Here is a 144,179-nt window from a genome sequence, read left to right as displayed (position 1 = left end):
GATTCTTTGAGGTGACATTAAATCATTTAGTAGAAAGCCAAATAGACTTGTTTTGGACTAACCCACACATGTGCCCATGGTGTTAGAGCACCATGTTCAAATAAAGGGACATAGAAAACACCTTACAGACAGAGAAACTGAAAGGCTTGAGATAGTTCACACCATTAAGGCATCAAATAAATTAAAGAATGAATAATAAAATTGCATGAAAGTGAAAGTAAGCATTACAAAAAGCTTTATTAGTGTTTTGGATTCCCTTTTTTCCCCAGAGAGTAGTTGCTTCTGTTTTGTTCGTTCAGAGCAGACTCTGTCCCAGTCTTCTCATTCCCCTACCCCCTTGCTGTCTTTCTTGACCTCGTCATACATCGAGACCCTTCACATCCTTTTGGATGTAGCTGCAAGACAGAATCACAGTAGCTGATGATCTGTAGTTCATCTTTGAGTTTCATCTGAAAGGACTCTATTGAGTGTGTTCCAGGACCTCTCTGCTGTGTGATCCACAACAAGGTAGTGGGGACCATCAGGAGATTTCTTTTGAAAGCACACACCTGATTCAATGCTAAACTGCCTTCCAGTACTAAAGTCCAATGCTGGTCCAATACTGAAATACTTAGATGCACCCTTTTCTTCCCACACTGACCTTCAACCTGAGTCCTCTTCTTTAGCCATTAGCAGAGTCCGCCAACACAGTCCTTGTTCCAAGTCCTGCCTTGCTACATCTACCTCTTGCTGTCATAGCAGCAGTCCTGGCTCCTCATCTAATTTGCTTCCCTCTTCCGTCAACCACTGACATCCAGTCATCTTCTTCGATGCCCATGGTCTTCCTTTATATTGAATTCACCTCCCTCCTTTCAGTTTTTGTCCAGCATGCCACCGTGACACCCTGGAGTCATGCTAGTGCTCACCTCTGGCTCAGCTCAGACAGCCCTTTCTCCAAAGTGCAGGATTATGAGCTTTGCAGAGGAAAGTCTGCTAGAATTTTGAATGAGGTCAAAATTTTCCTGGTTATAGTTTGGGCCATGTTAGGTGAAATTTTCCAGAAAGAAAAGAGTGCTTGTATAAAGAGATCTAATATAAAATATTTCATACCAAGTGAAGTTTGATCAAGCGACAAAGCAACAGAGGGTTGTCTAAAAGGCAATGTCAGGCAACTTTATCAATTAGGGATGTCTCTGAAGTCCTGCCGTACAGGATGGTTTAAGATTTAAGGAAGACTGAGAGATGCTGCTCTCATTAATAACAAACAGAAACAAGAACGCATTTCATGAAATTAGACATAACAAATTCAAATCAACAATAGGAATTATTTTCAGAAATACTACTCAGGTCTAGTATAGATTGAGATGTAGAAAAACAAGACTAATGCAGTTTTATGAAGGTTAATACTATTACATACTTCGGCAGCTATATTAAGCTTCATGCTTCAGGATTTAAGAGAATCTTTCTGAAAACGGATTAGAAGACCCAGGATGGGAAACACACTGGTCCACATCTTGCTTTCTAAAGTTCCTTGGTACTGATTGCTGATAGAACCAAGAAACTACTGTGGATGGACAATCTATTTTGTACAATGTGGTATTTTGTATGACCTTAGAAAATGGACTAAGACCAGATATGCAACTTCCATAAACTTCCAGAAAGTCAATCACCATCAGATGCTCTCAAAAGAGTCGGAAAATTTTAAAACCATTTTTCTATTTTCACAGCAAGGTTGTTACTTTCTAAATTTCCAATTATACATGAAAAAAAGCAAAAGCTAAAAAGGAATAATTTTCAAAAACTTTATTCAGCTGAAAAATACATTAAATAAAAATTAGAATGTTTTTCTTTTTTCCCATAGTTTATGTGAAAAAATGTTTTTGTATTTTCTGATAGTTCTTGATTCTAGTCATACCTGAAAAAAAATCTTTTTGTGAAAACTTTCCAAAATATTTTTTTGATTTTTTTTAACAAAGTTTTCAAATTACTTCCAAAAATGAAGACCTCTTTTTCATATAAAATACCTCAGGTCCTGGGATGGTTGTCCTTTGGGAGTTTTGTATTCTATCTGGCTAGAGACACCATTCTAAACCTCAGGAATGTCATCCCTAAAAATATATAAGACCTGAACAATCTCAAAGGATTTCAGTTTTATGAAATGTTTCACTCACAGTATTTTTCATTACTGAACCAGATCATGCTCTAAAAAGGAGGAAAATGTTAATTGCTCCTCTTTTTAGTGGAAAAACTGAGGTTAAAAAAAAGTGCAATGCCAGATGCAAAGTCATTCTCATGTTAGTGGGAATTAGAACATTGCATATTGGAACATGAGAAAACTAATTGCAATTCAGTAGGCCTCACAATTTACATATTAAACTTTATCTTTCTAGCTAATACTTCATGGAAGAAAGATGAGCCATCCTTGCCTTAAAATACAATTTTAATGATAATTAAGTTTTAAGTTTAAAAACAGAATCACAGAATCACAGAATGGTTGAGGTTGGAAGGGACCTCTGGAGACCATCTAGTCCATCCTCCCTGCTCAAGCAGGGTCACCTAGAGCACCTTGCCCAGTTCTGTGTCCAGACTGCTTTTGAATATCTCCAAAGATGGAGACTCCACAACCATTTCATAAATTGTTCCTAGTATATTTTAAAAATAATATTTTTAATGAAGTTCTCACATAAATCAACTAGACTATAAATCAACTTTGGGGATTCTTTCTACAAAGCAAATACTTTTATTCTTGGTTTTTAAGAGTGATATCCAGTTAATTGAAACTAGAAGTCAGTTTAAGATTATTTATTTTCCCATCAAATATATAGATTCTTCAGTCTTCCATATACTTTTCGATTATGTTTAAATTTCTGTTTTGGTTTTCCATTATGTCTTGATTATAGACTTTTAGTTAATTTCCCTTTTACTTAGTAAAAATAACCAAATTTTTAACGATCTCTCATTTCTGTCTATTTTTTCTGGTTCAGATTGTTCCAATACCTTACAATGTTACAATACATGCAAAATAACCATATATCAGCATTGAGTGATTGTGAAGACTCCAACTTAAGCTGCTGTTGTAAAAATACCTCATTTGAAGAAACACTCAATTTTTAAAACATTCCAGTAACAAAAAATCACCAGATAAATCTACATGTAAATGAAGTTTTCTTCAAATGACTGATTGGTCTTACCAGATCTAGAACCTAACTTTAATAAACAAATGATGTATATGGAAATAGCCTTTTCAAATAATCTGTTATGAAAATTTTTCTTTAAAACACCTTACAAGAATTCTGACAATGGGGAAAAGGATAGACCCTCACTGCATAAAAATATTTGTTGTTGTGTTCATAGTAGTGACTGATAATTAAACTGTGTTTGTAACAGATGGGAGGAATGTAAGTCAGTTTGTGGCAGAAGGCAGACATGCTAGCTAATGAGAAATCACAAAAGCATGCTGCAAACAGTTAACTGAGGTGGGTAAGTGAGCTGCATCTGTTATACAAACTGTATTTCAGTTAATTCCATGAATATTTTAACAGGAGAATTAGTACCATTCAGTTATTCAGGCATAATGATATATATAACAATTGTGCACATTTCTAACACTCTCCAATATATCTCAAAGGGAGCAGAGGGACCTGCTAATAAAAAAAGATTTTAAAAATATATAATTATACGCTGGCCAGCTGGTAGCTAACAAAGCAACATGATACCTTGTCTGCAAGAACTGATTAAAAAATAAGTATATATAAATATTACCATATATTTGTCGAAATCTGAATTGATGATGGCATTAGTCATTGATATTTGCACAATTTCCATCAGTACTATATTTGTAAAAATAGGGCATGTTCTATGAAAATTAAAAAAAAACAAACACAATGTGCCTACTTCTTGAACAATGATATCAGTTCTACAGTTCACAAATAACTGGTGAATGTAAATATTAAAGAAGTGAGGAGCTTATGTATCTACACAGAAATAAAACTGGAGGAATTTAACAAGATGGTATCAAAAACACTCCTTGACAATGAGATGTATTTGATGAATTCTTTCATCATTATTTGGTAACTGTCCTACTTTGGTAGCAAGTCTTTGTGGAATGGTACATGGAAGAAGTCTGAAAATGAAAGTCAAAATACTTTAAAGTCAGTGCCATCTCCAGCTCAAGACTGGGATGCATCAGTATGACAGCCTGATTTACTATGGACTAAGGGTATGTCAGACCCTCAATAGTCCTGCTAGATGAAATACATTTGTCCAGGATGTTTGGATACTCAGTGCACCATCCTGGATAAGGGCTCTTATTAGACTGTTTGACACTCAGAAATCCCACAGAGGCAGTCATTGCAGATGTTCTGGTGGTCCAATGTGCCCAAGGATTGCCAAACTTACAGAAAACACACAGCACAGTCATTCTGTCCATTTGTCACATTTTGTGCAAGCCAAGCTTGCTCGGTATAAACCACTCAACTAGACAGTAGGAGCTGCAATTACCCAACGAGCTGAGCTCATCACGTCATGACAGACATCCTGCATACAGTTTGTCTGAGATTGTCTCCAGATGTGTTCCCACATCATGTTATGAGTCTGCAATTGTTCAGCTCCCATTTTGAATCAGGTCTGCCTCCATTCTACACTTAGGCTGTAAATAAACATTCTGAAGGCTAGAAATTCAGAAGGTGTAGCAGATCCCCATCTTCCTTACGATCTCTGAAGTGCTGCAAGGCTATGGAAGCCCTATGGGCAAGTCTGGTATAAATGATGCTTCAATTTTACCATAAGATTTGAATCAAAAGAAATCTCCATGTAGTGAAAGGTGGTATGATATTTTAGCTGGAGCCTGGTGCAAATTTAATTGATAGCCCTTCATTTTTGCTATGTTCTCTGTGTGTGTTGGGGTGGGGGGGAGAATCATTGAATTCTCTCATCTGTATTGTTTTGAATTTCTACAATGTATTCTTTATAATGCCAACAAAATACAAAAAGGGATGGACTCAGGTTCCCCAAATGGAAAGCATAGTGATTGTGATAAGTGTGATATATTTTAAGTTGAAAAATTTAAGAGAACAAAGACCAAGATGACTGCCTCTTGGTAGCTCTGTTGTTTTATTCAAGGAGATTATAAAACAAATGACAGAAGAAAACATTTTGATTCTGCATCTCCAGTTTCCCAAGGGGCTTGCTGAAAAAGCTACCTAAACTTCACCACCACTCACAGAGTAATAACATATATATTTTAAAGATAACATATTATTCAATCCCTTTATCAGACATATTTATCAGCTATATGGATGTGAAACGTCTTTTTCCATATGAGTTTTCTCTTGGCAAAGAGCAATCTATGAACTTGCCAATGTAAATTTAACTGCAGGGTTCTAAGAAAATTAGTTATAACTAGCAGAATTGTAAACTATTTAGGTTAACAAAGGTCTCCTATACCTAGATCTAATACAACTTGAAATAACAGTTGACTTATATTTATAAGACAGACTGTAGGCAAAGGAACCATTGCTTACCAATACCATAAAGAAAAAATATATAAGCATTTGATTATAAACTTCAATGAGATGTTGTTTAAAATAGGAGCTGAGTGGAGGCAGAAGCATACATTAATCATCTGGTGTGGCTGATTTCCCCCATTCTGTTTTATTTAAGCAGCTTTACTGTGCTAGCAGGATGGGAAAATACTAGGAACGTGTATAAATTCCAGACCTGGACTCATGTCTATCAAAATCTCTGGAGCTATTGACCCACTATCCAAGCCATTATCTTCCAGGCTTGTCTTCACAGATCTTTTTTTAATACTCAGCTGGTTGAACAATACTGATTTTAAAGCCAGCATTGTTAAACCAGCTGATCAAAGTTCTATTGATCAGCTATGCTGCTTTCAAAGTTACCGCGGGGATGCCATTTGATTAGTGTGGGGAAGGTGGCCAGTAGAGGTTGTCTACAGCATGGAGATGGTGGGCCACACCACACGAGCCCAGCCCTGGGAACTTCTGTGTCCCCATAAGGTGCCATAAATTTCATAAATGGCAATTGAAGGGTATGAAGGAGACAGTCACCATTTGAAAGTCTTCACAACCTCCTTTGCTAAAGTCTTATGAATAAGTATGCAAAATATAACTCTCAGTTTTCCTTCAAATCAGCTAAAAACATTTTTTCAGACACGCATTTTTCCAATTAGTCTTTTTGAATGTTTTTAATGTACATATTTAAATAAGATAAGAAACAGGAGAAGATGTTGCATGTACTGTAAAAACAGACTCAGAACAGAACAGCAGACTTTGCATAGGAGACTTTTTTGATGCTTCACCCAAAGAATATTAAAACATACACATTTTGGATGTTTTATAAAGACCAAATGTTTAGTATTAAGGATCTGAAAAAAACAGCTAAGGAATCCGTCTAGACTTTGTCTGATCCCCATCGCAAGTGTATGCCTTGGCCTTGCTGAGATGTGATTGCTCTTCCTTCCCATCCTTGTTTTCCATGCAAAGAAAATGCAGGTATGCAGTCTCAGACAGTTTTGGATGATGTGAGCATCACATCATATGGATGAACAGAGGACCAGGATAGGGGTGAAGGTGCAGCATAAATTCTGGCAAGAGGCTGCCAAAAAATGTGAGCTGCTGTAAGGAGGATTTTCACTGGTTGGTATTTTATTGGACTTTTTTTTTTTCTTACTATAAACATTTTTAGTAGTTACATTCCCTCAAAAATGCCTATATGTTGCTCATGTGTTGAGTACCACTTTCTGCGGGCCGGTTGAAAGAGTCCGTTCCAGGAAACTGTTTTTTCTGTGCTTCATCCAGCAAAAAGAATGCACTAAAGCAGACCAGAGCGAGCCTGCTATGGCACAGAGTCTCTTCGGAACTCCGGGCTAGGAGGTGAAAAAGGGGCTATGCCACGGTCTCTTTCCTTCTGGGAGCACTGTGGGGAATCAGTTCGTAGCACACTTGTTTTGACCCTACAAGCAGGATGGATACTTGGAGAGTGTGAAACCGTGGGCAGTATTGCAAGGTAACATAGGAGTTGGGATGTTTTGGATGTAGCAGGTAAGCAGCTGGATCCTGGTAGGATGCTAGTCCTGAAGGCCCTTATGTCACAGCTGGATATGTTCAATGAACAGTCAGTGGGTCTCTGTATCGGGTAAGAATTCCCCCTTGAAGATCACAGTGTGTGAGATAAGGCTATAGGTCTAAATATAATTATCTTCTTTTGCATCTTAGTCCACAGTTTTCCAAGAGATACAGACAAAATATATGCCTTTATGCTCTCAGGTAGCATTACCAGGACAAGAGCTCTCAGATTTACTCAGGCAGGATAATTTTGATTACTCTGTCAAGAAAAGTGTATCATATCAGGTCAATTCTGTATTTCTTTGTGAAGAATAAAAGGTATGAGAAAAGACATTTAAGAAAGAAATGGGAACATGTCTCTTTTGTACTTCAAAAGCAGTGTGTTTTGAAAGTTATGTTTGAGGCTGTTATTACAGGTGCTTGTGAACTTCCACAAATGAACCCAGAATGCAGAGGAGTCAGCACCAAAAATTGTTTTCAGAGCCTGTTGTACTGAGGTGTTTTATTATAGAAGAAAATGAAAGCATTCTGCTGTATATAACAAAGTATATATATTTTATTTAATTGTGGAATCACATCACAAGTTTTTGAGGTAAAACATTACAATAATTAATCCAGTTTGAAGTCAGTGTGTTGCTATAAAAATTAAACATGTTCACTGCTATGCAAGAGCTCTTTTTAAAATCAGACCCTGGACCCAATCTGCTGGAAAGTAATGTTCTGCTGCGTTGCAGGTTTTGTTCTAACAGTTTGTAATCTTCTGCCTCGACTATATTGCAGCACCGCTCAGTGCCACTTTGAAATAACAGCAGTGAGTAATGCCAGCAGGTTAACTATTCAAACATCTCTCTCTCTTTTTTTTTTTTAATTCTGTACCTTCTAATTATATTTTATTTTTTATGAACTTTTATCACAATTGCTGTATTTTTCACATGTGGAAAGTTTTCTGTTTTTAAGTACCATTTTTTCAAAGTGTTTCTTCCATTGTATTGAATTTTCCTTATATATTTAGGTTTTCTTGCATTGTTTGCTTTCCTTTTCCAGTTTTCCTGATGTGAAATATTTTCACATTCCTCAGCATTTAATGCCTTTGGGTGGTTAGTATACAACACCTGTAAAACTCCGAGTGGTGCCTTCTGAGAACATCATCTCTATTCATGAGCTAGAAAACAGCAGTAATTCAGAGGAGCTGCTTTCAGTACAGTACAATATTAAAGTCAGACATTTTCACTGATACAATATGAAGGATTTAAGTTCACTTTGAAAGTGGGAAGTGCAAAATTAAGCAAGGTCTCGTTTAGTTTGAAGGAGGAAAAAGCAACGGCAAGCCCACTGTTAGTGTCTGGAGGGGAAACACATAAATGCGGGACATAAAAAATTCTCCGGGCCAGAGCAGCTGCTTTGGTACAATGTATATAAGTGCGTCAGGCAGGAGACAGCATTCCCTCAGAGCTGACCCAAAGTGGAAAATAAATTCCCATGGGAACAAAGAGTTACAGCAAAGCTCACCACCTCTTGTTGCAAATGCAGTCTGTACATCTTTGACCTTACCTTGACTAGCGTAAGTATATAGGGTGTATTCTAAATAGTCCGCTGGACACTGCACATGATTATACCCTGGGAAGGAGAGGAATAAGTGAATACATAATAGATGTTATTCATGTCCAAGTGCACCCTGGCAGGGATCTAGATGCAGCAGTGGTGAGTCTGATTTCAGAATGCACAGTAGAAAAGGGGCTGTGACTCCTTCTTTTTTACACACTTAATCACAAATAATATGTTTCCCATATGCTATAAAATGGTCTGGCCAAAATCTTTATTAGCTTACAGCAGTTTGACATGAAGGTAGTTCTTTTGATGTCAGTAGAATTGTTATGATTTTACACAGGCTTGAACAAAAGAAGAGCTAGTGCCTATTTTTTTACAAATACAGAAACAGGATAATGATGTTATTTATTCATTTATTTTTAGTAAATGTTTCCTTTAATGTCATTATCCTGAGTGTGGCATGAAACAGTCCAGAAAGAGCTGCCAAAAGGAGTCATGAAATGCCTTCGTGAAACAGGTAGCTGAAAAGCAGATTTGCATGTGAGACTTTGGGTGTGAATTAAGAGGTACAGGTTGGAGTTTAACAAAGATTTGAATGTAAATACTCCGTGTTGTTTGATATAGTTTTCTGAATGTGTGTGTGTGTGTGTGTGTGTATTTGCCCTTATACAGTGGAAGAGAGGAAGAAATCCAAGCAGCAAAACAACATAGAAGCACACTGAGAAAATAAGATGGAAGTCAAAATTTCAGCCTTGCAGCATGATTGTAAAGAAAAAATAAGAGAGTGCTTTGGGGAAGAGAGCTGGCTGAAAGCAGAACTGGAAATGTGAACAAAAACTCCTACTCCACCCATTCCTACTTCAAGTCTGCCCTGTAAGAACCCAAATATTAGCTAACTGCCTTAGAAAAAAATCAAGTGCAATGCCATAAATGTGGTATTTATGGTGACTACTGTATTTACCTTATCAAAAATCAGAAGAATAAATATCTGTTCAAAAGTCATTGCTGAACACTAGTTTATTCACATTCTTATCCTGCCTGGAAACATTTGCAAAAGAATATTTAAGACAGGAACAACCTATTCCATTAATAAAAATGCTGGAAAGATATGAAAAGGCCTAAAGATTACATGACTGCTCTGGTTAGGTGAGCTGAACAAGCACTGGTTTAAGTAATTGCTTTGAATATAGAGAAAGTTTTCCTGAAAGAACAAGCATTAGCCCATTAAAAAAATTAAATATGCTGCACCTAAGCGAATGCTTATAAGGTCTATAAAGCTGCAAATAAAAACAAGCTATATGGGTCCAATAATTCCTATAGAGATGGCACGCTAAATATGCATTATACCTAAAATTCACTGATCATACCTAAACAGATGAAATAGGGGCTGTAGATTTTGAAGCTAGATTTTTGGTGAGCGAGTCCAGTAGGTGCAGAGTTCCTCCTCCGACTGATTACGAGCCCCCTCGGCAGAGCACTTGCTCACTGGCATTGGTGGTTGTGTTGAAGTTCCAGCATGGTTTCCATTATAGACTCCTTTTTATCCCAGTAGTATTTTCAACTCGACCATCAAAATTCACTGCAGAGCTGCAATCAGCCAAAAGTAAGTTATTCATTCAGTATGTCAGTGTTTTTTAAGCAGTCTTTTATTTTTAGAATGGAATAAAATAGTTTTCTGAAGCAGGGTGTTTTCCCTCAGCTCTAAGAGTGAAGCCTACCCCCCAGCTGAGGGTGTGTCACCGAGTCTCACGTCAGCCCCACTTGGAGTCAGATTCTGCAAACTCTTATTCAGGACAGAGATTTTCCAAATGTACGTAGTGTCAGTGAAATTTGTGTTTTCAGGATCAGTCCTTCGGCCTGAGTCATTTGTACTGCATTGCTTTTTAAAACAAAAGTAAAACTAGATACTTATTTACTTGCGCAAAATAGACTGCCGTCTAGGGATGAATAAAATATTTTGGATAGACCTTTTTTTTCAAAAAAAAGTGAATTTTCATGATTACCAGATTTTTAAATTCATGCTGAATTTATCTCATCTCTAACCAAAAAAGTTGGGGGGGTTTTGTTGTTGTTGTTACTGGAACTGTTTCCTCTCAATATTTGAAGAACAGAGCATTTTGACTTTCACATTTTGAAATAACACATCATTTTGAAATTTAGCCAAAGATAGAATTCTTGAAAATGAAACAACATGAAATTTTCATTTTGATGTAGTGAAATTTTCCATTGCCATCTAAATAACATGTTAGGTTTTTGGGGGGGTTGTTAATTTTTCAACTTGAGAGAAAATTCTTCTCAGATCCTCTGTCATTTGAAGAGAGGAGGATGAAATGATCTGAAGTTGATCTGAAACAATTTGTTTTATTTTTTCTGTTTTATTAAGAAAACGGAACAAAACAAAACGATTGTTTGCTTAGGGTCTGCTTCTCACAGCAGAGTACATGCAATCAATGAATAATCACGTGTTTTCATCCACTGCACTCACACAGTGTTTAGACCACTGAATAGCACTACTATTAGCAAGACACAGTGAATGTACATTCAGTTCTCCTGCCTTTCTTCACTGCAGTGCTCATGCTTCTTTTCCCTCCTGTCCCATCTAGGAAATCACAGCTGAATCCTACAAAGAAAATGCTCTTTACGTAAGTGAAAATATTTCAATGGCTTAGATGCAGTCAAAGATTTGATCAGATCATTTTTCTTCTGAGTTCATTCTTTCATCTCTCAGCACGATAACCAATGTTTTTGACCTCAGTTAGTTGGCTGCTTTGTTTGTCAGTCTGGAAAGGGTATGCTGGCAGGGAGAAGCGGGAATGTTTGGGTGCCTCTCGTCAGGATGCTTGTCTCCATATGCTTCCTCTGCAGTCATAGGAGAGCAATAAACACGTCAAGAAGGTGACTCAAAGCATCAAAGTTAAAGTAGACTCTTAAGTCAGGAGAATTGCCCTCAAGACTCGTAGACTTTATGGACCATATCTTCACTGACTGTAGAGGAGTTTAGACACTTAGCTCATATGTAGTCACACATATGTGTACCTGTAAGCATAAGTGTCTCCATGAACCCCCTGCTGAATGACTGAGATTGAGGTGCATACTCCTCTCAGATACCCTGAAACTTTTAGTGTATTGACATTAGGGAGGATTTGCTCAGTCTGAGAAAAAAGATCTACATTCTGCCAGTTCTGTAATCTACTAAATTTATCTTAATTCTGCATTGAATACAGAGTGAGTATTTAAGGCTCAAAGAAATCTTTTCAACCGAAAAAAGGGGGCAGAGGGATACAGCAATATATGAGCTCATTTTCCCTCAGCTACAAACCTGATTGAGGGGTGAAGAGGCCCTGGTTCATTAATCTGCAGTGTAAATTGAGTGAAAAGTTTTATACGACATATGCAGGAAAAGCATTTATCAGGGGAGATTAACCTTTCTTCTCCCTTCTTTCTCATCACCTGATACATCACAAGGCACTTTCTTTGGAAAGTAAATTTTCTTGTTATTGCTCAAAATCTGCTTGTCAATATTTCTTAGGTATAATCCCTTTGGCTTCTCTGTGGAAGATAGCGATGCAACTCTTCATTGTGTACTTGGTGCTTATATGATACGGCTGTGAACTGACTAAAAATCCCTGAGGCTTGTCTACATACATGCATAGTGAAGCCCTTCTGACATGTATTTAAAAGTGGATAACCTCCAGCCCAGATGCCATACAGTCAATGTTAATGCAAACTGGTGCTTGAAATATTAAGTCTTGCTGAGAGCTATGGTATGTTAGCATGAGCACAGCATGGCGCTAACATGGCTATACGGTTTCTGTAGAGGATATTAGCTCAAATACGGCATTTCACTAATGCAGTTACATGGCTTCCCAACAGGAGCTTGCCCTCAGATTAATAACTAGATAGGATCAGTACGTGTCATTGGCTTCAGTGGGCAGTCTGCCTGTGTATGGACTACAAGATAAACTCCAGCATGGAAGAATAATCTTTCTCAAGTGCTGAATTCACTCAAAATATGTATTTTTTTTTACCTTGACAATTTCTTTGAAATATAAAATTACATTACTGCAGCTTGATGTACAAAGAACATTAAAGAGAATTTTTAATAATCTTCAGAAGCTTTCCAAAGTTGTCCAGAATCCTTCAGAGCTGAGATAAAAGCCCATCTGTACCTGCTCACTCCACTAATAGATGATCTTCCGTGTTGCAAATTCAGATTATTTTGAGTCATTCCATCTTTACACAGAAAATACGAAATCTTGTAGTTAGTGAAACAGGCCTCATTTCCAGAGTCCAATTTTTAGCAAGTATCATTTGATGCTGTATTCATTAGCTTCTTTGAATGGCTTATATTTACACCACCTGAGGATCTGGCTCCTATTCTTGAAAATCGACACAAAAGGACTTTCCTCTCTGCTTCTTGTAGGTCTTTCCAGTATTACAGCTACTAATCCCAGATGTAGCTTGTGCTGCTGACAGATGTCCTCAATAATTATATTGTTGGGTCTTCTGCTTACTATGTTTAGCATGATACTGACATATGGCAATGCTGCGACGATAGTGGGGCACTGAGCCAATGTTGTCATTTCCTATTTACAAAGTAATATGTTTGGGAACCAACATGAATTCAAATTGGAAGGAGCTTTCTGATGAGGGCTCTGCAGTCAGCGCTGGTTAGTAGGAGGCATAATATGTAAATGCAGAGATTAAGTGCTTTATTTTAATTAATCAATTACTTAATTAAAGGGGCAGGGCTGACAGCTGCATAATCAGGGTTTGGAACTTGGGAGATTGAAGCATTTTCTTTTTCTTTGCAGGCTCGCCAACCTTCATGTCACCTTTGATTTCTCTCACCCGTTTTCCCATCCTAATGTCCTGCTGCTTCTTTCTCTATAGTACTTACAAAATGAGTCTCTTCCCCATCATCCCTGCTGCCCAGATATACTGTCTCACTGTCTCATTTCCTTTCTCAGTGACTACAGCCTCCCGTCCTTGGTGTCCCTTCTTCGCTGTTCTCCCACTGAGCTTGAGATACAGGTGCAGATATTTTCTGCCTGTCCTCCCACCTCCTCAGTGGCTTGCCTGCTCTTTGTTCATTGCTCTGCTCCTCAGTGCCAACATTTTCCATGGTGCTAATTCAGATATATCCCTTTCTGTGTGATGCCCATGGTCTGCTCAAGGCTTTTGTGCCTCTTCTGCATTCACTTCCATACCGGACTTTCCACTGTGCCTTCTCTGACCTTCCTGGTTAGCAAAACAAATGAGTCTTGAAGATTGTTTCGATCTGGAGGAGACATGAGCGCTAAGATCAGGTGTTTCATCAATCTTTGTTATTTACAAAGATTGTACAAAGCGCAGTTTAACTGAACTTAGGAAGAAGCAAACAAGAGGAGACTGCTTCCTGTTGTAACAGTTTCATGCCTCTTTCAGCCAGCGCTTTACCCAAAAAGCATTCTTGACAAGCTTTGCTTGTTTGTTTTTTGAGGGTCAGCACTTGTTTGGAGAGTGACTAGTGTTTCTTTCCTCAGTGTTGTTTTTCCCACCTCAGTCTCCTGCACACATGCATTTCTCCTAAAGCAGCATTCCCTGAAATCCTTTGTCAACATGAACATCTCACGGGTATTGGTTTTGATGCATGTGTTTTGCAGGAGGTTTTCTACAGATTTGGCTATCTGGTTCTGACATATAAAATTAGATCTTACAGGCTGCTGATTTTAAGTGAGGGCTAACTCAGACTGTAATTCTGAATCAAAATGGTCAAAGGCAAAGACTCAAGAAAGATAAGTCTTAAGAAAAGGACCCCTTATAATCAGTTAGAGTTATCCATTAAAATGAATTGGTCATTCACAACTTCTCCGAGCATGAACATTTTTATGGAATTGAATATCCTTGCCTAGTATCGCTTATGCTGTTTTGTCCCCAACTCAGGTTTAAAGATTTATGACAGAGACAATACAGAAGGTTATAGGCCTTCTGGACATCAAGTCTGATAATACCTTGAGAAAACAACATACAACTTCATAAAGGTTGTTTATAACCTTTCAGCCGGTTCAGATTGAGATAGATATGTGTGATAGACATGATTCAGATGTTCTGCAGCAGGCACTTCCAGAATGCAGCCCACAAGCCACTTGCAACCTGTGTTTTGTTTGCAGAGACGGATTAATTCAACCACTTTTGACAGAATAAACCAACTGTGAAGGCTGTAGTAGACACAGATCTTTTCCAGTTGTGCTGGTCCCAGTATATTCATATATAGTGGGCACTTAGGGCCTGAAGTTGTCAGCCAATTAGAAGATGGAGTGATCTGTCATGCTAAGTTATTAACTAAGCTCCCTGGCTTTAGTCCAGAAAGTCTTACACACCAGACTCCAGCTGCTTCTCTTGAATCTTGTCTCATTCCAGCAGTAGGTCTGCTGCACATCTAGATTAAATAGGCTGTGTTTCATCAGTTTGTTTTTCAGATCAAGCTACCATACTGGTGCAAACTGGACCATTACAAGTCTGATGGCCTATCCTGGAGAGCACAGGTGAAATTGTTCCTTCTGTGACAACCACAGAGTAGGAGAGGTTAGCCCTTGTGATATCCAGACTTGGGTCCAGACAGATCTGACAAGCCTAGCCATGTCACTGGGACTAGGCTGAGTCATTGGTTTTGTGGCTGGCAAGAGAGAGACCACCTAAATCAAGAGACAGACTTAGAGATCTGAGGATCTGAAAAAAGATGCTGATGTGCCAGTCCTTCTGCTACATCCCCAGAGTCAAAGAAACCAGTAACCAAAGGCGTAAGAAGAGCTGGAGGGGCCATGGGAAACACTGCATGAGCTGGGCTGCAACAGGCAGCTGCGTCAAACTGAACTAAAGCAAATTTGAGAATCAAGTGTTGCTCACAGAATGGGAAGGATGTAGAGAGCAAACCAACACATGTGAGTGAAAGCTGGCTGATTTCTGCAAAATCTTACCATTGCCTGTTACTGACTCATCAGTGCTCCCAAAGATTAACACTTCTCTTCAGAAGTTCATACACTTGTGAGGAAACCTAGTCTAGCTTTCCTTTGTGTGTGCCCAGGCTGAGAACACAACTCAAAATGATCCTTTTCACTCTGTTGGGCAAAATGAAACAAGTTTTGAATCAAGTGTCTCAAAACATTGGCAGTGACAGTCAGCTCTTCCTTTCCCACTCAAACATGAATTCAGCAGTGATGTTGAACTTTTCCTTATTTGCAATTTTGCATTATGGCAGATATTTCCAGCTGCATTTGCTGTAGACATGATACTGTTTTCAACACACAGCATCTATATTGCCATAAAGATCACTTTTATTACCCCAGGGTCCTACCTTTACAATCCTACCTACAATCCATTATCCATGGATTAAAGGTTGGGCATTTAAGTGAATCAAAAACTTTAATTGAATGAGACACTGAGGTAAAAGCCCCAGCTTGAGGTGTAGTCAATGTGAGGCTGAAAACCAAGAACATAGTACATGCTCTGACACCAGCTGAGCAAATTGCTTTTGCTTAATTCCACAATTGTGGAAAAAACACAAGAAGAATAAACTTTATTAGCTTGCTCTTCACCAAAGCGTATCATAAAATGAACTGTGAGGAGGAAATCTATGTTCTGAGACCTTTTCTCCATGATCAAGAGAGCACTGAAGATCTTTCTGATAGTACAGCTCATTACTCAGACACTAGAGTATATTGTGATCCTGAGCCAGGCATTTACACTAGTTTTGAGACTTCTTCCAGATTTCCAGATTCTTGTAATTTATCTCCAGTGGATCCAAAATGTGAGGGATGCCAAAGCAACTACAACGTTTGAAGCTAACAGGTTAATATGATATGATAGCCCAGAGGAAAATCACACACCTATCTGTCTTTTTTCTTCTGTAACATAAGAAGAATGGCAAATTCAGAGGGGGCCTCCCTTCCCTTCCTTACAGAAAGAGCTTGTTGCCCAGACAAAATTCCCTCCTCTGGTGGAGGCAAACTCCCCTCTGCAGGCAGCACCAGGACAAACTGCTTGGGAAGAACTACACTCCTATTCACTGATGCAGCTCCATTGACTTCAATGATAGCAAGGAATTTGGCTACAGGATCATTTCGTGTAGTGGTTAAAACCCCTATTGCAGTTATTATCATATGAAGAAATCAGTTAGAAGCACTTTGATTGCTTGGCAAAGTCCTGAGTCCTCTGGATCTGATATTTCTAGGGCTTAGAATGTGGGCTGGTTACCATGCAACTGGAATTTTTGTTTGTTTTGGAAACACAAGACTTCTTTTTTCAGTGCATGGATTGGGTGAAACTGCCAAGTGCAATAAAGGAAAACTGAAACAACAAACAAAAAATTATCCCCGCACATAATTTCCTTTTATGTGCTTGAAATTACTGATCTGTTTCTCTGTGTCTGTCACTGTTAAAGGATGTGCATGTTTTAAAAAAGGAAGCCATGTAAAGAAAAAAAAAAAAAAAAAAGGAAACAGGAAAATCATCATATAAAATAGAAAAAGTCAAGAAAGGTGAAATAAAGGTATAAAACATAAAATATCTGTGGACAGTGCTGTCCTTGAAGAATCTTCCCACTTTCACCTCCTCTCCAGAAAGCTTGAATTAAGAGAATGTTTCCTATTATTCTGACATCTTTAGTATCTTTGCTTTCAGAAGCCAAGATATTCAGAAAAGGTTTCATGTTATTGTTTAACAACACATTGACTGGTGAGCTGTTACATCCTCAACTAGAATATTTTATTAAGGCAGTCACTGAAATGTTAACACCCTATATGCATGAAGTAAGTATGGTAAATAATACATCTTGATCAGCTCTGTGTAGGACCTGATTCAAAAAGAGACCGACGTGACAGTCAGTGATGTGGCATCTAAAATCCAGGCTCTTTGGAGAAGGAGTGAAAAGTATATCAACCACTGGCACATGGAAGAGCAAGGTGCTAAGCGCAACTAGCATCTTCATGCAGCCAGGAGAACAGAAATGACTGAGATGGGAATGTGTATGAAACTGTGCCTGTTTCTGTCTTGAGCTTTGCCATCCAGTGTATGAGTACAGTTATGCTGGCTCCTCAATTAAACTAGAATGCAGACCCTTAGTATCACTGCTGATCTGTGAACGTGTACAAAATCAGGTGTTTCGCTGCAGGTAACTCAAACAGACAAAAGCTCTTCTTAGCTTAAGGGAATTCAACTCAGATCTCCTCTACTCTAGGAGGATAACCATCAGCCTGTAGGTACGCTAGATTGAGTCATTTGCCAATCCTCAAGCAGTTCACATTGCAATCACAGTCCAGCTAAGAAGTATAGGACCAAAAATAAAGCAAGTCAAACAAGGTTTAATAGCACTTGTTGTTCTGCTGCTGGGGGCTGCTTCTGCATTTCGATTTAGACAGACAAACACACACAAAAAGAAATGATGTAGTGAGCAGAACCACTTCTGCCCTCTCCCACAAGCACTTACTTCCATCACTAGACTACAAAATGATGCTTCCTTTTACCTGCTCTTCCTGTGTGCCATAGCTATTACATCCTTTGCTGCAAAGTCGTCCATTTTCAAAGGTGAGAGGAAAAAATGGGAGGTGCAGTTTTTAGCATGAAATTCTACATTTTACATATCCTATTTCCTGAGCAAAATCTTTAATGAGTAAGCTGTTCTGCAATCTCCTATTGCCATGTTTTACAGTGAAAGTCATTGTGTCTTTTATATTTTATGCTGAACTCAATGGTCTCAGTGTGTTAAGTTTGATATAAGAGCTAAAACATACTTAGGGTACTTCCAATGTCTAAACAGATTCAGAGTTTAAAATTAGACTGATGTCCTGAATTTAGGGGCCTATATTTTATTTTTGAAATGCAAGTGCTATTTTGGAGCTTTCCCTAGAAACTCATTTTCTATCCATGACTTATAGTTATGAAACGACATGTTTCTACTATGGCTTTAAATATACTATCCTGCTTTTGGAAGCACTGAGAACCTTCTCTTCTCCAGGGTGTCATCAGAATTTTCTGTCACATTGCACCTCAGAAAAATCAAATATCTTTCCATTTAGTTCTTACTTGAAAATTTAGTATTTTTAACTACCAGAAATCTGATTTGAACATGTTGGCCTCAAAGCCCCTAGTGCCTGGATTCTTAGCTGGTGTCAACGAGCTCTGATTTACAACAGCTGACATTCCGGCTCCAAATAGCCACCCCATCACTTCGGGTACTTAAAGTGCCCATTTAGGCATTTAACCTTAGACATAGAAGTTTGCAATTCAGTTCTTAACTGCTTTGTACACACCTCCATAAGAGAAACACCTCCCTTAGGAAGATTTCACATGTTATCAGGTCTGTTTTTCATTTAATCAACAAGTAGCATACCAACTGCCTTGTCTCATATTAGCTGTGAGAGCCTAAGTAGATACTTCAAAGCACCTCTTGAAATTATAATGAAAAACAATTTCTAGCTGAGAACAGTAGAATCATTTGCTTTATGTTCCCACGGCACCAGAGAAGAGTGAAGAGCACAATGAAGCTGAAGAGTTATGTGTTGACAGAGAGAGAGGCTGAAGGCTATAAAGACATGTAAAACAATAAACATTGCATGTCATGCCATCAAAATATTTCAGAGGGCAAAGCAGTTCAGGAAAGCAGCCTGCTTCTGCAGCCTTACAGTTTGCTTGTTTGTTTTTTGATTCTATTTCTTACAGTAAAATTGTACTGGACATCCTTTAACTTTTCACTGCAGGGAACAGCCAGCAATCAAGCTGTATCGTTATACCAAAGGCTACCAGAAAAGGTCATTTAAATATTGAAATGTATCTTTGTATAAGGGCCTTTGTCATTGCAGGTGTTTGAGTTCTTTTGCTTTGCTTCATTCGTATATTCATATTATATGCATTCTGTAAGAATCATTCTGTTTCTGGATGTGCTCAAAATTTTTGTATTTCCTTCTCCTTATTCCCATCTACCTCTGTTGTGGTATTGCAGAGACCTGGTGGGAAAGGTGTGCCTAAAGCCAAGCTAGCGAGCCCTGTTTTCTCAAGCTGAGTCTCCACTCTGAATGCAGGGAGGAGAGGGGATGAAGGCCCAGCTTCTCCTTGTCCTGCTGCCCTGGATGTATAGATTGGCCTGCTGCATCATTACGCACAGGTAAAGCAGATTTATGCTCAGCCCTCTAACTAGGACTCACTATGTACCAGACAGTGGCATGACATAGATGGTTGTCAAAGTCTCTGTAGCACTAATGTCATGACTTCAGGAGAAATTGAGGTGACACAAGTAAAGACTTGAAGTCACTAATGCAGCCCTCAAAAGACAGAGGAAAGTATCATCCAAGATCCATTTACTGAGCACATCAGTGCTGCAGATTACTACTGACTGGAAGTTAAAGATGAAGCCCTGAAGATGGAGCAGTGCCCAGCCTACATTCATGAGAAATCTACTGCAACACCCACTACTAATCAAGGGAACTGATGTTTAGTCTTTCCTGTGCCAGCAGAACTGGCTTATTCTGCCTTTCAGTGTTATTCATTCATGAGTCTACACTCTACTTTTCTCCTGGGTTCTTCGCTTCTCCAAATAGTCGGGAAATTTTCTGTATTACTGTACCTCTCAAAATTTTATTTTTCAGTGATTCAGCCAATGAAGGAAAAAGAGCTTCTATACGTTTTTATATAACTTGCAAAGATTTACATACTGTGTGTAGAAATAAGCAAGACTGTACACCTTTTCCCTCGATCTTTGAGCAAACATTGTGTGGGCTGATGCTCTGCCTCTGTTTGCTGGCTAATTACTGCTTCCCTGAAGACGAACTAATCTGCTCAGCCACATCACGGACTGATGCAATTATCCTGCTACAAGCTGAGGCAACCCCTCTGCTGGGCTGCATGGTCCCCATGTGGCTATACCAGCATATCCATATTTAGCAGGAGACTCTCTGCATTTCAAAATATAGACAGAACCAAACAGGCCACCAAGTAATCAGCAAGTATATCTAATAATTATTAACACTTATTTTAGTATCCTAGATGATTTGAGACTTATTTAAGATTCATCTCTTGGACCCCCCAATGTTAGTCTCATTATTTACTTGTTTAATAAATAATATTTTCTAAATTCATAACTATAGCTTTGTCCAAATCTGGCCAAAAATTTCCTTTCTTTCCCTACCACTTCAGATGAGTTACTTCCTTATTTCTATATTTCACTCACAAAATTCTAAATAAAACCTCATTAGCACATTTCTTTCTTTCCTCTCTTTTTCACATGCTCAGTTGCTGAGGCATTCATTTCTGGGCTGATAACTGGGCAAGCTGTTCCCAGGTCTGGAGCCAATCTGTAGGTCAGCCAGTTGGAGCAGTGACAAAAATCCTGCACTGTGTATCATCCCCCAGAGGCCTGCAGCGCTGCTCTCAAAATGTGTCAATTCTTTTCTCATGTTCCGCTGTCCGATGGCCTTTTACTTGATGTCCACTGCTTCCTCTTTTAAACTGGCAGTTATATGTTGCTTTTGCAGTCATTACTTCTGAGTACAAAAGTCCTAAGCCTACACAGAAAATATAAATGTTATATGACAAGACCTTACTACAATGCTTACATTTATGCTTAATAAATGTTAAGTGAATCAACAACATATTTTTTAGTAAAGTTTATTCAGGAATGTTGAAGTCCATAGATGTAAGAAAATTCATAGCTGAAAATCCTTTTTTTTTTTTTTTACTCAAGCATTACATCAAAGAAAACTCATAAGTTCAAAGACTTCTATAAAGCTAAGTGCGATACAGATAGTTGGAGGAACAGAGGAAAAAACATCATTCTGCAAATCCGACACCTCTGGATTTTTAATGTTTCACATTAAATATTCAGGGTTAATTCTTGCTTTGGGCAGGTCATGCAGTGTTTTTTTCAGCACAGGTGTATAAATATAGAAATGTTTAGATGAGTATGGTTAGAGTAGACACAAAAACATGCTGATACTGTGAGCTTTTGCCTGAATAACTCCTCAGAAAGTTATAGGAATATAAACCTGTTTTATAGCAAATCTCAAGTAGTGTTTTGACAGTATTATTAAAGGGTACATTCTAGGTAACGTCTGTAAAGGGGAGCAGAGTGGTAAACTGAATCCACACTGCAAAGGACTGAGAAATGTATTTGCTGAACACATCCTGAGCCAGCTTAAAGACCTCCCTTCAGAGCCTGTCATCAATCAACACAGTTTTCTTAAAGCAAAGATTTATTTGATCATCATATAGGTGACATAGTATAACAAGGGAAAGGGTTAATACAATGCAAGTCTACAAGAATACTTCTGTCTTCCATGAGACTTCTATTGCATATTCTTCTACAGAATTTACTTTACCTGAGCAAAATCAGTCTCCCTCTCTTCAGAGAGAGACTCTTTTTAAAAACTCCTATCCTCCATCAGTTTGATCTCCCCCACTTGTATTTATTATCCTGGGGAAGGTAACCTAGTGAGCCTTCAAAAGAGTAGAGGTAATATACCACAGTTGGTGAGGAGCAGCTCTTTGGGTTGTTGCTATTTTAGGTTGTTGTCCATCTTCCTGATCATCCAGCTATGGAATTTGCATAGTAAATAAGTAACCTTCTTAACATCTCTTATCAAACAGGACCCACAGATTACCAGAAGCTGCTTCCACTCTGCCGCCCTAGAGTTGTTTATTGAGTGCCACTAGGGCAGTCGGCACTGCATAGCAAACAATAGGAGATGTGGATATTATCCCAATAGGAGAATGCTTGGAAAGTTCATTAGAGAAAACACTACACAGACAGAAGCTGTTGCTGTATTGCCTTTGGTCTCAGTAAAAAATGGCAGTGCTATCTGTGTGAGCTGCGTCTGAAAAGTGATTTGCATGCTGCCAATTATCTTTTAAACCTAGAGTCTCACCTTGCGTATAGCTATTAATGGAAGGATGGGTTATCTGGTGTCCCCATGGCTATTCCCACTAATTTCACTGTTTATTCTGCATCTGTTTGTTTTAGTCACCTCCTGTCTTTCACTTTATACTTGCCTTTTAAGATCCTTAAAACTGGGTCAGGCACAATCTTTTCATTGTGTGTTTGCATCACTTGCAGCTCAAGGAGAGTGTCCTTGAAGCCCTGTTATGTCTGTACTGCTGGCTGGAGCTTCTCAAGATCAAGTCTGGGCCTGAGCCAACTGTATCTATACCAGAAGTATTGCCAGAGCTCGTAGGGAAACTGGGGCCAGCTCGTGTGTAAACCGGGGCCTCCTGACTGGAGATCTGCTCCGCTGGCTCTGGACGAGATGACTTGGATGTATGGGCAGTCAGGGAGTTTGGGCTCCAGTGCAGGCTGACCTGACAACAGAGACTTCAGGTGAGGTTTCATAGCTGACTTAAACTAATCTACATTTGTGCCAAAGGGGTAATCCTGCTTTCTCCCTACCCTGACTTCTGGTTCTCACCTAATCCCTTGTGCTAGTCAAGAGCCTTTATGAAATGACCCCCATTCCTTCTCTCAAAATTTGTTCTCATTTAGAAGAAAAAAAAATGTAAATAAGTCCTTTGAATTTTTAGTCTTTGCAAATTCAAACCTAGGGAGCCAAATACATTATTCTGGACTAACACCAGTACAGTTGACATTGAGTGGCAGCAGAATGGGTCTGTGGTATTACCATTTTAAGGTCAAATCTTGCTTATTTAAATTGATCTACTGTATGTACCCTTGACCAATTTCTACATTTCTTTAGCCTGTGCAATTTCAGGGACTTCAGTTGGGGTTTGCAAATATAATTTGGATAGATTCTGAAAGTCATTATCATATGCAGGTAACTGTTCAAATATTTTCCAAGGTAACTATATCAGCAGGCTTGTAATTCTTACACCACCTTATCTAGAAAGATAGAGGATACCTCTTCCAGTAATTTCTTGTGTTCAAATTTGAAAATTATCAATGGGAAAGTATAAGGCCACATCCCCAGATAATTCATAACAGAAAATGAACATTGTCTGGCAGACTTCCCTAGCTAGTCCAATTTACAACAATATACCATGAATGAAATTGTACTAAAGAGGTATATGATGCATACATAGAGCAGCTAATAAGCTGCTGAAAATAGTGGGATTTTTAAGGTCTCTTCACAAAGAAAATATTTCAATATCACTCTTTAATTGCAAACTGCTGTGATTTTTCCAATCCATAATCTTTAACTTAAAGACCCTAAAGCATACATATATATTGGACTCCTGAAGGTTTATTGTTTCCGCAACAGACAGAAGGAGGGTTATAGATAGATTGGGTCCTGATTAGGAATCCTCATACAAATCTGAATTTCAAAGAGCATATCCCTGAATAAGGAGCTTTGTCTAAGCTGAGAAGTGCAGTCACTTGTAATTGATCTCATTGTTTTGCTGCTCTTGAAATACAACCTGTTTAGCACATCCATGCTAGCCAGGCTGAATAAGGGTCAGGACACTCTTTAATCCTTGATCCAAACTAGTTTACCAGCACACAGAATCAGCTGCAGTGCTGTCTGCTTTTGTAGCCTGCAGTTTCTGAGAAGCAGCACATTTGGGGAATTTTAAGGGTACTTCTGGAAGGGGTCATACATGCACAAGTTGTGTTAGGATCTCCTACTATTTCTCTGAAATGGCTGAGTGGGGGGGGGGGGGGAGAAGCTCAGCTGGATTAGAAGCCGTTTACATTGTTGGAGCATGACATTTTAGATACCTGTGAGCTTAACATCATTGGCATTTCATTTTTCTCTTAATTAGCTTTCAGTATAGTTGATCTTGACTTGAGATAGGGATGACCTCTCAAGGTCATACCCTCTCCGTCATCTGAAAACTATTAACCTTGGGCTATTCTAGGACTTTTTTCAACCAGCAAGCTTGTTGTCTGAAAGTACAGTTTTAGATTTGACTTTCTATTATGAACTTTCCTTTGCTTTACAACTTATTCTGTACTTAATACATTCTTCTGCCTCTGTGTATAAGATTTCAACTTCTTCCAGTTTAAAATCAGTGTAACAAAGCCGATCATTCTGAGCAGTTAACACAAATTGCTACCATCTCAGCATCCGTAAAAGTAATAGAGAGAGTTACATGGTGCTTTTCATCTAAGTTTCATGGAAAGTCAACCCCTTTCATAAAACGATACACTTCCAAAGGCACAAAGGTGACTAAAGCTGGAAGTTCCCTGAGTAATTTCATCCAGTGCTTTGCATATAGTAATTATTATAATACATTTTAACTCAAGTGTGCCTGTCTTTAACTTCCAGCCATTGGTTTTTGTTATTTCCTTCTTCCTAGATTGAAAAGTTATTTAATAATAAGTTATGTTCTCCCTGTGATTGTGATCAAGGGCAAAACTACATCATGCTGGCAGAGGCATCCAAGGCATCTGAGCTGTCCCGCTTTATACTAACCAGCAGAAGAGGAAGTGTAGAGAAGTGGAGTATAGAGATACCAAAGCTGATTGCATGTCAAAGAGCCTGAATCCAAAGAACAGCACATTGCATTTGCAGGCAGGCTACAATTAGGGCTAATTATCAGCACTTTTACCATGCTGAGATCTCACATTAGGTTGCTCATTCACTTTGATCCCTAAGTCTTTTTCAGAGTCCTGTTTATGAAAAAAATCAGAACATGCTGCCTCTTTGGCTCGTTCTTATTTACTACTTTGCTAAGTTTTTATGTATTTATTTATTCCAAATGTTATGATAAGAGATTTATTATTTACTTTCAAAAATAACTGATTAAGATGTTGATCTTTATCAGGCCTGCTACTGATCCCCATGAAACTCTATTATAAGTCTGTTCAGCCATCAATAATTTCCTGGAGACAGTCACTTTCTAAGATCTATCACTTAACCAGTTCTTAATTCATAAAACATTTCCTTTATTAATAGTATATGATGCTAGTGTTTAAATCAGAACATCCTGTGTTCCTAAATTAAAATATTTTACAAAAATCATAGATTACTCAAACAAGCTTGCAATTTCATTAAAGAATAAAGTGAGATTTCTTTGACATGATCTGCTTTTCATAAAACCCTGTTGTCTGGCATTAATTTTATTTCTATCCCTTAATTATTTCTCAGATGATTGTCTTCCCAGCTTTTTTGTTATATTTTCTGGAACAGATGTCAGACTAATTGACCTACACTTACTCCAATCATCTTGTTAGACTTTTTTGAATATTGACACACTGTAGGTTCACTTTCTGTCTTCTAGAATTTCTCCAGCATTCCAGGACTTGTTAAAAATGAGCATTAAAGATTTCCTTGAGCAATTCGTGTACATGTAATGCCCATTGAATTAAAAGTGTTTATTCCTGCTGAAAGCTGCTTTATATCCCCTTCAGTCAATGACAGTCCAGAACGAAGTTTGCTGTTCTTATATGATCAAGGTACATCATCTGTATTTGTTTCTATGCTTCCAGCTATTTTATAAATTTTAACTATTCCATGTCTTCTAATAAGAATTTGACCACTTACATCCAATATCTGGACAATATCATGTTAAGACATATTTTTGTTCCATTATACACAAAACCTTCTTTTGTCACGCCAACGTTTTTCCTCAATATTTTTAGCTTCTCATCTCCTCTTTTTTTTGTATTTTTTACCTCTAAGTTATATGCATAGGTATTTCTACATTTTATATATCATTATGTTTTTCTTTTTTCCTGTATTGTGCCTTACTTCTTGATTGAACCAGGATTTTTTTTTATAAACAATGTAGAGACTTGATTGTGAAATATCGAAAGATTTGGCCATATAATAAATTTATGTTAAAGTGATAACAATTTTCAGTCTAAATTTCCTTTCCAATTCCTCTCTGCTATCAGATTCTCCCAATTGTTTTTGCTTTAGTAAATTTAGTCCTTTTGAAGATATTTTGAAGTAATTGATAAATACAAAACAATTAATATTTGGGATATGCCTTCTGCTTGCTCATGTTAAACACAGACAAACTGTGAACAGTGGTATTTAAGCAACCTCAAGCTGCCAGCCCAGAACCACTTGTATCTTTATCCGTCATTTAGCCCATCCTGTTACGCTACTGCAGAAGCTTGAAAATATGAAAGGAAACTCCATTTGCCCCTAAAGAAAGTTATCAGCAAAGCTGACTGTTATGATCATAACTGCTCTAAAATGGGAATCTCTTTGCAAAGGTGTTTGTCATGTCTGACTACAGTCCAAAAACATAAGGGAGGAGTTTGAAAAAGGTATAGGAACTTCACGTGTGAAAAAAACATTCAACATGTGTGTGAGAAAGAAGAACATGGTGCCTCACCAGAAAGACCAGTTTGCATGCAAAGGCAGGTTTTCCACTGAGCATCCCTCAGGTTTCAGCTGAAGCCAATTAGTAGGGTAATTTGGGAAATATTACAATGTTTCATAAGACATTTAGATGAAGTCATTACCTGAGCGTGTCTTAAACTTTGCAGCATTCCTGCAAGAAAGAAAGTCCTCTACCTTTTAGTGATGTTTTTAGAGCAGGGAATTGAACACTGTTCTCCACAAGCCTGGAGACATTAAGCAGTGGATGGAGCTCCCCTTCTGTGAGCAGTACAGCTGTTCTTAGACCAAAGCATTTACTTCCCCTGCAGTCAAATCACCCCTCAGCAGCTCGCCGATTTACTGTCTTCCAGTTCTAATACATAGCTTATCTGTTTCTAAGTCTGAACAGCAGATAGAGAAATGGACAGCTCTGGAATGAAGCTTGTGATGAAATAAACTATAATAATGCCGGAGAGCCCACCAAACCGTTATCAGTCTATAAAAACAATAAGCTTAGAATTATCTATGTTCCCATCTTCATCTTTCATTGTTCTAGTTAGGTTATTTGTTTAAACTTCTTAACCTAATTACCAAAAGTCATTGTTCTCATTAGTGCCATTTGTTACCAAAAAAAAAAAAAAAAAAAAAATCCTGACAGAGTTGGAAAGCTCCCAAACTATGTGGCTGGCTCCAGCACTTTTCTCATTCTCACAAGCTTAGGCCAGCACAAAGCATCTTTGTTTTGCAGTTGTCAAGGCTCAAGCAGTTGTTGGGATCTCTACACATTGCACATTTGCCATAGCTTGTGGACAGTATGAAAGATATTGACACTGACATGGGCAAAATTCACAATGAGATTATTAAAGGTAATTTTTCAGGAAATGGAAGGGCTGCAAATTGATGCTAGCATAAGAGTTGTCAGGAAGAGCACACAAAAACAGACTTCGCTGTGGCAAACATCATTCTTGTCTTGTGATAAACTTATAACTAGATGCTGCCAAAGTAGTTTGCAGGAATTATAATTTGCATTCCTTGTCATCTCATTCCAGTTCATTGGCCAAACTATTTTTTCCACAGTGCCTCCATTTTCATGACTGCCTTTCTGTACAGAATTAAGTTTATCTGGAAGCTCATCCTCTACTTAATTGAAAATGTGAGAAGACTGAGGATCTGCATTAGCATTTCTTCAGTACAGTCCTCAAACTTTCCAATAACAAGCCAATTTTTACTATAGAATGTGGACATGGTCAGATAAAATTTCAGTGGAAAGTGTAATTTTTATTCGTAAAGCATATACACTGAAATTATATGGGTAAACCCTCAGGAATGAGACAGGAGTGCATGTATTTCTTATGTATTACATAACTGAAGAAATGTCTACTTGTTCTCGTAGACACGTCACTAACTTACAAAAGAATCAGATTTTCAGGATGACATCAAAGTTTTCTGAATTTGCTGACATTCAAGAGCTTTAAGACACCTGCATTTAGGTATCCAAACCATATGTGAAAAAGTGGTTGTAAAACACAGAATTGCTATGTTTCCAGTGTTTCTGTCTGCAAATGACCTGGTATCTCTATTTAACAAGCCTGTATTTGTTAAGCTATTTTTCCTGAACCATTTTGTCCTCTTTCTTTTGTCCATGTATCAGTGAATATATGCTGCATCTCATAAACAAGTAAAAATAACTAGTCAAAAAAATTATCTGACCATCTCATGCTTGATTCAAAATGTATTTTAATTAGCTTTAAAGAAATCAATTTGGACAGGAAATGAATTTTTAAGTATAAAAATCTTCACCTTAAGCCAATTTGGCAGCAAGGAAAGGGAAAGGGGAGGGAAGAGAGAGATTTTAAAGTTATTTGTGATTTCTTTTCCATTTTACATTTCTGCCCATTATCAGTGAAAAAACAGGGCACAGGATGAAGAGTCAGAGAGACAGGTTTTATTCCCACTTCTGCCAATTTGCTGTTGTCTGACTATGGGCAAGTTACTTCAGCTTCAGCATTCCTTTCTCCATGGTTTGTCCATTCGAGCTATGGACACTGTATTCTCTTTGGCTGTGTTTGACACTGAGCCAATGTTGAGTCTGGCTCAACAGGATGATGACATCAAATGCGACATGTATGTGCTATCTAAAGTTTATTATGTGAAATTATGCAGTGATCCTGCCTGAATAGAGAAGGTCCTTGTGCCAGCTGCTCCACACTGATACACTGTAGAGTCATGAGATGTCCAGCTTCAAAGGATCTAGCAATGTAATTTAGCTCTCAAAATATGCAACAAATTACTCTTTTTACCTCTCATCCTCTTCTTCCCTTCCCTCCACGTCCATCTTCAGTGTACTAATGGATATAGTCCCTTACTTCCCACTCATCAAACCTCTCTTCTCTTCTTCAGATCACAGGTCATAAACACCCATTTCTTTCCTGCCTGCTTTTTTTTTTCTTCTGCTATAGTGAATAACCTGATTAGTTCTTGCAGAGACATTCCTTCCTGACACTATAACTCACAAACTGCTTAGATACAAATCAGACTGAATCAAGTCAGAATAGAAAATCCAGAGAATTTCATAGCTTATTTTATTTCATAAATAATTTCAGCTCCTTTAGCATTTAAACAAAATGAATAAAAAAGTCAATTGGTAAACAAGTTTTGGTTATGGGTACCTGTAGAATGTGTTTATATTCCTCTTCTGGGGAAAAAAAAAGAAAGAAAAATTGGGTACCTTACCACTAAAGTATGTTGCTGAACTATTGTCATTTCAAAGAGGTAAAGCTGAGAGATAACAAAGTATATATCTTAAATATTCTGGAGTGAAATCTTGACTTCAGTGGGCAAAGGGGGCTGGGGAAGTGGTTTCAATGGCACTGGAATTTCACTCACTCTAGCAAACTCAGAGATTCTCTTTGATTGCCAAGTGCCTGGATCAGGCCCCTAGGACAGTCCAAAGACTAAAGCATTTTCCTCTTCAGAAGCTTTTCAGAAAGCCCTAGAAATAAAAGCCATCTTTTGGTTTGGAAGTGCCTATAGGGGTGGACTCCATCAAGGCAGGAAGGTAACCCCTTCCTTCCTGGAGATTAGGGGGGAATGCTAAAAAGAGGCTTTTTAGCTACAAAGAGGCTAAGGAGCACATACAAGCCTCCTTCAGTAATGAACCACCTTCTTGTTGCTAAGTAAAGATAATAATTATATTATGCCCTTGTGCCTTTTATATCTAGATTAACTGAGCAGGATTAACATATGATTTGATTAATTTTGTATTGTGTGTATATATATATATACACGTATATGTAATTCAATTCCTAGAGTTCCTGGGTTCCTGTATTATCTGTTGAACAGTTATTTTTTGCAATACAGAAGCAACATTTACACCAGTAAATTAAATGTGGCCAATATTGTTCTCCAGCGCAGAGGTCAAGTGGCATAAAAATGCGCCGTCAGACTCTTGGCTTCCCAAATGGAAGGTGTCACCCAAAGTGCGCACTTGGAAATGGCATTTGCCCTGTGCTAGCTTCTGAACCACCCCTGAGTCTTGTTTGGGATGGTGATGTTGGCCCCAGCTAAAGAGATGCCAAGGACTTTTCTAACAATTCAGCAATGTAACATCTGTAGATGATCAAGTTCCAGTCCCTGGGGCCGTTCACCGAAGCTATTCAGTTTACAGTGACGTACAGCACAGCTGAACAGCCGCAGGAGAAGGACTCAGAGTGCGTCTCCAGGCGAGTTTCTGCTCACAACGCTACCAGCCTTTCGCTTGCCTAAATTCCCTGCCATCGATCACAAGATTTTAAGGTGCTAAGATACCCAGATGAGGGTCATATGGTAGGTGTGCCACTAAAGCCCATCGAACAACTAATGTAAGTGCTTCTCAGACTAAGGACTTGACACCTGATCTTTGATGGCAGGATGGGACCCAGCGTATTTAGCGTTTTGAGCCAGTTTCATGGTTGAACTAAGCAGGTACAAATCCTCTGCAGCTCTGCCCTGAGCTAATTCCCTGGCATTCTTTTCATGTGAGTTGGAGAAAATTAGACAAGCTCTGACCATCACCACAAAATGGTAACGAGTTCTAGTCTCAAATCATGTGAATCAGCAACTTACGTACAACATTTCCTGGCTTTTATGAGTGTTACTATTTAGCTTCACCAGAGCAACTTCACAGTGTCTGGATATTTCACAGTTCAATTAGTCATTCCCAAGTGAAGTATTGTAATTGATTCTTTTTTGGTGCCCATTGGTGATAAAGGTAATGGATGTTTTTGTCAAGCAAATGGATTTCCTCTAAATATCTGCTTCTCCATGTCACTTCCTTTTAAGTAAATGGTGAGGTGTATTTCTATAAATAGATAAGTAGCTGGCAAAACAAAAACAAAAACAAAAACAAAAACAAAGAGAGAGAAGGGGAAAAAAGAGAGGAGAACCATTAATTTCCTGACATTGCAACTTTCAGGATGGTTTAATTACCACAAACGTACACTCTTATCTTAGGGAGCATTGCAGGAAGCAGAGAATAATTTGGATGTTAACAGATACTGCTTAAAATACAAAACACAAATGAATCAAATGCCCCAGTTCTGTGTCAGTGGTTTCAACTTGGGGGAACTGACGTTCTCAGAAACGGCTGAAGTAGCACCTCATCCTAAGTGCTGTGCCTTGCAGCAAGAATTGCTATACCATTTTTTAGCTTTCCAGCTGGTCTGCACTTGAAAAACAGGAAACAAAGCCTGAAAAAAGCAATCAGCTGCATTTGTCACAACTCCATGAAGTCCTCAGTTATGGATATAGTTACCAGAATGCAGTTACACTCTGTACAGTGAAGGGCAACACACCAAGAGAAGCGATAGAATTACCTTAAAAAACACCCTGAATGCCCGGCTTTAAGGCATTCACCACACTGAGAAGTGTGTTCCTCTTTGTAATGCTTCGTTTCACCACCTAGAAAAGATTCCCTGACCATGTGCACCTAAGAAATATACTGGATCACATTAAAACCCAATCAAAAGCCTAACTCTCTGGGAAACATTTTTTTCTTCTATAAATCAAAACCACTGATTTCTTGGCTTTTTGCCAGTGCTGCAATGTAACAGACCAAAAACATCTGGCATTTTGTCAAGATCATCGACATGATTTGGGGAGATACAGAAGTAGCCACTGGAGCTAGAAAAATATGATTATTTACCTGCCAGTAGTGGTCCTTTCCTTCTTAATAGTACCACAGACACTAAAGAGAGAAATTCTGGTATTCAGAGGTTCTGAGATAACTCAAAGATAATAGATATAGTCATGGATAAGTCCTGATGCATTGCTGGTGGGCTAGTGTGATTTCTGCTGTGCCATTTAGTTGGCTTCACGTAAGAAGAACTTGTAGCATCAATGATGGACTTTGTTCCACTATACTCAGCAATCCTGTCAGAGCTGTACACTAAATCAAAGAGTTCTAGACCGGGATCTGGAGAAGAAATCTTTCAGAAAAGGCTAACAATGTTTTTTCCCATATTGTGTTAAGTCTTCCATCCTGTTGTCCTCAGGTGGAATATAAAAACATGACTGAGGCCTTGAATATCCAAGGGCATATTCTGAAAAGGAAAAGGATATTAATTCACAGCCAAACTTGTTTGGGGATAGGTAGTCTTCTGAAATTTCTCTGCAATTTCAGTAGGTTAGAGTTTTCCTCCTACAGCCTGCTGCCTAATCTAATGTGGTACTGTTACGCATTCATAAAATGCTGAAGAATTTTATACTAAAGATCGATAAAGAGATCCTTAAATATAATTTCTATAATGACTAGGAAAGTAATCTGGAGCAAAAAGCCATTTTATATGTTAATATAAATCAGATTTATTATAATTAGAGATGTAAAGGGTTGATTAGATTAAATTGCCCCATGCTTCCATAAGGAAAAGATATAGTCTTATAAAAAAATGAACTGCTTTGTTTCCAAATCCCTTGTAACTTAGTCAAGTGACTCGGCATTTGGAGGCTTTTTAGAATCTTCTAGTTGAGCTAGCATAGCACCTCAGGGTGACAATACTCTGAAAGGGTGACAGTTTAAAGGTATCAGTTCTTCCACAGGTAGATAAAGTTGTAAATGAAATGTGAGGGATCAGCTGACATATATGTGAGCCCACGCTCATCGAATGTGACTGTATTGCATTGCCCACTTTTGACAGAGGGCATGTGGAGTTCCCTACCGCCTCCGTGCCAGCATGGGTGCAGAAAAAGAGCTGTGCTGACTTCACTGGAAACACACAATTTGGTGTTAGAGGAGCCCTTAACTGACATAATAGAGTTTTTTGTTTAGATTTGTTTTTCTCTCTAGCATGCTAAGCTTTACGAAAGTTTTGTATCCTAACATTTCTTCCTCCGCCAGGAGAGGATATGGGCATGGAGAAAGCACTGCAACTTGCTTGGCTCTTCTCAAGAGCAACTCTGCCTCCCTAGCATTTTCTATTTAATGAAAATAAAATGTTATTTCAACCCCACATCCTTAGCTGGTGTTTCATAACACGATCTTATTGATTTTGATGACTGCCGAAGCCAGTTTATTCCAGATGAGGATTGGCTGTCATCAACAAATCACTTACCTTCCAAATCCCCTTTCTCAATTGGATATTATATTCTGCTTTATGCTATTTACATAATAGGTTATGGTCTATATATTTTGAATAAGGTTTATCTCTCACATTTTCAATCATGCTCACATTTAGACACCTCATCTAATCTACTTATCTAGACCTCTTCTATATCAATAAAACATATATGCACTCTCAAAGAGTCATTCATTCTGTCCTAAAAAATAGCTGGCATGAATCCCTCTCTTCAGAGTTGCCTACCTTCCTCTGTGGAGCTGATTCTCTAGAAAATTCACAGAGGCAGGAAAAGGTAGGGGAAATGAATCGTAGCCTGGGTTTTAATCATACAGACAGGGAGAAAATTTTTAATGATAAAAGCAGATTGTACCAAACTCATCCAGAGGAGTGGAGTTAGTTTAATGAAGAAGTGAGTTGGTTCCTCTCAGGACACAGCTACAACTCCAGGGAAACTAATTCATTGGCCCAGTTAGCCAATGCTGGAAAACTGGAGGTGATCTTTTTGGAAAAAGATGACAAAGAAAGGAATAGAAAACATTTTTTTCCCTCATATATCTGAGGCCTCTCTGTGAAACCTTTGCTGATCCACAGCTGCGTTATGATAGCTCAAAGTATGCAGAGATTGCAGAAAAGGAGTGGATGTGGCGGAATCACTCAGCATAGCGCTAGCATTTAAATGGCACAAGATTAGTTCACCACACACTAGTCAGGGCTCTTACACATCTGTTTCTCAGAGCTCAGCAAGCCAGCTGCGATGGAAGGAGATTAGCTCAGAAGAAACGGAAGATGAAAACAATCTGGTGGAATCTCCACAAATAAGGTAAAGAAGAGTGGTTCCTGTAGAGAGAAGCAGCTCCATCTGCACCAAACCTAACGAAGCTTGGGTTTTCTTATGGATTTGCATCCTGTGGTTGGATTCTCTAATGTGAGTACCAACTAAAACTTTTCCTGCGGTTGGGGCAGGCATAATGGCTGTCTCCTGTGTGAATTCTCCAGTGGGTGGAGGGCATGCTGTAACCCTGTGATCAGAGAAGGTCTGACTTGATTAGACCACTAATGAGATCTCTCTTTACTGCTCAGTCACCTATTCTTATGAAATTGGATATTTAATTCCTGCTAACTTCTATCCTTTTGGGTTGAAATTCCTGAAGTGATTCAGAAATTATTGGGATGTAGATGGAGCTGATGGACAGACCCATGTGCACAGATTCCTGCATACGCACAAACGCAGTGAAATCTCATAAACCTCACTCGTAATGTAGTATGCTGTGAACATATGCATACAGACTTACAATACTATCTCTTGGGTAATATTGACTTGTAAATTAAATAATAAAATTTGAAACTTGCCTTCGACGAAGGTGTTTACTGAGATGACAGTGAGTACAACAGTATTTTTGAAAAAGCATGCTGTTTGACTCAACAAGAATCAATATAAGTTAGTGGGTAGATCACTGCGTGGAACGAAGGAAGCATGGATTCTGATTTGATGGAGTAACTTTGGGAAAGCAACTTCAGCTATTTGCCTGTTTGTAGGAGGAAAATAATGATCCTGTTCATCTAACAGAGATCTACATTATCAACCTCTTTATTAATTTCATATCACATTTTCATGGATTGATACTCCTTAAGCTGGAAAATGCTCACTTTCTATGATGATAACGCAGCAACTATTTATTGTTTGGTATCCTATCTGCGTGACTGCGAGCAGGGCTGGCACTGTTTCAGGTGACAGCACCTTCGTTTTCTGGAAGCAGAAGTCACCTTCAAGAAAAAGTCCAACACTCTGATGTAAAGGTCTGCAAAATTTTACCAAATTTGACTGAGTTTTCTTGACACTTCAGTTCTTATTGTCACTGAAACAAATGGACCAATTTGCTGAGCTACTTTAACTCCTATTTTTAGTAAATTTAAAGAGCAGCAATAAAATAGGAAAGATGGTCTTGTATTTGCCACTACACTGTCTCAATTTCCTGGCTGGGCCACAGCCTTTCTGTGTGACTTGAATTCTTGTACCATCTTTCACCCTGTAAAATTCTTCACTGTCTAACAGGGTCAATGTAAACTACTATTCGTTTCTATTTTTAGGTATAAAGGTACTAAAGTATAAAAGCCTATATCCATCCAAATAGATATTAAGTTAACATTAATATAGCTCCAGAGCTACTTAGTAACTCACAGAGACAGGGTCAACAACTGAATTCAGCAAAAAGGATGTTTTTTTTACAGATAGACTACAGAAAACTATTTGTGAAATTCTTATTTTGTTGCATAATTTTAACTAAAACAAAAATAAAAGTTTTTTTTTTAACCCAAAATCTTCCCCCACCTAGAGACTTAAACACTAAACAGAACACTTTTGTTAAGGGAATTATTCCATATTGTGTCTAACGATTATATTAATCATAATGCCATTAAACTGCCATACTCCAGAACTGTTGGCCCAGACTCATTGTTGAGGATTTTGGTGTAACAGGACTCTCAGAATAAGACCATTTCTATGATCCAGTCAAAATGGTGATTCCATCTGCTTGCTGTCAGTGCTGGAACACAGAGTAAAACCAACTCTTCCCAGATGTCAGCAGAGAATTGCCATGTATCTGTGGATTTTATTTTTGAGGAATGTTATGCCAAGAACACCCCCACCTGGTCAAGGAATGGAATAGAGTCAGAGTAAGATGATTACACATGATGTACATTGCACAAAAACTACCATTGTATGCTTATTGTTGGCCACGACTATCAAAGCATAAATCAATTCTAGAGGTCTTTGGGGGAGGTGTGAACCTTTATAAATTATTATTTTTAGATTTGTGGTTTTGTCCATTGCAAATTTGTCAAAGAATCCTTGAGGGGATTACTGAATTTCAGACTGTACTGTGAATGCCCAAGCTACCTTGCCTGGATAGCATCAGGAATCTCTACAACAGCAGCCTCAGCACAGACTAATTGACATTTTTGGTACTGAAAGACCCCAGTCTTCTTGAATAACAATCCCATGGAATTCCTGAATTTACAGGAATTATACCATACTGTGCACATTTAAGACTGACTCAGTCCCTTCCATACAGCTGTTTATGTTGTGATCTGTGAACTCATCATAAAATCTTGTTTTCTGGAGTCTAACAAAAAGTACAATATCCATATACTATTGCAGTCCTCACTGATATTGCCTATGAGGCTTTTTCAGTGTTACTTCAATGATACTTGGACTCTGACTTGGTCAGATTCCATTGGGAATTTAAGCCAACAGCCTATTATATAATGCAAAGAATTAAAAAAATGGAAACGAAACAGGAGAAAAGACTTACAATCTCATGCAGGACAGCATTAGGTAACAATTTTTCTATCATTCTTTTCAAAAGACTGGATAAAGTGATGGTGTTTCTGCCACATCTCTTAAGAAATTAGTCCAGACACATTCATGGAAAGAATTTTGTGAATTTTAGTATATGGTTTTCTCTGTGTTTGTTTCTTTTTTCAGCAAGAATATTTGTGCAGTGCTGAGCATTCACAACATGCTGCCACCTTCATTTAGCAGTGCACAATGCAAAAACGTCAACATTAATATCTTTTCTACAGTCACTCTCAACTTTCCAGGAACAGCAGAAATCAAGAAGGCCTATTTTATTTGCTGTAAACAATCAACTTATAATCATCCCTAATTAGGCTTCCAACAAGTTGCTTGGCCCAGTCCAGAAGTTCATAATTAGTCTGTACAGTCATTGATTTCCAGGGGAGTTTTGTCTGAGTAAGGATTTTTAACAAGGCCATCAGTGAGCCTTGTGGAAGCAACCTGAGCCTCATCCTTACACAGGTGTGTGGGTGAAGTTGCGAGGAGTTTCTCCAATTTCTGTAATTTTTGTGGTCTCCTGTAGGGAAAAGGCTATTTTTTTTTTTAGTGTGGTGCTACAGGTACTTCAGAAGCATCCCGATAGTGTTAAACGTGCCTCAGAAAAGGAAATGCTTCCAATGGAAACCAGGAAAAAGGATATGCACAATGTAGGTCAGGAATGGCAAAACTTTAAAAATATGAAATGAGGGGTTGAATTTGACATTGGACTTCTTTTTTTTTTTTTTTTTGGAAAAAAAAAGCATTTGGCAGGAGACTGGGAGGAAAATGTGAGCAGGCTATGAGAAGCAGTGCCTAGGTATCTATCACGGGTAAAATCACTTAGGTTGGAAGGGGCTTTGTGAGGTTTCTGGGCAAACCTCCTGCTTGGATGAGAAAAAGAAGCTGGGACTGCAGACTGGTGAGTCTGTAAAAGTGCAGAGAATGAAATGGGAAAAAGGGAATGAATTCACACAGATACTGTGCCCCCATGGGAAGACGGGAGCCTGAGATTCTACAAAAGGCATGAGCTCCTGCCACATCTCAAGCCTCTGCCTCACGGCATGCGGGTGATTGGATTACTTGGAGTAAACCACATCTGTAACATCCACAAAACAATACACTTTCTCTTGAAAATGTTGTATTAATTCTTTGAAACAGTTGAAGAATTTTGGACAAAATGTCCTGTGCACATACACAAAATTCCACATGAAGCAGATGCCTCCTATAAAATAATAGCCCAGAAAATAAGGGAAATTATAACCAACTGAAAATAGATTCCTATATACAGTAATGCCTTTAACCTTAATAAACTACACATTTATCCTCCAAGATTTCAAAATATGAATTAAAATATTTAGCAGACTGTGTACATATTACAGTTGGTAGATGATGAAGCCCAGTAAATGTAATTGTAATGATCGATAGGTATTTATTGCCTTGCAATTACTTTCCTATTAAAGCTAAATTAGCTAGGGTATATCTCAGGCATTTGTTAGAATTTAAAGGATTGGCAATAATTCTTCTCTCATTGAAAAAAGATTACTCCTTATTGAAAAGGCCATAAAGCAAATCTGAAAATCTTTACCCATGGAGTTTGTCTTTCTCTCATAGCCCATGGTGTCATCAATAAAACATCTCGCGGACAGCTCTCCGCTGTTACGCAGCACTGTGGACTACTGAAAGCAGTAGGTATTGATCACTTTCTGTCCTGGCACACCCTAACAGATGTTTTACTGTTCGCGTTGCTCTTGGATCATGTCTCGCTCCTCTAGGACATGTCAGTTCGGTCTCCAGCTGACCCATCCGGCATTCCTAGCATACCTTCAGTCAAGCCGCATGAGCTGATAGCCATAAAAAGCCACTTTAGCCGACAGAAAAAGAGTACAACGTGATACCCTGGTTTTCAGTGCCTGCTTTTTAAATCTGTTTCATAAAACTTACTCTTGCCTGGGTTGCCTAGCTCTGTTTTCTCTTATACTGCAAGGAACAGCTTATATCTTTCCCCCCAGATGTTACCAGTCGGAGGGGGAAGAAGGCAGCAGTTAAATCTCTCACAAACCAAACATTAATTCTTACAAATCACCTACCAGGGAGGCAGTCTGCCTTTGCACGTGTCCTGCTTATGCATTCTGTGCATGCCACAGTTCCTCTCCTTTGCAACTCAGGCAGTTTTCTCAGGATTATGTGATTTACATTCTGCATAGGTCTATGTGGATCCATACTTTTCAGCAGCAGTGGTTTTAACAGATTTACTATACCAGTCAGAGACCAGAGCAGGATTCTAATTTTTTTCGTACTCAGACAGGAGCCACAAGAGTCTCAAGGACAGAGCATACGCCTGCTGCTGAAGGAGAAAGATGCTTAAACTCCTGAGAAAACTGCAGTTATAACCATCTGAGGGGGACGTTCCTTCCCAAGGCACGACTCCTGAGGAAGACTTGTAAAGGAGCTTAAGAAAGCAGAGAGCTCTGACACATGATCAAGGTATTGAATATTAATGAATTACCATGCCTCAGCTGAACCACAGCACCTCACTGCATACTTAATCTCAGCCCGTTGCTATTGCCAAGGATAACATAAAAGTATTACCTTTTTCACTGAAGTCTAGTGTGACTCGTTTCATCTAGCATTTGCTAGGAACTACAAGCGCACACACAGTCAGCTACTGCCAGTCAGCTGACCTGTGGTAACTCCTGAAACTATGGTACAAGAGATACAGGGGAATCAGTAGTTAAGTTCAGCTAAGTTGTTCATGCACTTCTGAAACGCCATGTCAATATTATAGAAAAAACACTACTAAATAGTTCATGACTTAAATAAAACCATCCCTTCAACTGTCAGCCAAACAACGGAAGTGATATGCTGAGCACCACTTTGGCTTCGCCGACACAGTGACTCTGTTCCTAAACTCATCATCATAAGAGTTTGTACAGCTCTCTCAATTTGTATAGAGGTTTTTGTTTTGTTTTGTTTGTTTTTTAAGCTGCAAAAAATGGCACATGGGATCTGCCCACAAGAGGTGGGTATGTAGGAATGGAAGTTTTTTGCTTTTAGATAGTACCAGCCAGTTAGAGGGAAAGAAAAAAAAAAATACTATTGGGCAACTGGTATATTGGCTGATCTCGCAAGGCAGAAGTGACTGTATGCTCTTAAAAATGGTATTGTTAAGGTAATCAGGTAAACACACCAAGCTACAGTGTTCACAGAAAGAATAAGAAGACAAAAGCCAGGACATGAGAAGTTTCTATGGGCCACCAGGCATTTCACTGTAACACACGCTACGTCACTGTTTTCAAAATTCTTTCTCTGGACTGTTTGCTCTGAGTGTCATATTTTAACATGATTTAGAGTTGTTTATATTTTTTCCTATTTTGATATTGTGCAGCTTATTTAAAGCAATTCAGCCTCTGTGGTCTGCACCACACAAACGAGTGCCGTGAGGAAGACCCCAAGGAATCACACACCCGCAGTGGTGGGTCCAGATGATCGGCCTCAGACCACAGGGACTTGTCAGCTGCTGTAGTTTTATGGGCCTGCATCCGAGGGAGATTAAATCTCTCTCTTAGGTTTAATTCAAACTAATATTATGCAAATATGACAGTACTGTGTATGTGTATGTGTATCTAGACTGCCTCTGCACTACAATCCCCAAAATTTCTCTTGATAGGTTAGTTTGTGCTGACAACTCAGGTATAGGCACCTGCACTGTGGAAAGCTCTTTACAAGCCCATTCTTCTTTAGTTCCTCTAAACTGTGATTTAAAACAAAAAGGAAGCTTATATTCCCTTGTTATATGTGCATTAGTAGCATTCTGTCAATCTTACTTGATTGTTTTCCATTGAAATCTGAACCTTTCAATAACTTCTCACTGAACAGATAATTTCTAAACAGATACTCTAAGGTGGGTTTTTAAAACGCGTGCATTGATTGACCTCTGCACAAACCAAAGTAATGGGGGGGGGGGGGGGTGAACTCTCCAGTTGGAGTAGAGTTATGGCAAAGCTAGCAGATTTTCAGGAGAAAAAAAACCCTAAAAGATCAACCCAAAGAGTCACAAACCAAAAACTCTTTTGTGTTTGTTACTGAAAAATAATTTTACTAAGCCAGCCAGGACCACACTGTTTTTCTTGGTATAGAAATAATTTTGAGAGGCTAATTCAATGAGGCCTTACCCATGAAAAATATATGTTTCTTTTGATAACATTTGGGTTCAAGTTCGATTATACTGATGGCGTCTATTAAACCTATTGAGAATATTAGCCATTGAGAGTATTACCTGTTGAGATATCTATATCTATTGAGTATATTATTATAGATATTAATAGCTGTTGAGAACATTATTTTACCTCATTTTCAGACCTTTATAGCTTACTGTTTAAGACAGTTCAAGGGCTTGTATGAAGGTTTGATTTTTGCAAAGAGCTATATTTTTAATATATTCCTGAGATCAGAGGGTAGGGAAGGGGAGGGAAGGGAAGGGAAGTGAAGGGGAGGGGAGGGGAGGGGAGGGGAGGGGAGGAGAGGAGAGGAGAGGAGAGGAGAGGAGAGGAGAGGAGAGGAGAGGTGTGCTAAAGCCTCTTTGCTGGTCTCTCAAGCCAACAGGCATGGACAGGCCATGTCCATAGGACTAAGCTCTTTGCACCTCTAAAATAGGTTGGTTGCAGTCAATTTGGGCTGGACACAAACTGTTCTTGGAGAATTGTTTGGGAGATGTCTCCAAGTGACTCTGCCAGGTCACGGTCTAACAGTACGGATGACTGAATTCCAGTGCCCAGATACAGGTCCTGACACCGTACAGTTTACTAGTATACACCTAACAGATTATTATGAGGTTTAGTATTTGAACCTGCTTGACAAGTACCAAAAACTGGCATATTTGAATTTATCTGTAATATAGTTGCATCTTCTTCTGCTAATGAGTTAAGAAAGACCCCCCCCCCAAAAAAAAAAAGCCCTAAACTGTTTACCAAGACAGAAGTTAATATTTATAAAAATGCGAGGACTCCATAACATTGAGCTTCGGCTCTCCAAGTTGGAGAGATTGTTTCTATTTTTTTAATTAAGATTACCAAGATAAAGCTAAAGTTGCCAAGCTTATAGTGTTAAACGTAAGGTAAAGCGGGAAACTGCATGCCCTGGGGAAAAAAAAAAGACACTGTGAGGCAGTCAGAGTGCTTTTTCTTTTTAAAAATGCATGATAAAGGTGTTTAGCAAAAGTAATAAATGCAAAGAGGAAAACGAATGTGAAGAGCGAAACTGCATGGATCATGCAGTGAGGACGCAACATTTATTTCTCAGCTACGTCTGCTCAGAAAGGGGCCATTTGCTGTAGGTTTAAAGACTTAAAAGTTGCCCCCTTCTAACCTTGCAGGAAGTTATGTGTAGCGTTTCACAGCCCGTAATTCCAGTGATCGCACAGGGCGGCGGGGGGGGGGGGGGGGGGGGGGGGGATGGACGCGAGCAGGTCCCCGGAGCCCTGTCGCTGATGGGAAAAAGATTAGAGCAGCTTGCGAAGACATGGGGCAACATGATAGCGAGGATAACTCGGCGGCGAGTGGCCGCTGCAATAGCCCCGGCGCACGGGGAGTCGCATCAAGGCCGCAGCGCGGAGCCGCTCCCCAGCGGCCGCCGGCGCAGACAATAGACAATGCTGCTTTCTTTAATCTCGGCGCTGCTGAAACAGCCCCTTGACAGGTGATGGATTAGCAGAAACTCACACAACTTCCTAATGTCTCCCCAGAACACTGCGGGCTTATGGGCCAGCACACTGCGCCCATTATACCGCCGCCCGCGCTCCGCCTGCCCTAATCCTCCCCTTCCCTCCGGCCGCCGCCCCCCAGCCCGGGCACCGGCCCCGGCCGCCCGCTGCCGCCGCGCGGAGACCTCGGGGCTGCGCGGCACCGGCGCCGCCCGCAGCCGGGGAGCGGCGGCTCCGCGCCGCCCCGACGGGCACCGCTCCGAGGGCCGCCGCCGCCCCGGCGCCGCCGCCGAGGCTGCAGCACCACCTAGAGCTCGGCGCCGGGCGCTTCCCGCCCCGCCCCGCCCCGCCCGAGGGCTTCAGGCCGGGGAAGGGTCTGCCCCCCGCTTGCCCACGCCGTTTCCAGCGGAGATAAGGGCTCTGAGGAGTGAGCAAATCTGCTTTGTTTTGTTTTGTTTTCTTTTTTATTTTCCTTTCCCCTTTCCTTTCCTTTCCTTTCCTTTCCTTTCCTTTCCTTTCCTTTCCTTTCCTTTCCTTTCCTTTCCTTTCCTTTCCTTTCCTTTCCTTTTTTTTTTTGGAAGGATTCTCCCGGGGCTGCAGGCCAATGGTTGTGCATCGCTGGTCTGGATTTGGGGCTGGTTTGTAACCCCAAGGAGGACCAGGTGCTGTTCAGAAAGGGCACAGTCTCGGCCACCTCTCATTGACTCTTCCAAGGCCAAAAGGGGGTCACTGGCTCTGCCAGGCATTTCGTGGCCCATGTAGAAGAGTCAGCCGCATATCGACCGCTCAAATCTCTGCCACAACACATCCAAGCAGTTCCCGTGCATCATTCAGTTCTTCTTGGGTGCCCAAAACCACAAGAGGCAGGAGCAAATTGTCGAGGTCACAGTGGAGCAGCCAGACCCCATTTGCAGAGTTCAGCATTGCTGTATGTGTGGGATGTGTGTGTGTATGTGTGCGTGTGTGTGTGTATGTGTGCGTGTGTGTGTAAGTGTGCGTGTGTGTGTGTACACACACGTGTGTGTGCGCGCATGTGTGTGTGCGTGCGTGTCGCAAAGGTGCCGAGGCCTGCAAACCTTCAAATGATCTGTTTGCCTGGGACTTCGCTAGCATCACATCTTCAAGCTTTTAGCCACCTGAGGCACTGAATGTCCTGTTGTATTCTTTCCCTTTTGGTATTATATGCATTTTCTGTAGTAACCACTATCAAACGTGGCTGTTGGACAAACATGATGGAACAGATCCCTCAGGGCTTCCAGAGGGAGACGTCTGGAGAAGAGCTGGAGTACAAGAGCTCCAGGGAGCAGTATTCCTTTTGTCCGCCTTTCGCAGGACAGCTGAACTGAGCTCTTCACAAGCCTTAGTCCAGGAGGATTTTAGCTTGTACACATCATGCTTGTCCAAAAAGATAAAAGCTATCTATCTAACCTGCCCGGCAGGTCAAGATTTTTCTGTCTAGTTGCTTCCATATGAGCCAATACCCATTAAGCACCTTTACAGGAGCTTGTTTGGCACTCCAGGAAAATGCATGGTAACTCCTTGACTCAGTCACTTCCTTCAAGATTGTCTAAAGCCTAAGATGCTCTGAAATAACTAAAGTCCTCTTGGATGGATATCTGTTTCAAACTCATTGACTAAAAAAAAAAAAAAAAAAAAAAAAAAAAAAAAAGACCTTCTAGAAGCACAGCAGTAGCACCACTTTGTAAGCTAAGAAAGCAGGAAATTCCCTGCAGTTTAACCTGGATTATTTCACTCAGTTTCTATTATATATCAGATAATGAGACAAGAAGGATCATGAAGGATTAAGTGCAAATATTATGAAAGAGATAAAAGTGTAATTAATTGGGCATGGGAGGGGGTAAGAGCTGAATGAAGGATGAGTGATCTCTAAAAAGAGCTGAATTTAATGGAGTGATTTTATGTGTACAAATTTTAGAATAAGTGTATCTGTCCTCCTTAAGAGGGGTCCAGAAATATCACATTAATATATGCAAGTATTGGGCATAGCTAACTTTGTTTTATTTGTGCTTCCGTGACAAATCACAGAGAGGAGTAAATGTCTTCAGTGCACACGTATGATGGAGTCATTGCACCTGCGATGATTCAGAGGCATAAAAAGATGCTTGGGGAAGCAATGAGAAACAGTGTGAGCTTGCTCCTGATAGACCTTGATTGATGGGCCACACATTTCCCCAGTATTCCCTGCATTACTAGTCAATACACAAAAGCTAATGCTTCAGTGAAACAGAGCAAAACTGATTAATATGGAAGCCTTTGAGTCTGCTGACAGTTTTATAAATCCAAACTTCAGGCAAGCAATGAAAAATGCATGCCATTAAGCCAAATAATAATACTATGAAGCTGAATAAGAAAACATTACTATACATGATAGCTAGATGGGCTAGAAAAGCAACACTATACTAAGCTGAGGTGAACTGCTTTGGCTTGCAAAGGTAAAAAGGTAAACCCGATGATCAGTTTTCAGATTGTTTTGCTTCGTAAGACTGGTAATTTCCTCATGTCAAAAAACACACAGACCTGTTCTTACTGATTTCATGAAGCACTTTGTTTTTCTGATGAACAGATTTTATGTAGATTTTGTCAGCTTATAAACTGATACTTAAAAAAGCACTGCAGGAAAGCCATCTTGGGCAGTGATGCTACTATATTAAATCACAGAAATTTGGATTTTATACAGTGTTAGAGAGGTCCAAACAGGATTCAAGCTTTGCTTGAGATTAATTAACAAATGTAATCCTTCTTGTAGGAGAATCCAGCTATACACCTTATAGATTTATGTAAAAAGAAAACAAATCCTTATAATTTGCAATATATGAATCTAAAATGCCAGTAAGGTTTGGGCCCATTCTTAAATCCTTTCTGACATTTCCACCATGCTGTTAGAGATACTTGGTTGATAAAGATATTTTCTTCTGCTCGGTTTAAGGCATGAGCTGGTATTTATGAACAATTTTCTGTTACACTTTTCAGAAAGAGGGAGTGGTTCTAATATAATTGATAAATGGTTTAAACATTGTATATTTTACATTTTATTAGCTAATAATCAGAGACAGTTTTGGGGACCAGACAAAATTCTCTAACCATCATTTTGCGGGGTCAAACCCACACTTACTTGCTCTCTTCCCAGTGCTGCCATTTGTGCATTCCTGAGGCCAAGTTTAATAGGGCTAGTGGGGTTGTGGGGTATAATTGTTCACAAGAACATAAGAAGCCTCTGTTGGTTTGAAAATTGGACTGTAAAGTTTTGCTTTGGAATCACAGGTGAACTTGACATTTTTAGCAGGCAGAACTTCCACTCAGTATAAAGTTACTGGCTTCAGTCCAGAGAATTTGGCTTGGATGAGTGAATAAAGCTGAATAAAAATCCTGGGAATACCTCTCCTCTCTATGACTCACAGAGGTCCTGCTGGGCATGGTCAAAAATCTAAAATTTAAAAAGCTGCTGACTTAGTTATACAAGTGTTTCTGATGATTGTAATGAAACTGTTCATGTAGGGGAACTGAGCTATATTTATTCCATTATCCAAAGAATACTACCATAACATATAACATTGTGTCATTAATATTCTGCTATCTACATTGTCAAAAGTTAGCTGTATCACAATATTTATCTAAAATTGCCCTAATAATATGTTTCCATAAATTACAGGTTTTGATCTTGCTATCTACAGTCCCTGTGCATGTGTTGAAACTTTAGTTAACATGTTTCCTACTGCTCTTACTAATGAAAAAACATTAATATGAGCAATTTTATATACACATATGTTAATTTTGGAATATTGAGATTGCCTGATGAGATTATAATTCTCTCTTAAATATTTCTGAGAGAGAAAATTCAGTATAGAATTTGAAAATCATCTCATGATGAAACCAACTTCCAGCAGGTTTTGGCAAAATATTCCCAAGAAAGTCTTTACAGTTCTGCAAGAAATTATCCTGTATAATGCTAATAAAGCAAAATTAGCTTTTAAAATCAGTTTTAAAAGGGCTGTCCATTTTTCCCTAATTATTTTTGAAGTAGGATGCTACACAATGCTTTACTTACTAACTGACGATGACATGTGGGAGTTCAGTTAGTTGGAGGGAAGGTTGGTTTTGCTGGTTTTGGTTTTCATTTTCTGGGTGGCTTTCTTTGCTGGTTCCCGTCTGAGATGCTCCGGCTCTGGTCGGCTTGATACAAGTATGTTCTGAAGTTTATATTGATGCAAGTCACATCTTCTTATGATTGCTGGGTATTCAGGGAAGACACCGAGTCTTTTACCATGCTGTTTTAGTGACTGTGGTAAAAGGCATTATAATAAAGTATATAGCAAACCTCTGACTAGAATTAAATAACAATGAATTTGGCCCTTTCCTAACTATCATGCCTCTACTAAACAGAGACAAAACGTGAACTCAGAAATTGTTAACTGATCATCCTTGGATTATGTCTAATTGCTTTAAGGAGGAAAAGAGTAGATATGGATGCAAATTCTGTCATATCAGTTACCCTCATCTTAGAACAAGCCCTGTGCTATTGTGTTTGCTAGAAGAGCTGCATCCTGCATCCTGCCCGTCCTGCCCGTGGGAGATATATATTCACATTTCCTCAACTTAGTCTGTGTGTTGGATATTAGGGAAGTGGGAAATGTGTGTCTGAAGACCTCAGGCTACGTCTATGCTTGTAAGTAAAATCTGCCAAAGATCGTAGTGTGGCTCACACCCATCAACCTAAGCTTTCTTCCCTCTAAAAGTAGGGTCTCTGCGTAAAATCCCTGCTTTTTTTGTAGTGAGGCTGCACATATATCTCATCCATTTCTCCCTTTTTTTTGGTTATTATAATGTTTTTGATTTGATACTTGAAGAAAAATTTGCATCAGAGCCAGATAAATCCTCTTTCTTCCTTCTCCCCTCTCAAAAAGAATAGCACAATTAGCAGGAGTGACAAAATCTCCCGAAGCAGAAAAGCTTTGTTGTATGCCCTGCCAAAGACTGGTGAAACAGAAGGAGATCGCAGTGAATTGGTGTTCCTATCTGGGAACTCTATGCATTGTACCCATCCCTAATATATGCCAATCATATTCTCAAGGCCAGACCACAGAACGTGTGAGCACACCTGAAGTCTGCTGCACGTAACACTGAGACTCAGAGACCAATATATTTAAAAACCTCCATGTCTTGCACAAAACCAGTACAATTAAAGCCTATCCTGTTATGCCTGACTTTAGATCCTGTATAATCTGCAAATTGCTTTGTTACTGTAGCTGTGCTACAACTCCACCAAATTTGATTTTCAGCACCCATTATGTTAGCTTTCCTGACACCGATAAAGATGCTACTGATGCCCAAGGATCACAGCTATCAAATGTATTCTTTCTAGTGTTGGCAGTAGGTGCTATAGTCCCTTTATTAGGTAAACATTGCCTTTTATCCTAAACCCACACTGAAATCTTCCATCTTCTACTTTTTTTCCTTTTTTTCTTTTTTTTTTTTTTTTTTTTAGTTTTTTAGTTTTATACTCAGGTACCAAAATAGGAACCTGTATTTCTACACAGGCATTGCAGTTAAGCTGGGCTCAGGTGTAAAGTGTCTCAGAATTGGATGCTTGATAAGGTCACACCCTCAGCTGGGATAAAGGAGAGTTTCTCATTTAAACAAGGCTATTCTGATTAATACCACTAGAGGAGATGGTTTGATATGATGCAAAGGAAAAGTTCTTAAAGACTAGATACAGCCTCCTTGAAGAATGATGAAGGAATATATTCCTCATATTTGGTACAGAACATTTCTTGATTTAAAATCTCTGCATCTTTAAAATTCCTCTCCACAGACACTCCAAACTGCACATCCTAAACTCGTCTGTATCAGCAGCATTAATTCAAGATAAAACATCACACAATAACATATGAATGAAGGCTTAACAAGCATGTTCTTAATCTAATATCTGGATGTTCAGGGGGAAGAATTTACATGAAGAAAATTCATTTGTCTAGTGGAGACCTTACAGACTATCATCTTACCATGAACATGGCTGTATAGACAAACCTGTCTATTCCCATACAAATGAAAAAAAAAAAAACAGGTTAATGTAATATAATTCATCTAAATGAATTCAGAAAAAGCATACTTAGAGTCATCAATAGTTCATTGCCAGAGGAAAGGTATGCATCAAGAAGAGATTTGCAAAGGCCTTACAAGCAAAAATTGCAACCTAAGTAACATGGTTAGAAAACTTCATGTCTCTGACATTGAATATTCACAGTTAACCAAACACTGAGGCCTTTGCTCAGTTTTTACATAGTCCTTATTTAGGCAGAAATCTTGTGGAAGCGAGCCAGTTCAGCTCACCAGAGATCTCAGCTGCCTTCTGTAGATATCGTTCTCTCTTATATTTCGGCTTCATACTAATCTTCTCATATAACTTGTTGCCCCAAAGATGCATCTGAGACCATTTATACACCAACAGGGTATAAAGATCTGTATAGTTTCCTATACTGCCTTCCCACTATGAATCAAGCAGTGTGATGTATATTTAACATGTGAGATTTCTCTTCTTAGGCTTTTACTGCAGGGGTAATCATGAAGTATTTTCTTTTCCTAGTATCTGGAATAAAGGAAAGCCTCTGGGTTTTTGGAGGAATTATCCTCCGATGTCATTAAAACTGATGAAATTGGACTAGAATATAAACAATATGTAATAGAAGAGACTCAGGCTCCTGAGCCATGTTTACATAGGCATTTGAGTGAGGAAACCCCTTCTCTGAGCTGTACACACATCATCCTCTATGGAGCGCGGTTTGCATAAAGCTGTATTGTTCCCGTTTCCAACTCACTCAGAGGATTTTTTGTTTTTTCATTGCTTTTTTCCCCAAATCTTATATGCAACCCATTTTTCTCTTTTTATTCTTACTACTGCTGTGTCTTGCTTCGTTCTTTGGCCCCTTTGCAGGATGTAGCAGAGTTGGACTCCTGCCTCTCAGCACATGAACAGTATATCTCTCTTTTAAAACAGCCTGCAATCCACAGGAATGCACCATTACATCAGCACCAGCCAGGGCCTGTGAGTGTCTCTAAATACATCCTTATATCCTGGGATTCTGGCAGCGAAGCAACCCGCAGTGTGGTGAAGTCTGTGGCTTAGCATTTAGCCTATGTCAGCAGTAACTCACCCCTGGTTTTACTCTACAGGCATGTAAAAAAACCTGAAGAAAACACAAAATTTGTAATACTGGATTCAAGTTTGCTCCCAGAACATGGTGCTCAGCTGGTTACATGAAAGAGGGAAGGTCGTTTCCCCCACCATAAAATCAAGGAGTAGTGGAATTAATATAAAGAATCATTCACAAAATTCAGCTTTTGTCTGGCACCCATGTTTATTATATCCATCACTATAATTATTAGACTTTCTTTTGTTCTTTTCTTACTTATTTGGACTATCAGCTGATAGTAATTATATAATAGGCATAAAGAGCAAGAGGAAAATTTTGCCCATATTCAATTATGCTATACTTCACCTTTCTCAGATTATATTAATCATAATTCATGGTTTTAGCAAACCACTCTTACAGTTAAAGGGCACTCAAATAAGGAAGAAAAACAAATGCAATCTTAGGCTCCGGTGTACTCATGCAAGCCATGTTAACCCACTGATCAAATGATCTAGCCTTGTACAATTATCCCTATTTTATGAACTAGTAAACAAAGGCAAAAAGGTTGCTTTCATAGTGAGAGCCAGCACAAGGATATCTTATCCATTAATTTCCACTGAAGTTTTAAAATACTATTGTTTAGAATGTATTTTGCCTTAATGTTCAGAAACTTCAGTCAGGATAAATTCTTACATTTGATATCAGTTATGGTGTTTCAACAGAGGATGAGAAATCACACACAGGTTCCTCTTATATTTTATATATACAATGCATAGTTAGGTTTATATTTCATCACCTGGCTACAATTTTACATAACATTATTTATTAAAATTATACCTTTTCCTGAACAGAAATGAGCATATTTTGGGGGTAGCTTAGTAGTGTCTTCTTGAATCACAGTTTTTGGGGGTAAGATTCAAACTGCCTATATTATCATCTCAAAAGGTTTAGTTAAAGGCTACATCTCTACTGATTAACTAAATGGCAGCAGGGTCTATCCTCTGGCCCATGGCTGACTGGCAAGCTCTTATGACGAAGTTCATCAGGCCCAGTCTACTCGCAAACATTGAATTAACTAAGGCTGAAGCACTAAAGCATGAACTGGATATTACTGTCAGCATATCTACTACTTGCTATAGATTAACCGTGAAAAAAAAAAAAAAACCCTCCAGCTAATGGACCCATCAGCAAGTGACACTGCAACATTTTTCTGTTACTACAGTCACGTTTTCTGATATCATTATTGTCAGTGCTATGTGTCATTGGAAGCACCATTCCTTTCTTTTCTCAGTCCATTTCACTGCCTTCATCTTTAATATTTATGTTGAGGATGATTTTCTCTAAAAAGTATCTCCAGTAAGATCAATCTAGAGCAGAGTAATTCTACTGAACTCAGTGCTGCTGTACCTGTAACGGAAGAGAATTAAGCTTTTTTTTTCTAAGTATTTCAAAGACATAAATTGTTTTGCAATACCTCTTCATTTTATTGCCTAGTTCTAGATGCGTTTTGTGAGATCCTAAATGTTTCCAGGTCTCCCTGTCCCCAGTTGTTTGTATTCGCCTTTCACATTCTGATTTCACTGTTTAAAGGGCAAGGAAAGTTTACCGAATGGAAAGACCTTAGAGTCTACAATATCAAACAGTGGAGTGACCTCAAAGGAAAACATATTTCATTAAAAAAAAAAAAGCTTCCTTGCAAATCCAGCTTGTTTTACCCACCCAGATCTGTCTTTTTGCTGCCTCTGTGGTAACACATGTTTTATATGAATCTATATTAAGATGAATTTTAGCCTACAAATAACTGGATACAGCTATGCAGTAGGAGGGAATTCCTACAAGATGATGTAAAGTTTTTTAAGCAGTAAAATTAAAAATAGCACATAAAACCTGACCAGTAGATTTGGATCTGAACCAAGGCAACACATTTGGGAAACATTATCAAGTTTATCAGGGGTAACATATCACAGAAAATCTGCTTCTGTTTATATGCCATTTATTATTCATTTTTGACATTTCCCTTTTTTCTCCAACCTTTTTTACCCCTAAGCAAATATATGTTAGACTTAACTGAAACGTGAGATAACAGACTGGCCTTTTTATTTTCTTTCCCTATAAGACAAAAACAGATCTTACTAGAAGCAAAAAAATTTCTATGAAATCTAGTACAGGAAAAAAAATAGTTGACAGAGAGTAGCACTGCTAATAAAGGAGAAATCTGACTCACAGTGAAAAAAACAACAAAAATTAAAATGCTTAATAAGATTAAACTGTGGGCCAAATTCTGTGCTATCCTATGCTATCTTGTTTTTCATGATGTACAAAAAGCACATGGAAGACATCTTCCTCTCCCAAGCATACCACAGCTATGATAAAAAGCTATTTTTTACTGACTAGGACAGGGCTATTCCAGCAGAGACATTTTTGCCTATAACTTTCAGAATGTTTGTAGATCAAAACAGTTTATAGTAGCAGGTCAAACTTGGGGAAAAATACAGACAGTGAAAGAAAATTAAAAGCTTGGTAAATGACCTAGTCCCTCAACTTGATTCAAACAAATTCTCACTGATATCCTTGAGATAAGCTTTTAATGAGAACTTTTGTCTGAGACTGAGCAGCCATAACTTTTATTTGCTTTTGATCTGTCTTCAAAATAAAAGTAATGATTAAAAGTCAGTTAAAAACTGAACCAAAGTCAGCCAAGATTCATGCAGTCTTTCTACTGAACTCAATTAAACCTGGAGTTCATCTTAAACTTGAATTATTTTATGTTTGTCATTTGCCCATCAGTAGTTTGCAATTTTCTTCAATAAAATCAAATGCAAAATATCAATGTCTTTGAAAACAGTTACTGAACAGTGGTTGGCTCTGATCTTCAGCCCTCCAGCTGAGGAGAATGTTTAATTTTCTTTGCTTGGATGAGCAAAACTTTTGGACTGGTTTCAGAAGCAGACCTTTTCTCTGTATGTTCTAGAATACGGACTTAAACCCCACTCTATAAGCACACATTCCTCATATGTCAAAGACAGCAGACACAATAATGGGCATAAAATGGTGGAGGCAAATGTATTTTAAATGCAAACAAACTCCCCAAATATAATAATATGTGTGTGTGTGTACATATATATACATATATATATATAAAAAACTAGGTTTTGCCTGGGTTTAGTAAATGCTGCAGTTGTGAATGTAGGGATTTTTTAAAAAAATCTATGTATTAAAAATACCAGCCCTGTAATTATGTCAACTGTTGCATTCTGTTGCTGATGTAAATGTTTTATTCGAATATGTATGGAGCCTTTTCAATTGAAATATGTATGGTAATAAAATAATTACTTTGATGGTTCTTGTAATTACAATATGCAATGTGTGTGCAGATTCACATCATGTTACTGAAGGAGATTTTGGTTACCCCTCAACTAACGTGGCTGAGCATGAAACTCATGCTTCAGCAAATGTAGGGTAGCATGTCTTAAAACATAATAGTATCTAGAGGATATTTGTTCAAAGTGGATACAGATGGAAGAGACCAGAGAGGGAGAAAGTCAAAAGGTGTTCCTAGAAACCCAGTAAGGTTGAACTGCTGAACCCTGTTGTGGAAATTAGCATTGGTGGTTATGCTGTCAAATAGCTGAGTGCTACTAGAGAGACAAGATGATTTATTGGAGCCCATGAAGAAAAAGTAACAGCTTGTAAGAATGAGGAGTTTTTGTTTGGATTTTTCTGTTTGTATTCAGCTTGGCAACTTGAAGGCTACTGACCTGAGCAGACTTTGGATCAGACCCTCAATAATCAACTAACTCAGAGTGAAAACCAGGTTTTTGATTGGTATTGCTGCTTGTGTTGTGTGAGTACTTCTTTTACAGTTGCAGATATGCCAGGACAGGACAGCACAGGACCCTCCTCAAAATAAAGCCTTTCTGACCCTGAGAACACTAGATATGCAGGCGCATCTCTTCAGGGTCAGTCTAAAAGTTGAGCGTTTCGTCCAAGGTAGCAATCTAGGATCCTTCTAGTCAGTGGAGAGAGAGACATTTCTAGGGGGTGATTCAGCCCACTCTAAAATTGGAGTTTAAGAATGAAGGAACCAGACTCTTCAGCTGCCTGTCTCTCCATAGTCTTTGGAGGACTGCATGGAGTAGGACATAATTTGTTACCTCAGGCAAAGCCCAAGGCTGTTGTAAGTGGTGTCCATTGAGAAACTAAATGAAAATTAAAGTGATAAACTCTGCCACCTGTATTTGTGCAGGTACCTATGTGCAGGTAGGATTCAAAATCTGATATTTCAAAATGCATACCACTCCCACCTGAAAAAAGCTCTGGAAGAATTTCTCTGTTTCAAAAAGAGGCAAAAATGTTTTCTAATTTTGAAAAGGGAGGAAAAAAATAACTCCGTTAAAAAGAAGGTGAGAAGATGTCTTAGAAGCTCTGATGCCAGTACTTTGATCATGAATTATTTTCATTCTCCTTTCAAGATCAGGGAGGGAAATGACCCATCACTGCAAAGTCTAGAAAGCTATTTTTCATTTTTATGCTACTTGACCCATGAAGTCAATAAAAGATGTCTCAGAGGAATTCTTCCAGCAGAAGTTTCTAATACAATTACGACACAATTGAATGAACAGCACAGGAAAATATGGACTTTCCAAATACACAGAAGATTCCAGACTGACTGTCCACATTAGGCCAAAACCTGCTATTTCATGGGCATTTCATATTTTTATTGGCTGATTTTTATTAACTATAACATTTCAAATTGTTCTAGGGATCACCGTTTAAGGAAGAGAAGACAAGGTTTTTGTTGTTGTTGTTGTTGTTTTTTTTCCAGGTATGTATTTTAGAAGTATGAAATGACAGTAATGTTGAGTTTTTCAGCATTAACAAAGATCCATGGCTTGGGCACATCTGTCAAACTCTACCCAAATTGTTCCATGTCTTCTCATTTCTGTAACACTGAATCTCTTGATCCAAACATTTCCATACTCTAGTAATACCTATATTGGTAAAACGCCATTTTTCATTTGGGCAATGCATATAATAAGGACTATCAGTGCTTGTTTGAAAAATAATCTTGTAACAGAAGCAATGGTTTTCAATAAAATAATATAAACCCATTTTCAGATACCTTACATTCAAGTACTTTTATTAACTTCACTTAACCTACGCTGAGCTATATTATTTAAAGATCTGGCCGATTATACCATGAATGACAAAAATAAAGAAACGTTATTTTGTCTTATTTGCATATCTCAGTCACTTAAAATAATAACTTGTGCAACACAATCAGAATAGCGGGTCTCAGTGTGAATGTGAAACTACTGAACAAAAGAAATCTTCATTTGGTTATTAAATTTTCAAATTAATAAAGCAAATGTCACTTTGACAGACTGTGTTAAACAAATGTGACATTCACCTGTAGTTTTAAAACACAGCTGTGGAGAATTGGCTAAACCAATAGTTAAAAATAATCTCTGACCGTGTAAATATTACAGATACTATTATGAATGTATACCTGAGTATGTGTAATCCAAAATTAATCAGAAGAACAAATATGTACATTTCACCTGATATACATAATAAACACCTTCAAGAAATCTTTTAATAAGGTTGGTTAGATAAATGGGAAAAAAATGTAGAGAGATATCTGCTTCTGTCTTATATTGACAGCATCTCAGTAATTAGGATCAAGTATCTGTGTTCTGTAAAGTTCATCTAAGAATCCTAGTTCAAGGTCAGTCTAAGGAATCTTTTTGGGTAGGTTTCTATTAGAGAGCCTTTGAGCTCTGATGCTGCATACTATTTCAGTTTGAGTTAAATGGTTAAAGTGACTATAATTAATCACAGCCTTGTATGCAAAAAAGAAAAACAGGATACCACTTTTTTTCAATGACCTTCTCTGTAACTTTAACAAACTGAGGTTCAGTTGCAGTATCTGTGAATTCACTGGGAAGTTTGCATTTGCAAGAATACAAGATGGTGGGAGGGCTGTGCTAAGGTGAGTCACCTTGCATTCCCTTACACTCTATTCATTACATTCCATGATAAAGCTAAGCATCAAGTAGCAGGGGTGTGCCCTGCTCTGCACAGAGCCATGCTGCAACTAGAGAAAGGGAAGTAAGGTTAAAGGTATCCCTTAAGCTTTGTCCTACCACCGCACCCTAAAATCATGCCTGTAAATAGACAAAATTCTTCATTTTGGGTTGAAATACTTCCTGGCCCTTCAGAAGTTTGCTGCCCATCTCACATGTTCTGACATTGGGACATAGCCATGTCACAAAATCCCCAGGACGCTCATGTTCTGAACTGCCGGGTGACTGCATCCATGACAAGTGTCATGCTCTCCCCTTTTCATTATGCACAAGCTAAACCAGCTGAATCACAGAATGGTTGAGGTTGGAAGAGACCTTTACAGGTCATCTAGTCAAATCCCCCTGTTCAAGCAGGGTCAGCTAGACCAGGTCGCCCAGGACCCTGTCCAGCTGGCTTTTGAATATCTCCAAGGATGGAAGCTCGACCACCTCTCTGGGCAACCTGTTCCAATGCTGATTCACCAGTTGAGATTGATCATCTTCCACTACCATAATCCAACTTCTTTTGCGTGTCTACAGAAGACAGACAAAATCCTTCCACAATATTCAAGGCAGTAGTAGAGTAACTGTAGCTGTTTGATACTTTACTAAGAGCTAGTTACATTTCTTTCAGGATTTTATTCAGGTGAATGCAGCATCAGAATGAGAACAGCCACATGGGCTGTAATGTCAATTTTTATTCAAGACACATAAAACATATTTGAACCTTAAGTTTCATTAACAATTCTAAAATGGGAAGAGGTATGTGAAGAATTTCTTAATACCCAAGTCTAGGTATTTAATTGTCACAGCCCAACTGTCCAGGGGTTATGCTGATTCCAGTTGGACCCCAAATTTAGATCGGTTGAAAAATCCTGAGATATTTTCCTGTTAAACTAGGGAATAGTGCCTGGCTGGTTTGCTTTTTAACTATATACTTACTGATTTTCTGGAACACCTACTGCACTGTTAATTTTAGTTTTAATTTCAAAACAGACAAGAGCAAGAGGTCTCTGCAAGATTATCATGTTACATCATTGATCTGCATTAGCAGAAGGCTCAATTTGCTCAGTAATAAGCAACTTAGGTCAAAGGCCATGACTGAGAAAATACAAAGGGTATCATTTACACCAATGTCAATCAGAAACAGCTCTACTGAAATCAACTGAGTTACATTTGTGTCAAACTGGTATGAAAGAGATTCAGGTTTGCAGAATTTTGATTATGTGGCAGTCAGAAGTTCATCTTTATTAGTCTATAGCAGGAAGTATTAAAGACTACTATGTTAAACTACTAGATACCTGGAGATCTGCTATAATATTTCAGTTTAACTAAAATGGGGTTTACTCACTTATTTGCAAATAGAAACCATATCATTCTTTCAGCTCACTGGCTCCCACTACCATATCTAATCTGCTTCATTGCATGCACAGATTCTGGAAGTCTGCATTAGAGAATTTATCAGAGGTAAGAGAATAGTTGTGTGTCCTATTTTCTAAGGAAATCAAAAAGAACTCCTCCAACTACCTACAACTGACTATTAAACTCTTGTATAGACAAAATTTTATATTTCTTGGCTTTTGATGTTCATGCAATCACACACTTGAACTAATAGGTTTAGAATATATGCAATATTTTCAGCATATTCCCAACTATACAAGGACAAGATCATTTCCAGGACAGCTTTAATATGGGAACTTTAATTTCACCTATTCAGGGATCTGCTTGGAAGAAATCCATGGATCATGATCCTGGAGAGGAGTCCAGGAGAGCTGGTTGATTTTCAAGGATCACCTCCTCCAAGCTCAAGAATGGTCCATCATGATGAGCAGGAAGTCAAGCAAAGGTGGCAGGAGGCCTGCATGGATGAACAAGATGCTCCTGACTAAACTCGAACAAAAACAGGAAGCACACAAGAGGAGGAAACAGGGAGAAGTAATTCAGGAGGAATATAAAGACACTGTCCAAGTGTGCAGGGATGGGGTTAAGAAAGCCAAAGCCTAACTGCAATTGAATCTGGCAAGGGACATGAAGGTCAACAAGAAAGGCTTCTACAGGTACATGAGCAGCAAAAGGCAGGCTAGGGAAAATGTGTGCCCGCTGCTGAATGGGGCAAGAAGCCTGATGACAAAGGACACAGAAAAGGCCAAAGTAGGGGCCAAAGATGCCTTCTTCACATCAGTCTTGACTGGTAAAACTAGCCTTCAGCAATCCCAGGCCAGAGACCAGAGGGAGAGTCCGGGGCAAGGAAAACTTACTCTTGGTGGAGAAGGTTCAGGTTAGGGAACATTTAAACAAACCAGAGATACACAAGTACATGGGACCTGAGGGGATACACTCACTGGTGCGGAGAGAGCTGGCTCATGTCACTGCGAGGCTCCTCTTGATAAGCTCTGAAAGGTCATGGTGATCAGGGGAGGTTCCTGATGACTACAATAAAGCAAATGCCACTTCTCTATCTTCAAGAAGGGCAAGAAAAGAGGATCCAGGGAACTACAGGCTGGTCTGCTTCACTTCAGCACCTAGGAAGGTGATGGAGCAATCAATCCTGGAAATCTCTTCTAAACATACAAAGGACAAGAAAGTGACTGGGAGTAGACAGCACAGATTCATGAAGGGGAAATTTGTTTCTGACCAACCTGATAGCCTTCTTTGATGAGGTGACTAGTATGATGGATAAGGGAAGAGCAGGGAATAGTTTATCTTGACTTTAGCAAGATTTTCGACACTGTCTCCTGTAACATCCTCATAGACAAACCAATGACATACAGACTAGACAAATGGACAGTGAGGTGGACTGGAAACCAGCTGAACTGCTGAGCTCAAAGGGTTGTGATCAGCAACCCTGCTGGTTGCTGATCAGTCCGGCTGGAAACCACTCATTAGTGCCGCAGCGGTTGATACCGGGGAAAGCAGCTTTGTAGAACTTGGGAGTTCTGGTGTCTGGTGGACAAGCTGACCATGAGCTAGCAAAGGCGGCCAACATCTTGGGCTATGTTATGAAGAGCATTGACAGGAGGTCTAGGGAGGTGAACCTTCTCCTCTATTCAGCACTGGTAAGACCACATCTGGAATGCTGTGTCCAGTTCTGGGCACCTCAATATAGGAGAGACATGGACATACTAGAGCAAGTCCAGCAAAGCACCACTATAAGGGACTGGTGCATCTGTCATACAAGAAGAGGCTGAGAAAGCTGGGACTGTTTACCCTGGAGAAAAAAAGGCTTGGAGGAATCTTATCAATTTGTATAAACACCTAATGGGGGGAAGAGAACAAAGAATATAGCCAAAACCAGATATAGGATGAAAAAAGATGCACTGTTTCCCCAAAATCTGCATATACCCACTAGGACTAGTTTTTTTGTAGTAGTATATTGATTCCATTAAGCTTCTCAGGAAGGAAATAGGAGGAAAAGAGAAAGACAGAACATCTGATCTGAAGAGTTTATGTCCTATCCTTGTTTAATTTAGATTAAATAAAAGAACACAAGTTATCTACATACTACCAGGCATCATATTTCCAGTTTGAGTTTAACTGAAATACAACACAGAAAGCAACACAGAAGACTTTGTTTTGCTTTGTAAATGTTAATAGATATGGAAAGCATTAGGTATTTTATCTGAGTGCTACGGTCTGTCACATATCAGTAATTCTAATCTTAGTAACTACGCTTCCTGATAATTTCTTACTAGTAGCAGAAAGCTTAAGTCTTAAACTATGCTGAGTTGAGATGACACCTATCCATTTATTTGCAGCAGCAAGTTCTTTCAAGTCTTTCAAACTCTTATCAACCAAAACCAGTATTTTATCCCACCATAAAACAAGCCTATTTTTTCTAGGGCTATTCCGATCCAAACTAGTCACAGGTGTTTATGTACATTCCAAAAATGCTGTCATTATGAGGCTTAAATATTTACAATACAATGAACTGTGTTCTTACATGATCATGAGCCAAAGTAACAAGAAGCACTGACAAGAGGTCAATAGCTTTGACCATTAGTCTATATAGCTCCTCTTCAAAGAGCAATTAATTTGCACTAATCTTAAGACTAAATGAATCATCCTCTGGTGATCTTACTGATTAGAAAGGCAACTCAAGACGGCCAGCACAGCCTAGGACGACTAATGTGCAGATATATAAAATCATGGATGGGATTCATCTCCCCCTTTTTGTAAAGCAGTATTAACAATTTTCCCTAGTCAAGATGAAAGACAAGTGTCATGAACTGTCAGAAAAATCCAGGAATTGTGTAACCAACTTGAGCTTATATTGTTGTGGCATTAAAAACCATTTTAAATGTTTCATTTTTAAGTGACTATAAACTATACATTTAGGTAAGCCTACTATATACCAGACCCAAAACTTTAAACAAGGTACTTTCACTTTTTTATATCATTTCTAAATACAGACAGTCCAAATTCTTACTGTACCAAACTTTTTTTTTATTATTTCAAACAAAATTCTGTACAAAAACATCATACTAGGCAAAGAAATTCAGTGACTTCAGCAAACAGCACATGACAACTTGTAGAATGCTTTAAGGTTTACATTTTTATTATACAAGTGACAAGTAACTCTCCTCTGGGCTACCTAAAGATAAGAGTTCCTTGTTTGACAAATAAGTGCAGGTAAACATGTATTAACTTTATCTACCAAAGCTCAACAGAATGACCTGGAATCCACCTACATTTACCTATCTGAAAGTGGCTATGAAGAAAGCAGTATTCTCCCTAATATATATTTGTAAATGAACCCCCATTAAAAAATGGAGTTTGTAAACAGTGGATTTTCTGCTTTAAAACATGGTGTGATCACTGCTTCCAGAAGACAGAAAGGCTACTATCAATTTCTGATTCTGTTCCTGATGACAGTATAGTGATCTGCTGCTACAACTGCAGATCTATGAAATGAACTCTAGAGTTGTGGTGGTATACAGTATCATATGTATAACATTAGCTTCTACGGGTTCTAACAAGGTTTGAAACCTGGCAGTTTTGCTCAGAAATAAAGTAAGACAATTCCTATGCCAAAGAGTTTACAGTCTTAATACTGCTTAAGGATTGAGTTCAATGACTAAATTCATCACAGCGCAGCTGAGTCTTAGTAGACCAAATACATCTTCAAAATATTAAGGGCAAAGCTTTCGGGAGTGAAAATTGAAAATTCCATATGAATGCATGAAAATTCCAGTGACAGCACACAAGCTCTGACTTACATACACAAGGATAAACAGATACAAATCTGTGCACAAGAACTGGAGTTTTCATGCATGCATGCAAGCAAAGTACACAAAAATGAACAGTTTCAGAACGTGACCTCTGCAAGAATATGTACAGCAACGGCAGATCACTCAAGAAACACTTAACAGAGCAAGAGCACTTTGCTGCTTTTGGCAAAATATTTCCATTCCACTTACTGAAAAATTTACTAGAAACTATGAACGAACAACTCAGCAAGGAACTCAACTCCTTGAAGGGTCTATCACATCTAAAAAACAATGAGGAGCAGTGAACTGAAATATACTTCTATGTTCATGCTGAATCAGCTGATGAATATTAGTATAAAGGAACTCGACTGAGTGCCTAATAACAGCTCAACTCTTAAAACTTCTCTAAATTGTCCCTAGTCTGATGAGGCCAATTTGACACGAGGGAAATTTGCTGGTATGGAAGTGTTCTGCTTTAAACCATTTTATATCAGCAAAAAAAATTACATACCAGTTAGAGCTGTGTCTAGCAGATAGTATTTACCATGATATAGTTACACTGACAAATCCTTTTCAACTTAAGTCAAGTATTTGCCCTTTCCTTTCTAAACCTGATAAAATTATACAGACTCAAAATCCAACCATGGTCTTAGAATACATTTTATGTGTATTTATATTGAACTTGAAAAAGAGCAGTAATTTCTCAATAGTGGATAGATACAGGCTATACTAAATAAGAAGTAAAGTGACCTCTTTCGCTTTACATATTTGGATGTCAGCCAGCCTGCAATCCTTGAAATTAGAGGGTTCTCAACCTTCCATTTAATACAGGAAAGACAACACATTCTATGAGAGTGATGAACATTCATGTTACCTTCTATTCATACAAATTTGATGAGCTATTGTAAAACTAAGTGACTAAAAACCTGTGCATATATTTTCAAAACACATCCAATATTTGAATTTTATTTTCACTTATATTAACTCTCTATTCCTTTAAATTTCACTTCTCTGCTAACTATTCAATATTTGTTTATTTGATTCTCATTTTGTCTTTACTACTTACTTCTGTGGAAGAGAAAGTTGAGGATTAAAATGCACAGATACACTGTTGTAGATGTAGATGAAGTATCTAAGTAAAAAAGTATTTTAAAAGTCAAAAGGTAAAGGCTAGCATAAAAACTTAGGCTGCACTATATAAAGTCAGTCAGGTTATGACTACAGGTTCATACATTTTAGCAATGTGAAGAAAATGGTTATGTAAATACACACAAGTATTAACATCAAACAGTATTAAATTATGTAAACATACACATCTTCTGTGGCCAATACAAACATCTACTTGTCTCAGGATGCTACTGCAGCATAGCTCGGATTTGTTTTGAAGTAGATTCATCATTCAGGTGTTTTGTAGTGAACCTAAAAATTACAAGTACAAATTAAACCAGCATTTTGTAAAATAAACAGAAAAATGAACACTTCAGTGCCTGTTTTGGAAATGAATACAGTTCTACTACGTATTTAAAGACGCTTACATGTTGTCATTGATCACTGGAGCTTAACTGCTAATGTCCTAAAGCTAATGGCTGTCAGGTCCTCTTTACCTTCAACATATCCTTTTCAACAGATGATTCCCTGTTAGTAGGTGGAGAATTGTGGTTCCTGGCCTCAAGCCAACACTCATAGTAATTTCAGTGCAACAAGTAAGTTAATTTAAATTTAAAAGACAGGTCTGCAGTCAAAAGCATCTGTGATTGAGCAGGAAATTGAGTACAAATCTTATTTCAAGGACAGCACTTGATACTGTTTACCATTTGTCTACTAAATTATCATAATTTTTTGCAGGAATTCTCGCTATCTTTGTTTTCACTTAGAGATCTCAAAAGAAAAAAAAACATGGAAAGACACAGGAATTAGGGTGAAAACTACAAAAGGATTTAGGAAGCTAGGTTGAATTTAGGCAGAAACTAGGAACATAATTTTAAGAGCAGGTTTCTTAAAGGTCCTGTACCCCTGTATCTCCTGATGTACTGTTACATAGAGGGATTTTTTTGGTTTTGTTTTGTTTTGTTTTTTAAACCAGTAGAGTTTGTTCAGTGGTGAGTTACACTTCTGGGAATACCCTGGAAGGACTGAAGAGCTTTAGTGTATTTTTTTTTCATTTAAGCCCAAATATTCTCTGCTGTTTGTGTTCCTAGAGAGACCAATCATCACATAAGCTCAAAACACCTGTAGGATTTAACTCCACATCAACTGTAATTCAACATCATGATCAGCAAAGATGAAGGTGGTTATGACTGCAGTTCTCACTCTATTCAGTAGCTCAATAGCTAGAGAATTCAATACAGCTGTGGTACTACAGTACCAAACCAAAATACCAAACTTGGTACTATGCCTCTCCTCAATTTCAGGAAAATCAGACCATTATGTCTTGCTTCCTAAGACAGTGCCTTAAATGCTTAGCTACAGGGTTGGGATTTAGGTTGCTGTCTTCTTGAAGTTGTACTATTTAGCAGAAATTTAAAATATGGTTTACTAGATCAGAGAGAAATTGAGAAGGGAAGTATCAAGGGTATTTACATGAGAAACAGAAGTTCCACTCTTAGCTTCTGAAAGTGTTCTAACCACTGGGGTATTTTAATAAAAGAAAAATTTCTAGCAGTGCCTTAAAAACTGACACACACTATTCAATCTGTCTAAAAAACACTACAATGCAGGAATAGATGAGTAAGTTAGTTATCTAAGTTTGCAGTTTCTCTCCTGCTCCCTCCTCAGACTTCCACCTAGCCTCCTTTACTGGGTCTGCACAGAGTGCTAGCTATTTGCATCCAGTTTTGAGGACTCCAGCTCTTGATACTGTAGACACCTTAGGCACTTATTTCAAATTCTGAAGTCTGTTTAAGAAAAAGTGTCTAACAATTAGCTGTTGAGCATCACATTAGTTTTTAATATAGCTCTAGATGATTTGTTGGAAGTGACTTAAGAAGTCTACAGGAGAGTCAACAGTGAAATATGTGTCATCTAACTTTTCTATAACTAAAGTTATCTAATTTAAATTCAGCGTTTTGGTGCTATCTGTAACCAATAAAGACAGAAAAGTAATTCAAATTACCTTAGAAAGAAATAAAAAATTAGAAAATTAGAAATCACTCTGCAAAGATGCCAGTTTCTTCTCTCTGAGTATAATGGGAGCCTAGAAAACTACTTTAGACCTAATGTTTACCTTTTAATTGGTGAAATTTTTAGGGTTAAACACACCTTTAAGTATCTCTGAATGGGGGCATTAAGACTTTCAATATTCATACTCATCGCCTATCAAAGTGAAATGGAACTGAAAGGTATTAATTTTACTTAAGAAAACCCCAGGTAAAACACCTGAAAGTACATTTTCTAAAAATAAAACAAGCTTCTTAAGTGAGAAGTTTTAAATACGAAGAGGTTGGGAGAGAAAAAAAAGGAATTTCTTGATGCTGAATCAAACGATTATCCCATACATACCTGAGAGCATTCAGAAGTCCTTCCACAGTGTCGGGTGGTTGTTCCTTTAAAACTTTTATGCAACCCTTCATCTGGGAACAGAAGGATGCCACTATTGAACAATGATATATAAATTGCACTAGCTGAAAACAGGGAAAAATTTCACTAATGATAGGCAGCTTACTTTCTTACCAAGTGTTAATGCTGTTTTTTGAGACACAAGAAAAGCATTGTAAGTTATTAAAAGCTATTTTAAGTCTATTAAAAGTCTAACTTTAATAAAAACAATGTCTACTTTAATAAGTGTATATACTTTAATATCTATATATTTATACTTTAATATCTATATATTTAACCTTGCACATGATTTCTCCAATTTTAACATAAAAAATGTTGATATAAGCTAAAAATGATGAGACTTGTAAAGAGTTCCGTGTCATTGCTTCTAGCATCTGTCAGAAGAGATGCTTCGAGTCTGACCTTCAGTTTTGTGCTTGCACACAGGAAAGTAATTTTCATTATTCAGTTTGTAGTTGTAAATCTAACTGGTGATAACTTATGATTTTTTTCATAACTAATAGCTACAAACTTAATCTGAGAAGTCCACGATGTTTGATTTTAAACACCACAGTGAAAGAATATCTGTCTTGGAGACTATAAAAACCAGACTGAAAACACTGTCCAAATTTACAAAAGAGGAAATGAAGCACAGAAAGCAGAGGTTGAACTCATCTGACCAAATAGACTGATTTTCTATATAGTCAATAAAGAGAAACAGGAAATTTCTCCAGCCTATTCAGAATATACTTTCAGATGTGGTGAATCATACTGCAGAAGTGCCTATTTCTTCCCATTGCTATGAAGACATCTAATAGTTATTCAGAACTTAGCCTAGATGAACTCTACCTGTCATGTTTAATAAGATGGAAATGAGACAAAGTCAAGATCTGAATCTTCTAATTATACAAGTCACATTACAGTGCTAAATCTAGTATTTTCTTTGTAGCTAAACAGCAACTCTGCCTTATTATGGAACACTTAACTGGAGTCCATGTATTTGCCAATCAAAATTATTTGGAAAATGTAACACTCAGCCTTCTGCTCAATGACCAACCTAACAACCACAGGTCAGTTGGCTCATTTCTACCTGTAAGATAAAGCTAGCTATGCAAATAGCAGATCAGATGAAATTCTCAGGGTAGCAGCACATATTGTTAGATAACAAAGTTACTTCTCCTGACTCAGAGACACTCGAGACTATGTTCACTTGGTTCGGCTTAGATGCCCCATCAGATCAGACCTAAACTCAAAGGGGAATAAAAATTCAAATAATTAATTTCTGTTTTTGTTAGAATCCTTAAATCAGTCAAGGGAGAGAATCAGTTAGGACATCTAAGCTAGGTGCCTGTAATTAACAGCTTGAAATACAGCCTCTAGCCATGAAAAAATAGGGGAATGGTAATTTGCTCCATTGTCCCTAAACTTCTCTTGAAACGGCTCCCAAGAACTGACTGGTCTTCAGGAAAGAGTCTTTTTCATATTAAAACCAACCCACCATCTGAAATATTGTAAGAGGTTTTTTGTTACAGAAGGGTCTCTAAACTAATTAAGCAATTTAAGATTTGGGATTGTTTACTCACTTCTAAAAACTGAACTGTACATTTCATACCTCCTAGCAGAAGTGCTTCCTTTCCACTTTACATCTATCCTGTAGGATTACAGGGCTTTATGATAAATGTGAAAAGCAAAGCACAAACACTGTACTTTTGGTCCTAGCAAAAATGTTGCTAATATAGGAACACAGCCCTCTAGACAGGAGACTGAACTAGAAGTCAGGAAGTCTACATTCAATTTCCAGGCTTTATCTCCTGCATGACCTTAAGCAAATCAATTCACCTTTTTGTGGCATAGCTTTCCTTCTGAAAAACAGTCAAACAAGAGATTCAGTAAAATACTGATATCTGCAAATGAAAAATGCTAAAGATGACTCAAAAAATTAATAAAATATATATATTTATATATGCACTGAAGTAGGTTATCTTGTAAAGGGAAAAGCTATTAACATCTTTTTTCATGAATTACAATTTATTTCTGCTGGGAGACATGTTTCAGGAGATTCAGACTTGTAAAAGCATAAAAATGTAGCACAGATAGAGTACTTCTCTGTGTGTGCCTGTAATACGTCAGATGAAAAAATATAACGTTGATTTCCCTGTGTTTGGTCATGCCAAAACTAAAACTAAAGGCTCACTATCAACATGACAATAATAACATTTAGGTTCTGCTACTTTAGATCTCAGCCAAAGCAGAGAAATGTAAAATGTCTGCTTATTTACAACAGAATTACTGCCAAAAGTGAGCATTTCAGAATAAATTACATGATTAATAAAAATGATGACAGCAGAACTTATTCCAGAGTAGGTGTAATACAAAGTTATTTCAGTGTAACTGTACAGTTGGCAGGACAGCAGAGTTAACAAAGACAAATGAGTATCTGTGTAAGGAAGAAAATATAAAGAAAACAACACAATCTTAATTTTAATTTCAAACAAGCTAATATATGAAAATATGCAGGTGAAGATGAATTTAAATTTTGCCATTCAAAAGCTATTAAAATGATTTGTACAAAAATCTTAAGTTTGTGCTGAAAAAATCTAGATTAGTGTTCTCAAACTTATAGAGTATTAAAATGTCACTCTTACATCAATCTTTGATGTCTTTGAGAAAGCTCCTACAGGGTGAACGTGATCATAGAGAATAATAACTCCCACCATTACTCGCATGCAGAACATAAGAGTCTCTTCACTGGTGAATCTACTCCTGTACTCTCTGGAAAACAGAACAAAAGAAAATAAACAAAAAGTCTTGACTTTTTAACTGGACCATTTTGCAAACTAGATTATGAATGTATGAACTCTAAATATTGTATTTTAACGTTGAAAAAGAATCTTAGTAATATTTCAAAGAAATCATATGCCAGTGGGATCTCTGAACTGCAAAAATCCTTGCCAATTTAGAAAGGAAGTTAGAAAACAGAGATACGTAACCCCCTTGTAACACTCTTTCAAAGTTCAGATTCTCACATCTGTGAAGTCAATCTTGTACATTATACCAAAGGCTTCCATAGGTCATGAAATATAATGGAGATTGAGTATATTTCTGTTTACTCTTAGAAATGTAACATACTAGGACCTCAAAGGAAAGCTACTCTTTTTGTTTAAATTCCCACTTTGAAGCAGTTAATATTTAGGTGGGTTCTAATTTCAGCAGCTAGTAAGCTCAGGGCTTCACCTAGGTGGACTGCCTCTACATGCATCTCTCACTCTCTCCCCTAAATATAAAGACAACTTCAACAACTCATGTTCCTTAAGAATCTAAAACATGGAGGCCAGTCACACGAGACTAGATTGAACTCCTGCCAAAGGGTTTTTCCTTTATTTTTTCAATGGCAAAATAAGCATACTGATGGCACAGTTAAAACAGTTCTTATCCGCTCTAATCCCTGAACTCATTAGGAAATGAAAATTGAACTACAGTACAGAAGAAGCCTAAAAACCAGAAAGTATTCACTGTTTTCCTAAAAGTATTATTGTGTAGATCATATATTACTAAGTGATATATACATTTATCTACTGTCATTCATTGGTTTTCAATATAAAACTTTTTTTTTTTTTTTACTTAAACATTTCAATAAAACATTAGAAGCAGTACTATGCTACATCCCAGTTTATTAGGACTTCATTTTTCTTCTTCTGTTTAAATAGCACAGTATCATAATATGACCAGAATAAAAGGCTATGGACATCTAGATCTGAAAATGTCTGATCATCACACAATTAAAACTAGGTATCAAACAATATAGTCAACGCATTTATCTTCTGTTGGATGAATCACAACTTTCTATTTCTCTAATCATACAACAAACTTACACAACCAGGTTAGACTTCAGTGACTACTTCTAAGACATCCCTGGACTGTGAGATGACTCCCATCTACGCACACCTCTCCAGAATTTTCATAAAACAAAAGCAACAACCTAACCAGTAAGCCTTCCTTAACAAAATTCAATGCTGATTCATAAAAAGTATCAAAGGTGGTTAAAATAGAAGACCAGGTTTTCTAATACCAGATCATTCTTTGTATACAAATGTGATAACAACTTAAGGCTAATATACTGGAATTCATTTGGAAAAACTGATCATCCTAGGTAGTTACTTAAAATACAAAGTAAATTCTCTCATACAAGAAAAATAAGATTTTATGCAAAACTTACGGTGTTTCCAACATGACTTTACATACGCTAGCCATAGTACTTAGACAGTCCGTTGTATTCTCGATTGGTAAAGTTTTGTTCTAGAAGGGTTAAAAAACAGCCACTGTTCAGTAAATCATCTTGCAAAACTAAAATTCAGAATGTATTGTACTTTTTCTCTCCCATTACCTACTTCTGACACAAAATATGTAGTTGCATTACTGAGTGTTTTCAGCATTGGTGTGGCTTCTGCATAAAACAGGGACATCCTATTGGCCATTTCGTTGTTTACTTCATTCTCAATGTCTAGCTGATGAAAACATAAGGAAAAAAACAGTTAGTAAAACTCTTAAAATTTCCAGCAGCAAGAAAATATGTAGTATATGTTCATGTCAGCAAGCAGATTGTTGCATGAATAGTTCCAGTCTAATCACTTGATCTGGACTCCTGATTAACTCTCTGTGAAGGAGAGAACACGACAGCTAGTGAATGAAAAGAAAAAAACATTACCACAACTAGCATAAATGCACACTGGTAAATACCTCTGCGTGAACAGCATATTGAAGCTGTATTTACTTACATGCATATTGTTTATTCTGTTGCGACTTATTGTCCGCCTATAATAACTGAAGTCATTCTGAATTGCTGGGTTTCTCATCTTAAAGGAAGATGGGAAATAATCAGTTTAAGGTATTCAAAATATATGGAAAAAAATCAGCACATATTAAAAGATTTTAACAACCTTAAGTTCATCAAAACGAAGAGTAAAATGTAAGATTTCTGCAAATTCTTTAGCTAGAGCCTGTTCCCGTTCCAGGTGTTGAGTTGGAGTATAAGGTGGGCATGTCAAGGACTCCAATAAGCTCTGCAGGGCTTTCTCTGAATAAGAGAAGCAAAAAATGTATTCAGTCCACATTATGACAACTTTTTAAGTAAGTTTATAAATATACTTTGTCAGAAGGGAAGGAACCTTTGAATATGCAGAGGCCTGACAGGAATGCTTTTTCTTACTATTCTAAAGCAAGAAACATTTGTCACACATCTGCCTCTTCAGTCTCTCTGCCATTTTCTTTCTATTTTGTACACTGAGCTCTTTTCTCTTTCCTTCCCTTTCTTATCATTTTGGACATCCTTTATCTGGGTTTCCTATCAAAAATTCTAGAAAAGACATTTTCCCTGCATCCAAACGTTCTACCCCCTCTCCTTCATCTTCCTCTATTGGCCATCAGCTCAGTGTAGAGGTGGTTCTGGCACGTTACTAAAATTGTACTCTTAGCCACTGACAGCAGTGTGGTCCAGCTCCTGCAGCTATAATTACTAGCATTACTCAAAAAGTGATAGATGTAGTAAACAGGATGTCATTGCAGAAGAATTGCCTTCTATGAGAGCTGTCCTATTTTATAAGTTTTTGCACACTGGTTCTCTTCCAGATTCCTAATTCAAGGTGTAATTAAATGATCTGGAAGAGGCACAGGGTGGTGGTGGCGGCAGCAGATGTGGGAATGGCAAAGCTAGCTTACAGTATGCCCAACCTTGGATTTTCACCCTGCAATACAGTTTTTTGACACTTCCCTCCCTCCATTATCCCTACAAAAAAGGTCTCAAAATATTTTCAGTTTTCATTCTTTTTAAAACTCTAATATCTTCAAGAATCCAATTATTTAAAAAAAAAAATAAACTGCATTAGTACAATAAAGAGCAGTGAAGTGCAGAACCATGATGCACCAGAAAAAGTTTACATAGTTAGTGACACACTCTGTTTGTATTCTGTAGTACAGATAGTACAGATTTAAGTGAGGAGGTGACACGTTATGATAATTTTGAAATTAAAGATTAAAAATATGCTCTGATAAATTTAAACTGCAGGTAAATGTCTGTTCATAAAGAGTAACTTTTTTTAAAAGTTAATGGTAAAAGAAACTTCATATATCTGTATATATAAAGTAATTTAATAGAACAGATACACTATAACAGGGCTCACCTAATCTGAGTGAAAATTCATAAAAGCGCTTCAGCCTTACAACCAGAGGACATACTGAATTCCATGCTTTTTCTTGCAGCTGGATATCATTGGGGTTTTGTATTGCCTGAAATGAAAATGTCACTGTGAAAAACTATGACCGATGAATGACAAGCAAAAGGTGGTTCAGAAGTTTTCTAGTGTATTACTTTGGAAAGTAAGTATTGCAAAGCCATGAACAAATGACACGGCATAGGAACAGAAAATTAGTAAGTCCAAAAATACCATTATTTTCCACCTTCCCTCTCCCCCTTTAACATAGGGATTTAATATTCTTTGTTCAAGTGCTGACATACAGGAATGTTTTAACACATTCTTCGGGGAAAAAGTATGGCAAAAACATCAGAGAAAACCTTTTGTATGACTACTGGCTGCAGAAAGCTTTTCTTAAAGGTTCTCATGCTTTTGAAATCTGCAACATGTTCTTAAGTAACCATCAGCTCGCACTAACAGTAATTGTGAGGCAGATGCAAGAAAAGATTTGGTTGGTTTAATCAAATCGTAAGTTACAGTGCCAGTTTCATTGAATAAGGCACCTGCAAAGTTCAAATAATACTGTAATTTACTGTAATTATTTCATTTACACAGTAAGAGCAGTTAACTTTTACTTCATAGTGCATTCCCGACATCTGAATATTATTTCTTCCATATACTCAATTTTGACTTTTACCGTAAGATATATGAAATAACGTATATGAAACTCCGTTTCTCAAAGAGCAAAATAATTACTAATTCTTAGTAGTAAACCCAAGAAGAAGTTCAGTAGCCATCATTTAAGGATTTGATATTATGGCTTTACATTCAACGTTACATACTCTGCAACGTTTTCCAAATACAATTTTAATGAACGTTTTCATATAGTTTCATAGGATGTATATCAATACAAAAAAGAAACAAGGAATACATCGAATTATGCTTGATTTTGCTTCCAAAGAACTGTCATTAACTTTAAGCAACATACATCTCTAATTTCTTGTCCAGCTCCTTTGTAAGCCTGAAGGTCTGCAAGCATACTTTCTGAGTCCTGTAAAACTGCACTGATCTGATTCCATACTTCCCTTTCTCCATCTGTGGGCTGTGCATCTAAGAAACATAAAAGCAAAAGGCACAAAGTCAAAGGTACCTGCAATAAAAATGGCAACATAACTGAATTCTACTTGACATTATATCCAAATTGACTGTTTGTAACTCCATTCTGATTCTATTTTTATAATTTTACCACACTGCAATTCTGCATCAGAAAGTAAAAACTTACTTTCTAAGTAAAAATAAAACTTTTACTTTCTAAAGTAAAAACAAAGTTTGTACTTTCTAGTCGGGGGGGGGAAGCATCTCCGTTCTACAACAGTTTTTTCTATCAAATTTTACAAGCTCTTGCTCAGAATAGCTCTTCTAAAAACAAGCATTTAAAAGTGAAGCAGAATCACAATGTTATTAGAAAACAGGATAATGCATCAATCCTTTAATAAAAATGTCCCTCTGTTTTGTCAGCTCTGCAACTTGATCACAAAGGGTTGTTCTGATTTCTTGCAGCTTGAGGATAAAAATCAGACCTTTCAATGGATGAAGCAGAGGATTATCATGTGTTATCATGCCCCTTTAGTTTTCCTCCAGTTGACACAACTTCCCTAACCAAGCAAATATATCTTGATCTTAAAAAAAAGAGAAAAAAAGGAGGTGAATCTTATGACAGCTGTAAGGAATTAAAAATACTGTGGTATCTTCAGTTCGAAACTCACTGATTAGAAAGAACTACTACATACAGCTCTACTTTATTAAACAAGAAATATTAAAAAAAACCTTTTTCTATGTAGCCTTTTTTCCTTAAAGTAAGGAGACCCAGTCCTCTGGCTGCATACCAGCATGGGATCCATTTATCGCCCACTTCCCCCTTTCAGAACCAAACACAACGGTGCAACTTGCAATGTATGGTAAACAACAGAGGTTCTCAAAGCCTTTCTCAATGACTTTTCAGGTTGGGATAAGGATTTTTGTCCCAGTTAAAATTTAAGATCAAGATCTGTTAAAAATCCTCAAGTGTGCCTTGAATACCATTTCAGGAAATTATCCTTTTTGCTTAGGCACTATTGGATACCTATACTAAGACTCACTGTTTAATTTGTTTAAATGCATCGAGTTATCTATGTACCTTGCACTAACTGAACAGGAATGGCTGAGATTTATCTGTCTGTAGCTCTGAAGCATCTAATGCTTAAGAACTTTTCTATACTTGTGTTTCATTATGAGTCCCATGAAAGTGAGCAAGTGAAACAATTCTGATTTTACATTTTGGAAGTTTGATTTTACTCTGGAAGTTTGCCCTAATATCTTGTTAAAATAGAGAATGGATGAAAGTAATAATTAGCTGGGCTTACTCAACTGGGTTTTATACCCACAATAACTTCAAGTGGCTTAAAAATTCCACTGTCCTCCAAAAAGCTTAGCTTGTCTCCTTCCTAACACCATACAGACTACTCTGCATCCTTCAGAGAAAAACTGAGATTGGAAGCCCATGCCCTTCTTGGCTTAGCTCACTCCCTGATATCAGGGATGACAGCTCTTAGAAACACCTCAGAGGGAAAGCAGAGCCGAAGAGAAAACTTCTTCAAACAGCAAAATCACAACTCTGAGACACAGTTCACTATGAGAAGTTCACAGTTTTACTGACTGGTTCCTTTCCCAAGCTGCAAGAAATCTCAGGTATCTCAGGTCACTGACCCATTACCATGTACCTTCTGATAAAAACGGAAACAAAACAGTAAACATTTCTGAGCTTAATGATGAAAGCAGTAATCTTACTAAAAAGTTACACACCACAGAACGATAGAGAAGGGGGCAGGTAGGATTTACCTGTGTATCAGTATCTACATTTTAACAGTTAAATACAAGTTAATTAAAAGAACATTTTCAGTAAATATTAAGACATAAAAGACAATAAGTAATCTATTAGTACAAGTTAAGAATGTAAATTTGCATATTCATATCACCTGAAGCATGGATTGGTTAACAAAGTACTTTCATGTTACTTCTTACAGTTTATTTGCCTTAAAAAATATTAACCCCTATAGAGATTTAAATACTACAGACTGTTCAGCACTCTTAGATTAAGCATGGTCTTTAGTAAAACCGTCTATAATTATTCTTTTTCAGATTTTCCCAATTAATTTTTTTAAACTTGACAGAAGGATGAATATTTGAAACCAATTGAGCTTTCTATAGTATCTCAGCACCTGGGGAAGCAGGAGTAGGAGCAGGGTGGGTGGATGGAAGAGTGAAAGGAAAGGGAGAGGAAGAGGACCGCAAAGGCTACAAAGCAACAGGCTTAGCTTGCACTTGCAGAAGCAGTTTATATTTATGCTGAAAGTGCTTAGCTTAAAAATAAAGGTAGAGAGGATGATTCAGGCTTTTTTTTTTAACATGCATCTCACTTTTAAAATATGTTATGCAAACAGATGCTCAGATGAGATTATGACTGTTTCAAAAGGGATTTTACACAAAGATCTCACCAAAAAATGGCCAACTAAAATACCTGTAATAGATCACTTTGGAAAAGATTTCACCTTGTTGTGAAGAATAATAATACTAGTAATAATAATAATAATAATTAAAAGGGAAACAGAATTCTTTATGACTGAATTTTTAGCCTTTTATATTGTCTTCTATTCTAGCAAAGCCAAAGCTCATTTCTCTGATTTGAGTAACAAATGTTATTCCTGAATCAAAATTTAATAATATGGAATCACTGCTTCCTAGTGATTATCTCTTTTCACCCTAATGGACAGAGAACCAACATCTGCTTAAGTAATTTTAGCACATTTATAAGTAAAACTAGAAGCACTAATAGTTACCCGCATTGAATGCAGGTACCCTCAACAATAAGTTACCATAATCACTAAACTACTGCATTTAAAGTCTGGTAGTCTTTACAGTACCCATGATTATCTTTCAGAGTATATTCAATTTAATAAGATAGACTAGTAAACACTTCCACCTCCAAAAGCCTTTGTCTGTGCTTTTCCACTGTGAACCTTAGAACTGACAACTACAATTCTCTATCAAATCATTTCAAGAGTCAGACCAGGTATGACTCTTCCATACACAGCTTCTACCAGCAAATTCTACTTTAAAAAGCAACAATTATAGCTCTGGAGAGAAGAGTAATTCCATTGGCTCCATCAGAAATAATCAGGATATGGTAACTCCTCTAATCCCTGAAGAAGCAGTCTCCATCTTTACACATGGTCTATTCCACGCTTTAGATGCGGCTTGAGGTTTCATAAGAAAAAGGGGAAAGCTAGACCAACCATTACCAGTTTGTGGATGCATTAAATATTTCAACTGCATGGTAGGGTGGGAGGGTAGAATCACTATCCTCTTCTTTTTTAGGAAAATGCCTGGCCTTAGGTTCAAAAAACCCAAACCATCCAAGGTATCTACATCATTCTTCAACTTCACATTAGAAAAAACAGAAACTACTATATAGACATAGGAAGACATTAGTACTCCTAAGACAAGATTACACATAAGAGAATGGATATGAAGCCTTTACTGATACAAAGTCAAACATAACTAACTCTTCAGATACTGTTTCTGTGAAGAGATACAGGAGAGCAGTAAAAGAAGTGCTTCCAATCCATATACCCTTTCTGAATCTCAAAGGCAGACCAAAAGCACAGATTTCTATTCCACCTTGAGCCAAACTGATCGCAAGTTAAGAGGATTCCTACAGATGATGGTTAGTCTTTGCATTTCTTTAAATGAGGTATCATATCTGTCTAAACCATCACAGTCAGCTGGCTTTGACAGCCCAGCAACAGAATAGTAAGTAAAACAAGATGTCTTATAGGCTCTGCTTCCAGCCTTTCTTGTCCTATCCACTGCTGAATATGGCTACTAAAGCTCACCAGCCAGCAAAAGCAAGTTAGGGAGCGGTGTACGTATTTTACTGTATTATGCTGAAGTCCTGTTTCAGGTTTGTCACAATGACATTGACTTTTCTCCTTCCAATCTGGGACACAATTAGACAAAAAGCTAGTTTATGTCCTTAAAAGAGACAAGTTGCAAAGCATTACTTGCTATAGTGAATACTGCATTTCACAGGATATGAAAACCTGCTGTATTCCATATATTAAAAAGAATGGTATTATCTTGAAATAGTATGCTATCCATGGTTTAAGTCAAAGCTCCATTATACACTGCATTTTAAATTTCATCCTTTCTAAACTAACCAAAACAAAATTAAGCTCCCTAAATCATTAGTACTTGCTATGGGCATGATGCAATGCCAGGGAAATTAGTGTCATACTTCCTTTCATTTGCTCCTCCCTCCAGCTCTGCCAGACTCAGTGGATGGATGGCTTCAAGAGAAGACACGGATGTGATCTCTCTCAAACGGAACCGCAACTTCTTGCTTAGGGCACTCTTAGCAGGACAGGAGATTTGACTTTAATCTCCCTCAGGCTGGATACAGATTAGATCAAATCTTTCCCCTCTGGTGCAAAGGTATTAAATAATACCCTATCATGCAAAAACTGGGCAGTGGCTCTGTTGCCAGACATCTTCCAAGAACAGATGCATTCAGTCATACACGAACAATTCTCACCAAAAACTTCACAAATCCTCCCATGAGGGTGGGGGGCAATCCTGAAAAATAAGTGGCCTTGATTCTTGGTGGAGGGAGCAGGCAGATTAAATTGGGATCAGATAACAAGCCCATCCAGTTAACATTTAGGAAGAAGGGGAACCTGCTCAGGCTACCTACTTAGCTCTCTAAGTTCAGAAAGTTTAGGCTCATAAAAGTTCTTTTTATTTGGGGAGAGGATGGGACTGAAGATGCCACTTAAAGACATTTTCTGTTTTCTTCCCAGTAACTTACAATAAGCCTTCCAAAGCATGTTATAAAACTTGAATCTTTTAAGTTCAAAATAAGCTGTCGTTACCACAAACTTCCCATTATTTCCAAAAATACCAATTCAAATATTTACTTTGCATTCCCCTTGAAAAGGCCCTCCATGGGCAGCAGTAATTTGACAATAGATTTTTTTTTTGCAAAAAATGACATAAGCTGCTATGGAAAGAGCCTCAAGTACTCAGAATTCATTCACTAATTTAAACAAGGTCAAGATCTAAAGAACAAAACAGGTTTTGAATTGACAAAGCCATTTCAAAAGACTTCCCCTTATGGACTAATGAAAGTCTTCATCAGAAAGACTTCATTCTGTCATGTGCTCTTCCAGCAAACTTAGCTTTCAACTCAAAAGTGAGAAGGAATTAAGGAACTGGTGTATAATCAGTTCAAAATTGTATTTTGAATAAGAATACCCACAACAAGAAGATACAAGTGTGAAAGAACAATCCAGTTCACCTTCCAGAAATGAAGAGATTCTTATTCTCCATGTAAACTATTTCACCACACCTTAAAAAAAGACAAAAAAACTCCAGTAATTTGGCTGAATGTATCTAGTTTGCCCCAAAGAAAGAGCTTTTTCATCTGCACAGGAGAAAACTCTTCACCATACCACGCATTGGAGAGACAATTACCATCTGCCTCTGGCACTGCTGTTCGCTTTCAAGGCTGGACTGAATGAAGCTTCAAAATGCTGAATTATTCAATGAGCATTTACAAGAAGCCTCTACATTAACAGATAAAATTTAGCTTTAAATACCTTCTGTTTGCACAGATCCACAGTAGCTGCCTTACTCTAAAATGATTACTGAAGAACATACAGAACTGCGGATATACAACATTAACTGAAATTAATACTGGATTTGACCATTTAAGTATGACCATGACCATTATGAAACTTGGTTCCCAATTTGGATTTTAAAATAACGGCAGTAAAAGGTGTCATAAAAAATGCAACAAATCACCTAAGCATCTGCAGGAAGGGGAAAAAAGAGAGAAGATTTTAAACAAATCTTTCTGTATCTCAAAATTTTCTAAGGAAAAATTAAAACAGTTCAGTATTTTAATAACATTTGGGATGTGAAATTTAGAAACAAACTTTTTTTTTTATGATTCTTTCCCATTTTCAAACACAGTACAAGTCAGAATTTGAAAAAAAACACCTTTGAGCTAGATGAAAAGGCTTTTTCCTATGTGTTCCTGTTTCTATTGGGCCATTTTTCAAGAACTCAAGAATTATCCAAAAGAAATGCCCTGGAGGGGCTAAGGCTAAATATGAAAAGAACAGGCTGGTGAAAAATATGAGAGCAAAAGGAGTGTGCAACTGATGAAAAGAAACTTGAAAAAGTCTATTTAAAAAATCCAATACAATGGAATTTTTCAGAAGATCCAATACAAGATGTTCTGCTAATAGTTTTCATCAAGATACAGAATTCTGTTCTGGAGAATCATAATTCACAGGAAAATAAATTTAAAGAGATGTTGCACAGGACAACTCATCCCTACAATACATTGCCTAAAAATATGTACTATTATTATTAAGGGTAATGGTGAGAGGGGAATAATCCCACTATGCTGACCTTACGGTGCAGTTTCATGACCGACCTAAGACATCCAAGTCTGCTGAGTTGCTTGTCCTTCCATCCTGCATTTTTATCCCCATTCACATGCCAGTCCTAGGGCTTTTCCAGACATGCAGTCATCTGGATCACACTCAGATCTGGCTTAAAGATTGTTATGTGGGGAAAAGAGGTAAACTAGTGGGGATTTTTAGGTGGTTTGGGTTTTTGTTTTGTTTTCTTTTGGGGGGGATTGGGAGAGGGAGAATTCTTAGCCAGAGCATTTTCCCGCATAGCAATCATCCACGATTGGTGCAATCACGTGTTTGTACATGTTAATCCTAGCATAACGATATGAGACTATGCAACAAAGCGTCACCTATGGGATCACCCATTTTGAGCAGCACAGATTTAATTTGCTTAAGGCGACTGTGACATGAATTTAACCTCTTAACATTCTTCACCCACTTTCTTTATATACTTTCTTTATATACTACTTTTGGCCAGCATCAGCACACAAAGCCTCTGATTTTTGAGATAAGAGGAGAGACTGTATCTGTTCTACTTCTGTTCACTAGGAAAAAGGCTGTTTGGTTTTCCTTTCTTTTGGTGGGGAGTATTTGTATGGCACATTGCATGCATAGCAGGAAGAAACACGTTATGTCACATGCTGTCTTTTCAGCTACAATAAACTCCAAATGAAGAGCAGCACAAAACATCAGGGCAGGAGTACTCAAAAACTCTAACTATTTCAGAAGTAGTGCTGACAGATATAGTTTGAGATTTGAGTGTACTGCTAATGAAAAAAGCACAAAAACTAAAAAGCAATATCCTGATGCAAATAATGAAATAAATTAAACATATAATGTCAAAACACCTCTCATTTGAAAAGGAATATTTTCCAGAATGCTTCCTGCATAATGTTCAATATTAATTGTTGCAGTGAAACTGAGCAGAAGCCTTCCTTGGATACTTACATGAGCACAGCAACATATTCAAGAAAGATACTGAACAGCAATTACTTTGCTAAAATTTGAAACTATAGCTTTGCCTATTTAACTTCATTTGTTATTTTTCACAATCTAAACCAGAGATGCAAACAGGCATAATATTCTTCTCAGATCAATGTATCAAAATAGGTGTTGCACAGCTGGAATAAATCTTTGTGGACAGAAAGGAATATTACATTTTTATAATCAAGCTAATCCTTCCTTTAAGCTTCTCATCTAAGATCCATCACAGGGATCTAGTTGGAAGATAGCTGGAAGAGTAGTAAATATTTAAAGAGTCTTATAGATAATCTATTTATGCAGTATATTTGAAACTGAATGAAGTCTATGATATTCCTATACTGAGTCTGAGCCCAATATAAATACAGTCAACGCCCCATTTGCTGAAAGGCTTTAGCAACAAAATAAAGGGATTTTTGTTCTCCTTAAAATAGCTACCTAATCTTTCCTTTATAAACTGGATATAAAAGATTTTGTGTGTGTGTGTGTGTGTGTGTGTGTGTGTGTGTGTGTGTGTGTGTGTGTGCGCACGCATACATATATATATATAAAAATACGTGTGTGTGTGTGTATATATTGCCCTTTAGATGTCAAGAAAAAGCATAAACTACTTCAATCTACAGGCTATGTGCACATCCCACTAATACAATTAAGGGAAATATAACTGGGTAAGCAAACCTTTGTATCCACAGTAATCTTAACTCTGCCTTATTTTAAATTCACCAGATCAAAACAATATTCTAAGTCACTTGCAACGTCCAACACCCACCGTGACTGGAAAGCACTTTTTGAAGAAAGCAGAAACAAAACTGCTAGCTCTGCTTGCAGAGAGATTAAGTCACTTGCGGGGAGAGGGGGAAGTCCAATAAAATTACTGGCACCTACCATGTTCTATTTATTAAAAAAAGGCGGGGGGACAGGGGGGCCTAAACCAGGATGTCCCTATTTTTATATCCTGGAATATCAAGAGTTCATCATACTAAGGGGTTGTCACAGGAGAATTACAGAACTGTAGAAGTAATTCTAGTCTCCACCACTTGACTAAACTTACCTTTCCTTCGTAACACAAATGGTAACACAAAAACATCCACGTTCTCTCTCTTCTACTATGAATCTATCATAACCTCATTTCACATTAAATGAGATGCCAAGTCATTCTGCTTTACTTAGTGATGATCCAAAGCTCTGGAAAGGCTTTTTTGATTTTTTTGTTTGCAAGGAAACCTGGGTAACTGCACTAGATTCAAATAATACTTATCACTGCTGACATGAGACAGACAATAATAAATAGAGGTATGGGAAAAAATAGGAACAGCATGCTAAGTGTCTGGCTTTTTGGATCAGTTTGATACAAATAGTGGATCTTTACCTATGGTGATTCTATTTTAAAATATCTGAATTTAACAAATATTCATAAATACATACATATTCTATAATATGTAATTATAAACAAAATGTTAAATTAGAAGTTTTCAGTTACAATCAGTGTCTATGTAAATAACACAGCAATTCCCCAAATCTATAAAGTATGCAAAATTATTTTTTACACATTAAAGTATATATGTACACTCATTCTAAATCTGTATAACTATCATTAACTATTGGGTAAACAATCATTTTTGTGTGAAAGACTCATGAAAAGATTAAAAGCAATGGGGGGGGGGGGGGGGAGAGACAGGCATGGAATAGGAAGATGAGTAATACAGCACTGATCCATAAAATTAACCCGTGCCTCATACTACCCAGACGTCATCAGAACTGCCTACCATATACACAGAGATTTCAGTATGTGCCCAAGAGGTTACATGATAAGCTTATGTGCCTGAGATGTTTCAGGCCTATCTCCCTAGTTTAGCAGTCCTAGTCATCTTGTTTAATGGGCTATCAAAAAACTGACCCCAACTGCAGACCAGAACTGCAGCGGCTCTATCTCCAGCAACTCCTCTACTTTACAGATACAAGACTGAAGGATTTTTAACATGTCCTCTGAATGGTCAACTCTAGCAGCCACTTTCATCCACTGAACTCAAACTGAAAACCAAGTACACAGAAAGTCACCAAACAAGCCCAGCAAGCATATAAGGAGATTCGTATTCATACCTATTAACCAAAGAGCTTCCTCTTTCTCCCTACAATGGCTAAATAAAGGAGATCAAAGTCACCAACTAAAGGGCTCTTCAGTACCTTCTACACAACACACATTTCATCCAGTAAAAACCGCCAGGACTTTATTTTAAAAAGCAATAAAACACATTTTAACCTTTCACTCAAGAGTGTCAAACTTATTTAAATTTGCAGGTAGTTCAGCTCCTCTCCAGTCTGTGCCTGAGGAGTGTGCGCATGTGCCTAGCCTCATCACTTGTCACCTCCTCCAGGAGGGGGCTTCTCAGCATCCCCCCCCCCTTAGCTCTCGTTGGCAAACGTACTTTTGGAAAAAAAAACAACCTCTACTGCTAAGGCAATAAAATAGGTATTTTCCCTGCTCACTAATACCTCCACTCCTACAAGGCCTCCCACTGCCAGACCACCGGTTTCCTGCCAAGTCTGCAGTTTGGTTAACAGCACATCCTTACAACGCATGGACATGATGGGACCGATGAAACCTGGAAGCTCAGGACAGCTGAAAACCTTTGTAATAGCTTGGCAAGCCACGGAGCTCCATTAAAGCATTCTGAAGTCTGACAGACAAAATTGCATGATGGTTTAGACAAAGGTTTAACAACTCAGTTTTACAATTAAATTCTCAAATTATGGAGACCAAAGAGAAATGATGACACAAGGCCTGCAGTACCTTTTTCTAAACCTAAACCAACCAATTAACTTTCATCCATAATTTAAAACTGATTCTTCATAATGTGGTAAATAAGTTCAGGAAGAGAAAGTTAAGATATGTGCAAAGTTATATTCATAAACTCTAGCTCTCATCCAAGAAAGCAGGGTTGAACAATTTCATCTGTAATATTAAAAATATATTTTTAAGTGACTTTTTGAACCAGGGCTTCACAGTGCATACATAAGAGTCTCATATCAGCTCAGTAATTTTTTTTGAGAAAAATAATTCAGGAATAAATTATTCAAGAAAACTATTTTACGGTGATAAAATTTGTGTCTAATCAGCTGAAATTCTCTTTTAAAACCATGCTTCAAAATGATTTTTTTTTTTAATTGGCTTCTTTCAAAAATGTCTTTTTGGTTTTGGGGTTTTTTTAGAATAAAAGTATTAAAAGACAAAACATCATACACTGTTAGCATTTAAAATAGAAAGCATCACACTTAAGTAGTGGGGTAAGATTAAATCCATATTTAAGGATTTGATAACCAGTTTTCAAGAAAATGTCTAGGAGTACATGCAGGAAAACTAACCAGCAAAAGTGAAATAGCTTTGATATAGATACAGATGTGACCAGGGAATTAGTATGCAAAATACTGTTTTGCAATCTGATAAACATGCAATTAAGAGAGATGCAATCAAGCACATACACTTTGACCACTTCATTACTTTTTAGAAACTGTAATAACCCAGTTAAATCACTACTGAACCAGGCAAAAAAGACTGCCACCTACTCTGTTTATATTCAAGCTTTTTATTTTTATTTCCAATATACATTTTCATTCAATGAAACAATGTAAGAAAAATTTTACCCTTGATTGTTAAAGAAAGTTGAGGTCAAGTTCATTCACATGTAAATTTAATGATGGATTATAAATGTCTTCAAACTAATTCAAGATAAGACTTTGCTTATGTATCTATCATTCCGCCCCCTCCTCTGCTCAGAAGTGATTTAAATCATTTTATATGGTTTTATAAATATCAGGAACCGATATCCAACTGAAGTGTAATTTGATTTGTTTGCAAATCTCTTTTGAATTGCTTTATGATGCGTAAGCGCATGCAGTTTATTAGGAAATAATAAGCAAAGAAGGCAAGCCAGGCAAGAAGCTTTGCTCACTTTCAAAGTCAAGGAAAAAATTTGGCCCCTGATCAAGCTCTGTGCAAGTGAGAACTTTTAAAAGATTTCCCATTTGGTTCCTGAAAAATAGAAAAGGAAGAGAAAAGGAGTCCTGAGTGAACAAATGATTTTAGAGGCAAGGACTTGGACAGACTCGTTCTGCTGGAAAATTTATACTGCAAGCAATCAGATTTTTAAAGTTTTTCCTCAGTTCGTTGTAAAGTCTGGGAAAAGATTCTTTCATTGCCTTGTAATTCTTTGAACTTACTTTCAAAATCCAGGAAAAAATGTGGATAGTTTTCAATTTCCCTGGTAAGGACCTTAAGAAGATTACCCATCCCAGCAAACCTAGTAAATGCAACAAAATCATAAACAATTATATACGTAAAATTAGAACATTACAACTAAAAGCTTGACACAGTCTGCATCATATATCAAATCTTATTGCAAGTTCTGAACCATGAAAAACACTTTGATGGTCAATCCTGTGATGTTTGCGTGTTGGGACAGAGAGTAAGACTTTGTATAAATACAGAAGTAATTCTATTCAACAAATTTGAATTTAAGCATCAGTACAACTTTGCTAAGCAGAGAAAGATATTTACGAGCTTGTTTACTTAGTAAGAAAAACAAACTCAGAGCTATCCATATCTATATTTGCTAATCCTCTGAATTGCTAGGCCCAGATTACTGAATCCCATTCCAAAGTGTAAAAAAAAAAAAAAAAAAAAAAAAGGGGGGGGGGGAGGGCAGGGGTGGGCCCCTTAATCCTTGGACTGGATTCTTAAGCATGAGATTATGGAAAATATGGTTTATGGAAACAAACTCAATTCAAGGAAGATTCAAATTGTTTCTAATCAGTAAGGCCTTATAAAATATTACCATCAAAATTATTAGAAAAATAGTTAGAAATCCTACTCCTTTTAACTTTAAAAATTTATGTATGCATTTTTGGGGAAAAAAAAAGTAAGTTCAAATTTTTTTCAGTCATCTTGGAACCTTTAACTTTCCGAGTTAACGAGAAAAACTCCCAGAAGGAAAAGTGACCAATTCTTGAAAAAACAACTCTCTTTGAAAGAGGAGGAAGGAGAATCGAAGAAAAAGGATGTTTTTACCAATACAGCCCTTAGGAGGGCCCATTATTCTTAAACTGTAAAAGTATGGCTTTCTTGGGCAAACTTAAGCTTCTTCTCAGAAGAGAGAAAAATTAAGCCATGAAAAGCACATATAAGAAATAAATAGTCCACCCAGAGGGATGTAGAAAAATGTAACTTAAGATTTAAAAGTCAGACTGAAAACTTTTTTGCTTCAAAGATAAACATTCTCAATGCTCTAAACCATGGATCTTGGGGCTAACATCTGATGCTGATCTACTTCTCAGTTTAACTCTTTTGCCATTTAAGAAATCAGAACACAAAAAGCTGATTCTAAGCATGCACATGGCAGATACTTCATCTGAGGAAACAGATCTCTCCCCTCAAATTCTCCCCCAAGCATTACAGAAGAAAAAGTACCATTAACCCCCATTTCTATATGCATATAAAGGATACATTTCCATAGTAGGAAAACCTAGGAAAGGCCCTGTAATGGAAGGCTTGGTGATTTTAAAGCAGTCCAGGTGAACTCATAAAATGATATAAATTTAGTCAATAATCCATTCAGAGCATGAAGTTTCACATAAACCCAGCTTTTGTTAGACAAATGGCTTTAATGTTTTGCATGAAATAGTTCTTCAAAAATCTTCTCTCCAGAACAGATCCAGTGAGCAGACTGTCAAGCCCTTTATAATAAGCAGCATTTTGTATACACACTACTGAAACATGAAGGAAATTCTTCATTATATTCATACAGTTGTGTCCACTTATATGCAGAAAAAGTACCACAGTTTTACTTTCAGAACAAGATCTGCACTTTTTGAACTCAGTCTAACTTTCCCATTATCCTACAAAGTGGATAAAAACATGCAAACAGAACAGAACAGAGTTTATACAACATTAAACCTCGTATCTTTAGTAATTTAATATTTCTTCACACTGGAGTAATACATTTTATTAGCATCATGTAAAAGGGACAAGATAACACATATTTATTTCCTTTTCATAACCTTGAAAGAAACAATTTGTATTATTAAGAAATACTATCGCAATCTAAATTGACTCAGTTTGGATTCCTCACTTTCAACTCCCACTTTCAGCCATATCTTACCTCATTGCCTTCAATCTTCAGAGAGTATCCAACCATTTCTTCTACTGCCAAAGTTAGTACTGCATCCAGAGACTGGTTTGGTTAATAGCATGCTGCAAACAGCAAGAAAGCTGTTCGCTTTGCCAAAAACTGGGGATCCCTTATTTGCATTGAGTAGCTTGAGGTCAGGTGCCCAATCTCTGATCCTCCTTACAGGAGTACAGCATATAAAGGCTGTGGAGATTTCTAAACACAGGTATTCTTCCTGAATTTTCACTATATTCCTTAACTCATTTTTCACTTTATTCTCCTTTCCTTCAATCCCTATTTAGACACTGATGCAGCCGTTTAGATCACAGGTACGAAATGAGAACCCTGCCACAAGCTTTGCACCAATTTTTATTGTCAGCCATGATCCTGAAAGCACTACTTTGACATCTTCTATCTCCAATGTGCACAAAAACAAAACAGTGATATTCAACTTCATCATCTAGAAGATGTGGTTCAGTCAGTCGCTAAGTATGTCTCATTTATGATATAATTTCTTTATGGTTTCCTGAAAACAAAACTAAAGACAAGACCTTGTTGCAAATAACTTTCACTTTAAAGTCATCATCTAACACTAAGCTTTTAATTCCATATTAAAAGGCTGGCCTTCACCTTAACAAAAGGGTTAAGGTACATATTTCCTTACCGCCAAACTGAACTATTTTATTCTTTATACCTTCTTGCTTCCCAGTACTTGGATGTCTCCAAACCCTCTTTCCCTAGAAATTCTAATACTGTATTTTATACCTCATGAACTGCATGTCACTTCCAGGATAATTTTTAACCAGATTTCAAAGTAACTAATGACAAATTCTGAGCACATCAGTATATATGCTGTAGTGGTGACTTAAATGTAAATATGCACCTGATGTACAGTAACAAAACATTCATACAAGTTTAATCTTAAGCGTAACATTCCATTTTATTAAACCAAAAAGCACTTTTTTTTACTGCAAAATCAGTTTAAATATTGAAGTGAGAGTCAATGCATATATTAAAAATATTGCTACTGCAGCACTCCTAAGTGATAGCAACTTCTCTGTAGTGTCCAAACCCCCTAAAATTCCAACTTTTAATAGTATGATTTAGAGGTGATGACATTTTGACATGAGAATCATGTTTGCATTTTACATCTTTTCTACTGCTTTCCGAACTATTAAAGTTTAGGTAAGAATTTATGTAAGCACAGAGAAAGTATTTTCTAAGCCATTAATTGTTGACAGCTTAAAATTAATAAGTCCATCTTCATGCTTAGTATTTACATATACACAAAAATATAAGTAAGCTATAAAGAAGTAGTGAACAAGAAGGTAGAGTTAGCATTTTGTGGTTTATATACCATTATCCAGATGCATATTTTACAAAGTATCAGACTTGGAGCCAAAACAACACAATTTGGTTTTCTATCAAACCACAGTTTCTAGAGTTTAATAGATTTAGTTTACACATTCTAGAGGAATTATCTAGGATAGGAAAAGAAATTCCTTTTCCTACACTAAAACAATCTATTTTTTAAATTTTGATAAATAAAATACCTCCCCCCAAAAAACACCAACAAAAACAAAAATACCCACCCAAAACTGAAAGGAAACCCTTCAAATCTGACATGGGTTTGACATATTCTCAAGCATACTGAAATAGAGTTTTGAAAACTTAGCAAATGTTCAAATGGCTATTGTCAACCAGATTTTGCATGTATTCTAAATGCCACATTACTTAACTCTTCTTTATCTTTGCTTACATGCTGTTTTATGGACTACATAATTTAGAGTGGTGGAGTTTTGTATTTTTTTTAATTGATAGCTATAATAGTATACACATTGCTAAGAAGTCATAACTTTATAAAAGATACCATTTATTTCCTCTCCCTTTACAGGAGATTAATTTATATCAGTACAAACTCAGAACCACCAGTATCACAGTAGCTACACTGAAGGAGTACCTAGACAGACAAGCATTTAAACAATGTGTTAGTGAAAAAAGGGCACGTACACCAGCTCAACTCTTGGCTGCTCATCAGTGTTCCTTTGCCAGAAATTATTTCCTAAATCTGCCTGCTTACATAAATATACTCTCAAAGGCTTTTGTCAAAATCAGCTGGATCAGCAAATACCTACTGTTTAAATTCATTTAGACCATCCTAACTAAATGAGGTTAGGGGGATTCTCATGAGCAGCTCCATTGATAGATCCTAGGAGAAACAGAGACTCCAGGTTCAGGAGTGGCAGTGGATATTTAGGAGTGATAACTTCTCCCAGAACATCTACATTTGTGAAGAGAGAGGCATCCAGTCCCCAGGCTAAGGAAACTCTACTGGGCTAAGCACACTAGTATCATTAAAGCAGTGGAACTGACCTTACCACACGAATAATTAACTGCAATTTCAAAAAACAGCAGCATCCAATCCCAAGAAGGTTTCTTAGATCAAAAGCACAAATCCAAACTGTTGTGATGTTTACCCACAAAGTTCACTGAGGTGCTTGTGAGAAAACAGAAGTGCACAACTCAGAAAATATTATTATATTAAGGAATTAAAGTGAATAAAGAAATCCTGATTAACATTTTTGCTTTTTTCCCCTTTTATGCAATAGACATACTAAAAATATCTGATTTCTTAAAGTATTTGTGGAAGACTAATTCCAGGTAGACTGGAATGATGCAATGCTTGAATTCATCCAGACAGTGGAGGCACCTTCAGATGTGTAGCCCACGCATCATCCCTGCTCCTTGCTCACTCAGGATCAGCATGGGAATGAAATTCTGCGAGGCTCATGCACCATAATGGACATTCTCATATACATGAACAAGAGAATATTATTGCTGTGAAAAGTGCAGTACTGGAGTCAGGAATATTTAAACATGGATTCTGATTCACACCCACAGCAGTGCCACTAACCCCGTCGACAGTTAGGAGTTACCTAGATGCCATGACAGAACGATGGTAGCTCTATGCCATTTGGGACAGACTTTTCTTAAAGCTCTTCAAAAGGTGGAGACTGTATAGTGTCAACAGGAATCTCTACTGATACATTAAACCCTTTACTTACTGTCCTATTCACTAAAAAACTACTCCTATCTGCAACATCCTTTTATACATATGAATATGGCTCCCTCTGTCTTTTTTGTCTTGATTAGTTCCAGCTTTTAAGCTCTTGCATGATAGGTCATGCCTTATTATACCTCTGCAATGTTCTGCTCTGAATTTTCTCCTGCTGGTCCAAGTTCTAGATACAATACCTAACTTTATCCAGGTACAGCATCAAATATAATGAAGGAATCATGTCTTTTAAGAAAGTACTGTTCCTTATACATCTCTCAAATATAATCTGTAAAGTTTTATTTCACCCATTGCTTCCTTTTCTGTATTTTGGCAATTGACTATTCTTGCCTCCATACAGTACTTTATATTTATTCCCAAACTGCATGCTTTTTTTTTCTGATCATCTCTTCAATTTTCTTATAGTTAAGAATATTTTCACGAATATGCTAGTATTCCTGTCATCAATTATTCTACTGCTAAATGTTTGAACTCATGCCATAACAGCCTCAATTGTGCAAATACATGTTAGTTATGAAAAGTGGTATTATTCCTGTAGGGAAATTATTTTAGAAATAAGCATAAGACTGCATTGCTATATTAACAAACATAAAAATAGTTGTATAACTGTTTGAGATAATAATTTCAAACAACCAGAGGTACTTCACAGAGAAACACCTACTGATGCCTTTATCAAGGCCTGTGCGTTATGAGGAAAAAAAAGCTTTTCAGAGTCCAAGCTATATTCATTTTCCAAAAAAATTAAAACCATTTTATCCACACTAATGACAAATTATGAAAATCTTAAATTTGTATTTATTTCCTTTTCATGAACAAAGCTAACCTGTGAAAATTTACTTGCATATCAAGAAGGACCAAAACGTAACTTACAAGCAAGCAAAGAAAAAACAGGACCACACATTCCTTAAGCAGGTGAAGGATGAACAGGCAATCTCCCTCCCCCACACCAATAAAAAAAAGATGTAAAGTAGTGAAAAGTGGATAAGAGAAGAACATTGCTCAAGGTGAAGGTAATCCAAGATAAAAGGATAACTTCCGCTTTGAACAATTATTTTAATACAGTTCCTAGATAAATAAGGCTTCAAGCCAAGAGCTTTCACTGTCAACTGAGATGTAGATTGCAGGACACAACTAAAAACTGAAGAAAAAAAAAAAGAAAAAAAAAAAAAGGTGAGGCAAGTCAAAGGAAGTTAATAAATAGTTTGTAATGACAACTGCATTTTTCACTAATCACAAAATGTTAAGAGTTGGCCAGCAATGTTAATACCTGTAGCCCCAAAGTTTAAAGAGCTTGGCTCATGGATTTGTTAAAATCAAAATGCAAAAAAAGTATTACCTCAGATGAACTTATCACTTTGGGGAAAATTATTTTATGTACCACCTTCACACCAGAGCATACTTGGAACAGAAAACACATTTTCAAAGTGTGCAATGTCAAAAAGAGACATCATGAAGGCATGAAAACCAGGCCACTAGATATTTTTATCAAAATATCTGGATTCAGATTCACAGATCACAATCAAGGTGTCATACTAAAAAAAAGGAGTAGAATAAAATTCAAGTTACATGTTTGAAAATTACATGTTTGAAATGAAATTACATGTTTGAGAATGTCATGTTCCTTCACTGTACAGTAACTACAGTAATCTAGTTTCAATTCAAGAAATATCGGCATTACATCCACAACTGCTTATACACAAAGGGACAAAATTTCCTCTTACACAATAAACAGAGCTTCTATTAACTGATGTTATTAGGTAAACAAAGCACAACACTACTGTTTACCTAACTGATGCATGGGAGAGGGATGCCTTTAGCAGGAAGGGAGCAGGTTTGGCTGGTTGAAGTGTTTCTTCCTTCAAAACAAAACCACCCCGTTTTTCCGGACAGAGTTTGACTCAGTTCTGAAGCTCTTGTAAGAGAGCTTCAGAAGCTCTTACGCTTACAAGAGAAGGGCAGCAGCCTCATGTTCTCCATCTTAAAAATCCCTTGTCCTCATCTTCTCTCACCAAATTCATAATGTAAAAGGGAATGAATATAATAGCACACACAGTTTTGGAAGTCTAAGGATCTGGGCATCTGTAAAGCTATCTGGTTTCAATATTCATCAATATGAGTGGAAATCTATTACTGATCATATACATTCTCAAATACAGACCCAGAATTGAAACTCAAATAAAAAAAAATCAGAAACAGGAAAAAAAAAAAAAAAAGCGTTGCTGCTCCTTTCAGGCTGTTGATGATTGCCAATTATTCATCCTACTGACTATGTTATACAGAATATTTTACACTATTCTCATAGAAAATCCAACACAGGTACCTGAAAAAACATGATAAAAACTAGCATATTCTAGTTCTTTGTAGAACTATGATTAAGATTTTCCTCAAAGCGATTTTATTTTCAAGTTATTTCTTGTTCCAGTTGAAAATGGGGATAAGTCTTTGCACGTTAACTTTGTTCTTTATCCATTTTACTTCTCTTTAAAATATAAATGCCAAAACAGCACATCTAATCTCAGTCAAGACAGACATAAATCCTACAATACAATGACTGGATTTCTTATTGCACAGTTACTAGTGATCTGCTCTGAATGTGTCAGTATACAGGATGTAACACATTTCGCTGGCTAAAATCTGTATTTCTCTTTCGTGGAGTAATGAATTGTAAGATATGGATCTGAAGCAGTATTTACAAGTACCCTTTTCTGGAAAAGGGATGGCGGGCAGAAGTCAAACAGTATCTTACAATACTAAAATAATGAATAATTCTGATTAAAGAAATATACTGACGCTACAGGAATTAAGATAGCTATAGCTGATACACTCTGTATCAATTGCTCGAGATTTGGGGATTAAAGATGAAATATTGCTCTTTGTAGGGATAATTTGCTATTAGTTTAAAATACTTCCATTTGTGTAATACTGGCCATATTTAATATATCTTGTTACACAAAACAGGAAAACTGGCTGACTCTCTGACAATACGATGCTGTTGAAGGAAATAGTAGCAGATCTGCTAAAAAAGACATTTTTAAAAAAATATTGTAAATAGGCTGGAGAAGTATATATACTTTTTTCCTTAAATTCATAAAAAGTTAAGAGAATAAAAAATTACAATATGTCTCTTGATGAGGTTAAAGGAGCAAATAACAGGTACCTAGATATTTTAGGGACCACCTAATTCCAAGACAGTGTTAAAGAAAGTTTTGCTGAACTACGGAGGCATCTGAATACTGGAATTGGGCAAGAAGCTTTAGTAAGTATAATTAACCATATACCTGTACAAGTTCCTGGAGCTGATTAGTGATAAATGTTCCTTCTAGAACATGGAGGAGGTTACTACAGGAATGGCTGCTTTAAGCTTGATTGATACTTATGGGAGGAACCGACTGAAACGTCAGGAAGGAAATACAGGAGAAATTAATTAAAGCAGCAGAGTTTACTATTCTTAGAAAAGAAAGAAAACAGCAAATTAAATATCACGATTTGAAAAAAGTAGTTTCAAGAATGTCAGGTATCTGGAAGAATAGGTCTCTTGGAAAGTTAACATAATGGATAAAGGAGTGCAGGAAAAGCCAACAGTTAAAGTACACAACAGGCTATTCCAATGGACAAAACAGAGCATTAGAAATAAATATGCCTGCATGAGCATATGCAAGGACAGAAGGAAGAAAAGAAACACAAAGAAGGAAGTTTTGGCAAATGACTGTAGATGAGAAAAGAAAATTCTACTTAGCACCATAAATTCACTGCAACACTGAGAACTTGAAAAAGTTATGAGTGCTTTACTGTTAAAATAAAGGGTAATTTTATACTGTATCTGTTACCTATTGTATAGATAGGATTATGCTCAATACTTCTAATTAGTGACAGACAGTGGAGTACAAAATAAAGTATATAATAAGCTAGACAGGAATACAAATATTCTGGAAAACAGGTACAGTTCAAAATCACTTTGATAAATTGGAGATACAATCCAGAAGAAATTCAGTAAATACAAGCCTAAAATACTACACTACAAAAGGAGAGGAAAAACATTCCCTCCCCCGCAAAAAACCCACAATTGCAGGTAAGCAGAAGGACTGAGGAAAAGGTATTTGATCATCATACTGGGCCATAAATTAAACATATAACCAGCTAGACAGTTACTAAAGCTACAGAATTTCTCAAAGATTGCTCTCAGAGTTAAGGGAGTGGGGGACTGAATATTGAACAAGAACACATTTTCTCCAGAATATTAGTCTAATCTAATCTAATTAGATGCGAGTTACAGAAAAGTATAAATTCCAGTAAAACTTTTCCTTTCAGCCTTGTTAGCTTTATATCTTTTTTTAAGTCTTCAGATATTATTTTATTAACTTTTATTCTTTTACACTAGATATTTAATTCATTAAAACTTAAAGTGGAAGTTTGCAATCATGGCATTTTCTGTAAAACATCTTGCCTTGAAAATTGCATTTAGTTAACAGACAGGCCTTCTTAATGAGGGGAACACAAAGAGATTCTTAATTTTGCATTGTGCCTAATACCTTCAGAAGCATATCCCCTACCAATATCTATTTATAAACTATGCTTTACTAACACAGAACACAAACCAAATTTTTGTGCCCCAAGATGAGCTGTTAAAAGCCACTCTCAACTTTTTTGGTATATTAACCAATCTGCTATTTGCTTAAGGTGACAAATATGGGAAGAGTACTGTGGATGGCGCTGAATTAAAATCATCCTTCTAATTAAAAAATAATTTCTCATAAGCATAAATGAAAATGAAAATAACATACCGAGCCTGACAGGTTTTACAGTAATTAATTCAAATCACTGCTGGAAACTATTCTTAATTTAGCAATGAAATTTGCACAATAACTTTTTACTGAGAAAATAAAATTGATGCACAGTAGTGACTATGACCTACTTCTACTTTCCTATTAAATCTATTTTTGATGGATTGATAAGTTTGCATGGTGATTAATCACAAGTCCTTTTATGACACAGTTTATTCCCTTCACATTACAAGATGCACAGCCTATAGAGGCCCATTTTACAAAGAAAACAGAGTATTGTTCAGTGATGTGAGCAAAGCTAAACATATGCACAAAAGTGGACATTGTACAGTTGTTTTGACAACCCTACAATGCTACTCAGTGGATTTCCTGTGAAGGAGACATTTAAAACTCACAGACCAGCCTACAGACATTTGCTCATTCAACATGGCTTCACATAAAGAGATAAAACAAGCCCAGGGCATCTTTTGTTGATTATGTAGTGCCCTCTACTGTTTGAAAGAGAAACTCAACAGGACACATTTAGCATTTTGAGTGTTTTTAAATAACCAAATCATTGCAGAGTATTATATTATTAAAGGACAAAAAAAGTGGTAAAAAACACAGGAAAATGAATGTCCTATATGAAAACTAGGCAATCAACTTTTTATTTGACATGCTTATTACCTTTACATAACTTTCATATAATGGGGTAAAAAATGGTGATTTCTGAGCAACATTTTTGATTTTTGAGTCCAGGGCCTAGACCCATCCAAAATCTTATTGAAATTCATGTGCCTCTCTTGCAACTAAGAAAAAGGCTAATGGTTTAGATCTAATGATTATTTAAAATTTGCACCGAACCATCAGTGCTAATTTATTTCTGTTAGAGATACTGAAAACAGAATTTTTGCAAGGAATATACTACATTATCAGCAGGTGAGTTTCTCTACCACCTTATTTTTCTGACTAAAGCCAGACTAATCTAGATAGCATTTTAATAACCAAGTTTCAGGACAGCATTTTTTTTTTCTTTTTTTAATTTTACATTGTTTCCCCTTTCCTCCCACTTAAACCAGGAATTTAGTTTAAAAGTTGGTGTAAATTTACATTTAAAAATTATTAAAACCAGTGACAGTTCTCCCAAGATGTTAAGCAATGTGTCACTTAATCAGGCTTAGCAGAAAGCAAAATCACTAGTCAGTGAGTGTTCATAGCAGGGCATCTCAACACGGCATGTAACACATGCTAAGTCAGTCTTTGGCAGCAGTAGTGTTTTCTACACGTGAGTGGAAATACCATTTTTATAAGCTTATTCAACAAGTTTAGATTAATGATATTTCTTTTGAAGTTAAGCAGCAGACTAAGAGTTGAAAACCAAGAAATCTGGTTTCCTTTTGCAATCTCTGATTAAAAATTAGATACAGAGGATAACATCAGCTTTGAAATGCTGATTATCAAAAAAGTAGTTACATCAGTCACCTTCTTATTGCCTTTGTTGACTACAACAGTATGAAAGGCAAATTGTGCCTTTTAGAACTATAAGCTAGAGAAAAGACATTATACTTGGGTTTACAAAAATTAAAAAGTTTTATTTTTACCTAAAAGGGATCTAAGAACACTGTTGTTTCATTTTGCAATTGTAAGTAATGCCCCATTTATACATAAATAGAGGAGACATATCTCACAGGTAAAAGAAACCACTTTATAAAGACATCGTTCATTACTTTCTAACAAAAAAGCCATAATAACCATCTAAATAGTACATCTGAAAATATTTTTAGAAACTGATAGGTAACTGGTTAAAAATCATAAATACAGTGTAAAAACTATGTACACACAAACATACATATGCTTGTATACATACACACATGTTCAGCTAAGAACTGTCAATGAGCCACTTGTTACAGAATAGATTAATAAAAAAATCAAGATTAAAATCATAACAAAACAATATAAATCAAGATTAAAATTGTCTACTTAATCAGAGCTTTCTATTTGCTCGCTCAAAGCTTTCTACTTCAGGTATCAGGAAATACAAGCATTTGTACCACAGTACAGTGTAGAGACATTGGCTAGGGAGAAAGAGCATCTGTGTGATTTCAGCACTAACAGAGTTGTAAAACTCAGATGCTCTTTCAGTTCATGCCTTAGATGATGCAAGTTCTTTTAAGAATGGCGTAAGATGGAAAAAATATGTCCTCCCTAATATCATGATAAACAAGTGAAAGATAGAAAGTTTCTTAAAGATACAAGTATTACATAACACCAACCAAAATCTACGCATTTTCTTTCAGTTTTTGTAATTTACACAATCAGCTTATATTAAGGCATTGAAGCATAACAGGGAATTGAATTGCTTGTTCAGCCCTAAGCCAATCATTATTTTAGCTGTAGTTCATTTAACTGTCTTACTAATAAAAACAATGCAGTTGAAGAGCTCAAAAAAATCAGAGATATTTGGTTAAAAAGCATTCAGGCTATGACTGAAGACTACTTAGGTTCACAGGAAGTAATAGAAATTTACTTACAGGAAAAAAAAGAGTTCAAAGAAAAGTTTAAAGGCTGGAAAAGGCCAAAAATAAGTCAATAAATCAATATGTTTTCACAGTGGAAAAAATCTCTTCCATAAGAGCAATTAAATTGCAGAGGAAGGACAGTGTTCTCTTATTATAGGATGGATTTTTTTTTTGTAATACAATGATATTAGGGAAAAAATACACTCTGTGTGTACGTGTGTGTGTACACATTTGTCTCAGACACAAAGGTTTTTTTAAAATATATTTTCTATATTATATATTATAATATATATAATTATTATATATGTATATATAATATATAATATTAATATATTAATATATATTATGTATTATATATACATATATAATAATTATATATATATTAATATATTAATAATAATTTGGCACCAGATGCACCAGGTTATTAATACTACTATACAAACTACTTAGCAATGAAATGTTTTTGCGCAGAGAACGTACTTATTGAAGTAATAACCACTGTGACTGAATAGACTTTGTGTCTATCTCATCTTTGATACATTCCAAAGAAAAATTATTTGATGTCTACAAAAGATTCTAAATTAGGATCGAGCCCAGTGCTATACTCCCGTTTTGTGTATGCCTTCCACAATGCCTTCAGAGCAATGGTCTACTAACTACCTTCAGTTAGGTCTTCTTCAGTTAAACTCTTGAAGAATCAGCTTGTTCTATTTCATAGTTTGCTGAGTCACCAATTTCCAACCATAAATGCTGAATAAAACCCTTACCTAAAACACCATTATCAGCAGACTACAAATTATATTTCATTAACCTGGAGAACCAGTGCAAGAAGACCAAGATTAATCATTCCAATATCATGAAATATGTAATGAAAGGATCCTTATTCTCCTCTAAGAAGTTTCAGATTCTGAAATAAATCACACTTACATTTTAATACACTTCATCCAGAAACTGAATTGGCTATTGTAAACTTACTAAAATGGGCAGCAATAATAGATTTTGTTTTCAAAAACACGCTATTATCAACATATTCTAGCCAGAAGGAAAACCACAATATACAGCTTTCTGCCACTTGATTTGTTTTTAGAAAAAGACTGTAGTTAAGGCAGTTATCCACTAAGTGGCATCATGAACTCAAATACATCAATTTGACAAACAATCTTAGCACACTGCACTTTTCTTCCTACAAATAAATTGCAGGAAAAAATTATCTTTGGGTGATTTTTTTGATTCAAGTATGTCAGAAATGTAGGCATCATTCCAAATAGTCAAATTTATTAGTAAGCTAGAACTACCCATTTTCTCTTCACATCAAGTCATTTGCAACTATGTAGCACAAGGGTCATGTCAGAAATAAAAATATCATAATAGAAAGGCATATTAAACAAAGCAACCAAAATGTTGGAGAAATATGAGCTCAAAAATTTAAAAAGTGGCTGAGGTTTCAGAAATGGTGTAAACCAACAAATCTTGTATTTCCTGTTGCAAAGTGTGAAAGCACCAAAGTCACCAGATACTTTGGATATTTCATCACTTCAGGTAACACATTTAAAAAAAAAAAGTAAATTTAATAGGCTTGGATTAGATTAACTGTAGCTGATACTAAAAGTTAGTCCTTTTTAAAAAATAATCTTTGGAAGAGTAAGAAATATATTTCATTTCAATGACTTTAGAATTTAGTTTTAAAAATGTTACTTAAAGATTAATGAAAGTAAATATACTTATTTTCAGAAATATTTACTGGACAAAAGCATTAAGAGAAGGTCTAAGTATAATAAAGTGTATTTGAACAGAACTCCAAAAATAAGTTGGTTCTACTCCTATTGTTTATCCTTTTTTTAAATCACTGTCAATTTGTACATATATAAACAGATACTGAAAATGTCAAAAAAAATCAGTGTCACTGTGTAAGAGAGTAGAAGAAAATAAAATAAAGCAACTACTTTTAAGTCTGCATTTTCTACTTCATATGTATTTTAAGCTTGTGAAGTGTCCTACACATGCACTCAAAATTCTGTGCATATTTCAACACTATAAGGACAAGACATTCTTTTTTTTTTTTTTTTGATTCTTTTTGGATTTTCTTCCTTACCAGTCACAGAGGAATTGCATTAGGACATAGTCCTTTTTCCCTACATCCGCCTACGACAAACATTTGCTGAAAGTCAGCGACTCCAAAAGCAAATTGTTTACAATTAACTCAAAAAGCCATTTAAAAATTGTTTCTTTGTTCCAGTTGGAAAGAGAGACAGCCAGATGTGTGGCTTGTTGATCTTGCTCTTTTCTGACCTCTGAGTGTAGGAAGAACTGTAGCTGAGGAAGGAAGTCAGCAAGTTGTGTTAATGAAAGTGAACACTGCAAAAGAGATATAGCTTTTTTTTTAAAAATAAGAAAAAAATCTTTGAAACAGTTCTTATTTGAAAGAAAGATACTGTACAGCTTTTCCTCTTGCTACTGGTGAAAAATTGGAGTCTTTGTTTCAGGGAAAGTCAATAGAATTTGTGGGTTTTTTCTGATACTTTTGAAAAATTCTGTCCTTGATTTCAAGGACTTCATTAAGTTCCACTACTGTGTATTAGAGAACACCTTGCCATTAACACCTGCTGGGAGACAGTACTCCATTGCGGATGCAAAAATCAGGAAAGGTATTTGGATGTTGGGCACTTATTGAGTCGCAGTCCACCATTACAGATAAAAATCAGACCTAAAGCTGAATTCCAGATTCAGAGTGCACCCACTTCTTCATAAAACATGTTTGGCAAAAAACACAAGACAAGGAACTATAGTTACTATGCGACCTTTCTTCATACATCTCCCTGAAACACATTCATATCATTATATCTGTAAAACATCTGATAATGAGTTAACTAGTAATCTGAGTTGAAAACTATTTATTACATGGCTGTATTGATGCTGTATGCAACTACTTGTCACAGTACAGAATTCCTGTGCTAGATATTCTACAAGCGTAGAAAAGAACAATTTCCTAAAGAATTCACAGTAACAGACATGTGAAACATTATCATCTTGCTAATGAACTTTGAATTATTTTCTATAAAATTCTTAAAATGTACTCTAAAGTTTATGATTACACTGTGTGTTTTGTTGTTTTTTTTTTAAACACTCAATTTATCATGGAACCGGAAAAGTTATTAACAGTTACCATTCCTAAAGGATATCTAACAATATAAATCTAATATAATATCTAAGAATATATTATATGTGTGTGAACTAAAAATTCACAAAAGAGATTCAGCTTTAGCTGAATTAAGGCCAGCTCCTTATGCAGTCAATGAAGCTTCCAAAAGGCATCTCTGAATTAAATGTTTGAGGTGATCTCCCTGCATTGCTGTACTCATCTTAATAATCCAAACTAGTTTGAGCAGAAAATAACCAGGTATAATTTTTGTCAACGAGTTCCTATTTTCAGAATATACTGAAGGGTTATCATCTGAAGACCTGAACAATATCACCATAATTCATCCCTCATTGTTTCTTATGATACTACTGAGTTAAGAAACTTCACTGTGTATTCTTACAGAACAAGAAATTGGAAATGAATTCCCCTCCCATCTCAGGTTCTCCCATCCCCTAATGTCATTTAAATTCAAAAAGCAACTTTAACAGATCAGCACACACATGTATATACATACACAAAAACCCATTTTTGACAAAAAGGGTTTAATCTGATATGGGAATTCAAATTCTAAAGAATTATAACAATATTTCATACATTTCAAAACACTTAAGAGAAGATTTTGATACCAGATTAAAATTCAATCTTCCTCTTTTCACTACAAAAAGTGGAAAATCTCATCATACGACTTTTTGAGCACAGCTATGAGCACAAAGAATTCCTGCTGCTGCACTGGTATTAAGAAACTCTTGTTCTCTTCTCACTGTCATATTAAGATTTGATTTTCAGAAACTTTTCTTTTAGAACAAAGTGTTTAGATGCTGCTACAGCCTGTATTTTGTCATAGGCCTCTGATAAAGTCAATATTTAAGGCTATTAAAGGCATATTTAAGGGCTTGATTTTAAAATAATATTTTTTCTTAACATCTGTAAAAGGTCTCTAATAGCAAGCAATAAGGATTTCAAGAATTTACCCAGCTAAAAAAAAAGAATAGAATCCTATCAATTGTAGGTCCTCACAGTTTATTAGTTCTTACCAATGGAACTAATACAAGCTGTGAATTACACTGTGCCGTATTATTAACTTTCTACTGACTAAATTTAAAAGAATCCATAATTTAGTAAATCTCTATTTCCTCATTTCACTCACATTCCTTGTTTTACACCACTTCATTTTTTTCTAACGTGTTAGAGTCTTCATCTACATTCCTACCATTTTTCCCTTTATTCTTCATTTTCACTTTACTTTGCTTGTCCCAAAGACCTCCTTATCCCATGCTTCAGCTCATCTCAGTCCCCCAGTCAGGATGTGTGAGCTTATGAAGAGCACTGGATTTTGTGCTCCTCCATCTAAGAAAGGCCTTCCTTCACTTAAAAGTAGAATGGGCCCTAAATTTTAATTAAAATACTATCTGTATACAATGCAATAGGTATGTCATGCATAATTCCTCTTTTCAATTCCACAGGACTGTAACAAAGTAGAAGGCCTTTAAAGGAGAAAAAGTGGAAAAATAAAATACACGAAGTAGCTGCATTGGTTAAGTACAGTTCTTACAAATATCACATCATTAGTTTACAAGGTAGGGAAGAATTATTTCCTCCACTGCAAAAATTACTGCTATGATTATAGCCTTTAATCTAAGCACAAATCCTTCCTTCCACCCCTCACAACCACCTCCTCCCTTGGACCACAGTTTGTTCAGCCATTCAGGGAAATAAAATAGGAATACTGTTGATTTTCAGCTATACTGGTTCCACACTCAGAATCCTTTGCAGCCTTGAACTAACAAATCTTTAGACCTTCCAAAGTCCTCTGCAGGTGGTTTTGTTTCTTTTGAACAAACATCCATTAACAAATACCTTTAATTTGATAGACTGAAACTGAGATCCCTGGGTTCACTTAGGTACTGCAAGTCTGCTTTGATAACAATCCAGTCAGACTGCTGCCATGTTGGGCTTGTTTTTGCCTACAAGAAATTGATTTTTTTTGTTGTCATTTGCTCACAGCATCCCCTGCTGAATGACTCTCACAATAGCTGAGCTACTGACTGCATTCACTGTAACTAAAGCAGGGTTAGCTTAAAGATTCCTCTCCATACTTGATTTCTGTTTCCTCCTAGAAACCATTGGATCAAAGCCACTATCTCACAGAGCCTTTCTTCCTTCAATAAAATATGAGATTATTCCCACTAAGATTTTAAATGTTGCATGCTGCAATAGATAGCCCAGCTCAAATGTCATGTCTGCTTCATGTTTTCCAGTAGCCTAAAGAGGGCTGGTAAGAAGCAGCTTGTTTGGGTCAAAACCAACAGAACTGTTTTCTGTGACCTAGAGCCTTGCAGCTCTGTAACGGTACTGACCATAATTTGGCCATATGCTAAGAGTGACACTTAAAGTTGGTTCCCCTCTTCTGTTTTTCTAACCTATGGGGTAACCAGTAGTATCCAAATTAGTAGACTTCCCGTATTTCACTATGAGAAAGAAGGTAATTTTCAGTGACAGCTACTGTGATAGTTATCTCTACCTATCAAAACCATCTAGCTCTATTCTATCACCCTCTCCTTCCTTCTCAGATATTGAAGTCTGCAGTCGTAGTCTGGAGTCTACAACTCCTTCATATCCTTTCTCATGCCTCAAACCTTTTCTTGAAGCAGAGACTGAGTGCGAATTTTGAAGATACAGTAAAGCCAATCTAACAACTCATTGCCATGGGTACTGGCACCAATTTCCTTTTGTCAACACTAGCCCTTATTCGATCCTACAGTGAGCTGATTCAGAGGTCTAAAGTGATAGAAAAACATCCTTCAAAAAGCTTTCAAAACCCCATAGGTTTTTCAGCAACAAATTCCCTAAACTGATACATTACAGACAAGCACAAGTGTTGGTGAAAAAGAGGGGGCAGACAGAACTGGATCACTACTTTTAGTGGCAATAAGCTGATAAGTCAACTACTTACTCCATCTTAAAATCTAGTAACATATTTAGTTAGACCACTCAGAGTTGCTGATGTGGCTTCTCTCGTGGAAAATAAACACTTAGAACAATTGAACTATTATTACTTAAAATCTCTAATAGAATTAGGCACATTCAACAAAAACAAACATTTTATACACGGTAAAGTACAGCATTTTGCATTCATCAGCTTGCTTAGAGAAAAGGAGGTACTTAACACGAACACTTGGTTATATCTTACCTAAAATATAGCAGGTCCAATTCACATTCAACAATCCAAAGAAGTGATGCTAAACATTCAATGTCCACCTGTCATGGAAAACAAAGTTTACACTTGTAATCACTGTGCTTTGCCCCCTCTCAATTTTAAAATGAAACTTCCTAGCTTAAAAAGGGAATATACCAGCTCGTATCAGTGGAAATCTAAAATTATTCTTTTAAAAATGAAATTTGGAACATTAGAATACATTTACAGTTATACTATTCAAAAATGCTACCAAGTTGAAATGTTTAGGTATTTAAGCTGAATTTTTATTCCATATAATTTCTGAGGAACAGATTCAAGTTAATTTGGATCTAATGACAAACGGTTGCCAGGACTGGTACAGCCAAAGTAAAATAATAATCACTGGTACTGGTATACATTATATTAATAATTAAAATAAATAAAAATGAAAATGCAAACAGTTTCCCATAATGTTTATGTATTTATTATAACAGCTATACTTATTTAAAACAATATTTACATTGAAAGAAGTCCAATTAAAGCAGTTCTAAATTCACAAATGAAGTTTCCAATCTTTTGAAACCATGAAAATAAAGAATGAAGTTTAAATACTGGTAACCATTTTATTCTACAAGTGCATGGTGGAGGCTGAGAGAAAAACAAGGGAACCAGGTCCTCATAACGACCTATAAGAGCCAGAATTTAAGAATAGCTGCCCCTATTGCACTTTTTCATCTTTCTAAATAAAAGAACTTACAGCAATGAAGGTTTGCTCTCAGAGCAAAGGTGAAGACAGCTAAAAACAAACAAACAAGACACTAAAAGAGAGCTTGGAACTGAACTTCTGTTTCAACTATAACCACAACATTGCTAATATAACTTCAAACAGTCGTCTTCACAAAAATACTGGTTCCCTATTCTCATGACTATGGAAACAGAGGTCAAGTGATCAGGTCCATAAATCATCTGAGTTCTGTTTTGGCTCTGGAAACCGCACAGTTGTGCTTCCGCAGCTGTAATTATAAAAATATGAATAGTAACTGGCTCTGTGTAACTATGGATTTTTATTTATTGAATTTTAAAAAGTAAGAGTGTTTGAATACTGCCTAGAGAAGAATTCTCTTTTGAAACTCATGGGATGGTGAGGTGCAGATACTTTTTTCCTAAAAATAAGTGCTTTACTGCAAGCTATAACAGAGCATTATAGAAGCAGACTAAATTAAATTAGAATGAAACATTAATTTCAAGTAGAGCACCCACACAGGGAACTAATTAGGAATAGCTCCTCTGTATAAACAAACCTTTATACCAACTAGTAGCTGGTCAAGTCAGGGAACTCCCTTTCTCTAGGGAAAAGAAGTCTATTTTCAGCATTGCTTTATTTTGCTACAGAACCGGAGATAATTTACAGCCAGAAGCAGTGGACAGTGTTCAGAGTTTATACTCCAGATGTTTGATAGGAACCTTGCTGAGATTTGAAAAAAATGGCAGTAGAAGGCCTAAAAGTTACAGAAGTAGGACTTCCAAAAGGGATGAGAACACATCCTATTCCATATCTAGCCAAATTTTTTAATTGTCCTAAGGTCTGCACAGCAGACTAAAACTTGTAGCAATCATAGAGGAATGTGTCAAAGAGTGGAGTAACTGTACAAACTGCATGGGAAAAAGAATTCTCAGCTGTTCTGTAATAACAAAAACAAACAAATAAAACCCCAGGCCAGAGCATTATGCCTAGGAAGAATTCTGAAAGCATCAGTTAAGTTCAACAGTAAAACTACATACAAGTATGTCACTCAAGGGAGGTTGAGAGTTCATTTATCATTTACAACACTAATCTTTTAGACAGCAGTTCTGTGCAAAACAAGCATATATGAGTTAACTCCTACCTTGTTAAGGATGATCCGGAGCCTTCCTTATAATCAGATAGAAACTGCAGTCTGTCAATTTAAAAATATATATATATATTAGAAAGAATTGTTATTAATGAAACAGTTTTTAATTACTAAATAAGAGCCAGAGAAGTTACACGAATGCCTTCTAAACATTATAGTAATATTCCTGTTTTTAAAGTAAAGTAATTAATACTGCCGCAAGGTATCTTCTGCTGTGGATTTACGTCCAGACTAAAAGGTCAGTTTTCTCACAGTACAGTGCACCGTGATAGTAAACTACTGTTACTGTGTTTAAGATAGCAAATGAAAGTTCACACAAAGCTTAGAAAGATACTGAAGAATTAAACTTGACCAGACTCTCAGCAGTTCACTGCTGCTATGCAGAGTCATGAAGAAATGAAACTGGAAGAAGAAAAAAAAAAAAAAGAAAAGAAAAAAAGCAGCAAAAAAACCCCTTTTTACAACTTTGAACTGTTTTAACTCCACTACCCATGTGAAACAAGCCAGGAAAAGAGGCTTCAGAGCTATTCACAGGCAAGGGCCAAACAGGAGCACGTAGGGAAAGAGACAGGACTACAAACACCTTGCAGGACCCAGAAATCTTAAAAACTCCCACAGAGTAGTGATATAGTAAAAGACACATTTTGAATTGCAGAAAACAGTCACCAGATATCATGATTTTCTAGAACATTTAATAGTCAGATTAAAAAAAAAAAAAAAAAAAAGTAACTCTTTCCCTCTTGACCCGAGAAGTTGGAAGTTCCCTGCTCAATAACCCCAGGGCCACCGAATCACGCAGCAGCTGGGGACCCGGGAAGGGGGCAACCCCCTTCCACGGGCCACGTGGCACCTCTCCACTCCCAAGCTACCAAGCGTTTTTGGCATTTTCCAAACCTTATGCAATGCATTCATCCGTTAACTGGAACGAGTGGTTAAGCAACAACATGTACAAAATTGGTGTTAAACAGAAACAAAGATTTACACAATGGAGAAAAAGAAAGGATTACATATGGGAAGAGACTGAAAAGAACAGAAACAAAACAATGCAGGTAAACAAAGAGGCCTGTGAAGTTTAGACACTTGTCAAGAGAAAGAGGTGGAATCCTCAGCTTTCGAAAAGGCAAGTCGCGCACAGAATATCCTGTGTCGCATTAACCTGTTTGCTGGAAGCATACGATGACTTGACACGAAAAGAGATTCAGTGAATGAGAGAGAGGGGAGGAAAATATTTGTTATCTAAACAGCTTAAATTTAAATAAATGGTAATTAATAAAATCTCATGCCAGAGTGGACATTTGCAGAGCTATTTATTTGATCCATGATCAGAAGTTCAAAAATTTTTAGTCACAGAAGCCACAGGCAACAGCTGAATGTAACTGAAGAAATAAATTAGAAGTAAAAACATACTGGGGGGAGGGGAAGAAGGTACTACATTTCCTCTTCTTTTTGAAGTATTAAATGGAAATATGACTACACAAATCATAATTTAACAGTGAGCAACTGCATCTCCTTCAAATGCATAGAATATATTTCACAAATCCATTTGATCAGATACAGTTTTCAGAGAAATTAATTATACAACAGGACTTAACAGTTTAATTATCATTAAAAAAATGCCTGAAACCTTTAAGCCAACTGCAACTGGGACAGAAAAAAAACCTAGTCTAAAACTCTACAGAATAGCAAAAAAGCTGTAAGAACTGAAATAGAATAAGTGATGTGAAGTAGATGTAAGAATGGAAGATAAAATATTTGACAGAAATTTTAGAAGATGTATATTGCAAAACAAGAAGACTAGATTTTTTTAATGTGTACGTTTAGAGAACATGAGCCTTCCCCAATAGTACTGGTAGCGGTAATTAAACATTTTGAAATCTAACACAGACCTAGAGAAGTGTAAATGAGAATTTTCTTGAAGGATGTTGGTTATTTCCATATATTTATGTAGACCAATTTGTTTTGATATATAACTTGGTTTATTTGGAGAAAATTAACAGTGCTGGCAACAGTAAACTCATGTTACAGGTGCAAAATATAGCCACAAAAAGGTTACAGATTTTGCCTGGAAAGTAGCCGATCATACAATCACTTTGAAGGCTAACCACATTCTCATACAGAAAGACTACATTTTGGAAACTAAACAAAACAAGAACTAAAAAGGAGTATTTCCTGCTCAGTTGAATGACGAAATTACAAAAAAACTGTGAAATTTGTATAGAATAGCTATGCTAAGCATTGCTTAAGTGCTAGCTAACCCTATTATAGTGTTTTTTTTTTTTTTAAAAAAAAAAAAGCAAACTATGTGTTACATTCTGGAAGTCTACTTTTTAGTCTTTTTAAAAAAATTATTCCAGCTATCCAAACTTGTTTCCATCTAACACAAAATTAGACCAATAATCTCAAATGGCACGTAAAAATAGAGTCACTCCAATTTATTAAAGCTAATAGGACGAGGTATAAAATGCACATTAAAAAACAAAACAAAAAAGGAATGTCTACAAACATGCCAGGAAGCACTTTTTGTTCTGCAAGCAATGAATGTGTGGAGTGGCCTGCAAAGCAAGTTTGTTGAGGTAAAACATTTGAATCAAGTGAGATACCATCCAGTGGGAAAGCAAGCACTGTGGGAGAAAGATAAACTATTCTGACTGAGCGTTACATTTCCATTTTTCGGTCTTTGAAGCAGAATATTCCTTTAAAAATGGAGATTAACATTCAATACTGATATTAGAGTCTTTTGCAGCAAAGTCGGGGGAATCGAGAAGGACTATGTTTTTAAAATGTTTATAAAATAACGAAATACCAGCATAATCTCTACAGCATTCTGACCTAAACAGGGGGTGAATAAACACATTTATTAGCAACCATTCTCTTCATCATGAAAATTTAGGAAGAAAGAAAAAGTGATCTTTTCTTAAACACCAATGTGATATAAATGCAGAGGTACAAACATGAACTGATGCATGCTCTCAAAACCTTAGCAAAAAGCTATATGCTGTTTTAAGGGAAGGCAGGCAACAAGGAGGAAATCCCTCACATATTAATGTAGAAGAGAATTCTCTGTTACTGTTTTGGTAACACCCAGCAAGTCAATTTTATCCCTAGTTAAAATGCATGTATGACACGAAAGACAGAAGTCAGTTCAGTACCCTTACGGCTGTAGTCTGGGGAACTTGCTGGGAGGAAAGCTTATTATACACTCAGGGATTTGAGAAGTCATAGTCCACAACCAATTTAACTTAAGGCAAAACACAGCTGCTACTTTGAAAGTTTCCTGCTGTGTAAGAAATAATTAAGGCTGTATGATCAGTATTCAACCGAGCTTTAATAGCAAAGTTCCTTGCAAATAAAAAGTTAAGTGAAGCTGCATTACACAAGGGACCACATAATGTTGCAGATCAAAGGAAAGAGAGAGGAGTTAAACATGACTAAGTGTGCAATATAGGGGCCAGATTCTAAATCGTAACAACGCAACAGCAGCATTATTCCATATTTCACAACTCCTTTTCTCAAAAAGTAGAAGGTACATGTTTCAAAACAGTTACAAATCTCTATTTTGTTTTAAGATATAGGGGAGGGGGAAAGAAAGAAGCACACAATTGTCAAAAGTATAGACTGCAAAAGTACAAGCCTGTTACAGCTTTTAGTACCATGCTGATACTGCTCACATGCTACACAAAAAGATGAGAGAAATGTCTGGCAACACAGGGATCTTCCGTTTAGGGCAGTCCATCCTCCACAGCAGTGGCACCTGATCCTAGTTTTGATTCACTATCCACACACCCCTCAAGTCACAAATTGCATTAGGAATTCCCAGAGCAGGAAATGGCACACGCTTGGCCCATCACTGCCTCCACGGGGACCAGGAGGCAGTGGCTCCGTTTCTGAGCGCTGGACCATTTCCAAGTGGAGGGATACATGTTCAGTTCATGAGGCAGCCTACATTGTCCAAACAGCTATTCCTCATTTCCTCTGAAAGAGGTTGTGAGACAGATGGAAGTACTCCATGGACCAGATTCAACCCGTGAGTTGTCAGTTGGACCAGACTCTGCTAAGTCATTAGGTTGCTAATAGCTTTACCACTGCTCAAAAAAAAAAAAAAAAAGGGGGGGGGGGAGGTCTAGAACAATAACAACAACAAAGAGGGTTAAAACATCTGCTTGAGGCAGAGATTCCCTAAAAAGCTTAAAGATCATCATTCAGGGTCGTGTTAGCAGGCTGCTACTGCTACTTTAGTTATCAGAAGGCAAAGTCTAGGAAAGGTTTAAGTTTTACACTATAACCAGGATATATATCCTCTGGTCAGAGGATGCTGGAAATGCCATCTGTTTACATTTAGCTTATTATAACTTAAAGTGGCAGGCCATAATTCTTGATTTTTTTTTTGTTTTTAAATAATGTTTCAAATGGCTAATTATACCTCTGTATACCCCAGGGCTTTTCTTACACAAACATTAAGAAACTCAATTATTCATGATGAAGTCCCTCTGAATTATTTTTCCAGCTTTCCAGACATTGCTTCTCACTTCCAGATTCAATAGAATTTTTTTCCCTACCCTTGTGAGTATACAAAGATAATCCTGCCACTGCATTCCAAATAAGTTTCTGAATCCTAGCTTCCTGGAAAGTAGCATCAGTGGCTACACATATATCAGTAAATAAAATAGACCAGGGCAAAAAGTCATTCTCTGAGCTTGAAACCAGCTAGCATGGTTCAGCTCATGGCTGTGCAGCTAAAATCCTATCCCTCCAAAACAGGATGGCCAGCTCTAAACGGCATCTTGCTAGTGGTTCCTTGTCTATACTAACCCCAGAACCATGCTTGGGCATTATCTGGGAGCATGTTAGTTGGCAAAAGACAAAACCATGCCACAAACAGTACTAAAAATGTAACAGTACAGACAAGCACATGCCATAGCCGTTCCTTATTTAGTTTACTACTGAAACACATATCATGATTATAGTTCCCAGTTGCTTCTGGAGAACATCATTTTTAGAAGTTAATTCAATCAGTAGCCAACACATTTCAGAATTAACAGGTCTCCTTTTCAAGGCATTATAGCTTCTAGCTTTAATATCACATCTTAATCTAGGGTGCTGTTTTTGAATCAGGGGTTCATAAAAAACTAGAGCTAACCAGAGAACAACAGAACTAAGTTTAACAGTTGAATATTTGCGTACCTAGAAGTGTAAAATGTACCACAAGTGACCAAAAATTTGCACTCTGTAGGTTTTGGATTTTTTAAAAATGTGTTCAAATAGACTGAAGATGAGCATCTGACTTCATTTTAACATGCCTGGATCACTGCCAGTAGAATACTGGTCCCGAGTATCAGCTGGAATATACGGACCTATGCCAACATACAGCAGCTGAGACTCTGGTTCTCCAAACTTTACATACACTGCTGTGGGGGGAAAGAGCAAATTCAAACATTTTACAAGATTAATGTTAAAGAGGTTGTAAGTTTGCTATGGTGTTTTCAGTAACTCAAACTACCTATGTACCATGAGTTTGCTTCTTTTTTCTAAGTCAGAAATTAAAATTTATTTATTTTAAAAAATTTTGTGCAAACCTTGGACAAAAAAGTTTGCTTGTGTTTCTTTTTGTGCAAATTGAGAGTAATGCAAGCGGGCAAAAGGCCTCCGTAAACGCAGAAGACAATACAAACATTTTCCAAAGGAAAAGATGACTACAGTGGTACAAATTGGACATAAATATTCCACTTGACAAGAATTACTATATTTTAAACTTCTTATAGATCTAAATGATTACACAAAATTGCAAGGTAATGAAAAAATTGGACTGACAGTGCAGAAATCTGCCCCCTTTTCATAACTGTATACTGACAGAACACCTTACTACATGCTTCTCAAATCCCAGTTCTAGTTACCTTGAAGAAGCCTTGAAAGAGTAATGGCATAGACAAATCTGTACATTAGTCTATAAAACCCTGAACATTTATTTATAATTGTTGTAGTGTTGTCTGACAACCTGGTCCAGTAAACTGTTCTGAAAAAACTGTAGAGTATCATGCAATCCTGATAGTCCTTTGCCTAACCTAGAAGTCCCAGATGTTGAATTCCTACACCCCCATTTACCTGGAAGTACTTTAATCATAGTCCCTTAAACTATGTGTAAAATTTCTGTCTTTCAAAAAGATATGCCACATCTACCCCAACAATGACATCAACACTTGCCTAAAAATCATTGTGTATAACCAGAAAACTTGCTGTCAACTCAAACTCGCAAAAAAAAAAACCAAGTCTACAACACAACAAAAATCTTCCCATATAAATGCAATAACAACTTATTAAATCTCAGTGATAACACCACTGGCATGAGACAGACATCTGTTTCTTACAGATCTTGGCCTAAATCCCAATTCTGATGTGGAAAAATTTAATAAACCAATTTGATAAAAAAAGACAAGACTTTAGATTCAAAATTGCTATATTTCTTTTGCTGTGTTTCCTTGGACTTGAAGCCCAAAATACCTGTGGTGACACTAGATAACGACGATGCTAGGAAAACAACTGATCATTGCCAAGAGCTTCATTTTGTCCAGTGGCCCTGACAAAATACTTCAGCTCATACAAAGGTAAATATTTGGGTCAAACATCTCTATATTGCACAGTTGTCCAAGAAAAAGTCTGGCTTCCACTGTTAGGCCATTCTGTTGTGACATCTAAAACATCTTGGATTATACGAGCAACAAGAGAGACAGCTAATTTACATGCCTCCAAGTCAAATTGTTTTGTGGCATCATTAAGTAAAGAGAACTGCAGCATTGGCTGCACACTTCAATACTAGCATAGACATGAGCCAGTTGATTGCCATCTGGTAAACCATAGTATAAATTGGGTGGAACTTAGAGCTGTTATTTGTCTTCACCCTATGAAGGGAGTGTGACCCTCATGAATGTGAGGACTATGCTCTTTGTCAAAATATGTCAGAGATCATCAGGAAACTCTTACTTTACTTACCCTTGAAGTAATTCTGAGACTGCAGAACAAGTGAGCAAAAGGCCTCCAATCTTGGAAAGGCACCTGAGACTTCCAGAATTGATTTCTGGGCAAGTTTTCAGAGAATCACCTGAGTATTTCTGTTTCCAGAGAAACTGGAGCAGAAACTTTAACAATGCAAAATGAAGCAATAAACTTAAGCACACATATCTACAATCACTGGTACAAGATGGGACGCAGTCATTCTTTTAATTACCAGGAGGACAGTTTCTCTAGGTTTGGTGGATAACCTAGTTCCAAGGAAGTGGGATTTTTTTCCTTCATTCTAAAATTGTTCGTATCCAATTTCCCTTCAGAATCTCCCATGCATATAGGAAAAAAATGTGATCAGAAGAAAAAGTATTTTCTTCAACAGACAACAACAGAAGTAAAACATAACACATAATCTAATGGTATTATCAATTAAACACAGAAAGCAGAATGTCTCACATCACGTGAAAGAATAAGCACAAGAACGAAAGTTACCTGAATAATCTCTCCCCCTCCCAATCCTTATCTCGTGATTATTTCTAAAACAAGTCATATGGCAACAGTTTTCTCCTTTTATGGGTAAAATAGAGGAAAGGAAGTCAGCACCACGAGCAGGACTGCATTGCCACATGAATTAAGAAGCTCAAAGCTGCCATTCCTCTGTACCTCAGTGAATTATATATATATTTATGAAGAATATATACTCTGAAAGAGGGACACCATGAATCAACTGTCATTTACTCAATATATATATAATTACTTGTCACAAAATGCTTCATCCATGACGAACTAGTCACTAAAGAACACATTAAAAACTAAAGGATAAAGGGCATGTAATATTCTTATTTGCTTATCTGACATCTCCTTTCTTGCACAAATATCCCATCACTAGCATACGAATGTCTTCTTTTGGAAACAGCTGTAGTGATAGCACGACTCAGAACAGCAATTAAAATACACTCTCGTGGAAAACATACAGAAATATATGGAATAGAAAGTACTATATTTCACAATGCTTTGGACCATATCACACACATCCAATTTAGTGACAATTCTTTCTGTTCAGTACCAAACACAGCTCTACAAGACAGACTTAGAGAAAATGACTACTTACCTAACTTGCAAAACTTGAGCTTTTCAAGAGAGCCATCAAGATCGGCTCCGCAGGCTCAAAACTAGGGAAAGGTAAATGATATATTGAATCCCCTATACATCAAGCAAAAAGAAATAATAGCACTGTTCGATGATCAACAGAAAGAAAGAAAGCATTGTTTCAGCCTCAATAACTGATATTAGAATAAAAGCCTAAATCACTGCAAGAGGACTGCTACCTATAAATAGCTAAAGAATCAAGAAATTATAAGAATGCCCATTTCTTCTCCAAGTACAGGTGATAGTGTACACCAGCCAGACCACACACAGCATACATACAGAGACCTACACAATGCATGTAGAAATCTTTCGTGGAGTTAGGTAACTTGCCAGCATTACAGGATATATATTGCAGATTTGGACCCACATTGTTTTTCTTCAGTTACTTATGTGCAATCAGTCTGAATTTGATTTTAATACTGCAACTAGTATGGCACTGCTTTCTTTGGGACTGATCCTGTGAACAAATGAATTCAATTACATGCGTTATACTTGCTGGGTCACAGCCCAAGCAAAGTTAAAACACACAAGTATTTGCAGGGTGAGATCCTCTGTCCTTAATATAAATATAAAAAAAATATAATATATATAAAACCAGATTCCATGGTTATCAGATCATTATCAAGTCAGATCAGATGGCTAAAAGAACAGAGTTCCATAAGGAAAAAAATAATCCCATGATTTTTTAAAGTCTAACATTGCTATTACATGGAAATGAGTGTGATATATATTATTCTCTCCCTCTCTCCGTATATATACGTATATATATATACACACATACACACATATATACATATAATTTGCTGCTGCCGTTATTGTTAAAGATTATGATTTGCTCCTTGGAAGCTTTAGTGTCAGCAATGTGTATTTAATTCTCTTTTGACAAAGTGTTATTTCAGTATAAACAAGGAATATTTCTTTAAAAAGTAGTTTTTTAACCTGTAGGTGTCCCTTTGACTTATAAACAAAATAGAAAACACTGAATAACTGCAGTTGTAAAGTACAAACGCTTTATTACGATTGTGGTGACTCAGAATGCCAGGATTTGGCAGCCCACAGTGTTCCTCAGCAGCAGAACAAAAGGGGATTTTTTTTAGGCAGATTTACTTTTAGTTCAGTAAAGGACAACATGATACTGTCTGTGCCATAATGAATCAAAACCTCAGTAAAATGAAGGCATAAATAGTCAGATCCCAATCATTTTTTGCCTCACAGTACAAAGTAGACGAGAATATAACTATACTTCCAAAACCTCTACTATGTATGCTCTCTCCTTGTCTTTTGGACAAAGGAAAATATAAACACAGTAAGATTATCTAGTTGAAGAAATATGAATCTGTTCCACAGAGAGCTTATTGCCAGAAAATATTTTCTGATCTTGAAGTATCCTATCTTCCTCTTGAATAGAAGAGATATTGATACTAAATAGTAAGTGGATTTTTTTTAACATCTTCTCTAATTAAAAATATAAACCCTATAGATCTAAGTCTTGCACTCTAAGAAACTCTCTCAAGTATTCAGAGCATGGAACATTTTAAGAGAGACTCATTTTCTAGCTTCCCAGTCATGATCTCATTTGGAATCATAAGCTGTCCCCATAGTAATTGATATTACAGAAGTCTACTGCAATACGGTCTTTTGAGAGAGTGAAGATAGTGTTCCAGTCTACATAGCACTTACACTTTAATAATAATAACCATAGAAAAAATGTCTACAAAATATCAGCAGCATACAGATCCCATTTTCTCTTCCACAAAAAAACAATTAGGAAGATTATTACAGCGTTATTTCCAGAAGCTTTAAAAGATGCCTATGTTCTTCATGCAATCCTCCTCTATAGAAGTTGCCAACAGTTGATAGATGATCCTTCAAGCAGTGAAACATTGTGAAATTTCAAAACAATAGTACAAGATGTCAGATTATGTATGTGTGGGTGGGAGAAGGTATAACTGAAAAAATTAGACTGTTTCTGGAAATAAAACAAAACTTAGCAATCTAGTCTTCTAAAGTCTAAACACATTTGAACAGTTTAGAGGAATATTATTATACAATTGTCCCTTCATCATTTCCCCTCGTCCCCAATTTCTACAGTATTAAAAGAAAAATTAAGGCCACCTAATCATCTGTATCAAACAAACCAAATGATAACTACCACTGTGCATATCTTATGCAGGCTATTTAAACACAATTTTGGAATCTATTTACTTGAGATAGGATCATATATATCTGTTACCACAGAGAATTTTCATTATCCTCCAAAAACAATTCAGCTCTGTAGTGGCATCACTTCTCAGCATTTCTGTATCAGCTAACAACTGATACTAATGAGTTTTTGCCCCACAGCTCCACACCACCATTAATATGCGTAAGAGAAACCAGAAAATGGACTTTCTCCTCCCCTCCCAGAAAGCCATTAACTCAAACTTACATCCCAGACTTAATCTGGGTCTGCTGCAAAATGAAAACAATAATGATTAGGCTATGTAACAACTGCACTGGCAATAAAGACAATAAAACAGAAAGCAGGTTTTCACTGAAAAACCTTTGAACAACAAGAAAACAACCTCTCCTCCCCCTTCTCAGTCTAACCACATTCAGCCTAGACAACTATGATCACTACTGAGCTCTTTATTTGCTTGTACAGGCAAATAATACCAATTGTAATATCTTGGGATATCCTGACTTACCAACAGGGCTACTCAAGAAGGACATAGGTCTCCTGTGGCTCTTCCATCTGCTAGCCAAGTGTAGATGCACTGAGTAGAGCATCTCAAATAGGACAAGAGGCCTGTGCTAGCCTACTGAATCCAATCTGCTCAAACTGTTCTGACACTAAAATAAACACTTCCCTCCAAAGGTAACCTCAGTCCACTCTTGCTAAATCAGTATTTCATTCAAAAAAAATCTACACTTTTCTTAGATTTACCAGACCACATGGGACTACAGACACAAAATGGACTCATAAAATAGAACTCTGAGCATGGCTACCATAATTCTGGATATCTAACAGTGGAATTTTTTTTTAAAAAAGGAGGGGATAGTAGGTGGGAAGCCATCTAATCCAACAGCAAATAAAGCTGAAAATGTTCTACCTTAACTTCATCCATCCTGGAAACTCAGGAGATGTTTATTTTAATCATGGAAGGTTATAAAACCTTTTAGGCCTCCCCAGGAGCAAGATACAAAGTCATCCCTTTCACAAACTGATGAAGAAAGGACTTGCACAATTTTAAAGCTTCAGAAGAGAAGGCAAGAGCACACCTAGCATCATTTAACAATTTAATAGTAATCACGGAGTAAGTGGAAGAACTGAGCGGTATGCCCTTTTCAGGCTAAATGGCTGGCTCACAACCACATCTCCCTATTCCAGGTTAGTGCCCTAACCAATAGGCTACTCTTCCCATTGAAGCTGTGAAATAGAAGAGCATTTACTGGATAAAAGAATAAAACAGCCATAGGAACAAGATTTCCTTCACCTCACATGAATGCCTTGATCACAGGGCAAGAGTCTTTCCTTCTGCTGTAAATAATCTTTAATTCTTTTTTCAAAGTAACAGAGTTGCAGGTAGAATAAAGGTTACCTACCACTACAGAACAGCTTATGACATGATGTTTGTTGCACTGTCCTAGGAAGAGAGAGACATGAGCCTAGATTACTTCAAGCTGAGGTGGGGACACAAAAATAAATAAATAAATAAATAAATAAATAAATAAAAATCAAGCTTCCCACATCCTGGGTAATTAATGAAACTATTGCACTACTGAATATAAAGAGAAGAGGATAAGATGAACATCACTGCCACAGCTTGAGTTTCTTGAAGTCTGTGTAATAGCTTGCAGGTCTTAACGCATTTCCTAGTGTTTCTTTCCCCTAGATTTAAAAATCTAGGGGAAATATTCCCATCTAAGGACACCAGAGGGGGGTCAGGCATGAGACAGCTACCAATCTCCACAACAGTCAAGATGGTAACAGTTCAGGATGTATGCAGAAGTAAAGCTCAATACCTGTAATTTTCTTTACTGTGAAAATATAGGCAACAGTGTGCTTTCAGGCATGAGTTAAGAACTTCCTTCTTAACTTTGAGGCATCTAATTGTATAACAGCCCACTCAAATTATTTATGAATACCAGCCATAATTCTACAAGGAGAAAGATCTGCCAAAAGAATCCCATATATAGGTGTGTACATATGTATTTATATACACATAAAGTTTCTAATAGTTTTAATCTCAAATTTAAGTAATTATGTGCATCAGAAAGCAATACAAACTATGTGCATTAGTTGCATCAATTACCTATGATGGGGAAAGCTTGATTTTGTGTCCCCTCCTCACCCACAAGTAATTTAACCTGTTATCTAAAATGTCCTCCCATCCCATATCAATGCTATTCAACAGATCTGAGGGACATACATTTATAAATCACATTTATTAATTTAAGGCTTTAACAAGACCAGACTAACATGGTCATCATAAATAACAGCACACATTTCATTGCTACTGGAATCTTCAAAATAATTTTTAACACTTTTACAACCTTTGCAAATTCCTTATGGATTTATTAATTAAAAAAGCCTCAGCCTTATACAACTTCATCTTTTGCACTGCTGTTCATCCAACCCAACCATCTAACCATGATCTTACAAGTCAACCCATATATTGGCACTCAGAACAACCCTCCAGAAATATTACCACAGAAAGGTGTAAAAAAAGGATTAGATGCACAGAAAAATCCCATAGGGCATTAATTATGTAGTCTATTCACACATGTGTAAATTAGACAAGGATATTTAACTGTTAGCATGGAAAAGTAACTATTCCTGAACTAAGGTAAGACTGATTGCTATTTAAGCTAATGTAAATTTGAAGATACCAATCATGAGATTATTTCTAAACATCTAAAATCCATAATAATAAATACAAATTTTTAAGCACCTGTGTGTCAGTGCTGCCCTAGTTTGTATCTGGCCTAAAAAGTAGTTGTCTTGTATCTATTACTACCGCTTTTCCTGTGGAAACAACTACTGCTAGCAGTTTAAATCAAGAATCTGAATCAGGCACTATGAGTCCAGAAAATAAGCCTTTCATTTTAATTGGAAATGTGAACTGGAACATGAAAAATGAGAAAAAGTAAGTTCGGTACCACAAGAGTTAAGACCTATACATCTCACAATAAAAGGAAGAATTTAGTTTCAAGTGTTTAACTATGTGCAAATGCATATCAGCCTCCTAAAATTTAACTTAAAACAGCAGAGTCCAAATTTATGACTGTATTTTTTGTGATTCTTAAGCTGCCCCACATATTAAATATGCCTCTCAAACTATTTTCTCTGATTTTATCTTACTGTCATGGATAACAAGTAAAAATCACTGCTGAAAGAATGACTGATAATATTGAATCAAATCCAAATAGATAGTGAAGTCAATACAGAGGAAGTATTACGAGGTTACAGCTCCTCTAAATCAACCTATGTCAGCAGATCCCTCTGTCCTCTGATATTAGAGATCAAACTGACAAACTAAGTTTCTTTTCAGAGATTTAACAGGAGACCTAGCTATGTCCATACTGCATACAGGTTTGGGATTTTGAATAATATTTTTCTGGTTTGTATAAAATGTGAACCAAATGATCAAACAAACTCATTCCACTGCATGCATTATGAACCTAGTATTAAAGGATGCCAGTGAATCTATAAAACTGTTCCACAATTTCTCTAAAAACTCTAATTAAAAGGGTATTTGGAAATGCATATAAATATGATTGATTGAAAAGGTCTTAAAGTTTTACGATATCTACATACCTAGAAAAAACAATTTCTATTAAAGCATAGGAACTGTTATTCATTTAAATGTCCAATACTTTTGATACATATTTTAACCAATCATTTTATGTAATATATAAGCATTTGTAGATCTGCAACATACTGCATATGCAGATCTTTGACGTCTTTTTGAGACTACCATACTGCTGAGGATATTTTATCCTGCCAAAACAGTGTCAAACAAATGATGTCATGAGGTCAAGCTAAGCACACTAACAATGAATTATCTTCCCAGCACTATAAAATTCACTAATAGACTCACTGTTACGGTGAAATGACATCTGCCAACAATAATTATGCAGTACTATGCAAGATGATCACTATTTTTCCTTTGTGAATTACTCAAGTATTTTTCATTCTAATTACTGGCATACGCTGTCCTTTTAATGTCTTGCGGTTTTGTTTATTTTCTGTTTTTAATAGAGAACAGAAGTTCATAGGAAAATTAAAGCGTCGCTACAAAGAGAGTATAGAAGCATAGTGAAAAAAAGTACAAAACAGTAAAATATACAATAAAATATTGTGCAGTCATTAAGAAACCATATAAATAATCCAGAGACTCTCTTAAAATTGTCATAGCTTACATTTCAGTGAAATGAGCAGACAGACTACCCTAAGTGGTTTAATACAAAGAAGAGCTGAAGAATTTTCTTAGCTGCTACTTTATGCTTTTATGAATTTAAGTCAAACCTTTCATGCTATTCTCATTTGTAATTTCATTTTATTAAAACATTTCTAAAAGGTTATTCTCGGAAAGTTAAATTCATGAACTGTCAGTTGATATTTTGTGCTGGGGGTGGGGAGGGAGACTTACATGGCAGTAGAAGTTACCAGACCAAACACAAAATTACAAAGTTTATTCCTTAAAAAAAAAAAAGTGTATTACTGATGTACAAGTCTTCCATATATGTTACAAAAGTATAAAAGCATAACAGAGAAAAGGGAAGTATTGACTGAGTTCTTCCCTGTAATACGAGTCGGGGTATTTCTGCAGACCAATGCTGAGCATGTAAAATTCTTTGCCCACAGGGCCACCTCCTGTCACAAGGGCATCTCATTCCAGATCTCCCCACCGGGGACTCCACAGCCAAAGCCATTTTTATTTTTTTCTGACCTCACAGATGGCAAGAACAGGAGCAGAAAAGCAAAGCATAAACATCCCTGTCCCCTTACTCCTCCACACATACCGACTGCCTTTAGGAGCTGGTAAAGAACAACCGAGGGCAAAGACCGGCTGCATGGAAATGCAAGGGCGCTAGAAACCGGCTGGAAACCAGCCCATATCCCCACCCTCAGTAAGTTACCAGCAACAGCGCTGAGAGATTGAAGTTAAGAGCCTTTCTGTGTTTCTGGTGAGTTATGGAACATTCCCGTCTTACACACTGGCATCAGACAGCACCAAGGCTTTAACATAACAAAAACCAGATTAATAGAATTAAGGCTTAACTGTCCTGAAATTAAATTAGGAAAAATAAATAAATGCCAGCATGGTATCTGTTCAGTGTCACGCATCTGAACATGGAGAGACTCGCACAGAAGCACGAATTCAGCATTACAGAACACAGCTTCTCATCTCCTCTCACGTCTCGCTCTCCAAGCGGTAAATTAATGCACGATAAAAGAACATACGTTCACAGCACCCTGCACTGGACTACCCGCAGCAGCTTAAAAGGGAAGTTTCGGGTACAGCCGAAGTTGCGCGCTCCCCCCACCCGGCAGCGCGGACATACTCACGCCGCTGAAGCGCCGCCACCATCTTTTGTCTCACTGACACCCGAGGCACCGCGGCGGCGAAGCCCGCAGCTGCGGCCGCTCTGCGCAGTGCCGCGGCAGCCGAGCCGCCCGAGCCGAGAAGCGCCGCGCCGCGGCAGCCGCCGAGCCGCCACCGAGCCCGGCGCGCTGCCCGCGGAGCCGGCGAGGCGAGGCCCGCCCCGCGCCCCGCACCTGGCGCCCGGCCGCACCTGGCCCCGCACCCGGCGTCCGGCCGGTGCCTCTCTCGGCAACAGTTGGCCGCGTCCTGCGGCATCCCCTGCCGGGCAGCGCGCCGCGCCGCCCCCTCAGCGCCGCTGGGCCGGGAGAGGGCACAAAGGAGGCGGCCCGGAGGGGCCCGACACAGAGGGGCTGCGCGGGGAGGCTCCGCCGCCGCGTGGAAGAACCACCCGGGTCGCCAGAGGAAGCCGGGGGGGCTGCGGCCCCGCGGCGGCTTCTCGCCCCTCAGGGACGGGGGCGGCGCAGCCCCCCTCCGCCGCTCTCCCGCCGCAGCCCCGCGGCGCCGGCGGCCAATGGGCGGCCGCGCTGCCGCCGCGCGCAGCCCTCCGCGCGGGAGGAAGCGGGGGCGCCGCCCGCCGCGCCGCTCACCTGCGCCGCCCGCCGCCGGTCGCCGCCGCCGCGGGGGCCCCCGGCCATGCCCCGCGCCTCGCCCGCGCCTCGGAGACACCCGCCGCGCGCTGCGGTGCGGCGCGACACTCGCAGGCCCGCCCCGCCGTGGCTGCGTGCGGCTCCCCCCAGCAGCCGGCCCCGGGCGGGCGCGGCTCCCCCAGGCCCGCCCCTGCCGCCGGCGGCGGGGGGGGGGGGAAGGCGGCCGGGCCGGGCCGCGGCCCGGTGGCGGGTGGGGAAGGGGAGGCAGCGAGGCTGCGGCGCGGCTTTAAACGAGGAAGGAAACGCGGTGGCGGGTGGGGTGGGGCTGGGGGTTCCTCCACCCCCCGCACCTCTGCACCAACCGTGCTGCGGGGGGGCCGCGAGCCGCCCCAGTGCCCCGCCGCGCCGTGGGCTGCGGCTGCTGCGGGATGCTGCAGCCAGCCGCGGGGCGTGCGCGCTCCGAAATACGGGCGGAGAGCTGCGCCCCTGCACCCGCGCTGCCCCGCGGAGAGCGGCCAGGCCCCGGCCGCCGCGGGGACCTCGCTTCGGAGCCACGTACGCCCCGTTCCGCAGAGTCCCCATCCCGTCCCCGTGTGTGTGTGCGCACGTCTGGGTGCTGCAGGGCTGCAAACGCCTTTTTTTTTTTTTTTTCGCATTTCTGACTCCGCAGAAGGCAGTACTTCCTTAAGATGTCAAAGCCAGATCTGAGCCCATTCACAGCTCATGAAAATGCTTTGTACTTCCTCTTGCTGTTTTGAGGGTTAAATAAGGTTAAAGTTGTAAGAGTGGCTGCGCGGAGCTCGGTTTCCCCTTCCCCAAAAGCCAGTCTGTGAGTCATTTACAGGAAGAAAGAAAGAAAGATAGAAAAAAAGATGTGTGACAGTATTGGAAGTACAGCACAGAAATATCTGTTTATTTGTTCATACCCGGGCTTTGCTTAGCTCTTTCAATGTGAGAAGCCATAATTTGAGTAACGCTGACCACAAAGCGCCGTGTCAGTAAGCGCCGGCGTTCGCAGCTGTGTTCTGCCTTGAGAAAACGCGTCAGGGAAAGGGCCCATGCGCCGTGCGGGTGCGATTCTCACGAACACGGCGGGTCCCGGAGCGCTGTGAACCCGGCGGGCTGCCAGCGTGTTGGGTCTGCTGCTAGCGGGTTCCTGGCCTTCTGCTCGCGCTGAGCCAGTGTCCCATGGCAGCAACCCTTACATGGCGTTGACTTCTTTCCTTCACCAAAGCCAGATATCCTTGAATTAGGTCTTTTTGGTCTGAAAAATTCCAAATTCTCTAGTTAGAAAATAATTCAAAGGCCATAATTAGTCTATTAAAAGGCTCAGTCTCTGTTACTGTAGCACGTATTTAATGTAATTACCCTTATAGTACTCAGCTTAATAGGACACCACATTACTGGCTTGCATTTTTCACTCGTAAGTCTCAAAGTGCCTTATAAAAGAAGTAAATAGCATCATCTAGGAAAAAGTCACATGGAAAACTTGAAGGAGGAGAGAACTGAACCTCAGATTCCCAACTAACAGTTTAATATCCCCCTTTCCTTAGTTATTTTTCAGGGGCATATATTCTGACCACTGTATAATGTATCTTTTACTGGATGCTTTTACAAAAAAAGAGGTAGCAGTCAGCCATCACTTGTAAATATTCTAACTCGGCATTACATATAGTGTGTCATGTATGCGCTCAGATTATCTACGCTGAATGTATCAGGGACTTAGCCAGAAGAGTATTTTAATTCTAGATACTAATAGTATTTAAGTTAGATAAACACAGCTTTTAAATCCTGTTAAAACAAAGGCACTGCTATATATTGATGAAAATGAACTGTAGAACATCTATGTAGCTTTAGCATCACATATTGCCATAAGTTGACAAGCCTTTAGGGGGAATGGCAGCTCAGTAATAGATTTCAGATTCTCAACTTTGGACAATGACGTTAGAGACCAGGAAATAATTGTTTAAGCAGTTACTTCTGTATTAGCTAAGCAGCAGTAACTGTCTGTGTGAAACTGTTATTCCAGTGCACAAGGGAGACAAATTCAGTTTAAGACACGTTTGGTAGGGTTCAGATTCCCAAATATAGTCATCCAGTATCATTTACACTCTGTGAGGCATCTCACATAGCCTCCAGCTTTTGCTGTGAAAGGGTGCAGGTTTTCCACATAGTTCTATCTCTGTCTACTAGCCCCATGCCAGTATCTCAAATCCCCAGATGGGAGCTTTCTCAGATGGAAGGATACGCTTCCAGGCAGGTGAATTGTGCATCTAAATTTAGATCTATAGACAGGCATGATCTTAGACATGGATTAGGTGTGTAACCTCTCATTATAGTCAATATTAGGGTCTGATTCTGGAGTTTTCATATAGGTGCCTTAGCATCACAAGAAGCACTTAGGTGCCTACAGCCAGTTATCTGGTGAGCAATGCAATGGACCACCCACTAAGAGTTTCTGTTATCGCCAGCTCAGAGCTACCGAAGCGCCATGGACCCAGGTCCTGATCCATGGGTGGGTTAAGCATGGACATTCAGGGCTTTTTAAGATGCTCTTAGATATCTCCCCTGATTTTGTATTGCACTTACAGAAGCATACAGATGGCCCGTAGGTCCTGTGACCCATACAGATGATTCAGATAAGTCAGGATGCCCAGAGCTATGCACGTGATTCTCTCTTCATTACAGTGGGAGCTTAGATGCCTAGCTGAAGACACCTGCATACAGACATCTAAAATTTAGGAATTTGATTCTCACACTGAATCCCATCTAAGTCTGTTATCTCAAATATCACGGGAATTTAACACAATTTACTGCACATTTATGGCAGTGTATACACAACCAGATTCCTTGGCTTAGCTAGAGCATAGTAACATGTCAACTTGCTTGCACAGACATCTGACCCCTTAGGTGCCCAAAATTCAATCTCCAGCATGTAATTTAAATGACCACACAGAGATCTTCTTCTTCTTCTTTTTAATAGGAATGATGCATAAGATCATCTACAAAACCAGCAAATATCTGAATGACTATCTACCTGGAATGACATAGTCTATCCTTTTGTAGAGGATATGGTGCCTTGCAAGTCTTTGAAATTCATGGCCTTGTGCAGAACCGCACTAACAATCATCTGGATGCAACCAGTGACCTCAGAAAAGATGAGAGTGTGAAGTTACCTGATTCTGGTGGTTAACTTGCTAAGCAGAATTAATAGATATATCTAGTGGTTTTCTTTAGTAGTACATGTAAAGGTTGATATGTGGAATAAAATGACATCATTCTTACACTCATTTTACCTCTGTGTAGACCAAAATGAAGCATTCTCCCAAGAGGTGGATTTAGAGCCAGTTCAGAGATTACTGAATTCAAAGCAAAGTCTCTTCAGTTTTAGTGGCCGTTGAATCAGTCCCTTAATCATATCCTCAGTCTGGAAGTACTTTATTTTTTGTGGTTAGCACAGAGAAAAGTGTAACACTAATATATTCTGCGAAACAAATTATATGAATATTCAGTATGGTCCTGTCATCACTTGTATAATTGAAGGCTGTACTGTTGATATTGTTTAAAATTGTAGTTGTTCATGACTTGTAAAGCCCAACCTCAGTACTATTTTGAAATTTAGGGACCTGTTCCTCCTCTCAGTTATACTACTGTGAATTAGAAGTAAAACTCGTGAGTGCTGAGCCATGTCATCTTACATCTCTGAATTATGTCTGAAATTGTTTCTTACTCAGAGAAATATTCTGCTGTGGTTTTGTCAGTCTTCTCGCCCTTCAAAGAAATCAATCACTTGTAAGGGTGCAGAGAAGACTTCCACATCTCAATTGTTGCAGATATCTTCTGCTTGAAGGGCTTTCCTTTTCAGTGTGCATCGAGCCTTTATTCTCACCCCCAGCTTACCCCGAGTATCAACCGATGAAAGAAATTAGAAGAACCATGGCTAGTCAGGCTTTGGCTGGGGACCAACCACTATAGATTACAGCAGCTACACTGATCTCCAAAAATCAAGGAGTTCCAACTGAATACACCTGGAAATCTAACCTATTTACTTATTTGGAAGTCAATATATAGGAACAATAATCCCCTTTTAAATGTGCATGTACACACCTTGAATGGCATACAATAAAAATGCATTTATTTTATACATTGTCTTAACTAGGAATTAAATGCAGACTCATTTTCATTGTCAGTCTTACACAATGTAAACAACTTCCCTGAGGAAAGTGATACAGTTAAATTTCTTGTATAAGCTTTTTAAGATACTGATGTATATATGTACAGTTTAGAAATACTTGAGCATTCTAAAACATATCATTTAAATAAAAATTATATTTTTGGCACTTTTTTAACAAGTCAGAATAAATATATGGTATATTAAATAATGAGACTTTGGCTATATGGTTGGGAATGTGGTTAGAGCCTAAGACATTTTTTGTATATAGTTCTCAATTGTAATTACTTTATCCAAATATACATAGACAGATCATAATGATAGTGTTCCTATGCACTTATGAATGATTGCTAGCACCGTAGCACTGAAAATCATAAAAACAATTAACGTAAAACTATTTTTTTAATCCCAAAAGTTTATCAAGAAGCTAACATAGAATATTTATTCATTCTGTATACTTCTTCTACAGTGAACTGTAGCATTTTTAGTGGAATTATATTGGATTCAAATTGGTTCAGATTTGCTTGAAATACTATTCCCAATGCAAAAATGAAAATAATTTCAATAGCTCACTGGATACACTATGTTTCATTTATTACTATTAGTGTTAATAAGAAAATTTCTAAGTACCAAAGTATTTTAAGCTGGTCGGCACAAACCCATTTTAATTTGCATCTAGCAAGATGTATCCTGGCAACCGTATATTTTTGGATTCGTAACAATTTATTTTATTCATTTTATGCAGATGAGGTAACCAATACTGCAAAAATCATGAGAATTCAAGATGGGTAACTTGCATCGTTCAGAGCTATAGATAGATAACTAGGAATCTAGGCAAGTTATCTATATTTATTTTTTTAAATAATCTATTAAACCTTCCCGCAATGTATCTGTCCAGCTAAAAGGTTTGTCTGACATGACTGACATACTTTTATTCCTAAATGGAAAGCAGTAGCAACCCAAGCAATGTCCTGTGAAGTAATGATTACCTCACTCCACAGTCCTACTTCTGTGTTTTTTTGTTTTTTTTTTTTTTGTTCAGGGCTGAAAATGCTGCATGGTTCCCAAACTCATGTGGAACTTAACTAGTTGAAGGGAGGAGGAATAGTCTAGACTCATCACAGCTCATCACATCTCTGCATGCTGACTTGATAACCAGCAGACATAGGATGTGCACCAAACAGACAATTTAAGTGGTAGATATGGGTTTCTATCTTACTGCATGCAATTTTCATTGAAAGGGCATTTTTCAGAAAATACTCTTCTAGTTTTGGTGGATATGTGTGAATGATTTCTATGCAGGTACTATAGAAACAGGTGACAGCATCAATATGTTGACGTTTCTGTAGCAGCATGGCTAGTAGACTGAACCAGCATCCTACCAATTACTCCTCAGTGGGCATAACAGCTGTTATTGTTCCACTCTGAGGCAATAATCTTCCACTACTGACCAGTAGAACTCAATTATATGGAGAATAAATTGAAACTGGACAAACAGAATGGTTCCCAGTCACTTTGCCAGCCCCACTATCAGAGTTAAATGTATATATAGCAAGAGTGAATGAACTGTTTCTGAAGTAACTCCTGAGCCACTGAAGTTTTCAGCTGCCCTAGTACCCATATTTCAGTTTACCTTCATACATCCTACTGACAAATAAGATACTCAGGACATGCTTTGTGAGCTATTTGTTAGAGCTTTCCTTGAGTGCAACAGTCTCCGTCAAAGGAGCTCGTGAGGACATAGCTCATGGAAACAATAATTTCAACCATATAGTTTTACTCCATTGCTACATGGCAGTCAGCAAACTTAGACATGTACTTAGACTGACTGAAATCTTTGTTAAAGAGTTAAAAGGTCAGAACTCCAATCTGATGATGTATGAAGTTATAAGCTGTCATTACAGGAAATTACTCAGAAGTATATTAAATTAATGGTTGAGTTGCTAAATTAGATTCTTTTATATTAGGAAAAGCCAGAATTTAAATTGCCTGTACAATCTCCATATGGACCCCGTATTTCATATATATTATGATATTCTTTCAAACTCCATATGCATGAATGCATAATGTTTATAAGCAAACACACATAGTCCTTGACTCTATCAAGAAGCAGGTTAGGTGCCCGACTGACTACATGAAAGTTATGTTAAAATCTGCATTCTGATATTTCTTAATTCTTAAAGGCTTGACTTCACAAACTTAAAACCTGTATTTAGTGCATGTTTTATGGATGCAGCCCAATTATCTTAAGGAATATCATGAACTAAAGAAGAGCTAATACCCTGCCTTGCATTGTATTTGGAAAGAATCTCCTGAAGGATTTGGGCATTCCTTTATAGAGGCATGAAGTTGTGGATGTATGTTACCTTCTCAGTTCCACTCTGCAAGTGAAGGACATTACTATTCCCATCTGCCTGTCAACTTCTTTTTGCCTGTGATTATTGTCCCTTTAGATTTGCAGGGATGAATTACTAATATAGTCAAAATGAGGTTACATTAAGCATTTTAAGTAGTAGGTTTTTGCTATGTCATCTCACTTTGACTGAATTATATTAAGATATACTCCTCTTGTTGACTCTGCAAGCAGACATGAGTAAGAGTGACAACCTCCAGCACAAACTGGAGAGAGAAGGATGGGTTGTTGCTAGAGTGCATGTCTGCCTCTAGCTCAGGAAGCTTAAGGAATCCGGAACCAAGTTCTCCCTTCTGCAATTATTTGGCTCTTCTGATACAACAAAAAGCTTAAAGCATGTGCTAAAATTTTATTAAAGTCATTGGAGTTTATCTGTTTGTTGAGTCAAAACAACTCTTAAGTTAGATGTAAATCACTAATGATTGTTCCAGCATTTTTTTTTAAAGCATGTTTCACAAATTGTAAAGGACTTATACTACATGCAAGGCAGCAGAATATTGGGCCCTATGTGCTTTCTTTTCCATTTTTATTTGAGGACAAGTAGGATAAATAAGTTGAAAAATTAACTTAGATGTTTTAGTCACCCAAGAGTGAAAAAGAAAATGTTTAAAATTTTTTTCTCTCTTGAGAATATCTAAAAAGCCAGAAATTTTACATCTTTGAAAAGGACTGTCTTCTCTCTTTTAATCAAAGGTTCATAGAAAATTTAATTATAATTGTACTGTTAAAGACTCCATTTGAGATGGTGCCAACGTGAAAGCAATTTAAGTCCTCTACAATCTAGGCACTCCGAGCATAGACTTTTATCTAGTTTATAATATGTATAGCAGAGCAACAGAAGTGGTAGGAACATTGAGATAATGTTTTCAAAACTGCTAAAAATTACATTATTTTCTAGCTGTATTATTACATTTCAAACTTTTCATTCTAATTACTGATAGAGAAATTATAGCCCATATACCATCCTCCTGCTAGATGATGACAATGCTATTTAAAAAAAGAAAGTGTTCTTGTTATTAGTAAAGTACATGGACTTTTTCTGGCATCTAAATGAGGAGAGCTAAGCACCTTCTCCTGAGTTCTCTAAATAGTCATTATGTCTCTTCTTGCAAGTATGGAGTCTATATGTAAATGACATATTACTTATCTACTATCTGAAAAGAGAAATTAGTAGTAATTATGAAAAGTCAATAGTCAACAGTCAAAGAGATGTTTATAGTAAACAGTAATTAATGCCAGTCAAGTATAATAATAAACAGAAAGTTTATTTACATGGATGGGAAAAGACCTGTTTCCACAATATATTAAACAATCATAGGATCACAGGATCATAAAATAATTCATGTCAGAAGGGACCTCAGACAGTTTCTAGTCCAACTTCCTCCTCAACTATGAGAACAGACCAGGTGGCTCAAGTATTTATCCAGTCTGGTCTTCAAAATTTCTGGGGATGGAGACTGCACAGCCTCTTTGGGCAACCTGTTCTGACTGACCTCATGGTGCAAAAGTTTTTCCTTATATCCACCCTGAACCTCTCTATGTTCAACTTCTGCCCATTGTTTCTCATTCTCCCACTATGCACCGCTGGGAAGAGCCTCGCTCTGTCTTCTTGATAACCTTCTCTCTCGTAGGTATGAGAAAGTTATTAGTTTCCCTGTAACAGCAATATACAATAGACAGTAAGTCTTGACTCAGTTTTCCCAATAGCTGCCTTGAATGGGGAATAAATATCTTCCTCCATCTCACTTTTTTCTCCTCACCCAATAATGTCACTTCTCCTAATCCCTTCTCTCCTCCCTGCTATGTCTTCTGTGATGCATTTACCCAGAAGTCTCAAAGCCATTTAACCTCATTTTACCTTGAAATATTATACCAGGGAGGAGCTCCCGAATTACCAGTAGTGACTAGAACTTTCTAGCAATCAGAAAGATCTCCTTACTTTGGCATTGCTTCTTGCAACAATCTTAGAGAATCTGTGATTTTACCTTCTGCAGGTATTTCACCTTTGTTGCTATGGTGCACAATAATCAAAATATTTCTCTAACAACATGACATGCAAACAGTTTCTTTTTTTTCTAATTTATTAGTAAGCGGCAACAGAAAGTTCTTTCTCCTATTCATTCATTCATTCCTATTTGTCCTAGTTCCTTCATTGTTAGAACTTTTCCTCAAATCGTTATAGATCTCATGATAGGAGTGAAGCATATTCTCTGCTTTAAGTCTTTTAAGACATTTTCTACATTTCTTTCATTACTGGAGATTGCTTACTGCTGCAGCTATAGCTTTTAAAACCAGCTATAGTACTGAACTAAGAGATGTGTCTCAGTGCAGCCTAAAAGGAAAATGTCTAACAATGCCATATATTCCATCAGGATGAAGACAGAAGAAAGTCTTGGGTGGAGATAGGAAAAAAAGCATCTTATTCACTGGATAAGGCAGTCACTAGGTCTCTGAGTTGAGAGGAGAGAAAACAAATATGATACCATTTCTCGTCATTGTTAATAGATCAAATCATAAGCAGATCTGCCTTAATCATAGAGTGTGAAATTCTAAAGAGCTAAAATCTTAAGTGTGGCAGATGGATGCTGGCCTTCCTGGTACTGCATATGGAACAGAGAGGAGCTCTGCCTTTTGCTGAGGTCAGGATGAAGGAATGAAGTTCCCTTCTGTGTGTTTTATTTATGTATATGGTGATTATGGATGACATTTTCTCTACCCTGAAAGTTCAACAGTAATAGGAAAAGCCACGCAATAAACAACAAACAAGAATAAATATGCTATTCCAAATGCTGAATCAGATTTGTCATTCCTTCGTTCTTTCATCACCACTGACCAAGCCTATACCTTCTAAAGAAAATGTGCCTTTAGAGAAGTTTTGCCTTCCCATACATTATTCTGTATCACATTTTGTACTGAACAACATTTTATTATCTCCTCTCCACCAAGTAAAATACAGTAGAAAGAGGGTACTAATGCAAAAGAATCAATGAGGTAATTAGTGCTTTATTCAAACAAGCAGGTTCAATTCATGCAGCACCAAATAAGCATTTCCAGCTCTGCTTCCCTGGCAGTCTTTATTATTAATTGAGCACATCTAGCTCACAGTTTGCTGAATAGCACAAAGATGACGACATGGGCCGTGCTGCTATACACAGCTTGTAATCCATTGATTACCCTACAGCAAATGGAGAAAAAAGGGATAAGGTTAAAAGTTGTATTTTAACCCCTTAATGGCTATGAAACCTACTGGCTTTGGGGGCTTGTTCAGGGTTTCAGTCTCTGGCAGTCAGCAGCTTTCAGATCTCTAAAGGGTTCCTCTCTCTCCGAGGGTAACTGCTGTGTGAAGCTCAGCAAGAAGAAGCACAGATATGCATATTCAGTTCTGGATACAATAGCTCCATTCTCACTGTCAGGTCAGCAGTCAAGTTCAATGTAACTCCTCCTTCTCTGTCTGAATCAGGACTTTATGGAAATGCAGAGGATTTTTAATAAAGAAACTCTGCTGTGAAACAAATCTGGCCCTTAGTGACAGCTCCTTACTAAGCAGCACCAGTGCAGAGCTTAAGTCAAAATTTTAAAGTTCAAAAACAGCATCAGGTTTCAACAGGAGCCTGTCCTCCATGTCTGCTCTTCACAGCAATGTAATTTTTTACTACCCATATTTTTATAAGACAAGTGAACCATTCATACGTTTTTATCAAAATCTAGAACTTCAGATCTTTAAACTGATTTTCAACCTTTTTGTACTCAAATTCAGTTGCACTCTCTGATTTATAATCAGCAACAAGCTCTTCCATAACTCTGGAAATGATAATTTTCAGTAATCTGTATCACTGTGCAAAATTAAATTCTGCATCACAGAGTAGGGAAGAATATTATTCCATGATTCTCAATTCAGTCATTCATATGAATTGATTTATGGTCAGATCTTTCTCTACAGAATGCGATTCTGTAAAGTAAATTCATGTGAGTAAATTCAGTCCTTTCAAATTTTAGTGTTACAGCCATTGCAAAGAACTGTGACATATGATCATAATACTTGCATGAAATCAGCAGCTAAATCATTTTTTGATTATTTCAATTTTAAAACAAAAATGAAAAATGTGTCATTTCTGGAAAACAATTTCCCCTTTATTATTATAGAAACTGTAAACAAACAAACAAAAGTATAAATCCTTGCACTTTCGTGGAAGTTGCTCCATGATGTATCACTTTTCATACTGTTTTTAGTGCTTTGTGTTGCAACCAGATGGAGCTCAGTTTTCAAATGTAGAGTGCTTGTAATAGTGTTAAATGCAAGGAAAATGATTTCCTTTAAATGAGTTGTTCTTCTGGTCCCCACTTCCAGACGGTGCATCAGCCAGCTGCGCAATCCACCCAATATTTTAAATCGAGACGTTGGCTTGAATATAATGTTCCTAACTTGGTGACTCGGTCTCTGGGTCCATTTTTTAGAGGATGTATTGAATGCAAACTTACTCCTCTTCTTCTTCATCCTTCGGTAATCTGATAGATCACTGCTGTAGATTATTGACCAGTCTCGGTCTCTCTCTCTGGATGTTTTTCTGCCAACTCTTCCATGGCCACTGCCAGAAGAAGTAAATTTTATGTGTAATTAAAAGGTTTCAGAAAACAGTCATAGCCAGGCATCTCAAATGAGCAGGACAAAGTAGGTGAAGAAATATATAGTTTTTTATAACCATTATTTTATTAAACTCAGTAGCATCTTCTGGGAACAATTTCATATGTAACCAAAGAACCCAGCTGGATCTGAATGGGTGTATCTGAGGTCAGGATCTGGCTGATGATAGATTTTTTCCAGGGTAAACTCAGACATATCTTGTTATTGTTGTTTTTTGTCAAAGTTTCCATTTTCTGTGCAGGAAGTTTATCACCAAAATTGCTTTGGTGTCTGTCTGAACTGGTATGCAGCATATCATGCAAGGTGACAGCAGAGTAAATAGGATGCCTGTTAATGAAAGTGAATTTCCTTCTACACAGTCATTATTTTTGTCATGCTAGCTTTCCATATCCTGTAAATGTGAACCTCACCTCAAGCAGGAAACACATGTGCTCACATTCTTGTAATTGAAAAAATGATACAAGGCAAATTTAGTTGGCACTTAACATTCAGACCATGTTTGTGAAAAGTGACAAACATACCAAGAGGAGATTAATATAAAGCCATAAGTCTGAAGTTGTAAATTAATAGCTGCAAATGTACAGGATATTTAATTTAGGTTGTCTTAAATAAGCCTGAGTTTTCTGATTTCCTTTCCTTCAATCTGAAATCTTTAGCCATGCATATAATAGAACCAAAAAACCTCCAATAAGGATAATTCATGTTTGAGGTCACAGGGTATGTATGCAATACTGTAGCTACATAGTCCTGTATCTGTCAAGGGCCAGTTCACATTAGCATAATGTGTGAATAAGTATAGCTCAAATGAAATCACAGGAATTACTTCTCAAGTAAACCATGTAAAATAACTGGTGTTCATGTGTATAATGAAAGATTAAGACTATTTTACAGAACAGTAAAAAGCCACCATTTCAAAAAGAATTGTTCTCTTGAGGCAGACGTTATATATACCCACCCATGTTACTATACGTAACAGCACACATGAAAAATATTGCACAGACAAGAGTTTTGATTAAGTTCGGGAGTGGAACTTCAGGGAGATAATGGATAATTTTCTGAGGAAAATCTGACAGCTTTAATCACAAGGATACTACCTTAACATAATAAGGAAAAATGTGACCCTTCATCCCTTTTTTCCCATTCACAGCCTGACATACTATGACTGTGCTGTGCTGTGTATACCTCAGTAAGGTATAATGGCTGTGGTGGCGCTGAATAAGTTGCTAAGAAAAGCAGTAAGAGACCAGGAATATACACAGAGTTATATTAATATGTGCATGGAGGAAAGAGGAAGGAGAAATCCTACAGTGTATTTGACAAAAATTACAGAATTTGACAAAAATTAGAGAATTTGACACAATTACAGAAATTTACCATGCTATAGCAGCTGTCATTTCAAAACATTTAGCTGCATGTAGAGAAGAATACAATTGTGTTAACTGGGACTATGGCTGAAATCCTATAGCTTAATCTGGAAAGTGGTTCTCAAAATCCCCACTTCATTTCACAGATGCCTCAAAATTTCATCAGTAGTGTTTCCTAAGACTTTGATTTGGGCTTTCACTAACTTCAAAATTGCTGCCATCTCGGAGCGGGCATCTCTACATTTATTTCACAGTTAAGCCCATTCTAATCAGCAGTATCTCATTCAACACTAAATCTTAAGGCTGCACTGGTCCTGGAGACTCATTGCTTCTTTTGCATCTCAGAACTGTCTTCAAAGGATATCCAGATCCAACACCCCCTTAATGCTGCTGCTGATAAATACTAGAATAAACTATCACAACTATTGGAAATTAATGTCAAAATTCAGTCCTGTTACAATTATTTTATGGCTCTATGCCTGTAAGAAATTTGAGTTCTGATGGAAACTAGGATATACTAGACTTGAGCAAAGTGTTCTCTCAGAAAAGCAAAACTCTTGAATTCTGCCTTCTCATTGGTTATGTAAGAAAATTATTTTTCTATATAAGTATTTAAAATACAGTGACCCTTTTCAGTGCAAGTGTGATCTGAATCTTCAGCAGAGGCTGGCATGCCTAGCAGTACAGCAGTGTCTGTTTTACAGCAATGTCTGTTGGGGCATTTGATCACTTTTCGACTCAGAGATCCACATGTGGCACTACAGGCGTTCAGATGTAACAGAGGATCTATCACAAGTAAATGTTTGTAGATGTTTGTAAGCATACAGGTCAGTGCTTGATCAAACCTTGCATGGCTTTTTTTGTCTATAGATACACACTTGCAGTTAGCTTTTGTTTATAAGCATGGTAAAAGAAAAGTGACAAAGTATAGGGCTGGTGTCCCAACTGCAACCAGAGAGGTCACTTGAGAGAAGGCTTAGCTGTTCAAAGAACTGGCAAATATGGGTCTTGGCAGCTGCTATGTAACCAGTTCTCAAAAGCCCTTACAAAGGATCTAGTGAAATAGGATCTTCTTAAAAAAAAAAAATACTGCACATATTAAAGTGTTGATTGTAGGAAGTGACACTAGAAACATTAGATGTTTGTGTCATAGTCAATGACTATAGCCCTTAAGAGTCATTGCACGTTTTTAAAATGTTACTTTTTTTTTTTTCCTCTCTCTCTCTGTTGGGACGTCTGGTAATGAAGTCAGACTAGTTATGGTAGCAGGCTTAGACTGCAGGAGGTATTCATTCCAACTGTGATAATATTTGTAAAAGAACATTCCTGTGAGGTCTACTGGCTTATTTCAAGATTTTTTTTTTTTACATATATATAGAGAGAGAGACCATCCTTCATTTGAATATCTTTGTTTATTTTTTTCTTTGTTCCCATGATTTTTCATGGAAAATCTAGGATGCAAAATTTAAGACAGTAAAAGTATTGCAATATCTATAACTTTTCCAGAGGTAGAATAGGTTACACATGATACAGAGTGCAGAGAGGTACAACAAAAGGGTGTATTACAATGCATCACTTATCTGCTGTAAAGGTAGAGACATAAGCCCTACAAAATCACTTTCAATGAAGGTCCACATCTCTCTGACTACTGTGATGCTCAGGATATCTGCTCTATCTCACTTTCTTTCCTTTCTGTGAAACTTTTTTCTGGGTCTCTTCATTTTCAATTCATACAAAATAGCAAGGGGTTGATCATAGCTAAACTTTCATCTGTTACTATAATGTCCAACTGTTACAAGCTCCAGACTCAGGGGATGGGGAACAGAACCAGATCACCCAACTGGGAACTTCTGAAGAGAGCAGCCTTTTCTCATTATGAAGGCATATGAACAAAGATAAGCAATACTGCTGCAAAGGCTTGTAAAACACATTCTTAATGTAAATACAAGCACACGTATTTATGTAATATTTAGATTAATTCTAAAGTTGTCTCTCATCTTTCATCTGGCTAGATGATAGATGCTTCACAGTCCTCTAGCTAAGGATATATATCTCATTCAACACTAAATCTTCAGGCTGCAGTGGATCTGGTACTGGGGACTCATTGTTTCTTTTGCATCTCAGAGCTGTCTTTGAAAGATATTCAGATCCACACCCTTTCCCCACCTCTCTCCCGCCTTTTCCTTCTTTATGGATTTCTTGGTCCTTAATGCCATCAGGAAGGTGGTTTGACTTTCCTGTCATTACATGGTTGTATACCCCCTTCAGTTTTAAAAATATGATGTGCCTTTATCATGGAAGCATGCAGTTATTAACTGACTAGAAGTAAACATGTAGCGTTTTTTTGACGCTGAAGACAGTTTGACAGTGAAGGTTCTCCCAACCTACTCATTCCTACCTTCTACTCCTTCTTGTTTGCTGGACTGTCAGATTATGCCAGTTATTTTTAATTTCATAGTAATTCCAGTAATTTCACAGATCAGTTTACAAGACAGTTTCACAATCAATTGGATTTGCACACCTGAAGATTTGATGAATTGTTGCAAAAGGGAAGAGGATTCTTCAAGTTCCCTTATATGCTGAAGCATGCATTTAGCAAAATGTCCACCCCAAGAGAGCAATACATCAATTCAACTCTCTGTCTTTGGTCAGAGAATATCATAAATTTAGTTTTAGGACTCCTAGTGCCAGGTCAAAATACCACAAACACATGATAAAAATTGTTCTTCTGGCATAAACCAGCTGTGCAAGTTCAAGTTTTCTTCTCATGATTAATTTATTTGAGGAATGGACCTTGCATTGATAGGTTTTATGCCTAGTAAGTCATTGTCTGCCTGTTCCGCTTTGTGCTGCATCAAATATTTTCAGTTCTCCTATATTCAGCATAAAGATGGCATAAAAGTGTAAAGCCAACATAATTTTTTTATCATATGTTCAAGACTAACTCCACAAAAGCATGATTATCTGCCTGCTGTTAATCCAACTCGGTTTAAAATTCCTGGGTGATCAGAAAATGCACAGTGAAGTATTGATAGTCATGTACCTATGGTCTCGATGTGAAACTCTTCATATCTTGAGACCTAAAAATCATAAGAACATGTGAAATGACAGCTATACTTTGTTCACATATATAAGTAGAATTAATCTTTCTGACTTCTGACAAGCCCAGGCACTGTGGTAATAAATCACTTTAGAATGAACAGAACTCCTCCCTCCAACTCTGTCCGTGAGGTATACCATGTTACATGATTCATCTGACCTAACTTTAGATGTCTACATCTGAGCTAGCCATACTTTATAGACAATGAGGAGAAACAGCCATATGATTCATCTGACCTATTTTAGCCACATACTTTAGGATGAGTTTAATTATAGTCTCCATGACTATAAAATTAGTCTACAGAGACCTGGAGATATCTAAGTAGGTCAGATGAATACCACTTAAACTATCTGAAAGCAGAGATCAGGCTGTGTGAGACATTTTGCAAAGGAATAAAATAATAATAGTAATAATAAAAAGAATTGGCTCTTTAAGCTACTTAGTGCCATGAAAAGTATCTGAAAGAATTGAACAGGTTTGTAAGATGTGGTGCAAGTGATTCAGGCCATTTTGGAGTCAGCTAGAAACCAGGTCAAACACTCTAAGGCATTTCAGACAGAACTAGATGCCAATGTGTGGGTGACAACATTGGCTCTCTACTGTCCACGTAACAAGATATCTCTGATGGGATTCAACTCCAGACTGAGATACCTACTTTTAGGTTTCTACCTATAGCTGTCTGTGAGTGTTTGGTGCCTAAAGTTCTGGTTACAGTCAATAGAAATTAAAGCTTGACTCAGCCCTCTTGAGACACCTAGAGCATCATATCTGGTCTCCAGTCATCAGTACAAAAACCAAAAGTCTTTCACAAGTCCTAGGTCATATGTTAAATAGCAGTAGATGTCGATTCTGGGATTACTGAATCCCAGCATCCAAATCTGGAGCTGAATCCCACTCCTATAATGTGTAATTCAGTAACCATAAAGGAGAAATAACATTTTATGTAGTCTTAGCAATCATCTAGTAGAGTGTATTTTTTAAATTATTCAGCAAGACCATCCAGTTCAGAGCAGACTGTCAATGAAAGAAACTTTAACAAATAAGGTGAGTGCACCAAGTCCTCTCCACTTTCCTGTCCAACATCATTAATTTTTATGTTATATTTCAATTTGTATCAATTACAGGTTAGCTTCAAACATTACCTTATTCAGCTTATTCAGTCATTTTGGAATGTTTCAGTTACCTTAAAGCAAAGTATAAAAGTAAAAAAAGCTTCCACTTTTAAGGTTCCCTAGACACACTCTCCTGTTCCTAATATCTAAAGCACATTCATTGTTCATTTCTAAAATATTATCTCATGTTGCCTGCAAGTTTTGTGAAGAATATCATGGCTTACCAGAAAGATTTGAATCTAACTTGTGCCATGTTTTATAACACTTGGAATGCAGGTAACATTCTTCATGTTTGCTTGTAGAAATTTCAGCGTTTACTTCTAATGGAATGACAGAAGATTTTTCTTATATAATTCAATGCCAGTTATTTCTAGCTACAGTTTATGTTTAAGAGATGGGCTTTTATTACTATTTTATTTATAACCTTTAGTGTCATACAGATCACAAGCACTGGAAAAAATGCATATTTTGCTTAAAAATGTAACACAACTGAATACCCATAATCCTGAGATTTCTACATTCTGCCACCACTGATCTCTGAAAAATAGTAAGAGATGATTATTGCAAGCAAAAACCTTGCCCACACAGTAATTTTGAGCATTAGTCAGAGTTCTGAATACAAATAATTCTTAGATATTATTCTCATATGAATAGTGAAAAATAATAAGCTATATGAAGATTTAAAAACTATGACAATATTTATTCCCCTATTTATTGTGATAATAAAACAATCACTAAATAAAGATCCAGATCGGATTTGAAATTTATTCACATTTGAGGCAATTTACTCTATGTTGGTGAAAAAGCATACTGCAAATCTTGTTGCTTAGAGACATGGCAAGACTGGACTATCTGCAGAACAGAAGTCTCACTACAAATACATCTTTCAGGGTTTGCAGCTGATCTTCCAAACGGGTTCTTCCCCGCTCCTGTCTCTCCTTCCTTCCCCAACAGACATGTGAAGATCCGAGCTGAGAAAACCTTTGCCAAGACTAACCTGCATTTTCTCCTTCCTGACTTGGGTAGAATAAAATACCCCAAATCCCTCATCCTAGTCCTTTTACTTATTTATTTATTATTATTTTCCCCCTTTCCCCTTCCACAGTATCTTCTAAAATAGTGGCTGCAAAGCTGCTTTCTTGTAGGAGGGGTAAATTGACCTTTGATCAATGGAATTTTGATCTCTAAGACTATCCAAACTTAACCATTAAGAAAAAGATGGGAAATGTTTTAAATGAACAAATAAATACTTTTTAAAAGACTCTTTGCAATGTTTATCAAGTTCGATATTTCTTTTCTGGGGTAATATTGCTGCATATATGACCATTTTGTGTATAAATAACATTTTCTATTTTTTCTTGTACATGCAAAATCTAGAACAGTTTTAATGGTTTTATATAGCTTATAATACATGAGCTTTGCTTTATTCTTCCTTCCATAGTTAGTTAGTCATGAAAGTAACCCTTCAGTGTTATGAAAGTCCTCAATGGGCATTGTAAGTTCTGCAGCTGAAAAAACATGAAGATTCATTGACCACGATCTTTTACAGATTTTGTGACAAGATGTAACTAGCCAGACAAGAAGACTTATAGTGATAGGTTGCCAGTATCAGAAAGCTTTTCTTAATGCACATTTAACAATTACTATGCCCTGCTGGAAACACTGTCATCCCCTCCAACCTGTGAGCTTTGAAGTGTGCTTTAGAGCAGAGCAAACAGTTGAAAGAAGTGCTAAAATGTTCTCAAAGTGCTTGATCCAAACTTTTGAGCAATTTCTCTATCTTTTGTTCTGGCATGGGTGTGTTTAAATAGCAGCATAATTCATAGCTACTCTGAGTAAAGTGGTATTTACTCTCTACAACTGAATGTGTCAAGTAAAGGCCTCAGCATATGAAGTCATGAATTGTGTGACCAAACTTTTGATGATGTGTGTATGGCTGAGGGTTGTACTGCCCCAAAGAGGAATGTATATGCTCCAACAACCCAAAAAAGGCTCAGCATATTGTCTTTGTCTTGCCCATCTTTATGTGTATGGTCCTACTCCCTTTTCATTCATTTATGCCCTCAATTCGATTCCAGCTTGGAATTGCCAGGGCTTCTGTGCATGTCCAGACAGGACAGAAACATGTCTTATGAACAGCAACAGCTTTGAGAGTAAGGAAGGAACAAAATGAAGAAAGAATGGTAATATGGCAATAACCCCCAAAGGTGAAGAGTGTCAGAGACTCCTTGAAATTCATGAGGGACTTTCCTGTTATCATTGGCTTTATATGAAGTCCTACTTGTGATCAGCGGCAACTCAAAACTTAGGCAAAGGTCCTTGGCCTGTCTTTCAAAGATATGCCTAAAAAAATTGCAGTTAGATATTCCCTCACCAGTGAGAAAGCTTCCCCTCATCTGTATTGATATAAAGTCAGATTATGTGTTGATGGAGTGGCATACTCCCTAGCAGAACATGTATGTTGAAATTAAGATTGCCATACCACTCAGACAAAGATTTAATGGCTTACATTTTCCCACTGAAGTAATTGGGAATGAAGAACTTCTTCCATTTGTCTTTTGGAGCAACCTGCTCCCTGAGGGATGCAGAGAAGGTGTAGCCCATGTCCTTCCTGACTCCAAAGTAAAATTGATCTTGCCATTTATGCAGGAATGTGGAGAAGAAAGCTACCTGTGCTTCATAGACCAACCGACTAACAGAAGAACCATGATATTTTAGGTCTGAATAAGCATCGACTGTCCTGAGTTTCAACCAGAAATACCAAACTGAGTGTATTGGGTGTGCCTGAGAAGCTCTTTTGATCCTTCTTTTTCTCAACATGAAACTAATTCCTGTTCCACAGGATGAAAACAGAGGGTGTTGTGTCATGCTGTTGTCCTAAGAAGTTTGGGTTAAATTATTCTCTAGGTGGCACATAATGTTAATACACACATTCTGTGGAAATGTGTTTGTGCCCATGCTCTGGAAAGCTGTCTATTGCAAAATACTTTTTCTGATTACAGAAATCAGTGTAGATAGAATTTATCTTTGCAAAGAAAATAAGATTGAGAAATGGTATGAAGCTGGGGAGGAAAGTTAAGCATTATGTCCTGAACCTGCAGATGTACAATAAAAGTTTAAATTCTGCATAATCACATCAGTGAGTTCTTACTTAATCTGAACCAGATCAGCTGTCTTTTGTTCAAGCCCCTGTCCACCTTCTGATAACTTTGGCACAGATGCTTCTTTGCTGAATGGGTTCTATCCTATTTCTACCAAATTTATTATTTAGCTAACTTTGCATAATATTTCATTTATTACTATTTATTTTGTTTTATTTTTTTATAGGCATATATATGCATCCAATATTGGTTTTGTAATCTCTATTAACCATTTTATTGATTTAAGACGCCATTAGAAAATAAATCTGGTGGCATAAAACACTGCCATCTTGTGGCAGTCATCAAATGTATAGGTATATCCTAATTTTTCATGTCTATTACTTCATAAAGTCAATATTTTCAGAAGAGTTAGTTTTTGCTGTGGCATATTAGGCATCCCAAAATTGGAGGTCTTCAAGACTATTTTTGAAATATTTTCAAAGAAAGTAGTGAAACAAAATTTGCCTGTTTACCCTACACAGTTTTTGGAGGCTGTCTTTTATTTAGCTTTTGATAATATTGTTGGTACTTTGGTTTTGAAACAAAAAGACAACTTCTTATAGAAGGCATTTAAGTATTTAAAAATAAGCAAACTGTCTAATCATGCTATGAAAACATGTTGATAAAAATGGGGTATGTGAAAAATTTACTGTTCTCAAGATTCATTCTTAAAATGTGTAAAGAGTGTCCTGGAGCATCCAAAGTACTGTTGACAACATACTGAACATCTGAATTACTGAAATGTTTTTAAGAACCCTTCCACTATTGCATCTAGCTTCCCTCCCTTCCCTTCCCTTCCCCTCCCTTTCATGTGGAACTAGGGAGTTTTTCTCTTTTTTAATCTGTGTTGCTCCTGATGAGAATGTTAGCACCTAGGGAGGAGGAATTTAACTTTCTGATTGTAAGTATGATATGCACTCAAAATAAGGTCAAGGATTAAAATGAGTTCCTTTTCTTGACTTCTGTTTTCTGTTTGACCTTGAATTAGAAAAGGTATCATGAGAGTTTCAAAAGCATTTGGCCTTGACCTAATTCTCCTCTAGTTAAATCATTCCTAAAACTCCCACTCAGTAAGAGGTCATTTAGGCCATCATTGAGGATCTTAAAATTAGTTCTGTTGCTTATTTATGCTTCAATTCCTCCCCTCTGCATAATGGATGTAATAATTTCCTGCTCTGTAGGAGCTCTATGAAACTTTTCTGGTGTTTATAGAACAGTTGGATGAAAGTAACCACAGAAGGGCGAAGTAGTTTGTGCTTCTACTGTGGTTAAATTTGCTGTACATCTGGCCATATGATATTCTTCTGTACAGGCTCATAGGGGGGTTCTCCAGTTTGTATAATTCCGTTAAGGTATTTCATAAAGAATAAATAATATGGCTTACCTGATAATGATTATTAGCTAAACAATAACTATATTTACAATTTATGTTTGGAAATTGAATTACATGCAACTGAACATAGCAACATTACAATTGTATTACAGCAACAAAGTACCACCAGCATTTGATTTATATGCAGCTGACTGTATTCCTTGTAGTCAGGCCTTCAAACACACTGGTAAGACCACAACCAGCAGGAAAAGGGAAGTGAATATTGCCCTTTATTTGGTGGCATTTTTATGACTGCATCTAGAGTATTACGTCCAGTTTTGTGCTCCCCTGTGCAAGTAAGACAGTGATCAACCAGAGTGAATATGTCAGAAAGCCACCAAGATGATTGGGGGGCTGGAGCACGTAGCATATGAGGAGAGTTGGAGAGAAAAGACTTGTTCAGCCTGAAGAAGAGGAGGTTAAGGGGGGATCAAAATGCCTTTTTCGACTATTTAATGTGTGGTTATAAAGAAAATGGAACCAGACTTTTCTTGGAGGTGCTTAGCCTCAAGGCAAAGGACAATGGTCACAAACTGCAGACAGAGAAATCCCAATTAAATATTAGGACAATAATAGTTGTTACAATGAGGGTGGTCAAATCCTGGGATAGGCTGCCCAGAGAAGATGTGGAATCTCCATCCTTAGAGATATCCAGAATTGGGTTGGGCAAGGCCCTGAGCAACCTCACCTAATTCGAACTTGAGTTTAACTTTGAGGTTGGCTCTGCTTTGAGTGGGAATTTGGACCACATGACTTCCAAAGAGCCCTTCCAACCAAAATTACTTCATGGTTCTCCAATTCTATGTCACTAACTGTGCTTTAATGCTCACGGAAATCACAATATTCTTCTCATGCAGTAAGAGCATTGCTTCTTTCCATCTTTCCATAAATCTTAATATTTTGACTTCTACTTCTGTTGGAGAGTGGTGGCAATTACACTGTGCCATCTGGAGTACACTAATAGAAAATAACGCTTGTGCTGCTGACTCCATTTTTTTAATAGCAATAGCATAAAATATTTTTCCACTTTTTTATTCTGTCCCCCAGCAATGCATTCTGTGCTTACAAAATCCTTAATATTATCTTTCAGAATGCCAGAAAAAAATAGCCACACTGGGACAGAAAAAGAAATAAATCAATTTTCATTCCAGAAAGCAGAACTTCTAAGGAAATTAAGAGGACCTTTTAGGATGAAAATATTTTGGCATTCATAATGGTGGCTCTTGCTCTACAGTTTGCAGAAATAAACAGTATTATCTAGAGTCCTATTTTCTTGCCATATTCACAGTAAAATCCCAAGTAGAAGGAATTTATTTACCCCAGAGCACTGTAGATCATTTATTTTCTGTTTAGCCTGAATATTCCTGTCTACTGAAGGAAAAATAAAAATGGAAATGTTCCTAAGGAGACTCCTGTTTGGCACATGCTGTATTTCATGTAATGAACAGGTACAGTTTTGGGGCATGTGGGTAGAACCACTTTCAAATGTGTTTTCAGATAGGCTTGATTTTGGTCCCCCTCTTTGTACAATTTAATTGCCTCTGCCCTCAGAAACACCTCCATGTTGACTCAATTTTCAGAGAGGAGTCAGAGTCTTGTGACAAAAAGACAATTATGGAAAATAGCCTCCTTTCTTTATTTCCCGTCCAGTGGTGACACTTCTTTGAGGTCTCAGTTTGCATCCACATAACTTCTAAGCCATCTAAAGTAAGGATTATTAGATGAGGTGAAGTTGTGTCTTCCCCATACAATGCTAGTAAACTGTAATAGGAAAAGTATTGGAGTCAGAGAGTGAAACCAGACCTTTCGGAGAAATTCTCATGGGATCTCCCAAGAAGCAAGTGCCAGGGTGTGGCTGCCACATTGCAAAAGAGGGTAATATGCTCAAAATAAATGTGGGAGGGTAAAAACCTATTTTTATATCTATATCTTCTAGCACGAAGTAAACAGGAGGATGCTAAATTGGGTCCAGAGCTTGTCTTCCACAGTCGCATTCTGGACAATGCTTGCATGGCTGTAAGAGCTGATGGTGCACAATTAGCATGCAGCTGTAAGGCTCATCAGTAATTCATTTTACCACTTCAACTCCAGCATGCAATGTTGCCATACTGGGTGTCTCATGTATAATGTTTAGAAACAGGGGATAAAATATACTTCAACTGTCTACGTTTTGTGAGGATTGTGAGGCTATTTATATAAAAGATGTGTTGTGATGGTATGCAAGGGCAATATCTGCCTCAACTTTGTGCGTGTGTGCGTGTGCATGTGCATGTGCGTGTGCGTGTGTGTGTGCGCGTGTGCATGTGCGTGTGTGCGTGTGTGTGCGTGTGTGTGCGTGTAATCTGGTCCTCATCCTAGAGATCAGTATTAGTGAAAGCAAACGTTATCCAGCAGGTGGTGCTCATTACTAACAAAAGGAAATTAAAAAAGGGAGCAGGGGAATTCATCCTTTTTGCTTACATTTTCCTATAATTAACAATTATGGTGTCATTTTTATGATTTATCACTCCGCAGCTAATATTACAATGTTGTACACAACTGGCCATAATTAGTTGTAGGTGGTGGTGTTGATTAGCTGTTGAAAGATCTTCTGCAAGCTCCTTAGTGGCATCCTGTGAGCTTCGTCCTGCTTTGAGTTCTTATAAACCAGACTCTGTCATAATGTGGATAGAAATGATA

At 37.4% G+C, this 144,179-nt stretch overlaps 1 protein-coding gene across 6 annotated transcripts; it reads right to left on the bottom strand.

The window, feature by feature from the left end:
- Positions 1-60,126: 60,126 nt before the first annotated feature.
- CYRIA (CYFIP related Rac1 interactor A) lies at positions 60,127-120,356 on the bottom strand. Of its 6 annotated transcripts, none has more exons than XM_064508442.1 (13): positions 120,187-120,346; positions 103,857-103,907; positions 101,986-102,053; positions 83,088-83,167; positions 71,625-71,746; positions 70,625-70,730; positions 69,386-69,522; positions 69,224-69,301; positions 68,837-68,953; positions 68,665-68,744; positions 67,094-67,220; positions 64,413-64,483; positions 60,127-62,333 (listed from the first exon to the last, which is right to left on the bottom strand). In XM_064508442.1, the coding sequence occupies exons 4-13, from the start codon at positions 83,158-83,160 to the stop codon at positions 62,270-62,272; spliced, it is 975 nt and encodes a 324-aa protein (XP_064364512.1). In that variant the 5' UTR covers positions 83,161-83,167; positions 101,986-102,053; positions 103,857-103,907; positions 120,187-120,346; the 3' UTR covers positions 60,127-62,269. The 6 variants fall into 6 exon arrangements, 5 of the variants coding, with proteins under 5 accessions (XP_064364512.1, XP_064364513.1, XP_025952947.1 ...); XM_064508443.1 differs by lacking the exon at positions 83,088-83,167 and adding an exon at positions 83,356-83,435 and having other exon boundaries at positions 120,187-120,345; XM_026097162.2 differs by lacking the exon at positions 120,187-120,346 and adding an exon at positions 119,563-119,583.
- Between the last annotated feature and the right edge of the window lie 23,823 nt (positions 120,357-144,179).

The sequence above is a fragment of the Dromaius novaehollandiae genome, chromosome 3 (genome assembly GCF_036370855.1).
Source record: "Dromaius novaehollandiae isolate bDroNov1 chromosome 3, bDroNov1.hap1, whole genome shotgun sequence".
Taxonomy (NCBI): Eukaryota; Metazoa; Chordata; class Aves; order Casuariiformes; family Dromaiidae; genus Dromaius; species Dromaius novaehollandiae.
This window is presented reverse-complemented; position numbering and strand designations above follow the sequence as displayed.

Excerpts from the sequence above, each read along its gene's own strand:
- CYRIA (XM_064508442.1), bottom strand. The coding sequence starts at position 83,160 with ATGGGAAATCTTTTAAAAGTTCTCACTTGCACAGAGCTTGATCAGGGG. Across the intron at positions 68,954-69,223 it reads ACAGAATAAACAATATGCAT|CTAGACATTGAGAATGAAGT; the intron begins GTAAGTAAATAC and ends TGTTTTCATCAG. Across the intron at positions 62,334-64,412 it reads GGACTTCTGAATGCTCTCAG|GTTCACTACAAAACACCTGA; the intron begins GTATGTATGGGA and ends TGTAATTTTTAG.